The sequence below is a fragment of the Eulemur rufifrons genome, chromosome 1 (assembly GCF_041146395.1).
Source record: "Eulemur rufifrons isolate Redbay chromosome 1, OSU_ERuf_1, whole genome shotgun sequence".
Lineage (NCBI taxonomy): Eukaryota > Metazoa > Chordata > Mammalia > Primates > Lemuridae > Eulemur > Eulemur rufifrons.
Genome location: NC_090983.1, coordinates 42,875,528 through 43,019,706, shown reverse-complemented (window position 1 = coordinate 43,019,706; position 144,179 = coordinate 42,875,528). Strand labels below are relative to the sequence as shown.

Sequence of the window (144,179 nt, the reverse complement as noted above, 5' to 3'; positions counted from 1 at the left end):
GTAGCTGGGACTACAGGCATGCGCCACCATGCCCAGCTAATTTTTCCTATATATATTTTTAGCTGTCCATATAATTTCTTTCTATTTTTGGTAGAGGTGGGGTCTCGCTCTTGCTCAGGCTGGTCTCGAACTCCTGAGCTCAAACGATCCGCCCACCTCGGCCTCCCAGAGTGCTAGGATTACAGGCGTGAGCCACCGCGCCCGGCCTTATTTTTTTCTTTAGAGGCAAATTCTCACTATGTTGCCCATACTGACCTTGAACTCCTGGGCTCAAATGATCTCCTGCTTCAACCTCCCAAGTAGCTGGAACTGCTGGCACACACTACCTCACCCAACTTGCCATCGGGATTTTGATAAGTATTGGACTGAATCTGTAAATGGCTTTGGACAGTGTGGACATTTTAACAATACTAAATCTTTCAATCCATGAGAATGGATGTCTTTCCATTTATTTGAATCTTTAATTTATTTTGGCAATGTTATTTTATAACTCTCAGTGTACAAATCTTTCAGCTCCTTGTTTAAGTTTATTGATAAGTATTTTATCCTTTTTGCTACTACAGCAAATAGGACTGTTTTCTTAATTTCTTTTTTGGACTGGTCATTGCTAGCATATAGAAATACAACTGGCTTTTGCATGTTGATTTTGTATCCTGCAACTTTGCTGAATTTGTTTACTAAGTAAGTTTCTCAAATAATTTTTTGTAGAATCTTTACAGTTTTATGCATATAAGATCATGTCACCTGTGAAGAGATAATTTTACTTCTTCCTTTCCAAGTTGCATGCCTTTTCTTTCTTTCTTTCTTTTTTTTTTTTTTTTTTTTTTTTTTTTTTTTTTTTTTTTGTCTAATTGCTGTGGCTAGGACTTCAATACTGTGTTGAATAGTTGAGAATGGGCATCCTTCCCTTGTTCCTGATCTTAAAGGAAGAGCTTTCAGTCCTTCACCACTGAGTATGAAGTTAACTGGGGGATTTTTATATATGTCTTTTATTATCCTGAGGTATGTTTCTTCTATTCCTTGTTTGTTGAGTATTTTTATCATTAAAGAGTATTGAATTTTGTCAAAAGCTTTTTCTACATCAATCAAAATGATCATGTGGTTTTTGTTTCTTCATTCTGTTAATGTGGTGTATTACATTTATTGATTTTTATATGTTGAATTGACTTTTTGTTTTATACCTATTTTGTTTGTATCATTTTTAGGAGTGTATATTCTAAAATATGAAAAAATTGTATATGTACATATGTACACATATAAAAGACAAGATGAATATCTTTACTTCCTAAAAAAGTCTTAAAATGTATTTATTGTATACAATTTGAAAAATATAGAAAGTATAAAAAAGAAAATAAAAACCATCAAATCCCACAATTTATAAATAGCCAGTTAATATTTTTTATCCATTATGACTGGGGCTTTTCTTTACTCAACATTATAACATAAATATTTTTCTGTCTTAAAAACTATATTCACATCATTTTAATAGAGAGTGGCACTATGCCTAAATTCTTAAAATATAACTTCATGGGACTATGCCTAAATTCTTGAAATATTTATATAGCATATATATATAAGTAAATATATTTAGATTTATATTTTATTATAAATACATTATAATTATGAAAACTGAAGATACTAGAATTAGTTAGGAAGAAGAACAAAAACTAAAAAATATTCTGAGGACAGAATGAGAAGAAAAAGAACCAAAAACTAGAATTACTGGATACGTAAAATTTAAGCATTTGAAGGATTATTTTTTTACCCATTTGGATTTGTTTAATTATTAAGTGTAGATCTGATTTTTCTTGGGCTTCAAACCCTATAGAATTGAGGAGGAATAACAGTCACATGTAGAAGCAGTAGTAGTGATGATGATGATGATGATGATAATGATAGAAGCACTTTATATCTATTGAGCACTTACTATGTCCCAGGCATCAGGCTAAATTTTGTACATGATAATCTCATGTATTCCTCACAAGAACCATATGATCTGAGTACCGTTATCCCCATTTTACACAAAAGGTAAATGAGTCCCAGAAAGATTAAGAAAATGACCCAAGATCACATAGTAAGTGTCAGAAGCAGAATTCAAATCCCAGTTGGTCTTAAGAGCTTTGATAAGGGTATTATTTTCTGAGTAGCTCTTACCCTTAGCTAGTATACTGTGGAGCTATTGTGATTACCAATATAAAAATCAACATTACTATGATTTGATTAGAAGAATATCTGAGTCTATTCAACTACTCACTCCTGAACAGTGTGTCTTCAAGATGAATTAGCTGGACCAAGGCACAACAGATTCATTCAAAATGAATTCCAAACTCTCAGTGACCAAAAGAATTGTGTAATGATACCAGTGAACTAAAGCAAGCCAGATTAGCCATTTAATGAATCCATTCATTACATTTCTCTATCTACTTATTCCTTCCTTCTTGGTGTTAATATTCTTACAGCAGGTCTTATAACTAGAACTTTTTAATTACCATGATCAAAATCCTCCTATTAATATAATGTACTGTTTGGATCTTAAAGTCAGCTGATTTATTAAAAAATAATAGTAATGTGCTATCATCATATGTAGTGTTAACTGTGTGAAGCTAACATGTGCTTCACATGGAAAACTTGTTGCTACAGAGAGTAATTCACTTGAAATCATTATAAGAGAAGAGATTAGTATAGAAACTGGCTATTTGGGTGCTGTGTCTACTTAGTAATGATTCCAGTTCATTCTGTCAAACATGGAGGAAAAAAAAAAGTCAGATTCCTATAGTTTTGTTCCTTTGTTAAAAAGCTCAACTTATTTCTTGTTTTTTTGTTGTTGTTTTGGTATGTTTTTTTTGTTTTTGGAGACAGGGTCTTGCTCTATTGCCTGGGCTGAGTGCAGTGGCATCACCGTGGCTCACTGCAACCTCAGACTCCTGGGCTCAAGTGATCTTCCTGCCTCGGCCTCCTGAGTAGCTAGGACTACAGGCATGTGCACCACCACACCCGGCTAATTTTTCTGTTTTTTGTAGAGACAGGCTCTCACTCTTGCTCAGGCTGGCCTCGAACTCCTGGCCTCAAGCAATCCTCCCATCTTTGCCTCCCAAAGTGCTAGGATTATAGGCATGCACTAACAGCACCCAGCCTTATTTCTTTTCATTTATTTAACAAACACTGGTTATACAGCTACCATGTGCCAACCACTATACTAGATACCAGGGATAACAGGAGTTAAAAACAAAATCCTGTCTCCAGGAGGCCCCAGTCTAACAGGGAATACAGAAAAATTGATGGTTTTAATACAGTATAATAAAATGATATACACGTGTACTGTGAGAGCTTGTGAGAGGAGCACCTAACCAAAACAAGGAGGATCAAGGTGAAATAATACTTTAAAACTTGAAGTGCAAGTTAAAATTGGTCAAATGAATAAGTGAGGGTTGGTATTTGAGCAGCATTAGCACAGGTACAGAAGTGTGAGTGAGCACAGTTCATTTGAAGATCCTGAAACTAGTTTAGTATAGTTGGAAGATGAAGATAGGAGGAGTGGTGAGAGATTTCTGATTTAACGGTTAAAAACATTCTAGGCATAAGGAAACCATAATTAATATTCAAGACCTTAAAAATCTAAAAGCAAGCGTTCTCACTCAAATAATATTGCTAAAATTAAAGGAATATTCTTGGCGTGACATTCTTTCCAAAACGATCAATCAGAATGACCAAGCAGAATCTTGGATTCTACTAAGGGTTTTAATGACAAACGAATCTCATACTTCTGGCCTTTAAGTAAAGCTAGAAGTGAGATTTGAGGTCCAGAGGTGGCTTGAGCAGGGAAATGAAGACTGCAGTAGAGCTCATTTCTGAGATATTTCAAGAAATAGCTCACACAACAAAGAGCTAGTCAGCTCTTGCTTCTTAAAATGCTCCAGTGGCTGAAAAGCCCCCTGATGCCTACTGAGTCCCCAATGTTACTAGAAATGGTGATCTTTAGCAATCAATTTCATCAAGCCCAGCAATAACTTGAGTTAATTCTATTGACTATTATGTCATCAGAAAGGGCCTGAGTTTGATTTCCAAAAGATGGACATATCCCACCTGCCCCACCTTCCTCTGATTCTTAATGAATTATTCAGCAATAACTTTCAAACCTAATTGTTATTAACAACATCTCAGTCTAATATGCTTATAATTTGATAGACATTAACCCATACTTAGAACATAGGTTATTAAATAGATTTAGTTAACTGCATTGAACAAATCCTCTTATATTTATTGATTTAGATAACCCAGAAAAAATGTTAATCAAATATTTGAAACAACAGAGTAAGCTACACATGTCCAGTATTAATATAGAAAATTTATTCTTTAATTTTTTATGTATTCACTATGAAAATTAAAAAAACTTATTTCCAGAGTTCACCTTAATTTCAAGTTAATTTCTATCAACTGTCTAGTTCTTTCAACCATTACCTGAGGTTTTTCTTTCTGAAAAGTAGTAAAATGACATATTGGAGTTTACTATTTCTCACTAAAGTGGAAGGTATTACTATAAATATGTTTTGGAGTTCCACGTTTGAACGTAGGAAGAAGAAATGTTTCTCTCTCCTTACACTCTTACATCTGGGCCACCCAACTTCTACACAGACCACAAACTGAGCAAAGTTGCATGTCCCGTGATAAAGAAGAAAAAATAAAATTACCTAGTAGTCATGATTCCTTGTTTCTTAGAGTGCCTGAAAATTGCCTCATATCTTGGCACATTCACAACAAGCATAGACGCCCCACCCAAATTCCAGAAACCATACAGTCAAGGCTTGGCTGCCAGCACTGATAAGAGTTTCTTCAATCTGGACCCTCAAAAGCCCAAAGTGGATTGGAGTACAGAAGTGCAGGCAGAAGAGCCCTTTTGGCCTCAGAAGTAAAAATTCATAGCCTGTGTGTCATCCCTCCTCCTCCCGCAACTGTATTGTAGTCTTATTTTCCAAGTGTTTTTCCTGTCCATGTACAGACGTTGCTGTATATGTGTATTGAAAGGTGTGGTTGATTTGGACTTGAATAAACTTTTTCTTGGAATCTTCTAACTGTATGATATAATACCATGAACAACTTCCTTATTATATGAAAGTACAATAACACACTAGTGGCCCCAAATGGAGATTGACTACAATTGCAAATTCTTGAGGGAGCAAAAACAAAAACAAACAAAAGATTTATATAGATTAAAACATGTTCTTGGCATAGCACCAAAGTTGAATGGGGATGAGGACATTTTCAGCAACAAATGAACAAAACATTTTGCCTAAAAGGAAAACGTGGATATCAAATTAAAGTAGCTAGAATGTCAACAATAAACCTTATAGAACAGCTGTCCCAACAAAAAACAGAATGTTGACATCTTAAATATACATGTATTCAGAAGAATTATGGGAAAATTTTTGTTTCCATTTCTAAATATCTCTAAGTATTGGAAATATGTAAAGTATTTTGGCCTAGATTCAAAAAACAATTAATGTGTAAGACATTAATTTGGAAGATATTTAAAAGATTAAATGTAGGTTGGTTATGCAAAGGATTGAAAAAGAATACTGTGCTCTTATTGCAGTTCTCCTTGCTCCATGAACTAGTGTGAACTGGCCAACTTAAATGACTTCTTTGTGCCCAGGATATAGCTCATCCCAAATAGCTTTGGCATTGCCTGGGAGCTCACGAAAAAGTTGGGGGTGGTCCCTCAAGGATTTCTAGGGCTATGGAGTAGTTTGAGAGCACCATGCTTTCTTTGTATATGGTATCCAGCAGAGTTCAAAGTACAAATAGACACATAATAAATAATGTTGACTTGAATGAATTAACTAGATTTTTTTTTCCTGTAGCTTAAGGTTAATCTCTCCTGGGACAAATATCAAACCATCTTTCTTTAAATATTTATAATATGATATGCACTTTAAACCACAATGTAAAAGTGAATAATCATAATTTCTTAGACATATACTATCTCAAAATTCTTTTCTCACTGAAAAGCAAATTCAGAAAGACCTTTAAACTTCCCCTTATCCAAGATACTAAATTTCATTGCTTCTGGCTAGAACAGATGAGCTAATACATTCTATTTATAGTTGATTCATATTCCTCTCTCTCATAGAATGGGTTCCAGGAAAGAGGTGGGATATTGTGACTGTGTGCAGCAACATTTTATCATTCTTTAATTCATTAGAAGAGCGGATGGAAAATTTCTTCCCTTCCTCATATTTTTACAAAAGGCTGAGTTGCAAGATTTTAAGCTCACTGGTAAGACTACAACTACATATTATCACCCTTGACATTTGCAGACTGAAAAGAGCTCTTTTTTCCACTTGGTTTCTGGCTTCACTCACTGACTCAATAAACAAGACTTATTTATTGTAGAAAGATTTAAAGACCAAACCCAGCATGATGAAATGGCAAGAGGATAGATTTTGGAGTAACAGCCCTAGTCACAAATCCTGACTCTTCCCCTTCATAGCTGGATGACCTTAGCCTTCTGACCTTCTTCATTCGTAAAATGTGGAAGAAAAAAAAAATTCACCCCAGGGATGCTTAGTTTTGAAGAAGAAAATGTATGTGAAGCACTTAGCACATACTATTTATAACTGTCTGTTCCATTTTCTTTTGTCTCCTTGCCCTCTTCTTTCCTTGATGTTATAATACATAATAATGTTGCCAGAAGAAAAGATTAAGCCATACATTTCTCTATCCTTTATTTATATAAATTATACTTTTCTTTCTAATATGAATCATTATGCAGTTCTACCACATTAATATCAACATAAGAAATTATTATTAAAATATACTAATAATGACATTTGTCGTACACATCACCTTCCCAGTTGTTTGAAGAACTTGCATCATAAACCCTAAAGGGAATGATTACCTTATATAACGGAGTCCAAGAGTAGAACTACCGTTAGGCAAGGTAGGGAGGAGGGAGGGAGGAAAATTCTTTGAGGGAGAGATACTGGAGAAGGCAAGCAGGGATGAGCAGACATTTGACAGCTTATCTGAGGGAAAAACATTCCAGGCAGAGGTAAATCAGAAGCAGAAGTAATGGAGGAAGGAGTACACTTGGTATATTTGAGAAACAGCAAGAAGGCTAGCGTGGCTGAAGAAGAGTGAACCACACAGGGTGTGGTAAGAGATGTGATCAGAAAAAGAGCAAAAGACCAATTAACATAGACAGGGCCTTGTAGGGCATTGGCCATTGCCCTGAGTAAGATTGGCAGTCACTGGAGGATTTTGGACAAGAAGTCACATGATCTCCCACTTTATAAAGATTATCCTGGTTGCTGTGTTGAAGAGAACAAAGGAAAACAGGAGAAAGCTGGGAGACTGGTTGGTACGTTTGTAACAGAGCAGGTGGAAGATATTTGTACCTTGGACAAGGATGTAGTAATGAAAGTATTGGGAAGAATTTGGATTCTGAATATATTTTGAAAATAGAACCACCAGGATTTTCTCATAGACTAGATGGGGAACGTGATAGGAAGCAATAGTTAAGTATGTGAGGGAAGTGTTCAGGAGGGGGAGCTTAAGGGAGAAAAATTGGAAGTTTGGTTTTGAACTTGTGACATTTGAGATGCCTATTAGGCAGCTTGCAAGTTTATAGCTGATCATACAAAGTACTCTATTCCAGGCAGTTTTAAGTGCCTAATCTATATTAATTCATTTAATCCTCACTTCAACCCAATAAATGAGGTATTTTGAACTGGTGCAGCCTCAGTTCTCGATAGTATTTAAAACCACAAGACTGGATGAGATCACCAAGAAAGTTAAGTGTACATGGAGAAAAGAACATGTGGTGGTTGTTTTTACATTCCTAAGATATACTACCTAGGATAATGGTCTCCAGTTCCATCCAAGTTGTTGCAAAAGACATTATTTTATTCCTTTTTATGGCTGAGTAGTACTCCATGGTGTCTGTGTGTATTAATATATATATATATATATATATATATATACACACACAGAGAGAGCATGTGTGTGTGTGTGTGTGTGTGTGTGTATACACACACTACATTTTCTTTATCCACTCATGAATTGATGGGCACTTAGGTTGATTCCATATCTTTGCAATTGTGAATTGTGCTGCGATAAACATTCATCCCTCAACATTTTAAATATTTACTCCTGTCTTTTTTTGTTTGGGTGGTTTTTGAGCAGGCAGATGTGATTCTTATCTTTGCTCCTTTATAGATAAGGTATTTTTTCCTCTGGCTTCCTTCAAGACTTCTTCTTTACCTTTGATTTTCTGTAGTTTGAATATATTACCAGTTGTAGTTTTGGGTTTTGGATTTTTCTTTGCTTATTTGTTTTTTGGCATTTAATCTACTGTGCTCTCTGGGTTCTTAGGTCTGTGGTTTGGTGTCTGACATTAATTTAGAGAAATTCTCAGTCATTATTGCTTCAGCTATTTCTTCTGTTCCTTTCTTTCTTCTCCTTCTTGTATTCCCATTACAAATATGTTACACCTTTTATAGTTGTCCCACAGTTCTTGGATATTCTCTTTGGTTTTTTCCAGTCCTTTTTTTTTTCTTTGCTTTTCCATTTTAGAGGTTTCTATGGACAAATCTTCAAGCTCACAGAGTTTTTTTTTCAGCCATGTCAAGTCTACTAAAGAGCTCATCAAAGGCATTCTTCAGTTCTGTTATTTTTGATCTCTTACATTTTTTTATCCTTAGAATTTCCATCTCTCTGATTATATTGCCCATCTTTTTTGAAATACTGTCTACTTTATGCATTAGAAACCTTAGCATATTAATCATAGTTTCTTTAAATTCCTGATCTGATAATTTCAACATCTCTGCCATATCTGAGTCTAGTTCTGAGGCTTGCTTTGTCTCTTCAAATTGTTTGTTGTTTGTTTGTTTTGCCATTTAGTATATTCTGTAATTTTCTTTCTTGATAGCTGTATAGGATGTACTGGTTAAAGGAGCTGAAGTAAATAGGCCTTTAATAACGTGATGGTAAAGTGTAGGGGGAGGAGCAGCATTCAACAGCCCTATGATTAGGTCTTTTAGAAAGCCTGTGCCTCTGAACTGTAAATTTAAAAGGTGTGTCTCAGGTTTTCTCTCTCAGGTGGGAAAGGATGGCTAGAGTTAGCTGCAGTTGAGTATTTCTCTCTCCCTAGGTGAATTATGCTCTGATTAAAACCCCCTGAGGTTAAACTCTGGTAAAATAATTTCTCTTGCAGTCAGGCCTTGTTAAGAACAGAATGCTCTGGCATATTTAAAAATGGTTCCTTTTTTCTTCCCCCTGCTTGAAGCATGAGGTAATTTTTCTTCAGTATTCACTAAAAGAACCAGGTTGAGTTCCTGGAGGTAAAACTACCAAAAGTGTGGGGACCTTCCTATTACCGAGTCCCCTTGGAATTTTTAAATTGTCTACTATACTGAGCCTCCAGCAATTCATCAACGACAGTTCAGGTTCTCCTACACAAGCATTGCTTCCCTTCGAGGGGTCTGCTTTGGGAATTCTGCTCTGGTAAGTTGTGATTTTCTATGTTCACCTATCTCTCCAATCGTGCAGGTAGCAGTTGCCCTGGGACCACACTTCTCTGATGGATCTAAGAAGAGTTGTTTATTTTTCAGTTTGTGTGGCTTTCTGCTTGTTGTTAGGACAGAGTGACAACTTTTCAAGCCCCTTACACGCTGGATCAGAAACCAGACTCTGTTCTTATTTTTAAGATAAGAGATATTACAGTATATCTGTAGACTGATGGGGAATGATTTATTAGGGGTAGGAAAATTGATGATATAGGAGAAAGGATAAATGAGAGAGAGAGAGAGGAAGGGAGGGAAATATCCTGGAGAAGGTAAGGGAGTGGGATCCGGTGCATAAGAAGCTGTTGGATTTAGACGGGAGCACGGACATTCATCCACGGTAGAAGGTCAGGCAGAGTATATGGGATATGGGACCCAGTGCAAGCAGGTTAGTAGACGTGGCGGTGGGAGCACGTGGAAGTTCTCTCCTAATTGCTTCCATTTTCTTGACAAAATGGGAAACAAGTCATCAGCAGAGTAAGGATGGGAGAAGTGGCAGCAAAGGTTTGAGGAGGGGAAAGGTGTGAGATAATCAACAAATTAATTGACTTGGAAACTACAGTAGGCTCTCAGGGCCATGCCAATGCATGAATTTGAAGTGAGAACAATCAACATCATTGTTTTTCTTCCATTATGTTCAGCTGCCCAGGTACAGGCAGGAGGAGGGACAGAGTTGAATTGGACCAGGGAGGAGTTTTGCAGCAATGTGTGAAGGCTAAGAGCACAGACTCTGAAGGCAGACAGCCCAGTTTTAAATCCTGGTTCTGCCCATAGCAGCTGCGTGGTCTTACGTAAACTTTATCCTCTCTGTGCTTCAAATTCCTCTTCTGTGAAATGAGTACAGACTTGTTTCCAATTTACAGAGAGATTAGAACATTTAAGAAGAGAAAGTGCTTCCACCGCCCTCTTTCCCAACCTTCCTGCATCCGGGCACATGCACTCTGCCATACATTCATAGAGAGTTGTTGAGTTAATAGGTGTAAAGTGCCTAGACCAGTGGTTGGGATGTAGAAAGTTCAATAGAAGTGATTTGTTATCTGCTAATAGAGTAAGATAGAGGAAGAAAGTTTCAGGTAGTTGGGGGTAGATACAAAGGAGTGATTTGGGTGATGACTGATGAACTGAAATCCTGCTTCTTTAGATCACAATAAAAGTAAAGGAAACTCCTTTTAATTTCAAGGAAACCCCTTCATCCAAAAGAACACTGTGGAATTTGATTTGAATCCAAATGAGAGAGAGGCAGACTTGAAACGCGTCATCTCTCATACGATTTTTCAACAATCAAAAGAGAAACGTATGCCAAGAAAATGACAAATACTTACTGCAAATCAGAAAAATTCTGCAACTTGGTTGAAATTGGTCTCTTTTTTTCTGCTATAATTAGTTTAGTGTTGTAGGATTGACTCTAATCCCTGTTCAAAAGCAGCCTGAGAGCTGTTTTCATACTACTAGTTTCAGGAGTCTAGAGTTACATGGCAGTTTGCTGCATCTCTTAAGTGTTCTGTGTTCATTGGCCACAAAATTACCTCCATATTTTCACTCGCATTTTTTTTTCTTTTGTCAAAAGAAAGGCAGTCTCAGTGTTTATTGCCCTTACAGAGTTCCATCAGAGTTTCTCTATTTTCCTGTTAACTCAGTGACTATCTCATGTTTGTCATGAAAATCTTTCTTTCATACCGTATCATAAGGTATTAATACTTTATTAGAGAAGAAAGAGGAGAATAGGTATGAGGTAAAAAGGCATTTACCAGGCACACAAATGAGCAAGTGAAGTCTACTGCTTAAAACATGGCCCCTGGAGCCAGACTGCCAGGATCAGCTCCCACCTCCCTTCAGTACTACTAGCTGTGCGTTCTTGGATTTTTCTCTTGGTTTTCTCATTTGCAAAATAAGCATAATAGGGTTGGGTGTGAGGATTCAATAAAGTAATATATAAACTGTCTATGACAGTACTTGACATAATATGCACTCAATAAATATTATACAGCACAATTAAATAAACAACACATGAATGGATTGCATACCCCATCTTTTTTTTTTTTTTTTTTTGCTTACATGACCCTGAGATTTTCCCTACAAAAACTCTCTACTATCTTAAGGATAGGCAGTATGTGAGTGGTGGAAAAATGGCAAAGCAGAGATGTCTCGAGGAGGATCATGAGTTCACATTCTCTACTATATACTGGTTAGGTTGTTGTTGAGTTAATATGTGTAAAGTGCTTAAAACTATGCCTGGCTGAAGTGTTTCTTATCTACTAGGGGAGAGGGGGCTGGGGGAAAGGAAGGGCAAGGAATCTGAGGAAGAACTATCTCTAGTTATCCAAATCATTATGAAACCCTCCTAACTACCTTGGGTTGCATCACCCTGCCTGCAAGTTTCCTGGACACACCCTGCTCCCTACAGCTGCAGGAGCCCGGTGAATGCTTGTGGTTCTGCCAGGAAGGCTCTTATCATGGCCAACACACCCACTGGTGTTTTTTTTTTTAACCCCTCTTCCTCCTTCAGATCTCAATGAGATGTTGGTTCTTTCTGAGAAAAGGTTTTTTTGGCTCCTAAATCAGGTCTTTGGTCCTTTGTTATAGGGAAAGTACATAGCACTGAACTTTGTGTGATTGTGTTTATGATTGTTTGGTTAGTCTGCCTACTTGGGGTTAGTCTGACACACAGTAAACAATCTGTAAATATATATTAAATGATAAATGAATATTGCTGCCATTCTTACACTCTGAAACTTTTCTCTTCTCCCTAACTTCTTCACAGTGAATGGTTGAACCCCCAGAAGAGAAAGAAGCTAGGGGTTATATCATTTAGTGGCCATATAACCAGGGCAGAAGCAAAAAAAAAGAAAAAAAAGAAAAAAAAGAAAAAAAAAGGCATAAAGTTCATTTAAAACAGTACAGAATACAAAAATTGGAAGTGTTCTTAGATATTATATAATCCAACATCTTTGGTATTGACAACACAAGAAAATCCATCATTCGGTGTTTTAGTTGAGGACTTTAGCCAGCCACCTTCTAAGCAACTACTTCGTGTACAAATAAGAAATGTGTTTCATACTATAAGAGCTTAAATGTGACTCATCAACATCTGCTTTCTTTAAATATTTTTCTCTCAGAGACTAGAACCACTAACAAAGATGGAATAAATACTCGCAACTTAACACATGGGAAAGGACCAGCCTTTCATGCCACTTTCTTTGTAATTTCCTCATTTTTAATCTACTTGATGTTCTCTATCACAGGACTGTTTTATAAGGAATGTTCAAAAGGATCTATTGAATCACAGCTGTAGAACTGATCATTTAAACTTGCTTAATAAGGGAATAATCAAAGTAGCATCCTGTTTCAGTGGAAAACTACCACATTTTGATGTTGATATCATGTAACCCAAATATTAGAGGACTAAAAGAACTCTAGGTTGGGGGGTGGGAATCAAAGTTTGTTTTGATCATCTTCCCTTTTTGTCTTTCTTCTTCTTTCTTCCTGAAAAAGGGTAAATTTTCCCTGAAATGGCCTCCTCACTGCCCAGAGCCCTCCATAAAATGTCTTCAATAACATGGACTCAAACATTCCTTACTATACCTGTATATCTCATTCCTTCCATGTTTTTTCTATATTCAGTAAAAAAGAATGGAAAAACATTTAATCAAAGAACAGAATCACTGTTAATGTGTCAGTAGGCTCATATCCTCTCTCAACAAGATAATAACATCCTTTACCCAGTTAAAATCTGACTTCCCAGAAAGTCCTTCAGGAATGACTGATGTGGGGGATTTCAGGTGCGGCATCAGACTCATAGGTTGGAATGTATTTGAGCAGCTGAGGATTTTTCTTCTCATCCTTTAAATGATACTGTTTAAAGAGCTTCATATAATTGACTTTGGGAAGAGTCAACCCTGGAGATGAAACAAACCAGTTTGATCTACCAGTTAGGCCAGTAAAACAGCCTAAAAATCCAAAAGTACAGTTGTTTCCTACAATAGACATCTACCACAAAGCTAAAGACAAAGGATAGACATAGATAACAATCAAAGGATTAGTGCTCAGACTCTATGTGAAGGATTTCTACAAATTAAGAAAATGTGAACAATCCAATAGAAAACAAGCAAAAGTTATGAGCAGGAAACAATAAAAATGTAAATTTTAAAAAGTTAAATTAAAAATTAAATGCAAATGATTCACAAACATTTGAAAAGATATTCAACTTCATTTGTAACCAGAAAAATGCACGTTGAAAAAACAATGAGATTTTTCATCTGCCAGATTAAAAAATATTTAAAAGTTTGATATTATCAAAATTTGGGTAGGAAGTTAGGAAATCCTTATTTTTTATATATATATTGCTAATGAGGTTGTAAAGTGATAATGCCTTTTGAAAGTATCTACGACATGTAAAATGTACACTATTTGGAAGCAGTTCTGCAATCTCCCTATTCGTCCCAGAAAATACTTCACATATACATAATGAGGTACCTACAAGGGCACCTATTGTGGCATCCTTTGTATGACAACATATGGAATAATACTTCTCTGCTGTCTTATTCCCCAAACTGAAATCAATAGGTGCTAGTCTACTCACATTCTAGGGAGATCCACTAATGATCCTCCAAATTTGTTCCCTAAGGACACCTAAAACTTCAGGCACAACACTGGGGCCATGATGGGAAATAGCCTAGGAGGACAAGCCAACATGCAGAGAAGGAATCTGACATCTTTCAGGATATCATTCAGCCAATAGCAGTAAACTTTGGAGCAATTCTACCTGGGGATTTCTTTTTCCAAGATTATCGATGTCTGTTGTTACAGGCATTTTTATTAGGTTTTCTAACCTTCCTTACCCAGTCATCTGCTACCGTCTAAACCTGATATCTTCCTAGACATTTGTAACCCATGCACAGTCTTCCCCTTCACCTTAACCCATGTCAACCTCCCAAGGGTAAACACTAAGCTAATTCATGAAGATACTGAAAATAACACTAAATATTAATAAAAAACTATACTTTGAGTTCTTATTAGGTGTCGAATGCAAAGCACTTTACATATAATATCCCATTTAATCTTCACACCAGTTATAAAATGTAGGAACTAATATGACCTCCATTTTGTGGATGAGAAAACAGATGTGCAAAAATTTACTAACTTCCACAGGGTCACCCAACTAGAGAGAGTGGTAGAGCTGAGACTTGGAGCCAACCTTTTTTTTTCACCATATTATGGGGGTACAAAAGTTTAGGTTACGTATACTGCCCTTGCCCCCCTCCCCAAGTCAGAGCTTCAAGCGTGTCCATCCCCCAGATGGTGCATACCTCACTCATCATGTATGTATACACCCATCCCCTCTACCCCCCCCCACCCTGCCACATCTGCCCGACACCCGATTAATGTCATTCCTAAATGTACTCCTAGGTGATGATCAGTGAAACCAATTTGATGGTGAGTACATGTGGAGCTTGTTTTTCCATTCTTGGGTTACTTCACTTAGTAGAATGGGCTCCAGCTCCATCCAGGAAAATACAAGAGGTGCTATATCACCATTGTTTCTTATAGCTGAGTATACTCCATGGTATAAATATACCACATTTCATTAATCCACTCATGTATTGATGAGCACTTGGGTCGTTTCCACATCTTTGCGATTATGAATTGTGCTGCTACAAACATTAGAGTGCAGATGTCTTTTTTATAGAATGTCTTTTGTTCTTTTGGGTAGATTCCCAATAATGGGATTGCTGGATCAAATGGTAGGTCTACTTGTGTCTGTTTAAGGTATCTCCAGATTGCTTTCCACAGAGGTTGCACTAGTTTGCAGTCCCACCAGCGTGTATGAGTATTCCTATCTCTCCACATCCACGCCAACATTTATTGTTTTGGAACTTTTTGATAAAGGCCATTCTCACTGGAGATAAGTGATATCTCATTGTGGTTTTGATTTGCATTTCCCTGATTATTAGAGATGTTGAGCATTTTTTCATATGTTTGTTGGCCATTCTTCTGTCTTCTTTTGAAAAGTTTCTGTTCATGTCCTTTGCCCACTTTTTGATAGGGTTGTTTAATTTTTTTCTTGCTAATTTTCCTGAGTTTTAAATACAATCTAGTTATCAGCCCTTTGTCGGATGTGTAGCATGTGAAAATATTTTCCTATTCTGTAGGTTGTCTGTTTGCTCTCATGACAGTTTCTTTGGTAAAGATTTTTAATTTGATCAGGTCCCATTTATTTATTTTTGTTGTTGCTGTGATTGCCTTTGGGGTCTTCTTCATAAATTCTTTGCCTAGGCCAATGTCTATAAGAGTTTTTCCCACATCTTCTAGAATTCTAATAGTTTCACACCTTAGGTTTAAGTCTGTTATCCACCATGGTTTGATTTTTATGAGAGGTGAAAGGTATTTCAGTTTTCTACATGTGGCTATCCAGTTTTCCCATCACCATTTATTGAATAAGGATTCTTTTCCCCAGTGTATGTTTTTGTCTGCTTTGTCAAAGATTAGATGGCTATATGAGGATGGTTTTATATCTGGATTCTCAGTTCTGTTCCACTGATCTGTGTCTCTGTTCTTGTGCCAATACCAAGCTGATTTAATAACCACAGCTTTGTAGTATAGTTTGAAGTCTGGTAAATTAATACCTCCCATTTTGTTCTTATGGCCTAAAATTGTTTTTGCTAAATGGGGTCTTCTCTGGTTCCATACAAAGCATAAAATTGTTTTTTCTATATCTGTGAAAAATGATGTTGGTAATTTAATAGGGATTGCATTAAATCTGTAGATCACTTTGGGTAGTATAGACATTTGAACAATGTTGATTCTTCCGATCCAGGAGCATGGTATGGTTTTCCAGCTGTTTACGTGAAGCCAACCTTCTCACTGAAAAGTTGATGTGGTAATACTGACTGGGTCGTGTTCCTACACAGCCTTTCCTCACTGCTTTCTGGACCTTCTGAAGCAGAAACTCCACTCTTCTAGGTTACTCCCTGGGAAGACCTCCTTAGACTGAAATCTTACTTGATATGGGTTAACTTCCAAAATTTTGACCCCTGAAAAATCCACATTCTGACCTCAACTTCAAATCTTCCATTTCTTTGTGGTCACTGAACTTATTTTTAATCCTAATGGTTTTTAATCCTAATTTGTGTCTTGAACTCTCTCTTTTCTTCAATGTATCTCTTTTCTGAGTACATGTCATATCAGGAATATGCTCTTTACCACCACACAGCATCCCTTGCCATTTTTCTCTTCTCTTGTTGTCTTAGCATTTTTAGTATCAATATAAAGAAAAATATGCTTTCTCTGCTCTTACTCCTGGACACCTAACATTTCTAAAGAAAGTCAGTACATTGGGTTCTATAGCAATTTAATTTGTCTAACTTCAGCTAAGCTCTCATTACTGCCCAGAAGTGATTATATTCAGCTACAGTCAACACTCAACCTTCCTTATGGCTCTCCTGTCCTTCAGCTCTTACCCTATTTCTAGTACTCTCTCAGAATATACTAGTCACTTTCTCATTTGCCAGTAAGATCCAAGACATTTGATATAGGCCTTGTGCAATTTCATTTTCTCTACCTCAGTATCTCTTCATAATTTTAGTTTTGCTCACCCCTTTCCTTTACTCTTGCCACCATGGTAAATGAGAGACTCTGCCTTTATGGGACTCAACCTGGGCTCTATTCCAGTCTCTCCTGCTTCCTCTAGGATCTTATTCCACCAAGGACCTCCCTGGATGGTGTTTTTATTTGCTCTGCCTGTTTGAGTTTCTACAAATATTCTTCCTCCTTATAATGATTCTTCTTTTGACCTTGCTACCCTCTCAGCTTCTGCCCTGTTTTTTATTCTCTTCTTTAGGAATATAGCTTTAAAAAGCAGGCTACCATCATAGCTTCCATTTTTCCTACCACCCACTCATTCCTCAGATTCTTGGAATTTGATTCCAACCTTGGTTCTCTTTTTAAAACTGTTCTCTCAAAGGTCACCAGTTACCTCATAATTGGCAAAGCCTACAATTTTTCTCAGGCCTTTATGTACCATTTAGCACTTTTGAACATTCCCCCCCCCCATTCTTGTAATTTTCTCCTTCCTTGGTACTGTGGCTAGTGTCATTCTACATCTACTTCTGGACCACTAATCTCTCCTTAGAATCAAACCCTGGAACTGAATTTCTACCCCAATTACTCTCATCCCTCAACCTCTGAATTGAATTAGCTTTTTTTTTTTTTGATGAATATTCGGTTTGGGGCTGTTTCCATACTTCATCTTTATCCTGCCATTGTGCTGAACACTTGCAATGTTCAAAAAGAATCAGTTTTTCTTCACATATAACAATACGGTGTAGAAATGGTTGGTTCGCCTTTATGTTGTGACAGCAAAGAAAGGCAAGCTTTGAGATGATTTCTCTTCTGACACTCATTTAATTCATACAGAACCCATCTATCTAGCTTCTTTACCTTGCCAATTTGTTTGAAATGGTCTAGTATTGTTGGAAAAGGAAAGTCAAACATTGCTGCTAATTCATGTGTAGGTTAAGATGGATTTGCTTCCACTATAGCTTTCAGCTGATCATTATCTCAGATCACCCATGTGGCTCATTTTCAAGATGAAAATCATCAGAATGGAACTTCTACAACCATCGATGTACTATGCATTCATTAGCTACATCCTTCCCAAACACTTGGTTGATATTTCCAGCTGTCTGCATTGCATTGGTTCCACAACAGAACTTACATTCAAAAATAACACAAATTTTTGATTTACCCATGCTTTCACAAAAATTGCTCTAAAAAAATTGAAAGATAATCACAAGCCAAACCATGGATTAGAAAGACTGAGGATGTACCTTCACAATAAAAATGAAACAAGAAGCGTCAAAGTGAAATGTCAGAAATACCAACTGCCAAACTTAGTTCATACGGAAATTGGACATTTCATACTTAATAATCTAACAGTAACCTCTCAGAACTTTACACAAAATAAGTTTTGAGAATTTGGGAATCTGATAAATAAAATATTATTTTTCTTGTAAGTCAAAACCAGTTGAAAAAAAACTATCAAAGTAAAATTTGTAGAGAAATATCAGCTTTATTACTGATAAAAACTAGATTTGAAAATATGACCAAATGACTTGATAGTTTACCTCTAAAATAGTAGGCTTATCATCTACCCCGTCATGGAAGAACTAGACAAGCTAAAGTCTTCCTCAAGGGCCAGGTCTGACTGCCTGGTGGAGATCCAGACCAGAATGTACCTGCTCAGCACAATGACGGATCCACTGACCGAGTGTCTTTTCTCAAACCCATCAATCAAATAAGTCCCTTCCTCCAGGAGAGAAGTAAGTGAAAGGGCAGACAGATCTGAAGTGTCAGTCCAGCTGAAGTCCCTTCACGTGGGCACATGAGGATTGACCTTAAAGAAGATGATGAAAGCTGAAAGGATAGTCTGTCTTCAACTAACACTCAGCCAGATATATGAAACGAAGAATAGATGGAAAGTAGGCCGGGCATGGTGGCTCATGCCTGTAATCCTAGCACCCTGGGAGGCTGAGGTGGGAAATTGCTTGTGATCAGGAGTTTGAGACCAGCCTGAGCAAAAGAGAGACCCCCATCTCTACCAAAAATAGAAAACTTAGCTAAGAGTGGTGGTGCGTGCCCATATTCCCAGCTACGCAGGAAGCTGAAACAGGAGAATCCCTTGAACCCAGGAATTTGAGGTTGCAGTGAGCTGTGATGACACCACTACACTCTAGCCAGGCGACAGAGTGAGACTCTGTCTCAAAAAAATAAATAAATAAAATAAAATAAGAATAGATGGAAAGTGATTGAATATAGAGGAACTTAGAGATATTCACGAATGTAATAATGATGGTTGTAGTGGTGGCAACATATACTGAATTTTACAGTGAGTTAAAGCTTCATTCCAAGCCTTTTCACTGTATTAACTCAGTTATCATCCCAATAACTCTGTGAAGCATGTACTAATATTATCTCCACTTTACACAAAAAAGAAAGTTAGATAAAGAGAGTTTAAAAATTTGTCCAAATTCACATAGCTAGTAAAGGTGAATTCAAAAATAATCTTCCTCTAGAACTCAACTATTTGTAAGCTGAAAAACATTAATGACTCTTTTCATATTGCTGTGGTATATAAACCTTCCCAACCCATACTCCATTTCCCTGCTTGTAGCAATTTTGATAACTCGAGGTTTCTCTTTGTCATAAATAGGTTATTGTTATTGTTACTTTGATAGCTTGGAAATGCAGAATATGTTATCGAGTGATTAATCCATTAGACAGTTGCATCACTTATGAAATCCCAGATTGCTTTCCAGAATCCAGATAGCTTTCTGCAAGTAGCAAGCAGTATCCTCTAGTTCTGTTTTCCATTGACTGTTTTTCCACAATAAAATGTTTATTTATTTTATGTAATAAACTCTCTTGTCTTTTCTCCCACTCCTGTTCTTCAACCCACGTATGTGTTGATTGTATTCTCTAAAAAGTTCGGTTTACGACAATAAGACATTTTGCTTAGCTAAGAAAATATGGTAAAGGCTGTGTGGCATGAAGGTATTAACATGGGAATAAAAAAATTGCTTGCTGATTAAATGCAGGCCTGAAAGACAAAAATGATTGTCTCTTGGGACATGCTGAGTTAGCACTAATCAAGTGCAGTGAGTTATGAAAAAAAGTAAGTACATGCAACACTCAGTTATTGAGGCCAGTTGCCTCCTAAGCTGCTACTAGTATGAAACTCCAGAGAGTTAACCCCACAAAAGTCTAACACCAGGTAACAAAATCCACCCAGCATTGCTGCGAGTGGAGGAGATGTGATTGCATCCCCTTTAGGAGTCTCAGAATACCCTGGAATGCAAGGGAGGGGAGGAGAAGCAGGATGAGGTAAGTAGAGCAACGTAAACAGACTGATTGTAGTGTCACAGTCAGCTGTATTTTGATGGCTACTTTAATGAAAAGTTTACATTATCTTTAGAACTTGGACAAAATCGGGTGGAGTCTGGCATACTTTAACAGTCCCTCGTCAGCCCCAACCAAGGCCTGGGGCACCCCAGGTGAAGAGTCGGCAGTTTCACCTGGCTGCTCAGGGAATGTCTCTCTATCTGCCACCAACCCACCATCCCTTCCCCATGTGCTTTGTTTTGGCAAATCCAGTGTTGTCGTTATTCAACAATCCATATTGAGCAAGGGCTCTACATAAAATAAACACAATTTCTACCCTTATTAAACCTGTAGTCTAAGAAAGGAGAATACACTTTTCTGTATAAAGCATTTACATTATGTTTAGTGTATAGTAAGTGCTATATAGGTATTAATAATAATATTTCCTATTATTTTACTTGCTATTGCCTCTTATCTACAATCAGTTTTTCTGCCTATTCTTCTTACATTCATACCTGATTTTGCTCCTTGACACTTTCTTGTATCACCTGAACTCCATGTTCCCCAGACAATTGGTCATTTTTTGTCATTCTCTGTCTGTCTCTCTCTTTCTCAACCCCCAGGCTCCCCTCCACACACACACACACCCTCCTGCCTTCAGGATCAGAGCTAAGGTTCAGATTTGAATATGGAGGATACTTCTCAACATTTAAATTGGTGAATTTACACGTTAGTTACAACTGAAAGGGCAAAAAATTTCACTGTCCTGTTCTGAAAAAATTGTCTATGTTCAAAAGAATAATAGTATAGGCCTACCTGCTAAATGATCAAACTTAACTACTTGAAATTCTATTTCCATTTAAAACGTTAAGTGTTGAATGAGCAATTGCTCCATCAGGGAATTATATACATCTTTCCAGTCAGCAGGATATTGTTCAAAATGTGTTTCTAAAGAACATGAGTTATGATGATTTCACACTTGCCAAAAAGAATTATAATTCCTGTTTTGAAGCCAGTGGAAACTCAAATGCTTCTGACTGTGTCCGATTTGACTGGAAACAAAGCCCTTAAGTGAATGAATCATTGAATAAAATCATTTATTAATGCTGACGTTATGTAGAGAACCCAGCTAGACCCTTGCCTTGTAGCAGCTTGTAGCATAATGGGGAGATAAGACAGGTGTGTGTGCGTGTGTGTGTGTGTGTATAAAAATGAACACTAAAAAAAAACCTGCATTATATAAGTAGTATGGCCAGTACTGCTAAGAATATCTGAACTGCTACCCTTTTAACCAGGGAATTTCACACCTAATGCTAAAGCAGAGTATGTTTTCTCAAGATTCCCACTGTGTATACTATAGTAGCATTTCAGCAGTGCCTACAATTTTACATGGCAAGATAAAATAATGGGAAATGTAGTAAACTTGTCCAACATCTACTTACCCCACTTCTGGTAAAAGCTCACAATTTATGCTTGAGGCTTGAACCTCTCCCCACTCTCAGCCTGTATAGCTAATTCCATATCCTTCAGACTTCACATACCATCTCATACAGACTTGGCCAAACAGAGCATCGTTTTAGATGGTGTCCATTACTAATTCACAAGTAGATCATGCTAATGAGACTCTCAAAGGTGGCAGACTCCTTTCCTGCTGGACTTGAACCAGAAAGTTTGTAAAGATGAGGCTGTTGCAGTTCTCTTGTCACCACAAGGAGCCTTAGCATGAAGCCTGAGCATATCTCATAGATCCTAGCATGGAGTTGAGCAAGAGATAAACAGAAGCCAAGAGGTTCCCACACCTGGAGTTTATACTATCAATATGTAAGCCAAGAAATTCATTTCTTATGCTTAATTGTGTTTGAAGGATTTTTGTTTGAGGGTTTTGTTTTAGCCTCATATAACTTGCAAGTGTAGTAAATTTTTTTATTTATTTAACTTCTTTTAGTAAAGTGTAGTAATTTTATCTTAGGCAAACAAAGGCTAATTCAGGAGCTAGACATTAAGGAAATTCCCTCTCTCTCTAATCCGTTGAGTCAATGCTGTTTCTTCTCCAGAAGCTGTGACTCAGGTGGCTGCAGTTGGGGTTATTGCTTCCTCTCTGAGGAAATTCTCCAGTCAGATTTTCTCTACCACCCTCTTGACCCTGGAAGTACCCGAGGAGCCAGTGTGGCTGGGATTCATCGGTTACCCTCTCCCATCTTCTCACCCCATGGTACTGTCACTCACAGGCTGTGGGGACCTTGGAAAACCCACTTCCTGCCTTCACCCTCTCCTCTTCTTTCTCTGCCACCACTACTGCAGTCCTTTCTCTCAACAGCTATCTTGTGTGGTCGTCATTGAGGACAGGTCTGGCCTAAGGAAAATGAGAGCATTAATCTCCTAGTGCTCCGTTCTGTGGGCAAGTAATAATTGCTAGCATTTTTTGAATGTACATTAGGAGACAGTTACTGCTAAGGGTTTTACATCGATTATCTTATATAATCCTTTCAACAACCCTGACATATAGGTTTAATATTATTCCCACTTTACATATCAGGAAACTGAAGTATAGATCAGTTAAATAAATTTTCCAAGGTCACACAACCAGTAAATGGTAGTATTATGAAATATTACATCCTCCTGTGAATCTTGGCTATGCTTTTTTGGACTCTAGCCAGATATTGATATTTGTCATGGGGTGAAGGGGCAGGGGAGAGGGAAGCCAAGGTCAGGCAGAAACCAGATGATTCAGTTAAGCGGAAATAAGGTAAAAGAATTTGTGTAAGATCTTATCCAGGGAGGAAAAGAACAGAAAGATAATGTATAATTACAAGATAAGTGTGCCTTCCAATTTGCCCTTACCCATAGCAGAGACAGTTCTGGAAAGGTGTGATGACCCCCAAATCCATGTATCTTTTGACAGAGTCTTTCAGAAACCTTGTCTTGTTGTATGTTCTATCAGCAGTCTTTTCCTATCAGTGTGCTCTACGTACTCATTAATTCAGCAAATTTTTATTGCTTATTATGTACCAGGCACTGTGCCAGGCATGGGGATACAATCACTGGCAAAAAAGATCAGTGTGCCTGCCTCAATGGACCTTACACTATCAATCTATATAGTACAGAAAAAAGTGTTACCTTACAACTGAGGAAAGTGTTAACTTACAACCTAGGTAAGTGTTTCTAAAGAGACACTGATGATCCTATCTGTGAGGGCCTGTGGTAGGAGAGGTGGCCCAGTGAGGGAGGCCAGGGCAGCCTTCCTTTAAGGGTAGACCTAGAAAACGAGGGGCGTTTACCGGATGAGGAGCGGACCTTGTGGGAGAAGAGGGAACAGCATGGAAGACATTCTAAGAGAAGGACAGTGCGACTGTAACACAGGTATCAAGGGTGTGGGGCTACATCACGTAGGACCTCGAAAACTATGTCAAGGATTTTAACCACATTTTAAGAATGGGCTTGAGTTGATTTGATTTGTATTTTAAAGTGATGAGTCTCATTTCTATATTTTGGTCTTATTGTAACACCTCTGAGGCAAGGAATATGTTTGTTTGGACTAAGATTATCCAGTTCTTTATTCTATATCCTAGTACAAAATAATGGGACAGAGGTGTCCTAGGCAAAAAAAAAAAAAAAAAAAGAAGGAAAGGAAAGAAAGAAACAAAAGAAGGAAGGAAGGAAGAAAAGAAGGAAGGAAGAAAGAAAAGAAAGGAAGTAAAGAAAAGATACATTGGAACACAGTTATTTAGGCCTTTAGTCTCTACATTTGTTCCTGTCCAGACACTCCCCTTCATCATTTTTTTTCTTGTTCCTAAATTCTCAACCCCTTTATGCCCTGTACGTTGAATGCCCACACATACTGCCTAAGCCTGTCCTTCCTTACCCTTTGCTGAACTCTATTATGACTTTAAGTCGCAATCAAAATGTATATGTTATTGCCTCATTTCCCAGGCCTTGTTATGTTTTTCGATCATATAGTTGTGATCCCACCGTATAGGTGTGGCAAAGATTGCCAGCCGCCTAGCCAATGTGCACTTCTTCCTACATATTGGAATCTTCTTTTATTTGATTTATTAATGTGCCCAGCTAAAATACTCTATTTCTCAGGCTTCCTTGAAGCTAGGTGTGGGCCATATGACTAAGTTTTGGCAAGTGAGATGTAAGCAGATGTGTCATATGGAAGCTTCCAGAAACCTTCTTGAAAAGGCAGTGAGTGTGGACTATTTGTCTCTTTTTCTTCTATATCTCTTTCTCTTTTCTACTGGCTAGATTACAGATGTGTTGGCTGGAGCTAGAACAGCTATTTTGATCCACGAGGTGATCTTGGGATGCAGGTTGCTAAGAGATAGCCAACAAGAAAGGAGCCCGAGTTCCTGAGGGTGTTGCAGAGCAGAGCTGCCATATCCACTCCAGCTCTGCGGAGAAATAAACTTTGATCATATTTCATCCACTCTTACCTTGAGCATCTGTTACTTTCTGTCCAACTTAATTTTAACTAAAACAGCGGGACTTCTAGGAAAACTCCCTCAAAACATGACTTTAACATATATTTTTTTGTTCTTTTCTTCCTCCTGCTTCCTGCCTGGATCATGCACATGAGGGCCAGAGCTCCAGCAGCTATCTTAGCCCAGTTTGAAGATAATGGACAGAAAGAGACTGAGAGCCTATTGACTATGGCACTGCCCCTCCAGCTCTGGATCTATTTTTCTGTGAGAGAAATAGAAACTTTTCTCTTTTTCAAGCCATTATTATGTTAGTTCTTTAGTACTAGTAGCTGAACAAAATTTATAACTGATAAAATCTCTATCTCTATAAGGAATCTCCTTTATCCACTTAACATAGTGATATAGTTAGAATCTATCTCCTCCAAAACTCAGGTGTTGCCAATGTGATTGTATTAAGAGGTGGGGCCGGCCGAGCGCGGTGGGTCACGCCTGTAATCCTAGCACTCTGGGAGGCCGAGGCAGGTGGATCACTCAAGGTCAGGAGTTCAAGACCAGCCTGAGCAAGAGCGAGACACCCGTCTCTACTAAAAATACAAAGAAATTATCTGGCCAACTAAAAATATATATATAGAAAAAATTAGCTGGGCATGGTGGTGCATGCCTGTAGTCCCAGCTACTCGGGAGGCTGAGGCAGTAGGATCCCTTAAGCCCAGGAGTTTGAGGTTGCTGTGAGCTAGGCTGATGCCACGGCACTCACTCTATCCCGGGCAACAGAGGGAGACTCTTTCTCAAAAAAAAAAAAAAAAAAAAAAGAGGTAGGGCCTTTAAGAGGTGATTAAGCCATGAAGGCTCCTCTGGCATGAATGGGATTAAGGCTCTTATAAAAGAGGTTTCATGCAGCCTCTGGCTAGCTCACTTCCCTTCTGCCTGCTGCCATGTGAGGACATTGCATTCCTCCCCTCCAGAGGATGCAGCAGTTCAGGCACCATCTGGGAAGCAGAGACTGGCCTCTCTCCAGACCACAAATCTGCCAATTCCTAGATCTTAGACTTTCCAATCTCCAGAACTGTGAGAAAATAAATTTCTTTTCTTTATAAATTATGCAAACTCGGGAATTTTGTTATAGCAGCAGAAAACAGACTGAGACACATGGCAAGAGCATTTTTAAGCTATTGAAAACTCTTTGTGATTGTCATTGTTAATGCCAGAATTATATTTCATTGAATAGGTACACCATGACATAACCATACAGGGCACAATTTTCAGGGGTTTACAACTTGTTCTTTGATTTAATTGCCATTCTAATTCATACTTAGAAAATTATTCCATATTAAAGTTTGATTATTATACATGACATTTCCTATCAAGGCTCATGGTTTTCATCTTTCCAGTTTTCTCATACCAGGCTGTCTTGTGAATAAAGTTAAACTGGATCTGAATAAACTTAACATTTTTAGAGGCATTCTCTCTACCTGCAAAGAGAAAGAATCTGGGCAACTTATAAAACCTAACTCCATTCTATTCCAGCAGCAGCTCACGGGATCTTTTCATAATCCACCACTGTGGGCTCTTTCAGCCCTCTGCTTAGGCATTCCTAACTCTAGGCTTTTGCTTGATGTCTACATTTTGCATTTTGCCTATTTGCAAGCTTTCTTCAGAATTACACCTCAGTTGCACTGTCTGTCTGGATTTCCATTTTCCCTTAGACACCGTATCTCTGTCTACTGCATTTCCTATAGCCTGGGTGCTGGCCCCAACCTACTCCTGTGCCCAACTCCAGGCACAGGCATACTCCCTCGGAGATGTGTGGATTTGGTGCCAGACCACTGGAATAAAGCAAATATCGCAATAAAGTGAATCACATGGATGTTTTGGTTTACCAGTGCATATAAAAGTTATGTTTATATTGGACAGTAGCCTATTAGGTATGCAATAGCGTTATGTCTAAAAGATGTGCATGCCTTAATTAAAAAATACTTTACTATTAAAAAATGCTAATGATCATCTGAATGTTGAATGGGTTTTAATCTTTTTGCTAGTGGAGCATGTTGCTTTGATGTTGATGGCCACTGATCAGGGTGCTGGTTCCTGAAGGTTAGGGTGGCTGTGGCAATTTCTTAAAATAAGGCAGCAATGAAGTTTGTCACATCAATTGACTATTCCTTTCATGAAAGATTTTTCTGTAGCGTATGATGCTGTTTGATAGCATTTTACCCGAAGTAGAACATCTTTCAAAATTGAAGTCAATCCTTTCAAAATTGAGATCAACCCTCTCATACCCCGTCGCTGCTTTATCCACTAAGTTTATGGAATATTCTAAATCCTTTGTTGTCATTTCAACATGCGTGTTCACAGTGTCATCACCAGAAGTAGATTTCATCTCAAGAAATCATTTTCTTTGCTCATCCTTAAGAAGCAACTCCTTATCTGTTAAAGTTTGATCACGAGATTGCAGCAATTCAGTCACATCTTCAGGCTCCACTTCTAATTGTAGTACTCTTGCTATTTCCACCACATCTGCACTTTCTTCCTCCATTGAAATCTTGAACCCCTCAAAGTTATTCATGAGGATTGTTGGGATTCACTTCTTTCAAATTCCTGTTAATGTTGATATTTTGACCTCCTCCCATGAATCATGAATGGTCTTACTGGCATCTAGAATGATGAATCCTTTCCAGTAGGTTTTCAATTTACTTTGCCCAGATTTATAAGAATAATCACTATCTATGGCAGCTATAGCCTTATAAAATGTATTGATTAAATAATGAGGCTTAAAAGTCAAAATTACTCCTTGACCCACAGGATACAGAACGGATGTTATGTTAGCAGTCATGAAAACAACATTAATCTCCTTGTACATCTCCATTAGAGCTTTTTGGTGACTAGGTTCATTGTCAATGAGTAGCAATATTCTGAAAGAAATTCTTTTTTCTGAGCCATAGGTCTCAAAGGTGGGCTTAAAATATTTAGTAAACCATGCTGTAAACAAATGTGCTATCAACCAGGCTTTGTTATTCCATTTATAGAGCACAAGCAGAGTAGATTTAGTATCATTTTTAAGGGCCCTGAGATTTTCAAAATGGTAAATGAACATTGGTTTCAACTTAAAGTCACTAGCTGCCATTAGTCCCTACAAGAAAATCAGCCTGTCCTTTGCAGCCAGGCATTAACTTCTCCTCTCTAGCTATTAATATTAAAGCTCTAGATAGCATCTTCTTAAAATATAAGGCTGTTTTGTCTAGATGGAAAATCTGTTGTTTAGTGTAGCCACGTTTGTCAATTATTTTATTATAGCTAGCTCTCCTGGATAACTTGCTACAGCGTTTACATTGGCACTTGTGGCTTCACCTTACAGTTTTATGTTAAGGAGATGGCTTCTTTCCTTAAACCTCATGAACCAACTTCTGCTAGCTTCAGATTTTGTTCTACAGCTTCCTCACATCTCTCAGCCTTCATAGAATTGAAGAGCATTAGGATATTGTTCAAGGTTAAGCTTTGGCTTAAGGGAATATTGTGGCTGTTTGATCTTCTATCCAAACCACTAAAACTTTCTTCGTATCAGCAATAAGGGTATTTCACTTTCTTATCACTCTTGTGTTCACTGGAGTAACACTTTTTATTTCCTTTAAAAACTTTTCCTTTGCATTCATAACTTCACTGACTGGTGCGAGAGGCCTAGTTTTCAGCCTGTCTCAGCTTTTTTTTTAAGAGACAAGGTTTCACTATGTTGCCCAGGCTGCTCTCAAACTCCTGACCTCAACAGATCCTCCTGTCTTAGCCTCCCAAAGCTCTGGGATTACAGGCTTGAGCCACCATACCTGGCTGCTATCTTGGCTTTCAGCATGGCTTTCTTACTAGGCTTAATTATTTATAGCTTTTGTTTTAAACTGAGAGACATGAGACTCTTCCTTCTACTTGAACATTTAGAGGCCATTGTAGGGTTATTAACTGGCCTAACTTCAATATTGTTATGTCCTAGGGAATAGGGACGCCTGAGGAAAGGGAGAGAGTTAGTGGAATGATCAGTTGTGGAGCAGGCAGAACACATACATTTGTTGATTAAGTTTGCTATCTTATATGGGCATGGTCCCTAGTGCCCTAAAACAGTGACAAAGATCACTGATCACAGATCACCATAACAGATATAATAATAATAATGAAAAAAGGTTTACAATGTTGTGAGAATTACTAAAATGTGACACAGGGACATGAAATCAGCATATGCTGTTGGAAAAAATGGCACCTATAGACTTGCTTAGTATGAGGTTGCCACAAATTTTCAACTTGTAAAAACTCAGTATCTGTGAAGTGCAATGAAGTGAAGTACAATAACGTGAAGTATGCCTATATAACGTCAGGTAATCTCCCTAAGAATTCCTGTGGTGTGTTTTACTCACTTAATTTTGCTTGGGTATCTCAGGTACCTGAAGTTCCTGGACTCCAAGGCATCCAACGCTAGGCATGATCTTTTGCAGAGAGCTTTCACTGTTGTCCTATTGGCTGGAGATCCATATTTCACTTTACATGCTTCATCAAAACTGCTTTCCAGGGGCTGGCCTCTTTCCATGCTCTGCTTTACCTTGTTTCCAGATGAAATTCCTGGAATATATAGGCTATGTATCTTACTTGACCCTCATTTATGCTCTGCATTTTGAAGGCTTGTTTCCATGCCTCCCAAATATGACCCAGCTTTGATTCAGGGCTTTGGATAACTAGCCTTCACTAGACTGAATTTGCAATATCCAAATTTAGTTTATGATATTTCATCCTTTTTCCTGGAAACTGAAAACTAGCCCTAGTTTACCACCAATCTTGCTAGCTTCTTACTAACTCCCCTGCATCTCCTAGGATTAGTTTTCCTTACTCTCAATTTGTCACTCTTACAAGGGTGAGTTATATTGGTAGATCCTAACCCTCCCTGTCTCTCTAGTTTGCTACAAGCCAACCATGACAACAAAAACTGCTGTGGCATCTAGTAGAGAGATAACTGCCAAGTTAATTTTGTGAGTTATAACAGACCCACCAAATTGCTGATCTAATGAACTATTTACAGCCATGTCAGAGATCAATACCAAGAGAATTCTGACAATACCAGTGATAGCATCCACACAATAAAGGCTGGCATTTATTATACATTTAACTATGTTCTGTGTATGTCATATTCTTAAGCATTTTAATCTTTGTCTTATTTAACCTTTACCAAAACCATGTGAGGTACATGCTATCATTACCCATATTCACAGATACCCAAATTTCAAGAGATAAGAAAATGGTTCTGAGAGCATGATGGACTAAAAAGAACCCTCTCTGCCATTACCTAGAACTGTTAGATAAAATGAAATACATTGTAAATAGCAATGTAAGCTCATAAAAAAGAATTGAAAACTTCCAGAAGAAACTAAGACTTGGTGGGTAAGTTTTACCCCTAGGTGGTTATATGTTTGAAATAGGCCAGCAAGTTTAGGGATTTGGACTTTAAAAACTTAAAAGAAGTGAGACATAAGTTAGAGATCTGAAACTGAGACCTGGGTATGAACCATGACTCACAAAGGTCCCCACCCTCGGTGAAAGGAGAATTAGAGAAAGTCTGCCTATGAGCTCCCAGGAGAGTGCCAGGAAACATCTTTGCCTGGACAATTTTGTTGTGGACCAGTGATGGTCAGGAATGCATGGTAGAAACAAATGAAGGAGCACTCTGAAGGTCACTTCCATAAATATGGCCAAAGGAAGTCCTTTTAAGAAAAGCAATCCCTGATGATGAATTCTAAGACATATAAGGAAACAATTTGTCATAAGCAACAGCCAACAGATACTGTAATTTGGAAAAATTAGTACCTCCAAGAACTTGAGAAAACAGAATAATATGAAATAGGCTAGGCTACAAAATAATTATTTTGAAAATAAATAAACATGTTGTTAGGTAGTTAGCAAGGGATTCTGGGTCTCCTAGGGACAAAAGTGGGAGCTGTTGCCTTAGTGCAATTGCGCCACCTGGGAAGAAGGACAAGGGTGGGCCCCAGGCCCCCATCTCGGTCCTGCCCTACCCTGATCCTGCCCTGAGCTACTACTGCCATACATGGGGCAGGAGAGAATACCCTATGAATCTGCCAATCAGAACTTAGCACACCAACTGTGAAAGAATGCAGAGGACTCTCTAGCCCACAGCCAAGCAACATAGGTACCATAGAGTCTGGAAATTGACCTAGAATAATCTGCATGCATAGTAAGACAGGTCATGCAACTCCCAGCTGTCCACTCAAAGTGGTTCTATGGTGACCTCTGAACCACGAGGGCGGTCCCAATCCGGGCACTATAAAACAAGACGCAGACCATCACCAGTCCTGGTTTTTTTTGGTTTTTTTTTTTTGCCCTTCCTTTTGCACTCCCTTTGCTAGGACAATCTGTGACATAAGTATCACACTCTGTAAACCTATATCTTGCTCTTGCTCTATAATCCTATCTGTCTCTCCTCAATAAACCTCATTTTCATGCTTGCCTTACTTTGGTGCGTCTGGTCATTCTTCGACCATCTCAGACCGAAATCTGACAATATGAACAAAGGAGGAGAAACATATGGAAAAAAATCAAATTACAATGAAAAAGATCAGTGGATTTGAAAAAGGATTAGATAGGATAACTGGAAAAGAAAAACATAGACATTGAGAGGTTAAGTAACTTGCTTGAGGTCACTCAGCTAGAAAGTGACAGAAATGGAGCTCAAAACTCAGCTTTATCTGTCCCACACTGTATTTTCTAAACATTGAGACACATTAGCTTTCTAAAGATCAAAATCTAAGCTGATGAATTCCCCAGGAAAATCTCACTCTTTTGACATGGTACAATCTCTTTGGAGTAAGCATATTACTAAAAATCACACATGGAGGTAAAACAACACTAAACCTTCGCTTTTCTATAGGGATTAACAAGTTACAACAAAAAATTTTTGAAACTGGTAATGATAACAGAAACCACAAACTCTGTAAAATAATTTAAAGAGGTTTATTCTGAGCCAAACATGAGTGACTGGCAGTCCAAGGAATCCATAAACTTAAGAAGCCTTGAGTAAGTGGTCCCAAGGGTGTAGGGTTACAGTTTGGTTCTGTACATTTTAGGGAGACAGAAATTAAGGATAAAATCATAAATCAATACAGGGAAGGTATGCCATTGGTTTGGCCTAAACAGGGCTTATAAGTCATAGGTAGATTCAAAGATTCTTTGATTTTTAATCGGTTAAAGAAATAAAGTTTTGTCTAAATGCTTGGAATGTTTTAAGTTATGATAAGGAAGCCTGTTAATTAGAGACAAGCCATGATATATGACTCAAGTGACCTGCTAAGCAAATTGATGACCTGCAGGTGTGATTTAACTTTTGCTTTGCTTGGGCCTTGGGTCCTGTTAATAATTTAGTATCTTATTGTCACAAAGAATCTGTTTAGTCAGTCTTACAATCTCTGTTTTGACATTAATGCTGGTCAATTGTATCTAAACTCCCAAAAGGAGGGGGTATTAGGAGGCTTCATGTCTGAGAAACTCAGTTTTAAGGGTTTTTTTTTTGTCGGGGGGAGTCCCCTTGGGCAAGAGGGGTGTCTGTTCAGTCAGCAGGGGGGCTTGGAATTTTATTTTTAGTTTACAGTAAGGTCAACATTATTGGAAATTATAAATGTTTCCTGGCCCTCTCCTAGGAGCTCATAGGCAGACTTTTTCTTATTCTCATTTCACCAGGGATGGGGACCTTTGTGAGCCTTGGTTCATATACAGGTCTCAGTTCAGATCTCTAATTTGTGTCTCGTTTCTTTTAAGTTTTTATAATGTTACAAATTTATTTGTTATAAATTACAAATTGCTATAATTTGTAAAAATCTTTATAAAGTAAACAGACCCATGAGTGGCTGTGACAAGTCATCTGTTTTTCATTTAAACTTCTGTGCTATTTGCCATTTGTTGTGTACGATTATTTGCATGAGTAGGGTAGGAATCCGAGTGAGATTATGGGTTGGAGATGGATTATTGAGCCACGGAGGTGAATTTAAACAGAGTTGAAGGGTATTTACTGCTTTCAAAAATAAGTAACCGAAGCAAAGATTTCAATCGATGGAGGTTTATTAAGCCACAGTTTGAGGATGTGCCCAGGAAACACAAACCACAGATGCATCTGTGACTGCTCTTCTGAAGGGGAATGTGGGAACTTCAGTATTTGAAGGAAGAAGGTATACAGAAAAATAAAAAGGAAGGGGGATGAGGCGAATGGTTCCATTCTTGTGAGGTGCAGGAAATCTACATTTTACTGTAGATAAGGTGAATGTATGATGAGAAAAAAGGAGTGAAGGAAGAATCAATTATGTAAGTGTTCTTGGGTAGGTGGAGGAATGGTTGATCTTGCCTTGTCTCTGTTCTACACCTGGGAAACTTAAAATCAACATGATCAGTGTGGAATGGAACAGACTTTAGTTTCAGGAGGTAGACTTAGCCAGCAGACCCTAAGTACAATTTGCATGTCCTTGTCTATGGGAAGTGGGCAAAGAATTTCCTTATGAATGATCTGTGTGGGCAGTTGTTTGTGGATGCCTGACACCTTTTACTTTTCTGTAGGGATCTGGCTGATGCATAATGTTAGAAACAGCTATTCCTTTGGCAGCAGGTGTTTCATGACTCAGCCTCCAGGCTTGACCTTCCATTTTACATAAGAGTTAAAGGGGGAGGGGAGTCCTGAGATTTTTATTTTCCTATATGTGTCCTAGTTAGCTCTCTTTGTCTCCTCCCTAACTATTCTATCAATTCTAACAAAAAAGCAATTTATAGATCATTACTTCAAACCAAACAACTGTGGGGACTGAGAAAGAGTTTGCTTAGGTTTATTGCTCTACAGGACTGGCAATAACCATATATACAACACATCCAGGTCATGGAGCTAGATTATTTATTTATTTATTTATTTTTATTTCAGCTTATCATCATAGGGGGTACAAAAATTCAGGTTATATATATTGCCCATGTCCCGCCCATCCACCCGAGTCAGAACATTCAAGCGTGACCATTCCCCAGACGGTGCGCAACGCACTCATCATGTAGTTATGCACCCATCCCCTCTTCCCACCCCCCCACCTCAGTCCGATACCCAACTCTTCTTACAAGGTTTGCTATATTGGATATTTAACAAATACGTCATTTTCAAGTAATATAGTCTCCAATACAAGCACATACAAAGATTGTTGTTAATGACAAATTTGTTATTGTTTTGCCCTTCTCATAGATTAGCATTATTTTACAAGTACTTATCTCTCATTCATAGAATCTCAATGCAGTTAATGCCTCATACTGTTCTTTCCACACTTTTCATTATATCCCATGATATCTCGTGTATAAAGTGCTCAAAACGTTAGTGAACATTTAGAAGAATAAAATGTGGGAATTTTGTGGTTCATGCCAGGTAGTAAGATGGGATCAAATGAACGTGATGTATCTCCCTTTTCAAGTCTTTCCTTATTACAGAGCAGATTATGTCTCCTCTCCTCCGAATAGAATACAGACTTCAAAGAAGTGTTTATTAAAACTGAATTATGAAACTAGGGTATTAAATGATCTTATGCAGCAAATGAATATTAGTCTTGTGTTTTCAGCTTTCTGTGTTTCACTGTGTAATTTGGTTTTAGTTTTTGTCAGGCAACCAGAATCTGAACAATTTAAGGACACTAAAATTGGGCCATCTATCTACTCCAGGGTGTGCTCAGCAATGATGCTGAGCTGATCATGCACATGCAGCTCTGGAAAAGAGTCTCTGCAGATACAGTCACTCAGCAAGAGAAGGCAGTTTGGTCATCCTTTCAGGCTATAATTGCATTCTAGTCCGGTGAGCAGTGGTAATTAATTGTACTTTGTGCCCAGTGTAAAAACAAACAAACATGAGGAGGAAGGGCAGTGTCTGGTAAATGCCAAAGGCATTCTTGGAATTTAAGCTAGTTTCTTTGAATAGTGTAAAGGAAGTGAATATCTCACTTTCTCCCAGAATAAAACCAGGTTGTAACAGGCAGCCAACCTGTAACAGCACCTTTACCCCAGCTCCAAAGGAAACTGTGACAGCTTTTGATAACAAAAATAGCTTTATAAAATAAAGCATTAATATTACTTAGATTCTCTCAAAAAACGTAAGTTAATTGTACAGACCTATACAAAGCTTCTCCTAGATAAGCACTTTGGAAGAAAGGCAAGTAAATGGAAATATATACATGTATATATATAATTTTTTTTAATTTCAAAGGGAGAAGACTATCAGAGGAGATTTCACATACACATTTACTTGCTGTCCCAATGTAGCCCAGGAAAAAATATATAAACCATTGAAGATACGTTGAGTGTGGAATAATAGACTAAAAGATTGGAAGAAATAATTTAATTTGATCATTTATTTCTTAATAAAGAAACTGAATTCAAGGAAGCTATGAAAACCTGCCTAGGGTTATTTAGTGGCAGAGCTTGGATCTAACCTACAGGCTCTGAAAGAATAATATGTCAAGAGCTCTTTCTACAACACAATACTGAAGAAAGTAGGAGTAGCGGACTTGTTCAGGTTGTTATTGAATCCAAATTTTACAGGACAAATCCCTAAAAGGATTTGTCCTGTAAAATTTGGATTCAGTCAAAAGGCCACATTCAAGGATCCAGAAGTCCACATGTAGCTCCAAGGCTGTAGGTTCCCCACCTCTGCAAATAAAAACACATAATGCTAAATAAATATTATCTTAGTTACTGTTTTGTTACCGTATTATACACGGCACTGCTGTAGTGTGGGGTGAGTTTTAAGAAACTGTGGATAAGCCTCTCATGGAAGGAAGTAAACTACATTGCTCAAACCAAAAACATTTTTAGGTGGCTGACTTTGTATGAAGGACCAAGAAAGTTAACTTCCTCCTTGTTCTGGGAGACTTAAGAATTGCTTTCCACTTAGCCCTCTTCCAGCTCCAGGGCAAAAGTTTTCTGAAAGGGCACACTAAGTAGAGGACCCACCGTTAAAAGTTTGCAAAACAATTAGCCTCCCACTCCCTGATGGTCTTGTTGTACTTGTTCTGAGTCACCTTTTCAAGTTGGCAGCCTTTCAACCTGCTGTTGGGGCCACACAGCATCAGTTGCACCTGTGGACTTCTTAAGGTGGTTTCCCAGGGTGTGGTAGCTGCTGCTGAAGTTGTTGAGGGAGTCAGGTCAAGTTCTGGTCACAGGTTCTAGAATGTTTGGTCTCTAGGATAGAGGACTGAACAGAGAGGAGATGGAGGGTGTAGCCTAGGCATAAATAGGAGAAGAGAATGTATGATGAATGAAGTGTCAAAGAAAAACCAAAATAAATAAAAAGGAAAGAAAAAGTACTCCAAGGGGTACCACTTTAGCATGAAAGCATTTCTCAATCTAAACAAATCTACAAAAAGAAAAGATTGCAATTTAAGGAAGATGGCATAAAAAGGGATGACACCAAAGTGACAAAATTAGGAGAAAAAAGAGTAAGGTATTAGGTTAGGAAAGAAGACTTTTATAGAAGTTCTTCCAGCTAACTTTGTGTCAGCAGCCATCTGTTTTGTGTAAGTCTATGTTGTAGGTATGCTATATTTGTATCGGTAGCTTTGAAAGCATACTTTTATGTTGTTGACACGTCTATGTGAAAAGTAACAAGAACTTAAAGATTTGATTTTCTTCCTTAAGTCACATTCCTTGACTCTAGTCAAGCCTCACTAAGAGTAACAGACCATAAATTCCAGTCTTTCCCAAGCCACTCTAACTCTGAGGTGGTGGCTGTTTGGTTTCTATTAGAAACATTAAGAGAAATAAATGATCTTAGACTCATGGAAAAAAATATTTCCAACAATCAGGATGTCACAGCTATAAAATTTTCAAAATTGGAAAATATTTATTATAAGAGTTAAAATAATAAAAATCAACTGCTTTTCTCGATTGCTTAGAAAGCATAACTCAAAGTGGACACATTGAAAAGACCTTGATGGTGATTCTTCAAATTTCAGTCTCTAAAGATTATAGTTAATATGTAGCAAACAGCATGCCAATTTTATTTAAAAGGGCTTGCCTCCCACCCAGATGATGCCAAAAATGTTAACCAGTGTCCCAGTGACCTAGTCGCTAAAAGACAGCAGTTCTCAACACTGGCTGCATACAGGAAGCAACTGAGGAACTTTAAAAAGTGTATATATATAAAATAATAAATATAAAAATACATATACCCCCACACACACACTGGCACCGGGCTCCCACTCCCAGAGATTTGGAGTCTAGCTGGATGGGATGCAGCCTGGGCATCAAGAGTTTTAAAAGCTCCCCAGGTGACTTTAATATACAGCAAAATTTGAGAAACACTAAAAGCCTTGCTACTGACAAGCGTGATCCATGGACCAGCAGCATCGCTATTACCTGTGAGCTTATTAGAAATGCAGAATGTCAGGCCCCACCTCAGGCTGCTGAATTAGAATCTGGATTTTCCCAAGATTCCCACACAGCTCATATGCACATTAAAGTCTGAGAATCACTGCTGTAAGGAATTCTTGTCACTGATTTTATTTTTCTCATGTTAGATGGTAATTACGTGGTTAACAAAAAGTGAAAGAAAAATAATTCAACTTTCATTCTAAAACTCAGGAAAACAGACTTTCATCTCTATGACATTCTGTGGCGTAAAGTGATATGAGATGACATCCATATATGTAGGGTTACCAGATAAAATATAGGATGCCCAAATAAATGTGAATTTCAAGTAATTTTTTTTTTTTCGTGAAAGTTTGTCCTAAAAGTCCCAAATATTGCATGGAATATATGTAATCTAAAAAAGTATTCACTGTTTATCTGAAATCCAAATTTAACTGGACATCCTGTATTTTTATCTGCTAAATTTGGCAGCCTTACATATGTTCCCAGGAGCCTCTCTTTGCTCTCTAGGCTCTCCCAGTAGAAAGGGGAAATGATACCATAAATGGCCAAGTGGCTGCCCCCTAAGCTGTCTAGACTGATTGACTGTAATGTTGTTTCTCATCCAACCCAGACAGCGAGGACTGTGACTTCCCTAAGCCAGGCCGGTGACTCATCTAACTGGGAGAGTAGTGGGAAATTTACTTGCTGACTCAGGGAGACATAATTATTGGCAAACTTTTGCTTCAGTCTAAACCAAAAGGAATAAAATTCCAAAGTGAATGATAAATATAGGAAAATACATAAATGCTTTAACTTGAGGCAGCAGGCAAATTAATCACATTTTCTTTTAGTTGATTAAAAGATATTTTTATGATTTAACTGACTATTACTCTCAGAGGCTGGTATTTTTCTTAAGAATTAACAGTTATTTAAGCCCCCTCAGGGATCACTTTTCAAGAATATATTTTGAATTCGTTTTCTCGATACTGCATGTAGTTTGTAAACACAGCGGCAAGTACTTGGAGCCGAGATGTGAAGGTACATTGAGTGGCTGCCTTCCCTTTGCCACTGACTCCCAGCAGGCTTTGCAACCGTGGGCAAGTCTGCTATCTCAGTCCTTTCTCCTGAAATGAGCATTGATTTTATACTCCGCACCTAAGTTCTCAGGTTGACTCCAATCCTTCTTTATTCTTTCCACCATTTTCATGTTTAAATAAGACCTTTTGCCGTTATCAAAAACCACTATAGGATCAGCTATGGGAGAAGAGGAAACTAAGTTTAGCCAATTCTGACTCTTATATTTGGAAAGTTTTTAATGGAAGAAACCTGAATAAAGTAGTTGTGAAAAATATGCAATCCTGTAGTATGTAATGATTTTTTTTCTTAAGTAAATCCATAGTTGCCTTTGAGAGATTGAAAATGGAAATCTAAATACCTTTTTTTTTTGAGCTTCCAAATCTTTTCTACTGAGGTTGACTATTATTCATATTAACAATTCTGGTCTCAGGACTTGAAAGCAAATCAACCTCTTTCTAGCAAATATAGGAAGAAACTTCTATTTCAAAGCAAAGTCCATAAATACCATATTCCAGAAATTTCATAACCACTTCAATCCCTGCAGACATGATCCAGAAAGCTCAAAGTATTAATTATAATACTATGGTGTGTGGGGAAAATAAATACAGCTACAAATACTTTGCAGCTGACTCTATCAAGAAATGGAATCTATTAATATATTCCCATACTTTGAACCTGGTCTGGTCTTCTAACTTGCTTTGACACAATAGAATGTGGCAGCAATGATGCTGTGCAAGCAAACCTAGGCGTCAGGAGAGCTTGCAGCTTCCACCTTTCCTGTCTTAGAACATTGCACTGAGAACCTGTCTCAGCCAACTGGAGGGTGAGAAGTCACAAGAAGAACCGAGGCACCCTGCTGACAGCCAGCACCACTGCCAAATACATGAGTGAGGGAGGCCATTTCGAACCTTCCAACCTAGCCATGCCTCTACCAGAATGACGCTGCCTGAATAAGCCTAAGAGAAACCAAGAGAGAAACTGCTAGCCAACCCACATAGAATCATGAGAAATAATAAATCATCCTCTAAAGCCACTAGGGTTGGCAAGGGGAGGGGCTATTATGTAGTAATAGGTAACTAAAAAGGTGGAATGCTCAAACTACAGTGTGCATAAAACTCCCCAAAAAGAAATTGCTAAAAAAACACAAAAACTCAGATCCGTACCCCGGAAATTCTTATTTAGTAGACCTGGCATCAAACACTTTATACAAGGACCCTAGATGGTGGCAGCTCTCAGACCACCCATTGAGAAACCCATCCTAGCAAGATTGCCTTCAGCACAGAGGACGCCCGAGGCAGGAGCCACATAACCATGCATTGCCCCTGCAGTCTGTCTCCCCGGAGTTGTACAATGCACATTGGCATCACCATCACCATAGGCAATGGCCCAGGTACAGACAGAAGCATTTTTTTTTGCTTATATATAATTACTTATAAAATAAAAATAGAAAAGGTTATTTCTACTCTTTTCCATTTACTTAATATGAATTATTGGGGAGGGAGCTGGATGGGGGAGCAGAAATAGCACAGCCTCCTAGGGAAATGGATTTGCTGGGAAACTTTGAAATTGATATGGGCTAAAGTCTTGAAGGAAGAGGCTACGTGTTAAAAATGCAGCAGAGTTGAGGCAGAAGTGGGGGGAAAAGTGTCCAGATTTTCTTGAGCATCATGAAAGGAGGGGAGAGAAGAAGAGGAAAGGCAGATGTCTAGGGAGGTTTCTTTGAGTGGAGAACAGCGTAAACTGCAGGTGAATATTCTGAAACCACTATAGAAAGATGAAGGTGAGGCCAGGTGTGGTGGCTCACACCTCTAATCCTAGCCCTTTGGGCAGGAGGATTGTTTGAGGTCAGGAGTTTAAGACCAGCCTGAAAAACATAGCAAGACCCATCTCTACAAAAAATGGAAAAATTAGCTGGGCGTGGTGGTCTGCACCTATAGTCCCAGTTACTCAGGAGGCTGAGGCAGGAGGATTGCTTGAGGAGCCTGGTACCTTACTGTCACATTCGCAGATGAGAGATGTGTCCCAGAGGGGAAGAGCTATTGAAAACAGTGAGAAGGGGAAGGGAGAAGGTCAGAAATGGTGATGCCGGAGCAGCTTCTGTTTTTTTCCATTGCATTTGGCGCACTATTTCTGTGATGACTAAATTAATGAATGAATGAACTCCAAATATTAGAAACAGGGAAAAATTTGGTGCAGGATGGAACACAAATGGAGATAAAATAAAGTTTTACCTCTTATTTTTTGCAGCTATGGCAATACAAAGTTGGAAGAGACTTTAGAATCTATCAAATCTGATTCTTTAACCTCTGTGTGAATGCCATCTATAAATATGCTGTCCAATTTGGGAGCCCCTATCCACATGTGACTATGGAAATTTTTTTAAAAATTGAAATTTAATTTCTTAGTCACACTAGCCACATTTCAAGTGCTCAATAGCCACATGTGGGTGATGCAAGTATTCAGATAGTATAGATGTAGAATACCTCCATCACTGCAGAAAATTCTATTAGACAACAAAGATCTATTACATCCCTATCAAATGATTATCCAGCCTTAGCTTTCATTCTTCTTAATGAATGTCATTCACTATTGCATTTGGGCCAGCCATACTTGTTAGGTTGTCCTTCAAGTTTTCTTCCATATATTTATCCTAGATTCTTCAGATATATGAAAAGATTTATTCTCTATAGGGAATATTTCATTCCAGTAACTGTTTAAATATTGTATTAATGATAAATATATTCTAAACTGAAACAGTTAGAATAACTAAACTTACATGGTTAGAATAGAAAAGTGAACTCCACTTCTTAAGGAATCTCACTTATGCCTAAAGAGTAGAATTAATTTATGTAACCATCTCCATACTAGTAATTACTAATTCAAAACTAAAAAAAAACTAATTGTAGAAATACCTTTATGCTTCACAAAAATGCTGAACATGAACCAAATCTTTTATTTATTTTTTGTTTCTATGAGCTAAACCTAATGTAATTATGCAATTAAGAATTCTGTCTCTAACTTCTTAGTGAACATAATCATTGTCTATCAAAACCAAATATTTAACATTTCATTAAAATCCCCTGACACATTTCCATAATGACTGAAAGGTGGAAACCCTTAATTAGCCTTCAAGTTTTAGAGGAAATAAGAGTGGAGAGTTTAGAAAACTTACCAAATGAATCATTTAAAAGGAACAAAATTGGTGAAGGCATCAGCCCATCTAAAAATTAGGGCATTGCTCACAAAAACTGAATTCATACTTGTCTTACTAATACCAACAATTGGATGAGCTTCCATAGAGCATATAAAACTTTCACAGACCCTAAAAAGTGAACTGACTCTGCCTTCTGCAAGGGATATTAACCTCATATCATCAAGAAAACCGACAGACAATGCTTCTGATTTAGCCACTTAAAAAAGTAGGTAGAGTGGTCAGTGTTTCCAGAGTAATTTCTATCAAAATAGGTTAACAATAAAAATGTTTGTCACTCAAAATTTAAATCTCTTGTTTGAGGAATTAAGGTGAGCATATCAGTTAAGATTAGGTTAGCCACGTATAGCTGAAAACCCAAATCATAACATCTTAAACAAGGATAGGCCGGGCGTGGTGGCTCACGCCTGTAATCCTAGCACTCTGGGAGGCCGAGGCGGGTGGATCACTCGAGGTCAGGAGTTCGAGACCAGCCTGAGCAAGAATGAGACCCCCGTCTCTACTAAAAATAGAAAGAAATTATCTGGCCAACTAAAAACATATATAGAAAAAAAATTAGCTGGGCATGGTGGTGCATGCCTGCAGTCCCAGCTACTCGGGAGGCTGAGGCAGTAGGATCCCTTAAGCCCAGGAGTTTGAGGTTGCTGTGAGCTAGGCTGACGCCACGGCACTCACTCTAGCCCGGGCAACAGAGTGAGACTCTGTCTCAAAAAAAAAAAAAAAAAAAAAAGAACACAAGGATAGAGGTATATTTTTCTCTTGCATAGTACAGTCCAAGATTTACAGTCCAAGACTGGAATTATGGGTCCATGGTTAACAGAAACCTGAACTTTCTGTTTTATAGTGCTTAGATAGATCATGACCTCTATTACTAAGTATGTCTCCATGTTCATGATACACTGTTGCAGCTCCAACCATCACATCCATGTCCTATAAAGGAACTGCAGAGCAAAAAGGGTTCCTTATAAGATAGTCCTCCTTATAAGAGCTTTCCTATAAGCTACACCTGACAGCTTCTACTGACATCTCCTGGTTATCTATCAGGAGGCAGGAAATGCAGTTACTGCCACCATGATATAGTGGTTTTATTACCAAACCAAGGAGGGGACAATGAATATTGGGTAGGTAGCTAGAAGTCTTTATCAGAATAGTTGGATTATCCTTTCTCTGTACTAAACTTCCATTGTTGTACTGGCACATTTTATACACTTCTTTATATTGGAAACAGAATTGTGGAGTAGTAAAGAGCATCAGCTGTAATTAGTGTGAGCCTATGTTATGGTTTTCCTTGGAGAGTACCAGTGTATAGCTGTTGTACCGATATAGTTACTATTCGTGCTTCTGTTACTCTCTAAAGTGTCTCTGTTGGACAATAAATTGTATGGTCACCGTAGCTATAATAAACTGGTTAGGACATCTCTAACATTTCCTATCGCTGTGACCTCAGCAAATTATTGACTTCTCTAAGCTCATTGTATTAGTTATTTGTTGCTGTATAACAAATTACTTCCAAAATATACTTATTCAAAACAACAAACATTATCTCACAGTTTCTGTGGGTCAGTAATTAAAGAGCTGGGTCAGTAATTAAAGATGGATAGTTCTGGCTCAGGGTTTCTCTTGAGGTTAGATGTTGGCAAGAAACCCTATCACCTGAAGGCCCCACTGGGAAAGAGGATCCACTTTGAAAATGACTCACATGGCTCTTGGCAGGAGGCCTCAGGCCCTCACCACGTGGGCCTCTCTATAGAGCAGCTTGTGTGCTCTCATGACATGGCAGCCGGCTTCCCAGCCAAGAGTGAGCTAAAGGAAGCCTCCGTGCCTTTATGCCCTAGTCAACAAAGTCTCACGGTTACGTCCGCTTTAGTGTGTTCATTAAAAGCAATTCACTAAGTCCAGCTCACTCTCCAGCGGTGGGGAATTAGGCTCTCCCTGACGATAGCATAGTTTAGAATCACCACACTTATTTCTCTTATCTATAAAATGGGATAAAATTACCTATATACAATAATTGTATTGTTATTATGAGGCATAATTCATATAAAACATTTTAATAAAGTATTTGGCACATAACACATTTATTTATTTAAATAGTTGGCTAGGCCGGGCGCGGTGGCTCACGCCTGTAATCCTAGCACTCTGGGAGGCCGAGGTGGGCGGATCGTTTGAGCTCAGGAGTTCGAGACCAGCCTGAGCAAGAGCGAGACCCCATCTCTACTAAAAATAGAAAGAAATTATATGGACAGCTAAAAATATATATAGAAAAAATTAGCCGGGCATGGTGGTGCATGCCTGTAGTCCCAACTACTCGGGAGGCTGAGACAGGAGGATCCCTTGAGCTCAGGAGTTTGAGGTTGCTGTGAGCTGATGCCACGGCACTCACTCTAGCCTGGGCAACAAAGTGAGACTCTGTCTCAAAAAAAAAAAAAAAAAAAAAAAAAAAAAAAAAAAAATAGTTGGCTAATCAGACTGTATGTTCTTGACAGGGGTCACATCTGATTTATTTAAGCAGTTCAAGCTGCAATCGAAGGGTTGGGCATAAGGGGCACTAAATAAATATTTGATGATTAAATCAATGATTAACATATTCTTTAATAAGACCAGTTATCTGGAATGTTTCTGTAAAAGGAAAGAAAAACAGTATAATAGTCATGTGAACAAATTTCTTTTATTCATGTCAGATTTTCATAACTCTTTAAATAACAGGGTATGAAAAAGTACATACTAATGTAATGTGTCATAAATTATATAACTATTAACTCAAAATTTTCACTAGTATATAATGTTATTATAGGATCACCTTTTTATGTTCTTTTTATGTATTTTGTATTTAAAATTTCTCCTGCAAAATTGCATCTATGTAGACATATGCCTAGCTATGTCATTTTGAAACAGGAAGATTTTGTTTACTAACTAAACAAAGTATTTCAATAATCATTTAGATGACATTACTAAACAATGGTAGGATTAAAGCATGTATCTAAGGAGAAGAATTTCAGGAACGATGCATATCCAAGGTCTGTCTGGATACTTTCCAGAAAGTATCCAGCCATGTAGTATGAAAAATAGAGACATTTATTGAAGAAGATATAGGAAACATTGTACATAGGACAATGATGCCTGAATCCCCTTCAAAGTAGGCACCTTGGGGCCTCACACAGTTCTCCCAGCATCTTTTAACCTAACCTGTACACATTCAACATTCTCAGGTGTTCTGCTTGTTGCAGGCCATCCAGAATGTGAATCCCTTTCAACAGATTCTTGACCATCTTTGAAGTGTTTGTGCCACACTTTTCTTTGCACTGCACTCATTGCATCATCCCCAAAAGCCTTCTGAATCATCTGAATAGTTTCCATGGAGGACTGTTCAAGCTAATGCAAAGCGTGATACAGAATCATTGCTCTACTCACTCAGACATTTTGAATGTGACGGCCACACAGTACACATGCTCACTCAGTGGCCTCTAGCATCCCACTGACTAGTACAGTGAAGTTGTCATTATTTACACATGCACATCCCAGTCCATTCTCCTTGGCTGCCAGGTTACATCGATGTCACGCAAACCATTCTCATTAAATTAACAATGGCTGATACTTTCTGGACAGACTTCGCATATCATATAAATAGTATGTTTTGTCATTAACGATACATTTTCTTGCCACTTTTTCCAAGAAAAAAATAAACATATGTATAACTGTATAGAGGTCTTCTGGTTATGAGTGTTTATATTTATCATAAACCTGAAGAAACCAGGAGTTAGAAGTTTTCGTTTATAATCTCTAGTAACAGCAAGGTCAGAAACATTTTAAATTATCCCAGATGATTTTTTTTAATGATTCATGACATAAATAAAGTGTAGTGATTTTTAAAAATTCTGTGTTCTTTTGATGTATTATTTTTTAAAAATGTCAGCAATTTTGAACATACCACAAATACTTTGCTCTCAATATCTGAGCCCGTAATTTGACTTTTCAGTAATAGAAGAGTAACTCAGACAGCATTACCCTCTTTCCAATGTGAATCTTTCTTTTTTAAATTTTTTCATAGGTACCTATTCTATGATGGGTTTTTCTTGTAGTGCTGTACTGAGAAATGTGATCTATTTCTTGGTACACATCAGAGGCTTCAACACTTCAAGTGTTTAAAACAAATTAAATCCCCGTAAGTAGTTATAATGTAAGAGGATGTTGTAATCTTTCATTAGTTTAAATGGAATAATATGCTTGATCCTCCTTTTATAATACATTTTTACAACATGTTGGTCATTTGAAGGGAAATCCTGAAAACCATCTGGCATGCCCTTGAAGTTGAGAATGCCTACCTTGAGAGCACAGTATTTTTCTCAGTGAGATGCAGAGAACCCCAGGAGTATGCAGGATATTTCTTGCTATTTATTATTAATTTTTGGCTCCTTCATGAACCCCAAACCTTAATCCTAAATTGCAAAAAGGAATGAAAAACTGATACAAAATTTTAGAAACACCATTCTAGGTGAAGTTCATAGTTTAATCCCATTTCTTTGTTAGTTATGAAATAAATCTATTATATAGAGCTTTTCTATTTCTTGAAAAGTACTTATTCATTCATTCATTTATATAAGAATATTTGTTGAATTATTTGTTGAGTTATACCTGCATGTATTCAATTTATAATGGTGCCAATTGCTTTGTTATTCATATATCCATTTACTTGTCTTTTTAACAAATACTCATTGGTTTCTTGCTATTCAGTAAAAATTGTGCTAGGCACTGTATATTTAATTATGGATAAGATCAACATGTTTATTTCTCTCATGAAGTTTACAAATAATTCATCAAGTTCTTAGTGATTTTTAATATTATAAATCCAATCCCAGTCAGAATGGCCATTACTAAAAAGTCAAAAAACAATAGACATTGGTGCAGATGCAGTGAAAAGGGAGCACTTCTACACTGTTGGTGGGAATGTAAATTAATACAACCTCAATGGAAACCAGTGTGGAGATTTCTCGTAGAACTAAAAGTAGATCTACCATTTGATTCAGCAATCCCAGTACTAGGTATCTACCCAAAGGAAAAGGAATTATGATATCAAAAAGATATATGCACTCATATGTTTATCACAGCACAATTCACTATTGCAAAAATATGCTAATAGAATTATCCTAAGTTCCCATCAATGAGTATATATATGTGTGTATATATATATACACACACACATATACATACCATGGAATACTACTCAACCATAAAAATGAATAAAATAATGCCTTTTCTAGCCACTTAGATGGAACTGGAGGCCATTGTTCTAAGTGAAGTTACTCAGGAACTGAAAACCAAATACTGTGTGTTCTCACTTATAAATGAGAACTAAACTATGAGTATTCAGGGTCATATGGAGTAATATAATGGACATTGGAGACTCAGAAGAGGGAAGATGGGAGGGGGTTGAGAATGAAAAATTACCTAGTGGGTCCAATGTACACTACTGGGATGAGAGTTACACAGACTTTACTACCATACAATTCACCCATGCAACCAAAAACCACTTGTACACCTAAATCTATTGAAATAAAAAAAAAGACTAGCCCCTTGAAAGCAGAAACATAGATAATTAGAATAAAAACATGCCCATTTATGTGAAAAAAATTTAAAAAATAAATTCACCACTACATTCAATGTTATGAGAGAATATATCAATTAAGAAAACATTGTTCCTATTTTTAAAGAACTGATAATTTCACTAGGAAGAAAATACTAAGATGCCTGAAAGTCACAGTGGCTCACGTTTGTAATCCCAGTACTTGCGAGGCCAAGGTGGGAGGATCACTTGAGGCCAGGAGTTCAAGACCAGCCTAGGCAACATAGCAAGACCCTGTCTCTACAAAAATTTAAAAAATTATCTGGACATAGTGGTGCTGGCCTGTAGTGCTAGCTCCTAGGGAGGCTGAGGTGGAAGGGTCGCTTGAGCCCAGGAGGTAGAGGCTTCATTGAGCTATGATCAGGCCACTGTGCTCCAGCCTAGGCAACAGAGCAAGACCCTGTTTCAAAAAAAAAAAAAAAAAGAATAATAATAATATTTCAAATGCTGTCAAAAACACCAGGACATAAATACAAGAAAGTAATTGGATGCTAAATTGTGAGTGAATTAGACTTGGAAATACAAGCCAAAGAGAAGGGAGAAAATGAAACCATGTAAAGTTCCCTGGAGAAGGTGAGTCTTGAGCTGAAGTTAGGGTGGAATTAAGATAGAAGAGCAGGTAAAAGAATGGTATTCCGAGGTGAGAAGAAAATAACCTTAGGAACAGAGGCACCAAGAAAGTGATGAGCATGGCACATTTGTGAGATCCGAGGAGACCTGCACAGATTCACAGCCTACAGAAGCTTCCTCCCCAAAATGCTCGGCTCAGCCTCAGGCACAGAATTCCAAGTGTTTGTTCATACGTATGAAAGTTACCTCGTGTTGTGATTCCTATTTTGATACTTTGAATCTCAGTTTTCTAGGGTATCTTGTTGCAAACCTGGAAAGATAAGTTTGTAAAAGGACTCTTATGGCAATAGGAACACAAGGAAGTCACTCAATAAATGTACATCTCCAAGAGGAAATATGGCTGGATATTTAAAACGTAAGTTTGACCCCAATAGAAAGAAGTTTTAATGCATATTTTCTTAATCCACTCATTAAATTTCTCTTCACATTTGAAGTTATGTAGTTATGTCATTATTAATTTTCAATTTTGGCACTTGTATATGTTACCTTCTTAGGAGTTTTCTCCATAAGTAATCACATGGTCTTTTCAATTTGGTCCTTAAGCCCCATGATGTTAAAAAGAAAAGATGAAAATATTACAACCATGTTTTGTAAGTGAAATAAGTAAACTGATTGCATTCCGGAGAGAAAAGAGATATTCAGAGGGTGAAATGTTAGCTATTACTCAAACTACAGATAAAAGGCAGTACCTATTTTAACTTATCAACATATTTAGTCTTGAGAGGAAAAATCAAAAGAGGTGTCCTGGATAGATATTTCAAATTCAGCAATAGTCCATTTAAGTTAAACCCACTTAAAAAAAAAGTTCTGAGAGGAGTTGCATTTTTGTTTTTGAAACTTCAAAAGATTAGTTATCTGTGTCTTGTTCTTTCAACAAGGGAACTAATATATTTCTACATGTCCCCCAACATTTATCTGAAACTTCTTAAGTTTGTAAGTAACTTTTCCTAGTATATGGAAGAAGTGTTTGATCTAAAAGCAACAAATAATTGATTTCTTACTGCTATAAAAACATAAAAGTATTACCTATAGATGAGGATAAGGAACATTTTTCCTTTTCATTCCTGATGTTCCTGAGCACAGGCCATTTTAGCCTCAGTAAACATTGTTATTCTGCCTAGTGTGGGGAAAATATATTTGTTTTATTTTATTTTTTTAGAGACAGGGTCTCTCTTTGTCATACAGGCTGGAATGTAGTGGTGCGATCGTAGCTCATTGCAGCCTTGAACACATGTGCTCAAGTAGTCCTCCTGCCTCAGCCTCCTGAATAGTTAAGACTATAGGGGCATGCCTTTGTTTAATTTTTATTTTTTGTAGAGACAGGGTCTTGCTATATTGCCCAGACTGGTGTTGAACTCCTGGCTTCAAGTGATCCTCCTGCCTCGGCCGGGAAAGATATTTGAATGAGGCCAGGTAACTTTTCACTTCATGGGGGCTATGAACAACCACCCTCATTACTCTGGGTAAGTGTTCAGATCCCAGGCTCTTGGGGTGAGGAAGACCTGGGAGATCATCACCAGCTCCTTTTATTGCCCACAAGAATATAAAGGTCAGGAGATGTGAAGAGATTAGTGGAAGAAATATCCACACAAATTTCTCTTCTCTGTCATAATAGCCCCACAAAATATTCACTTAAAACTATTTTATTGATAGCGATACTTCAGTAAATGAAGAACATTTTTAGTCTTTAATAAAACCATTGCTCCGGTATAGTTTTATAATTTTTTTTTTTGGACAAACTTTGCCATGTTGGTAGAATTTATTTAATGAATACATCATTGTTTAATGATAAAATTTGATTAAAATCTTTTATAGGCAAACAATATGCTATAAAAAATTTAGATGGAATTAGGGTAAAGATACTTTGTTAAGCAAATTTTTAGATCACTTTGAATATATTGTATCCCTTTTATCTTTGTTGGTTCTGTATGGTTATAGAGTTATGTGTTTCAACGATGTTGATACGTTCTGAGAAATGTGCCCTTAGATAATTTTGATGTTGTGCAAATGCCATAAAGCGTACTTACACAAACCTAGATGGTATAGCCTACTACATACCCATTGCTCCTAGGCTACAAACCTGTACAGCATGTTATTGTACTGAATACTGTAGGCAACTGTAACACAATGGTAAGTATTTGTGTATCTAAACATATCTAATCATAGAAAAGGTACAGTAAAAAATACAGTATTATAATCTTATGGGACCACTGTCATATATGCAGTCCATTGTTGATCTAAATGTTTTTATGCAGCTTATGACTGTATTGTATATTTTTTCTCTTTTTTTGACATAGTATCTTGCTTTTTTGCCTGGGCTAGAGTGCAGTGGTATGATCATAGTTCACTGTAACCTCAAACTTCTAGGATCAAACAATCCTCCTGCTTCAGCCTCCCAAGTAGCTGAGACAACAGGTGCATGTCACCTTGCCTGGCTAATTTTTCTATTAATATTTTTTTGTAGAGACGAGGTCTCTCTATGTTGCCCGGGCTGGAACTCCTGGCCTCAAGCAATCCTCCGGCCTCGGCCTCCCAAAGTGTTGGTATTGCAGGTGTGAGCCACTGTGCCTGGCCTGTTTTGTGTATTTTTATATGGTAAAGGCAATCCAGGTATAATAAGCCTAAGCGTGGAGTCAGATCTTCTCATGTTCAAAATCTGCCTCTGTCACACTAGCTTTGTGACCTTGCAAAATTATTCAATCTTATGCAGAGTCAGTAATAGAACCGACTTGATACAGTTTTGTGACTAACAAGTAACTTTATATATATATATATATATATATATATATATAAAATGCTTAGTATATCACCCCGCATATAATGAGTAAGCTCAATAAAAATTTCAGTTATTAAGTCCCTGGATACTGGGATTAATTCCTAAGGCCCTATGTTGAGCTCAGAAGATACAAAGATAATAATGTATGGTTCCTGAGAGAAGTCTTCCGGGAAGACATGATGATGCCTGTTATAAGTTTTAAAAGAAGAGAAGGAAATAGCGAGGTCGGGAACATGGTGTGGGTTTGTAAAGAATGGGGCTTAGGGAAGTGGTTACAGAGGAGGGCTGATGTTGCCCAGGAAGATGGAGCCCTGTGCACAAAGATGGCACGCTGGGGAAAAGTAATTTCATGTGGCCAAAGCTCCTTTGTGAGTTGGGAAGGGGTGAGAGGGGTGAGTTGAGATCATGACCGTGAGTAAGATCACCCTGAGGATGTGTAGAATAAGAAATGAGAAATGCAGTGAATCAAGGACAGAGGCTTGGGGAACCCTAGCATTCAAGGTGTAGTTTAGGAAACGAAGCCCAGAAAGGAGACTAGTTTCCTGCTCGCCTTCTCTTCTTTCTGTCTCACCTAAGGAGCATTGATGCTGGCTGGGATCTTTTCTGATACAGATGAGATAGGAAAGGCTGGGGGTGGCTGTGGGCAGGAAGCCAGAGAGGCCAAGTCAATCTCCCTAATAAATAGCTGGGAGAGGAGTGGCAAAAGAGTTAGAAAAACAAACAGCAACAAAAACTCTAGGGCTGGGTTTCATGGATTGAAGTCTCTAGAGAAATGGAGAGTAGAAGAAAGGGATTTTAGGAGGGTGTCCTTTGGGTTATGAACTGAATCCCCCTTGATGTTCTTTGAGAGATAAAATTAGAAATTCTTCTTATTTTGGCATAACTGGACTAAGCTTCTTTGTGTGCAGAGACAGAGCCACGTTGGAGCCCTGGTTTGATTATGGTTTTTGAAGGAACTATTGGATAGGAAATAGGAGACATAAGGGAACATAATTAGTCATAAAAATTTACTATTATTGCTGTGTTAAACTAGTAGTAGTATAAGTACTAATGGCAACCAGGACTGTTCAATTCTACAAAATAGGTACTGGTATTATTTTTATTTTATAGGTAAGAAAATTGAGGCACAGAATAGTTGGATTGATTTGCCCAGGGTTGTACAACTAGTACCTGATGAAGCCAGGAACTGAACCCAGGTACCTGAATTTATAGAAACCACTGGAATCAAGATTTTAACTAAAAGATAGAGTGGTAGAGGGTGAAATTCCAAGTTAAAATTCTGTTTACTATCTAATATTTTTTTTCTCTGTAAGAAAGGATTATATTAAATACTTAATGGATATTTAATGTACATGGCAGTTCTCCTTTAAGTTGGAAAATTGTTATAATGTAATTTAAAGAGTAGTGCCACGAGTGGAACATCGCTTTTCTTTTATAGAATAAAACATGCTTTTCCCCTCTCCCATGCGCACAAGTACGAAGCACAATGTGCATTCTGAATAAGTGCTGGCTGAATCGGTATGTGCTATAATACAATTTGCAAGGCACTATCTGGATAGCTGCTCAAGCATGGTCACACTTACAAAGATGCCTGCATTTATAACCCCAAGTTTCTAAAGGCACTGGGCTTGTCGGCTTCATTGTCTCTTAATAGAAATGTATGTTTTTTTTTTTTTTTAAACAAATTCCTTGATTTACAAGACTGCTTTTTTGAAATAAACTCAAAAAATGGCACAAGAATAAGTGAGATTAGCAGCTGTTTGCAGGACTCTTTAGGGGTGTGTTCACTCGAGTTTTGTTGAGCACACATTGTGTTGTCATTCCTTTGGCTTCTTCCTTTCCCCATCCTCTTGCAAGGCTTCCCTCCCTTCCTCTGGTCTGTCACACCTCTGTCCTGGAATCGGAAGTTGAAGAGTAGGAGGCTTACTGAGTCTAGCCAGAGTTTAAATGCTTCTGTCCTCCTTAGGATTTCCACACGGATTTGTTCTCATTTTTTTAAGGTATAAAAGACCCTTTGGGCTTATGTGTACTAATCCAAGGCCTCTTTGGTGTATTAGGGAACATAGTGAGGAGAAAGGTGTATTTGCATTCATGTATAAGTATTTGTGTAGGATTTTCTCTCCCAATCAGTAATTTCTTTTAGGCAGATGGTGGACCATGGCTTGTAAAACATGCCAAAGGTTTTGCTGCATATCTTTTACTTAAATTTAAAATACAAATATTTAATGCAATGAAGTATTATAAATTAAAATTAGGAATTTCATTTTAATTTATATACATACCCCTACACAGGATTATTTAATAGTTATTAGGTTAATGTATAATGTGATTGAGTTTTAATAGTTACTTTGGGAAAATAGTCCGAAATTACTGTTGTAGTACTTGTAAGTTGTTAAGGTCCACACCATACACGTATACTTTATCTTGTTCACCAAATTATTTAGTACATAACACACAGTATGGGAGAGTCACTTCTCTGAGCAAAGTTTACTCATCATTTTATCTGCTATTCATTCATTGATTCAACATTTTATTGACTGGTCACTGTCTGCTTCGCAAGGTGCTAAGAAACGGGAATACAAAGAAAAAGGTCAAGGTTCCTTGTCCTCAAGGACCTCTCCCCCTTGGCTCAGCGCTGTCAGGGCTCGGTGGCACACACCAACAGCTAGCAGGCGCAAGCGGCCTTGTTGCAATGCTGCACATTTCTTCTTCCAACTCCAAAATTATATATCTCCCCACATGTCCTACATCAACGAATTAGTTTTCCGAAGTCATACAACTCCAGCTAACTAGGAATAAGGCTTCGACTATTCTGACTTGATTTAAAACGATTACTGCTGATTCTTTGCCTCGTCTATCCTTTCTTCAACTTTAACACAGCTCGCTTGGAAGAGGCTGTGCTGGCATTCTGGAAGTTTATAATTAAGTTCAGTGTTTGTGTGTGGGATGGTGTGGGGAGGAAAACAACCATTAATTATAGAGTTTCGTGGGTGAGAGTCTGCCAGGCTAAGTAGCAGAAACACGAGAAGCGGATAAAGCTTTTCTCATTGTTAAACAAAAGTCGCTCAAGATCCCGGCCGGGCCAGGGAACCTGGGCTGCCCTCGCCACTCGTGTGGCCGCCGGCGGAGTGGGACGCTTGACCCTCTTTTCCCCCACCCGCAACTCCCGGTGCTCAGTCTGGGGGCTCTCGTCCAGAAGCGCTGCCGCTGGCCCGGACTCTGAGCGTCTGGGGCCTCGGCACCGGTTCCCTGGTCTCGGGACAGGCGGCGACAGCGCGCACGGAAGTGCGCCCGGCTCTCCCCAGTGGAAGGACGGCTCTCCTCCCCCACTTCCTCCTTCGGCTCGGCGGCACAGCCTCCAGGGGCGGCTCCTCCTCCCCTGCCTCCTCCCCCGGCTGCGGGCTGCTCTCGGGCCGGAGGTGCGGCGCTCACCGCGGCAGTCCCTGGCCTCAGACGCTGCGTCGCGCAGCCGAGCGAGAGAGAAGCGAGGGGCCGCCCGCGCTGCTGTCCCCGCCCCGCGCGCCCTGCGCCCCACTTCTCTGGCGGCCGCTCGGAAGCTCAGCCCTCCTGCCTGCCCCGGCGCTGTCCCGGGCTCGCCGGGAAGCCAGCGGCCGGCAAGTTTGGGCGCCCGCAGGCGGCGGGCCGCGGGCACCGTGCGCCCCGGTGGGAGGGGGGTGGCCGCCGCTCCGGCTCGGCGTCCCGCGCGCTCCTCGGCGATGGCTTCTCCGCCGGGGCGGCGGCTGAGCTTTCGCCCTTGCCGCCTCCTGCTGCTTCTCCACGGACTCCTGCTACCTCTGTGCGGCGCCTTCAATCTAGACGTGGACAGTCCTGCCGAGTACTCCGGACCGGAGGGAAGTTACTTCGGCTTCGCGGTGGATTTCTTCGTACCCAGCGCGTCTTCGTAAGTGGCTGCACTTGGAACAGGACTCGACCCCCTCCCCCACCGCGCGCACCCACCCTGCGTTTCCCCACCGGGATTGATCTCTAGGGACATTCCAGCGTCTGTCTATCCCATCCATCCCACCCCGCCGGTGGTTTATGTCCTGGGTGGAGGGAATATTTGGGGAAATGAACTCCCCTAGGCACCCATCGCTCCTCACCTCTTAAAATTGGTTGGGGGCAGAGGGAGAGCTTTGAAGCTGACCTGTGCTTAAAATTCGGGAAAAGTGGGAAATCAACAAAGGCTGGTTCTGCTGGACTCCTTGCTGCCTCTGCCAGTGTCCAGGACTTGGTCACTTTCATCTCTGAACTTCTTTTTCTCCGCTACCGGTTAGCCTTCCCAGTAGTCTTTTTCTGCTTCACAGACTTAATGCCCGTCCTTCTCGTTTTCCTAAACAAGCCCTCCCCCACTCTTTCCGCCTCTCTGATTCTGTTTCTTCTCACTTACTCCTTTTCCAGACATTCTCATGACTTAAAATGACCATATTGTACTAATTTCATTGTGCCTTATCTCTGGGACTCTCAGACCTTTGCACATTTGAGGTTGAACAGATGAATTGAATGTGTCATCTGTTCTTTTTATAGTGATTCACTATTTAGGTCATTGTTCAGAAAGAATAAGGGTGTTTGCTGAGTTTTCACTCACTGCAGGCCATTAGAATACTGCAGTATTTAATAATTCAGTTATGTTTTCGAATTGCCAACGTTCTATGTTTCACGGGCTGTCAGGCAGGATTTGTAATAGTTATTGTCATTATTGGATTAAAAGTTGTCTCTGACTCTGCTGAACGCTGACATCATTCTCACCACCCCACCCCCAAATTAGCATTAGAAATACTGATTTAATGACAGTTCACTGGATGTTTTATGATGTTTTAATCTTGTTTTCAAAAAGAAGCCCTTCTTAGGGTTCCTTCTAAGCTCTTAAAATTGTTTAACAACATATTTTTGTTTCTATATTTTCTCTACAAGATATCCTTTTGGAGGAGCTGAGAATAATTTTGATAGTCTGTACTTGGATAAGACTACTTTTCGACTACAAAAATGTCTACTTTGAGAAAAATATCTAAATATTTTTCTATTGCTGTTAGAACATACAGCAGAATTTAGTCTTCACAGTATTTTTCTGAATGTTGCTGAATATGACATTTTGGTAACAATCTTTGTGGCAATACATAAATTGGATGCCGTTAGTGGAAACTAGACATTGTTTTATACAGCAAATTCTGTTTTGTTTGTTGTTTCCAGTTACATGCTTTCTGTGAGACCAGAGCACAGATTTTCCAAAATGATAAAAATAATCATTAATTTTAGACTACATTTACCACCTTCACATTTGATTTGATTTTTGTCAGCCTTATGTTTTAAAAATATTTTGTTCCAGATATTTTTAAGTGTTTGCCTTTAAGATATAGAGCATTTTAGTTGCTCCCAAGGGTGCACTTTTAGATTTAATTTGTACAGAAATTCTAATGATTTTGAAAATATGTACCTTTTGTCAACAGTTAGCATTTACTCTTGATGCTAACTCTATCAAAGTTGATGGAATGTTTTGCAAATGTTGATGTTAATTCTTTGCCACCCCTCTTAGTTTAGTGTAAAGATACATGGAAAACTGATAAACTTTATATGTTTTTACATGGCAAATTGAGTAATGTTGAACACATATTGATGATACTGTTGTTGGTTACAAGGCATGGTGGCTAATCTTGTTACTATGATTATTGAAAGTACTCTTAAGTTCACACACTTACATGTGCTCACATGTTTACATTGCCTCATCCATGAACTTTCAATGGTAAGGTAAAATTAAACTTGGGTTTGGTTTCCTATAATATTTTGAAATCTTTGTCAGCAACTTTGTTACTGGTAGACTAGGGAGCTCTCTAGGTATAGCCTAACTTAAAAAATGGAAACCAACTTCAAGATTTTTTTTTTTTAAAAACCAAAATAATATATATAAACAAAGGTTTCTATTAACTAAGCTTTTCAGATTTAACAAAGATTAATGTAAATTATGCTGAATTTTGAAAAAGGGCACTTTTAAATTTAACAAGCATTGGAATCCAAGGTGCATGGGATACCGTTTATAATATTACCAGCTGTATTTATTGTTTATTTGGTGTTATAAACTTCTAAAGGAAAAAAAATCCACACAATAAAAAAGTTTTTCCTAATTAAAGAGTTCCTTTCTTCTGAGGGAAGAAGGATTAGTGAGGAAGCAATGAATGCTTATGAAGTCTGCTCCTGCCATTTCTTCAGTTTAGGAGTCCACGTACCTCAGACAAGGTGTAGGATTGTTTTATGTCTCATTTTTTTGTTCTAAAAAATTATTTAATTATTTCTGTATTGTGAAAATTAATAAATCAATATTTATTAAAGAGAAGAAAAAATAAAGTATTAAGCAAAAATTTTAAGGTGTTCCCTCAAAAAAAAAAAGTCCCCCCTGAAATGAGTCTTAGGTTTGAAGTGAAAATTCACAAGAAGAGTGATTTTTAAAAATTATGAATAATGAAAATTAGCATTCCATATTTCTTTTGCAAGCATTAATTTATGGTGACTATATTGTTAAACTCACATAAAATTTAAGGATCATATGTAGGCCGAGAATTAAAATCATGTTTTTCTTGTGGAGACTAATTGGAGAAATTAAAAATTGCATCCTAGGTTTAATTATAATAATGATATCTTACATTCGTAAACCTATTTACTTTTACTTATATCTCCTTTCATTCTATAGCCCAAACCAGCAGGGAAAGTAGGGAGAAGCAGATAAACTCATTCTTATAGATGAGGAAACTGAGGCAGAAGAGTTTGCAGTCTTTAGTTGTTTGAGCAGGTTGGTGTGGGTAGAAGGCAAGAGAGGGATCAGAGGACAGGATGTGAAATTCAAATCCCACTTATGTTGTATATTCAAAAATTGAATTTTTTAAATAAGAAAGTAACTGAATAATTTCCTTATTTCTTCAAAAATACATTACATTGTACAGTTCCCATTTTACATATTTATTTATTTTAAAATAATGCTATAATGAATGACATTTGAATTGAATTTTTGCCTTTTCCCCCATTAAACACTAATGGAGCCTTATTTACAGTTATGTGTGTTCCCATGACTTCGAAGACAAGGTGCAGGTGAGCGTGCCTTGGAAGCAGATCTTTCCGAATCTTCCAAGGCTCTTAGTCCTAACTTCATTTACTTCATTTTTGCAATACCTGGAAAGCCTTTTTTTTTTTTTGAGAAAGGTTCTTTCTCTGTCACCCAGGCTGGCTAATGTAGTACTACTGGGGAGGGGAGGAGGGGGGCACAACATTCAGCTAATTTCTTTTATTTTTGTAGAGACGAGGTCTTGCTATGTAGCCCAGGCTGATCTCAAACTCCTGGCCCCAAGCAGTCCTTCCCCCTCAGCCTCCCAAACTGCTGAGGTTACAGCAATGAGCCACCATGCCTGGCCAAGAAAGCTTTTTAAATAAAACTCTGCCCAGGCTGTATCTTAGATCTAGAAGTGGAGCTCTCACTTGGTATTCCAGTGGCCTGGCCTGTGGATCGTTTCTACTTGACTAGCCCATCTTAACTCAGTTTGACTAAAAATGAATTCTTTTTTCACCAAGAAATGTCACTTATACCTCTGTGTCTATTAATGGTGCCATCATTTTCTCTGTTGCCCTGGAAATAATTTCACATTCCTCCTTCTCATTTTCTGTTTTTCTTTGTCTTTTCTACTTTGCTCCCCCAGTATTAGTCAGTGATTAGTCACCAGGTTGAAGGTCCTAGAAATTCTTCCTTGTTAAGGCTTTCTTGAATCCATTTCTGTTTTCTGCTACACCCTCGTATTTCAGCCCACTCATCACAAGTGTGGTCTGTGGCACTCAGGTCCTGCTCTATCCCTCTGCCCATCATTTGGCTCTTAGACCTGCAAAACGTCTTATTTGTTTCTACTAGTTTTATCTTTCTGAAACATCCTTTTTGATCTTGGTACTCTGCTGTGAAAATTCCCTCAATAATGCTTCTGTTGCCAGAGAGAAAGTCCAAACTGCTTAATCTGAATTAAGCTCCCTTGCTGTCTGTCCCAACCTGTGTGTACTTTTTAAATTTTGTGTATCATTTCTCTCCTCAACATTGTAACCATCTTCACAACTTTACAAAATGCTGCCAGCTCATTTTCATAAACTTCAGTGTGGCTCTAGCTATACTGGTTGATTTTTCTCATCATAAATAGTATACATGTATAGACTATAGTCTTATTATTTAGAAAGCAAATCCTATGTTGATTAATCCTGATAAAGGCCGTAGGTTTATAGGGCATTATAAAAGAGAAGAGAAAAAGTATAGAGTTTTTAGTTACTGCTTCTCTTTTACATCATGTAAGTGTTGACTCTGGCATTTTGTTTTTAATGAAAAAGAAATCTGAAACTAGAATTATAGCTTTGAAATAACATTCAGCACTATTTTATACACATTTCTTTCTATATACATGTATGGTAGTTTTTAGAAGTTCCTTTTGGTGAAGCCTCATTGGTCAACCCAGAGTCAACTAAATATATTAAACAAGCTCTGTTGTGGAAAGGTCAGTGCTGAAAGCAGCAAACAACTGAGTTCATTTGAAGGGTTTGAAAAATGGACTTGTCATTGGTTGGCAAGTTGCCTTTCCTTGGTAGTCAAGGTCACATTCCCTGAAGCAACCGCCCTCCCTGGACACTTTGGATAGGAAGTACATCCAAAGGACATCCTGGTTGGTTTCTCTGATCCTCTTGTCTGTCTTTCTGCCACTTCCTCTTCCTATACCTCTCCCTCCCTAGGTCTTTTTTCTTTTTCCAGCTCTTATCCTCCCTCTCTCTTTCCTTTCCTCCTCTATCTCCCTCCCTTGATGTCCAACATTCTGCCCCACCTTTTATATTTTAGCACTTCTTGGCATGGATGTAAATCTTAACTCTGGAGTCCTAAATAGTCATTTAATGGAAATGTCTTCAGTCATTTAAAAAGAATGGTGAGAATGGGGATCCTGAGAATGTCCTTGGACACACTTTTTGGAGAGAAATGGAGTCCATAAGGAGAAAGTTGCAGGCATATGAAACTAAGTTGCCTAGCTTCAGATTTTCACTGCTAATCAGTGAACTCTCTTGTCAGCCTCACCTAACCCTCTCCTCCATTGTCAGGAAATGTTGAGCCAACTTCCCTTCTTTTTCTTCTCCATTTGAGTTAATTACTTGACCATTAACAGCCCTTGAGAACATAGAAGAGAGAAAAGCCTTTTTAAAAACAGATTTTAAGTTTTGTTTCCTGCTTTGTTAGGGAATTAGCTTATTAATTGTATTAATTGTTGTTTTTAGTTCCAATACCATCATCTTGTGTTTTTACTGATGCTTTCAATTTTCTAAGTTTGCATTTATCTACTCCCACTTTCAGAAAATTTCTTTTTAAAGTAATTGCAGTGGGCATTGTTATTTCCATTCAATAGATAAGGGAACAGAGACTCAGAAGTATAAAGTGACTTCCTCAATTAATTTGCAGTGTTTGTGACTTTTAGTCCCAAACTGTTCCCAGTAGACAGTGCTTATACTGCAAACATTTTTTTCTGGTCTGTCAGTTCTCATACCCCAGTTAAGCTGTTTTAGACATTCATTAGACATTCTTAGATGAACTTCAAGTAACAATTTTTTTGTAAAGCATTTTATTAACAGTCTTTTTTTGGTAGTATGTGTTGCTTTTTATATTCCTTAATTTTCTCATATATGATAGAATCTTTTACCACCCTGAAGCCTTTATTCTATGCATGCAAATATTTATTTTTTCACTTAACTCTCTGTTAAGACTTTAACATGTCTAAGGTCATTTTACTTTCTCCATCTCTCCATTTTTCTCTCTTAACAACTTAAATGTCATAAAAGTGACTTAAATACCATGATGATATTTTGGACAAAGAACTTTATTCCTTAGCTTTTTTCCCCTACACATTTAGCATGTAGATACTGACACATTCCTTTTATATTATTCTACCATTTCTGTGGCATTTCACCAGTGTACAAGACTGCACATGAAGGTATGTTTAGGAAAACTTGAACATCCGTATTTGTACATCTAATTACCATCATTTTATGCCTATAATGTGTAACCTGTGCTGATGAAAAGCAGCAGCCTTGTTACTGGTTTTAACCAAGGAATTCAAGCTATGTGCTGCCAATGGAGTGCAGTTTTCATTCAGAGAACTCTCCTACTGTGTCCTTTTTTTCTGTCTTTGCTGAAGGCCGTCCCCTAATAACTTCCCAGCTCTCTCTGTCTTATAAAGAAAGCATCTGAAACCCGAAATTAAGTAGAGATGTTACATAAGAAAATTATTTTAAGAATATTTTAAATAATTGAGTGTTTAATAGAAGATGATTTCTGCATTCTTGAGGGGTTGAGGCATAGTGGAAATGATCTATTTCTATATGGCTGGTTTAAGATTGTGACCTGTGGCTATCGAATTTACTTGCTACTCCACTGTCAACTTAAACTTTTCTTGAGTTCTTATCATGTGGCAGGCACAAGGATGAATTAGAGTCCTCTACGTTCAAAGAAGCAATTTATCATAAAGTGGGAAGACTAGTTTTGACAAAACATTATGAAAGATTCTATAAAGTGCTATGCGATGACAGTCTAGAAATGAGTTTTGCTTGTAGGTTTCTAGGCAGATTCTGGGAACCAGCTCTCCTGTCCTAACCTCTTGGAACCTGGCATTATCCACAACAATAAAAACATATGCATACCTTTTCTTGTACTACCCTTCTTAGAACTACTGTGGGAATTTACCTAAGCCCTTTTCAAGGTGTAGACCTTTAAAAAGTACCCTTGCCGAAAATGTTCTTTTTCTCCAGCATGCACTGAAAAAAATCATTTAATTCAGATGAAGAGAGGCAGTTTTATGATTTTTGTGGCCATTTTTTTGACCTGTTGAAAGGAAAAAGAAATCATATGTATAATTTTTATGTATTTACCTATATAAATTTATATATTTGTAATTTACATATATATAAAATTTAGCTGTGTTAATTAATTCTGCTTTAGAAAAAGGGAGAAGTTGCTTTCCCACTCATAACCTTATTTTTTTCTATGAAAGATTCTTGCTGAATGAAAACTAAGTTAATTTCCTACTCAGAATCATTTTGCTGTGATGGGAATGAGCCAGAAGTGGTGTTTTACTGATGCCAAATATGACTGCATAAAGCTTTATTAAACAGGGCGTGGTTTGGTTGGGAGTTTCGTCTTTATTTTGAATTTGTGGGTTTTAAGATATGTGTCAGAAAGCAGGATTCCTGTAACCAAGCAATTTGCACTGCCAGCTCTTGTGTAGTCTAGATGAGATTATATTTAAGATGTAGGTTTGTTTGGAATTTCACAAAAAGGTAAAAAGCAATTGTGAATGTTTCCTTTGCCAGAAGAATTTAATGTTTAACCAAATGAAATGATAATAGTGATAGCATTTATCTAGAGCTATTTGTGTCAGTCTGTATTCTGTTTTTTTTTTTTCCTATATTTCAATTAGTTTCTTGAGAAGAAAGACTGAGTGTCTCTTTTATTATATCTTCTTTCTCCTCCTGACTCTTACATGCCATTGTCCCTCAGAGCTCATTCCTTGGCCCTCTTCTCTCTGAAGCTTCTCCTGGGTGAACTGTCCGTCTGTGTTCTGACACTCTCCACCCATTATCTCTCAGGCAGAGTTCTTCTCAGAGCTCCAGACTAGCAGGGTATCTCACAGATGTCTTAAACATTAAAAACTGAATTCAGGCTGGGCATGGTGGCTCATGCCTATAATTCTAGCACTTTGGAAGGTTGAAGTGGGAGGATCGCTTGAGGCCAGAAGTTCAAGCCCAGCCTGAGCAACAGAGTGAGACCCTGTAAAAAAAAATAGAAAAATTAGCATGTGCCTGTAGTTCCAAGTACTTGGGAGGCTGAGGCAGGAGAATCACTTGAGCCCAGGAGTTTGTGGTTGCGGTAGGCTATGATGATGCCACTGCACTCCAGCCTGGGTGATAGAGTGAGACCCTGTCTCAAAAAAAGAAAAAAGAAAAAAAAAAAAAAAAAAGAAAAGAAAAAAAGAAACTGAATTCATGATTTTCCTATAAATATTTAATCTGCCTTCCACTTCCCTACTGTCTAGCCTTTTCTCCCATCCATGCATTCAAGAAGGAAACCTGGTTGATATTCTTTAATCTTCCCTTTCTCTCGTTTTCAGGGCCCCGGCTATTCCTATTCATTTTACTCTAGATGTTTCTCAAATCTGCCACCTATCTTTCTCTACCTGCTCACAGACTGCAGGTCCCTATCAGCCCCTCCCTGAGCTCCTGCTGGTCTCTTGCTTTCCTTGTTCCATCTTTGTCTCCCTGTCCCATAATGCTTTCCCCATGAGGCATGAAATTTAGTTTTCTTTGTTAGATGATTCTTCTGCTTAAAAAACTTTCAAAGGCTTCAAATGGACCCAAGGATATAATCCAAAGTTTAACCATGGCTAAAAGGTCCTGCTTGACTTGGCTTTTACTGGGCTCTCTGACATTTCTGTCTTGCTCTCTGGGTTCAGCCACACTTCTTTTAACTCCTGGAGACTAAATTCTTTTCTGCCCAGGATTATTCTACTTTTGCCTAGGATGCTCCCACCTCTCCATCTGACTTCCCTCATCTCACCTCCACCTCCTTCCCCTCAACTCCCCAACACACAAAAGCTCCTGGGTGCCCTCCTGTACGTCTTAATTTTCTGATGAGTTCCTTAGAGATAACATCTCTGACTACTTACTCTAAAAAAGATCTCTCCTCCCCATTCTTTAAAATTAATTTCCTTAGACTTCCTTTGTCTCTCCCCTCTAGTTCCTTAGAGATAACTTTTGTTTATCTGAAAGTCTCTCTTCCCTTTTCCTAAATAATCTTTCAGCTAATTGCTGCAATTGTTAACAGTAATTTGTTTCTCTGTTGGCTAATTTCTTGCCTCTAAGAATGTAAACGGCACTAAGATCAGGAACCAAGATCGTTTTGTTCTTCCTGGTATCTCTAGTGCCAAGACTGTGCTTTATATAGAGGAAACACTCAATTCATACCTTTTTTTGAATGAATAGAAAACAACTAAAGAATAGAAAAATTAGCCAGGTTTGGTGGTGCATGCCTGTTGACCCAGCTACTCCAGAGGCTGAGGCAGGAGAATGGCTTGAGCCTAGGATTTGGAGGTTGCTGTGAGTTATGATGATGCCACTGCCCTCTAGCCTGGGCGACAGAAAAAAAAAAATGATGCTGACTCCTGATTATTTTGTCATCAGTTAATTTTACCCTGATAAAAAACTGAATAGTGGTCCCAATATTTGACAAGGAATTGATTAGATTAATACTATAAAGAGAAATTCGTTAGTCACTACTAAAAAAAAAAAAAAAAAAAGAAGTACAGTAGTAGTTCTAATATAAGATTTTTCCAAAAGGGAAAATAATATTTAGAATTACCATACTTTGAGATCATTTATTTAGAATCATTTATTTTATTTTATTTTTTATTTTTTGCTCATCATTCAGGATATAGAAAATGCATGACAAATCACAAACACAACCCAAAACAAAACTTCCCTGACACTAGCCAGCATACATTTTTTTAAACAGCTTTATTGAGATATGTGACATACGATAAACTGTACATATTTAAAGTGTAGTTTGACCCACATAAATTTTTAAATGAATATAACACTGACATGTCCTTATAAAGTTGTCAGGAAAAATAAACCAAATAGCGTATGTGTGTAAGAGAGTACCAAAAGAATAACGAAGATTATGCCCTCAGTGAATGGTTTTGAAAAATATTTGTGGATAATATCAAGAGAATGATTGCTTTTCATAAATCATGAGATACTGCTTGTGCTTCATGTCATTTAAAATCTTGTCTGCCTCTTTTGTATTTTAGCAGGATGTTTCTTTTGGTGGGAGCTCCCAAGGCAAACACTACCCAGCCTGGGATCGTGGAAGGAGGGCAAGTCCTCAAATGTGACTGGTCTTCTCCTCGCCGGTGCCAGCCAATTGAATTTGATGCAACAGGTAAATGCTACTTCTCAGTGGTCCTTTCCCTTAGTTTATATCATTTGAATTTTTTAAAGCAGTTACTTTAGTTTAAATGAAACAATGTAATAAAGTAATGTATATAAGCACCTCAGATCCACAGGAAAAGTTATATAAAGAGAAATTATTTGTTATATGATTTTCTCCTACAATTTTGTGGTGTATGAAAGCATTAAAAATACATTGTGTTTCTGTTGGTTTGATGTCTTCTGCTTTAAACTGATGGTATCAACCTACAGAAATTTGGGGAAGATCTGTTAAAATGTTTTTGCATCTCTTCTGAGAAGAGGGAGCTCATAGGCACAGAAAGACCTTTTGTTGTTTTTCTGTCAGCCAAGTTGGAGCATGACTCACTCACTGATTCTCATAGAAGACCAACGCTCTAATCACGGATGTATTTAAGCCTTGGGTTGTGTTATGAAAACCAGTTTAGTCATTTTTTGTAGTCAAGTAGATTTAGGTGATTAAAAAACTCTTACTCAAAATTTATGGGGAAAATTATGTGTTATAATTCTATAACAGAATTTTATTTTAGGAACAAATTTCAATGTCAGTCAGGATTGTGGTACTAAGGAGAAAAATAGCATAAGGAAAATGAGAAATAACTTAAGTTTTACATTTTTGTTAGTGAAAAAATATGCCTAATCCTGTACACATTTATATTGATATATTTATTTGTATCCATTCATGAAATCTTAGAGATTCCTCAAAGAAATAGTGTGACATTCTTCTAGTACAATAGTCTTACAAATTTTTTAATGATCCTTATTTTGCTGGCTTTGACAGAGTGCTTTAAGATAAACCTGAATAAAATTAATTCTTTTTTCCATATTGTTATTTCCTGTTCTAAAATATATTGGTTCTGGGAATTATATCAGTGAAACAGGAATCATGATGTGGACTGTTCCATTTGACATTGTCATCAGTGCCAAAATGATTGTTAGTCATTAAGCCAGATGTTAATGGGAACCAGATCACATGTTTTTGGGTTTTTTCCATTGAAACCATCTACATTAAACATTTGTTGTTGTTTTTTCCCCATACATGTCTAATATTTGGAAAACTCCAAAAGCTTGTAAATAGGCTCAATTTTACCACAAATGAGAAATACCTGTGATTCAGAATATTAAGGTTTGGGACATTTATCTTCTAACAAAATATGAATACTAATAAAATGAAACCGTATTTCAGTTTTGTTAGGTTGAACTGTTCAGATAGGTTTTTGTGTATTGCAAGCTAATTTATTGCTGGTCTTTTTTTTTTTAATTTGGCTTTAGATAATTTTTTTGTTTATTGGAAAGATAATACATGCACATGCTAAAACAAATTTTAAACCTTCCAAAAGTGTGTACAATGAAAAAATAGGACTAGCTCTTATCATAGAGGCAATCACTTTTACTAATTTCTTTTATCCTTCTAGAATTTTCTTATATATATATATATATATATATATATATATATATATAAAAATATATGCATCCTTTACAAAAAAAAAAGAGGCAACTCACAGTCTGCCATGGTGGTATGGTATATGCCTGTAGTCCCAGCTACTTGGGAGGCTGAGGCAGGAGGATCTCTTGAGCTCAGGAGTTCGAGGGTGCAGTGAGCTGTGATCATGCCATTGCACTCTAGCGTGGGTGACAGACTGACACCTCATCTCTTTAAAAAAAAAAATCAACTCACAAGTAGAAACTTACTAAATATACTATTAGGTACCTGGCATACCACCCCACCCCTATCTAACAATAGAAATCTCTTGTAGATCTTTCCATGTTGACATATGTAGATTTCCCTCATATTTTGTAACTCACTGATAGTATTCTATTCTATATGTGTGTATATGTATATCCTAATTTATTTAACTTGCATTTCCTATTGACAGATACTTAGATTGTTTCCAGTATTTTGTTATAAACACTGATATAGTGAAAATCCTATGCACAAGTATTTGTACAAATATGAGAGTATGTCTGTAGGATAAAGGGGATTTTTGGATCAAAGTATATGTATATGTAAAATTTTGTTAGATATTGCACATTATTCCTGACAGAGGTTTACACTCTCCCAGTTATGTTTTCTGCAACCCATGCCAAAACCATTTATCACCATGTTTTATCTTTGTCGATTTTATAGGAGAAAGTATCTGTTCTATTAATTTCCTTTAATTAACAGTAAGACTGAGTCTCATTGCATTTGTTTGTAAGCCATAAATATCCCTTTTCCTGTGAGCAAGTTTCAGTATATTTGCACATATTTTCTATTGATTTTAATTTGTAAAAATGAATCTCCATTGAGGTCACTCCATCCTTTCAGTGCTTAGGCCAGAATGTCAAGCTTGACATTGAATCTGTCAAGTCAAAATCTCACCCATTCTCGTCATTCCACTGCCTACATTCAGATCCCAACCACCATTGTCTCTCACCTGGACTATTGCCCTAGACTTCTGAATTAATCAGGGCACTGCCAGGAATGAGACGGCACACTTAAATTGGGGCAGTCTGAGGAGCTTGACTATTTACAGAGGATTGTGCAGGGTATCAGGGGATTGGTAGTACATTAGTACTAGCTCTAGTTAAAATTTGGCCTGTAGGCCTTAAGGGAGTAGTTACCAGAATCCAAAGATGGAGGGCTCCGTGGAGAGAGCCACGTGACAGGAGCCAGCCAAAATGACTAGAAGCGGGGAGCAGGGGGTTAAAACCCTAAGCTCACTCTTCTCCTTCCCTTTTATTCTCTGGGTGTCTTTGTTGTGCCTCGGAAACAGTAGGCACATTTCCACCTCACCCTTGCCTGGACTGTTTCCTCTCCCTGGAACATTCTTTCCCTGAATGTCCACTGAGTGTCCCCTTCACCACCATCTCTGAGAATTGTTCAAATATTATCTTCTCAGTAATGCCCTGACCATCTTATTTAAAATTGCAATTCCCCTCTTCCCACCCTGTACTTCCAGTGAACTCTTCTCTGCTTTATTTTTCCCTGTAGTACTCACACTGGTATATAGGTTATTTATTTATTGTTAATGAATATCTCTTTCTCTCAATTAGGATATAAGTTTCCTGCGGACAGTTTTTTTATCTGTTTTGTTCACTGCTAAAACGCCAGCATCTAGAACAATGCCCGGTACAAATCAGTGCCTAATAAATTTTATAGATGAATGAATGAGTGAATCATAAGAGCTTTTTGTATAGTGGGGAAATAAATAAAGTCCTTTAGTTATCATAGATGTATGTAAATATATATATTAATTTTGATCTGTTTTCTTCTGTCCCTGCTTATATTATTGCTGTAATCTTTCTGTATAGCTTCTGGGATTTCTCTCATGAAAAAAATACACAAATTAAGATTTCATTTTTTTACATTAGAATTTTTATCCAAATGGTGTTTATTTGAATTTAAGAGAACAATATAGAGTTCAATAATCTAGTCAAGAAAATGTATATCTAGAAACAGCACCATTAGACTGTAATATATTGACTTTCATGGAGGAAGTACTCACAACTTATAGCATCCTCCTAAACTTTCCATACACCTTTCTTCAAACCACCTCTCACTCCATTCTAGCCCAAACACATAAACATCTCTGCACTACAGTGTCTTCTAATTTTCTGGCATTTCAAAGGCGTTAGAGACTGAGTGGATTTGTGTTTCTGGAGGCAAACTATCCAGGGCTCTGGACAGTTTCTGTCATTTACCAGCTGTTGATTTTGCATAGGTCGTTGTCAGCTTACTCTCAACTCCCCTGGTACAGTGTTCTCATTAAACCTGCTCCAGAGGTGTGGATTAAACCAAAGGAGTTAATTTATATATAAGTAAAGACATATAAAGTGCGTAGTACAGGGATTGGCGTGTTAAAACGGCTCAGTAAACATGGGTGTGTTATGTTGTTGTTCCTCCCTTCTGCCTTCTCGGGGACCCTGCCTATTTCTTCATTTACCCCTATAATATTTGCCCTTTTCCTTTTTCCTTTCGCCTGAAACTTTCAAGTATTTTTAAATCTTTTCTACCTGAAAAAAATAATCAAAAACAGCTTATCCTTGAACATGTATCTTCTATTAGTCATTTCCCTTTCTGTCTCCATTCCTTTACATCCGTGATTTTTGAATACTGTTTCTCTCTTCATTACTTCCCATGCTTCAACCACTTCAATCTGGCACCTGCCCAACCCAGCCATGGTTCTAACTGAGATCGTTAGCAGCAGCCTGGTTGCCAACTTCGGAGGACGCTTTTCACTCTTCATCTTATTGCGCCGCTCTTTTACAATTCACCCCGTTGAGCCATTCCCTCTTTATTTAAAAGTTGCTGCTCTTTGTCTGCCTGAAACTGTCCTTGTCCTCTTTTCCCTCCTAACCTTCTTGATATTCTTGTAGACTTTCCTCTTTGGCTGTTCTTTCATCACTTACTCCATTATTTGTTAAACATCACGGTGTCATGAAAAGGAAATAGGCCTTATAGTCAGACAGACTTGGGTTCAGATCCAGGACCTGTCAGTTTTTCCAGTGTTACGTTGGGAAAATTATCTACTGTATTAGTCCATTTTGCATTGCTGTAAAGAAAATACCTGAGGCTGGATATATGACAAAGAAAAGAGGTTTATTTGGCTCACAGTTCTGCAGGCTGTACAAGAAGCATCGTGCCAGTATCTGCTTCTGGTGAGGATTTTAGGGAGCTTCCAATCAGCGTGGAAGGTGACAGGAGAGCAGATGTGTCACATGGCGAGAGCAGGACCGAGAGAGGGAGGAGGTGGTGCCAGGCCCTTTTAAACAACCAGCTTTCTCATGAACTAATCAAGAACCCACTCGTTGTGGCGGGGAGGGCACCAAGCCATTTGTGAGAGCTCCGCTCCCCTGACCCAAATGCCTCCCACCAGGCCCCACCTCCAATACTGGAGATCAAATGTCAACATGAGATTTGGAGGGGCCAAACATCCAAACCACATCGCCGACTTTTCTACACTATGTAATACATCCCTGGGGTAATCATAAGGAGTTTAAATTAGTTTATTTACTTTATTGTGTTTCTGTGTCCAGAACAGGTTTTAAGGCTTAAAAAGGCTTTATTCTCATGTTTTTAATATTTGGGAAATAATTTAATTTATAAAATAGTCATAGGAAAATTAGCACTGATTATATGATGTGGTAGAACTCTTCATCAGTATTCATATTTCTAAAACTTCTGGGAAGACCCTTGGTGAGCCCATGTGACTTTTTCTGGCCAAGAAAACATGAGCAGAAGTGCATGATTTGTGAGAGGGCTTAAAGCCAGGGCATCATCCCGTCTCCCACCAGATGCCATCGTGAGTAGTGAGAGTTTGAATGGTAGAGCTTATGTCAGCCTGAGTCCCAGAGTGAGGAAGACATGAAACTTAGACTGTTACCCACATGTGTGCATACAAAAAAAATCCTTTGTTATTTTTAATTACTTGAGACGTTGAGGAGGCTTGCTACTATAGCATAATGCAGCCTAAACTGAATAGTATGTATAGGGACATTAAAATTGAATATTATCAGTAGTCAGTTGTGAGAAAATGGTTATCAAAATCTTTTTCTATTCTGCATGCCAATTTGATCTTCCTTTAGGCTTCTTATTCTGTTTCATTGAGTATCTGAGTGACTGACTAGGGTATCACTGCTTATGTTAAAAATAGCCCCTGATTGGTAAATTGCATTTGGACTGGGAGAAACTATAATAGACTAAGTACCTGATGAAGATGTCATGGCTTTGAGATTCCTTGCGTACAGTAACTCTTATAACTGGCATGTCCTCTATGGGGACTCTGGAAGCTTTGGCTATGAACTTGTTGCAAGAGATACCATTTCTATGGGGCAAAAGGCTTTGCAGCCAGGGTAGCTCCTGTGCCTACCAGATCTTGTTTCTTCATATCTCTGCTGTCATCTGGTGGGGCAACGAGAAGAGCTCCAGACAGCTGTGTGGACTGCTGTACAGGAAAGTTCATATAAGGGACTTTTACCAAAGAGTATGTCTGGTCCTGTCCTGCTGGCAAGTGGTGGTCCTGTTCTACATCCTTCTAAATAGACTGGTGCTACATGCCTTTGGTAGTTTTGTGAGTCTGAAAGTTTACTTGAGCCTTAAGAAGTCCCAGATGGTTGTTGGATCAACATTTGAAGTTTGTAACTATGTGAAGTACTCTAGGCTCAGTTGTTTCACTGTCTGTTTCTCCTCTTTGAAAAAACAGAGTAGTAATTTTATTCCTTCCTGCAAAAAGAACAAACCTCAGCTAGCTCCAGAATCACAATAAAATTTTTAGAGTAAGGTGCTTTATGGAGATACTATAAATGCTTGGCATTAAATAATATATTGTAAAATGGTCCTTTCCTTTCCCGCTTCTTTTAGGTCAGGTTCTGACATATTGGTGGTAGTCTCAGTGTACCAAGTACAGTTCTTTTTCTTCGTTAAACTGAAATTTACATTGGTTATTTTTTCTGATGATCTTGTAATATGTTTGTTTTCCTAACTAGGTTATAAGCTCTCCAAAAACAGGAACAAATTTATTTCCACTCACCATTGTATGCCAGTATATAGAGAAATGCTGGGCATATGGTAGGTTGCAAATGTATGTATTGCATGCAAGTGTTGGGTTTTTCATGAAAAGCAATAGAAATAGACTCTGGCTAAATTTAGCAGAACAGAAATTTATTAAAAGGTTACTAGTAACTTAACGATTTTCTGAAAAATGGACAGGAACTAAGAAAAGCTAACAAAAGAGCCACTAATGCTAGATTTTATTGCTGCTGGAACTGCCATTCCTGAGTGTGGAACACAGTGAGAATAATTTCTCACCCATCCTGCCTCTTTGCACCATTTGCTAGAGATTCAAAGCTTTTATAGTAGTGTCTGATTGACTAAGTCTAAGTCTCATGTTTATGAAAGACAGGGAAAGCTTGTCCTGTCTCACACAACTAAGATTATGAGCTTGTAGAGAGGACTAAAAACTTAGGGTCCTTCAAAAGAGGAAAAGGGGATAGCTTTTTTTCTTTTTGGTTGGAAAGGTAATAGAAAACATTTTTTGCAAATATACTGTTTATCTGTTAGGCTAATTCATAATTCATGGACTAATTTTACTTTGTGTTTACCAAAGAGGCATCTGGATATTAGATAGTGTATAATTTATTAGAAGGCCATTTAACTGTGTGGCTTGTCACATGCATTAAGACATGCACCAGTGGCTATGGAAGACAGTCTGGATTTTGGTTTTATTATAAGATAGCATAACACTGAGTCTCTTAGCTTTTAAAGAAGAAAGATGGACACTTGATGTGCTTTTCTTCCTACGCCACAGCATGATTTTGGTGGTATGGGGGCAATGGGGGAGGCTTTCAAAAATATGTTTGAAAGATCAGTCTAAATCTATTTTACTTAAGCTATGAACAGTAGACACAAATAGATTTATACCAAAATAAAGGGAGGCATAACTGGAAAGTATCTAACATTGCCTGGACACTTTGAAGAAGGTTTCCTAGATTAGTTGGTGACATTTGAGCTAGCTAATGAAAAATGAAGTGAAATTCACTAGATTTGGAAGAGGGTTCCAGGTGGAGGAAAACAGTATGTGCATACTGAGTAAGAGATGTTAATGAAAGAAAATCAAATAATTGCATGTGAGCTACATATATTTGTATGTGGACATAAGGTTTATATGTGTGTGGTAGGGGTATTGAGGGCATGATGAGAAATGAAGCTGGAAGTAAGATGAGGAAGGATCTAAATGAGTTTTAAAAATATATTCTAAACTAGCAGCTAACCAAATGAATTCACCATTAAAGCCTAGGGCATATAGAGTGTTATATTAATATTAAAAGTAGGAGAATCTAGATAGAACTCAGTGTGGAGATCTTGGATCGTTGGTTTCTTGTCATGCTAAATAGATTCAATATGAAAATTACAGAGAAAACTAACACTTTCAGTATCTACTCCGTTAATTTTCCTAGTGGTTTTTTGGTAAAATTATACAAGTTATAGGAAATAATATTAACATATGGATATCTTCAAAATATTATAGATATACCTTTTAAAAAGATGGGGTTCTGTGATGAAAATTTAATTTTGTAGAAAGTTCAATCCAATATTGAGACTGTTCACGTAACAAGCTAGGGGCAGTCTGTTATGTCAGTTTTGTCTTCGTGTGGCATTAATTTCCTGTTGCTGCTGTCATAAGTCACTATAAACTTGGTGGCTTAAAACAACACAAATTTGTTATCTTTAGTTCTGGAGATCAGATGTCCAAAAAGAGTTATCAGTGGGCTAAAATCAAAATGTTGGCAATGCTGCATTTCTTCTGGAGCCCCTAGGGGGAGAAACTGTTTGCCTTTGCCAGCTTCTGGGGGACACTGGCATTCCTTGGCTTGTGGCCACTTCCTCCATCCTCAAAGCCAGCGATGGCTGCTGGAATCTTTCTCATGCTGCATCGCTCTGTCATTGACTCTTCTGCCACTCTTGTGATTACAGTGGGTCTGCCCATATAATCCAGAATAATAAATATCCCATTTCAAAGTCCTTAATTTGATCACATCTGCAAAGTCCTTTTTGTAAGGTTCTGGGAATTAGGACTTGGATATCTCAGGGGCCATTATTGTATCTACCACGGTGCCCTTTCATGTATTTTGTTAATTGACATTGGTCATACTGCAGGCTACTTCCAGGCAAGAATTATGCTTATATAAGTAGGTATTATTGGCCGGGCGTGGTGGCTCATGCCTGTAATCCTAGCACTCTGGGAGGCCGAGGCGGGTGGATCGCTCAAGGTCAGGAGTTCGAGACCAGCCTGAGCAAGAGCGAGACCCCATCTCTACTAAAAATAGAAAGAAAATTATCTGGCCAACTAAAAATATATATAGAAAAAAATTAGCCGGGCATGGCGGCACATGCCTGTAGTCCCAGCTACTCGGGAGGCTGAGGCAGGAGGATCGCTTAAGCCCAGGAGTCTGAGGTTGCTGTGAGCTAGGCTGACGCCACGGCACTCACTCTAGCCCGGGCAACAAAGCGAGACTCTGTCTCAAAAAAAAAAAAAAAAAAAGTAGGCATTATTCCCTCTCTTGTTCTTTTTCCACTGGCAGTTGTGGTTTTGAGGAATGCAAACTGGATTTAGAAACTGGCTCAGATTCTGGCTCTGATACTTAGTAGGTGTGACCTTGAGCAAGTGACTAAAGTTTGTGATCCTCAGTTTTCCCATTGTCAAATAGGCATAATACCTACCTGTCAGGGTTGTCATGTAGATCAAATGACATAATGTTTGTGAAAGTACTTTGTAAACAAGGAAGTGCTTTATACAAGTGAAGAAAGGATTGTTTATATCTCACCTGTACTAAAACTATGGGAAAGTGAATAATTATGGAACAGGAAAGAAATAAAGATATTTGTGGATATTCTTAAATGGATTATATCCTGGTTTGCATTTTAACCTCTGTTATTGTGTCAGTTGGGAAAAAACCCTCCTTGCAACATGTTTTCCTTTTCCAGGGACACAGATGTGACTAACAAACTGATCATTGCCCAGTTTTCTCAATAATATGTCTTTTTTAAAAAGATAGACTGCAAGTCTTCATAGAGAAAGGAGAACATGTATCACCTGGCTTAGAAAAGTCTCTGCGTAGAAATATAGGCTTACCTGCATGCTTGTTAAACATGCTCATAAGAAAAAAAAAAGGAACCTCTTACCTTTGTATTCCAAACACAGAAAGTAGATACCGCCTCCTGCCAAGCATGTGTCCTAGAGAAGGTCAGAAGTCACATTACTCTCCTTCCTACCCAAATGTCTTGCTGGAACACTTAACCACTTGTTCCCAGAAGGGCTTGGTGTGGTAGGCTGTAGGCAAACCCTGGTCATGCCAATTCTCTGGTCAAGAAAAATCCTGTGTAGTATTTTCTGGATATTACTAGGCTTTGTGTTTAATAGAGAATATAGATGCTTTCTGGCCTCTGTGCCATACAATTTTCATCTCATTGCGATTAGAACACTCAGACAGACTCTAGAATAGCCTTCTTTAAGTTTTACTTCCTTCTCTTGGTGAATATTCTGTCTTCCAGAGTTGTGTTTAGACATTTCTACAGTTGCAATGGTCCTATAAATTAAAAAGTTAAAACCAAAAATAGTCACTTCCCTTGTTAGTAGAAAATAAATTTATATTAAGGAATTTTTTTTAATGAAAGTGTTCTCCTGACATAGTCTGTCACCCTCTGGTACAGAATTACACAAATCGAGACCTAGTATGCACCTTAGAAATCATTTAGTTCAATTCCTTTATTACTAATTGACTAACAGTCATGCAATTAGTCAGTATTTTAATGTTTTCAGTGTTTTACTGAAACTAAATTCACATGATCTTTTAAAGTTTATCCTCTTTCCTGCTCACTTTGACCTGACTCATACCCATTCTAAGACTAAACATTGGATTGGCTTTTTTTTTTTTTTTTTTTTTTTATCTCCAGCAAAGAGTTTTTGTTTTAAAATGTTAGATGCTTTCAGGATCATTTCCTTCTCATCACCAGGAAGAAACAAACCAGCATTGATGAAACAGTGGATGTTTTCAAAAGGCCTGTATTCTTTGAGCTGGGCTCCAGCACAACCATCGGAATTGCTCATAGAAGGAGAGGGAGGTTTTGATTCTCTGTTCACTGTGGTAGTCATAATAAATAAATAAATACCAATCCCAGTGAAATGAGCTTCATCCTGTTTTTCTTCTGGATCTACTTTGCTGACTCTTCTTGTTTATTTTTAGAAAACAGTGGTATTTTATGTAAAAGATGTTTCTGGATAGTTCTATGTAAATTAATAGTACTTTCTCATATTTGTGGGTTATGAGTCAGAACTTATTCTATATATAAATGATTAATTTTTCAATAGTCTGTGACTCTAAACACTTTGGCTTTTGGGATCTTTGTCTCTTGCCATTTTAAGTCAATACAGATTAGCTTTTAGAGACACATAAAGACACTTTGGAAGTTTATAAAGAAAATTGTCCCTTCATTAATGTATTAGTACTAATATCTTACCACTGCTATATTGTCTATCAGTTTCTTAAATAAATTAAGAAATTGTATTGTCTTACTAAATCAAAGAAATCATTAACTTTCATTTTGGTCTTCAGTAATATCTAGGATTTTGATTCTTTAAATGAGGTTTTTTAAAATTTATTCTACAGTAATAGTTTGATTCTAGGACATGGAATAGAGGTTCCCAGGAAAGTTAATGCTTAACAAATGCTAGGAAGAGCTTACTTAGTTGAATTGTTCTTGAATTTTATGAGCTAAAATTCTGTTACGTGTATGAGATGAAAATGTAAACATTAAGTTAATTAAAAGGGATGTGGGAGCTCCTAACTAAGCTTTTGTATATGAAGATGAATGGATACTTATTCACACTACTTTTTTTTTTTTTTTTTTTTTTTTTTTTGAGACAGAGTCTCACTCTGTTGCCCCGGCTAGAGTGAGTGCCGTGGCGTCAGCCTAGCTCACAGCAACCTCAAACTCCTGGGCTCAAGCGATCCTACTGCCTCAGCCTCCCGAGTAGCTGGGACTACAGGCATGCACCACCATGCCCGGCTAATTTTTTCTCTATATATTTTTAGCTGTCCATATAATTTCTTTCTATTTTTAGTAGAGATGGGGTCTCGCTCTTGCTCAGGCTGGTCTCGAACTCCTGAGCTCAAACGATCCGCCCACCTCGGCCTCCCAGAGTGCTAGGATTACAGGCGTGAGCCACCGCGCCCGGCCCACACTACTTTTTTTTAAACCTTCTAGAACATTATGTAAATAATGCATGCATGTCCAATGATGAAAATGTGAGAAAACAGAAAGGCAAAAAGAAAATAAAAATCACCCAAATCCCACCATCCAGGAAACCATAGGATATATATTCGTACCTGTGTGTATTTGTATATGTACCTTGTGGCCTGTGTATATACCGTGTGTGTGCATGTGTATGTATGTGTGTAAATACATAAAATCATAATTTACCTCAATCCTATCTCCTATTGTATTGGGCATTTTGTTATTTTACTGTTGTAGTGGAATTTTGAACATGCTTATTAGTTCTAGTTCATATTTTAAAATGTTGAGGGGGTTAATTTCTAAAAATAAAATTTAGAAGTCAAAGGAATGTGTGTTTTCTGGACTTTTGATAAATATTTGCCATATAGGAAACTATTGATACAAGCAATCTTTGAACCAAATTTGATCCTATCTTTCTTAGTCTGACAGGAGAAACATACATCTTATTTTAATCTGTATTTCTGTCATTTTTGCTGAAGTTGAGTCATTTTTCATATGCTTAATAGGTCATTTTGGTTTTTTTTTGTTTTGTTTTGTATTAACTATGATATTTTAATTCCTGGTCTATTACTCTTCTAACACATCATTTATTTTTAATTAATTTTGAAAAATAGCTTTATAATATACATAAATTTCTGTTCATTGTTGCACTACCTTTCTACCAGACAAGTTTGTCATTTTTAAAACAGCTTTATAGAAGTATAATTTACCATAACATTTCACCTGTTTTATGTGCACAATTCAATAAGTTTTACTGTATTTATAGAGTTTAATAGTAGTTTATAGAATTACTGCACTCTAATTCCAGAACATTTCCATTGCTCTAAAAAGAAACCTCACAGCCATCATCAGCCATTTGTGCCTTCTAAGCCACCATTAATCTACATTCTGTGTCTTTATATTTCCTTTTTTTGGATATTTTATATAAATAGAATTATGCAGCATATGGCCATCCGTGTTGTAGCATTTATCAGTGCTACACTCCTTTTTATTGCTAAATAGTATTCCATTGAATGGATAAACATTTTGTCTATGTATTCACCAATAGGTGCACATTTGGGTTGTTTCTACTTATTGACTATTATGAATACTGCTATTATGAACATTTATGTACAAGTCTTTGTGTGGGCAAATGTTTTCATTTCTCTTGGATAGATACCTAGGAGTGGAACTGCTGAGTCATATGGTAATCTATGTTTCAATTTTTTAAAAACTGCTGAACTATTTTCTAAAGTGGCTATACCATTTTATATTTCCATTAGCAATATATGAGGGTTTCAGTTTCTCTATATCCTTATAGATGCTAGTTTTTTGTCTTTTTTATAGTAGCCATCCTAGTGAGTGTGAAGTCATGAATAAATATATATGTATTTATATATATAATTTTTTTTCCCTTTTTTTAGACATAGGGCCTCACTGTGTTACCCAGGCTGAAGTACTGCAGCCTCAAACTCACGGGCTCAAGCAACCCTCTTTCCTCAGCCTCCTGAGTAACTGGTGCTACAGGTGCATGCTACCATGCCCTGCTAATTTTTAAAACATTTTTGTAGAGATGGGGTCTCGCTATATTGCCCAGGCTGATCTTGAACTCCTGGCCTCAATCAATCCTCCCACTTCGGCCTCCCAAAGTGCAGGGATTACAGGAGTGAGCCACTGCACATGGCTTGAAGTCATATTTTATCGTATCTTTGATTTGAATTTACCTGATGACTAATGATGTTGAGCATCTTTTCTTGTGCTTATTGGCCATTATATCTCCTTTGGAGAAATGTTTTTCTCATAACTCTTTACACATTCCTCTACCAATCCTCTACAATAATTGCTTATTCCTATTACTGACTCTTATGTTAGATATTTTTTTAAAAGGCAGTCTACCATTTCATTATGAGTTAGGGTCATGAATGGACAATTATAACTGAATTTTCAGATAGGATTTGAATCCAAAATGGAAGGAATAAAGTTTTCCAGGAAAGAAGGCCTTGGGTACAAAGGCATATGATGGAAATGAGCACGACTTGTTTAAGAGACTGGAAACTAACGATCAGGAAACTTTACTGATAAAAGTAAGTATCTCTTAGAGCCTTAATGCAGATTTTATCCATCAGAATAAAATATTGTATTATATATCATATTCTAGAGGGTTTATCACCTTAATTTAACAAGGAACCTCTATGTCAGACCCCAATGATACGCTTTGCTGAGATTCTTGTGTATATTGGAGAAGAAAGTAGATGTGGCTTTGATGAACTCTGTAGGTCTCCTAAGTTAAAATAGAAATATTCCTAAATTTGAAATTGAAGGACATGTAGGGAATTGATGAAATAAACTGTTGTATGGCTCTATAATGGGGTACAATACAATAATGAAAATGATAATTGTAGGTCTACATTTATTGACATATCATTAGAGGGAAAAGGTACATATATTTATATATGATAATAATTTTAATGTCTTAAATGGTGACTTAAAACATCTATTTTGCATATAAAAAGGATATGAATATATTCATGAAGCAAGTCTTTTGGATAGATAACAAAATGTTAGCAGAGGTCATTTCTTTATGGTAGGGTTGTGGTGTTTAGATTCATATAGCTTTATTTTATGTTTTATAATGAGTAAGACTTTTATAATTAGAGTAAATACAATAAAGAGTTGAAATGAAAAAGAAACAGAAGGTATCCTGTTACTAGTCTTGTCATACATACAGTGTGTACTTGTTTGCTGTTTTTTAAAATTATTTTGAAAATTTTCAGACCTATAGAAAATATGAAACAGTAATAGAGTGAACAATACACCATTCACTTAGCTTCACTTATTGCTGCAGACATTGTGACAATTTAGTCTTAAATACTTCAGCACATATCACCTAAAAATTAGGACATTCCCTTACATAAACCATAGTACGATCATTATGCATTAGAAATGCATCATTATTATGATACTCTTATCTAATGTACAGTCATATTCAATTTTCTACAATTATCCTAGTAAAGTCCTTTGTAACTTAAAAATGATTAGACAAAAGATTCAATCAAAGATCCCATCTTATATTCGGTTGCTCTGCCTCGTTGGTCTCTTTAAATCAAGAACAATTTTCTATTTCTGTCTATCATGATTTTGACATTTTTGAGGAATCTATTCCAGGTGTCTTATAGTCAGGAATACCTGTGTTGGCAAGAATGTAGTGATTTGGGTCTGTTCCACAGCACCGGTTTGTTTTGACACTAGAGGTTTTAGACTATGGGCATAATTTTCTCAATAGTGGGGCTACTAAAAATAAGTGTTTGAATGTAGTGTGCCAAATCTAACTCTTTTTTCTACTTGCCAAATCATGTCTCCATTCCTCACTCTTAAAATGTCATTGGCATACATCTTATTTTTGTCTTTTACTACCAGTGTTATACAAAAGTGTTTCATAGCCTTTAATTTTCATAAAAATCTTTATGCCACAGAAAGAACTTCTGGGAATATGGTTAGGCAATCATAAATATTGGTTGTATAATTAATTATCAACAATTTAGCTACTGGAAAATTTCATTTACAATTGCTTTTTCACATGTGTATTATGATAATTAATGGGGTTAATAACAACCCTGATACACTTCTAAGTCATTGTATATTCTATTTTTCTGATTAGTTGAAAGTCTCTAGTGTATATGAGATAAATAGAATATAACAATATAGTATTTGATTAACCAATTTAGTATTTGGTTAATCAAAGATATACTATTTCCCAACCTGGCTGGATAGAAATAAACTTTGTTATATTAAGAACAATATGTTTTGTTTCTTACCCCTTACAATATTATTTTTTAGGCAATAGAGATTATGCCAAGGATGATCCATTGGAGTTTAAGTCCCACCAGTGGTTTGGAGCATCTGTGAGGTCAAAACAGGATAAAATTTTGGTAAGTCTTTTGAGTATTTACTTACAGGTGGGTTTAGTCAATGTATGTGGAAACACAAAAAGTTTTATGTTTTCAAGCTGATAGTAAAATTCAGTATGCTCAAGGGTACAGGGCGTAACAAAGTAAGAGCTCTGATCAAGGGCCACGCCATCTAAGGAGGCATCTCTCTCGTCCTTCTCAGACTGGGCTTTAGTACCTTTCCTCTTTAAAAATATAACTAACAACTGTCCCTGTACCTCATCTTCCCCTCTTCCACTGCTCTAGTCCTCTGCTCCTCCCCTCAAACACTTTTTGAAAATGTTTTCTGTAGTAACCATCTGCATTTCACTTCACATTCTCTTCCCAGCAACTCCAATCAGGCATAGGTGGGCAAGGCCAAGGTCACCATGGACTTTCAGGTTGTTGAAATCCACAAGTATTTATATCTATCTATCTATCTATCTCCATGAATCCATGATGTTTTGTTTTTTCCACTGGTACTTATTTTTATCTTTCGTGGCCTCTCAGTATCATTAGAAATGGTCATTCAGCCCCCCTTTTTAAAAAAGTACTTTTGTTCCCTTGGTTTCTGTGACACTATACTTCCCTGGTTTTTCTTTTATCTTGCTGGCTGCTCCTTTGCAGTCTCCTTTAATGGCTCCTCTTTTGCTCAATTTCTAAGTATTAATATTAGGATGTCCTTGAGCTCTATTCTGGGCCCCTTTGTTTTCTCTAACTACATCTTTTACCTAGGGGCTCCTATCTTGCCCTATGGCTGTAAGTACAATCTGTATGTCATAACCCCCAAATCTATATCACTAGCTCTTAATTCTCCCTGGATCTTTAAGTGTATATTTCCAAACTACCTATTTGATATTTCCATTTGGATGTCTAGTAGATTACTCAAAGTGAACATGGCCAAAAGAGGACTCTTGTTACCCTCTGTCAAAGGACAAAAACAAAAAAAAATAACTCAAATCTTCCTTAACTTATTAGGAGGCATCGCTCTCCATAATGTGTACCAGAGTGAGCCCTGTCAATTCTGCCTCCAAAATACATCCCAAATCTATCTATAGAACTCCATCTCCACTATTTCAACCCTACATCAAGCCACCGTCATTACTCACAGGGGCCAATGCAATGACTCTTGTCATCTCTCTGCTCCCTCTCTTGGCCCAACTATAATCTTTTTCTCCATAGAGGGACCAGAATGAACCCCAGAATGTTTTATCTTCTTGATTAAAACAGTAAAGTGGCCCTCCATCAGTCTTTGGATAAATATCAGAAGCTTATCCTAGCTTATAAGCATGTCCATAGTCAGGTCACTGGCTGTGTCTCTTTGGTAGCATCTCCCTCCATCTTACATGCTTCAGCCACACCAGTCTTTTTATTTCTTCCACATACCAAATCATTTTAATTAGTACCTTAATGTTTGTGGTCCCTCTGCTTGTATTAGTTGTCTTGTTGGTTTTCACTTGGCTAGCCCATCGTCATTTAGATTTCATCTTTACTCTGATTTCCTCAGAGAGCCCTTCCCTATTTTAATTACTTACATAGGATTTATTATTGCCTTTATTTTTTCATCTGGTTCTGAAAACTAAGGCAGGCTTTGTTTAGGAGGTGAAGTATCTGCGGGACTTTAAAGGATGTGTTACATTTTATTATAGCAATTGAAGGTGAAGGATGGGGTTGAGAGTGGCTGTTTTCTAGGCAGAAAAAGGTACAAGAAGCAGAAGTAAGCAGGAGGAGCAAATCATCCCCTCCTGAACATCGAGGACAGTGTAAAGTAGCAAGATTACCTACCTTCACCTTTTTCAGGGTTGATATAAAATAACTCAGTGTTGATGTCTGCAGTGCTTCAAAAAGTATCATCAAAAATCCTTTGAACTTTTTTTCTAGTAAATTAAATTGTTACACATTTGGTAGATTACTATACTATTTAAACACCCATTATTCTACTCCTTCTACCTGGTATTAAAATCTAGAACTCTGAAAACAAAAAGGTCACAGTTTATTTGGAAAGTAAATAAAATAAGCACTAGAAATTCTTTTACTCGCTTCTTATTTGCTGTATAATATAGGGGTATATTCTACCTACATGAATGTTATTTAGTTCAAAAGTTGATTGGTCTGTGACATTCAGCTGAGCATATGACATCAAGAAATATGCTACCTGAAGTAATAATTTTGCTAAATATTTTGAAAAAAAATGAACTACAAATATGGCCTTCAGAACAATGTGAGAAAAATACTTCTTTTAAAATCCTTATCCACTACTGTGATAAGGAATTTAAGGTATAGGATAGGTTTGATTAATTTTTATTAATGCTTAGAAAAGGATGTTATATTCTGAAGTAGTATAGATTGTTTGAAACACTAATTTTTCAGATAATTTTTATGTCATGGACTAACCCTTTGATTTTAGGCCTGTGCCCCCCTGTACCACTGGAGGACTGAGATGAAACAGGAGAGAGAGCCTGTTGGAACATGCTTTCTTCAAGATGGAGCAAAGACTGTTGAGTATGCTCCATGCAGATCAAGTATGTATAGGAAGTTGTACCAGCTTTTAAGAAGAGGGATGGGAAGCCTAGTTTATTAAAAATGTGTGTGTGTGTGTGTGTGTGTGTGTGACAGAGAGAGAGAGAGAGAGAGAGAGAGAGAGAGGATATGTAGACATATTGTCATGTTGATAAGAGCAAAATGAAAACAATCCTACTAATGTAAAGAATTTACAAATGTGAAGTAAACAGACTTACCTTTCCTCCCTAAGAGCTCATTTTTATCTTCCTTGATTAGTAATAATTAGTATCTGGTTTTGGAAACCAGTATTTTTAATCACTATTAGTCAAAAGACGCTCAGTTGAGCTTTTCTAACAGACAAGATATGGGCCCTCACAACTAAAGGTTCTGATTCAGTAGGTCCAGGTCAGGCCTGGGTACCTGCATTTTTAGCAAGCTCTACAAGATAATTCCAATGCATACCAAAATTGAGAACCACTGCTTTATGTTAATGATGATACTAAAAATAAAAAAAAGTTATGTCTGTTATGCCTTAAAGAGCTGGAGTTGTTATAGGAAGGTGAACATTGAATTCAGGAGTCTTGAGTCTAAATTTCCCTGCTATTAATGAGAATTTCTTTGTTAATCTGCTGCCAAGCCCACTTCTCTGTTGGTGATTCAGAAGATCTCACGCTCTAATATTATTTGAAATTTTAAAAGAAATTAATATTGTGCCTAATGAGGATGTCAAGCACTTTTTTCCAAACTCTGTACATTCTTTTCCCCTTAGAGAGTCCAATCCTTTGGTGCCCCTACCTTCTGTTAAATTGGCCACAACTCCAGATCTTCCTTATACCAGATACATTATTGAAATGCAGTGTAGTGTTTATACCCGGAGGGCTTTTTAAGCCATTACTTTTCTGTTCCACTAATCACCAAATAGTTTAGTGGAGAGAATTGGTAACAAAAGTATAAGACTCTTAGCTACTATATTCTCATTTTCCATGTTAGGCAACACGTGACACTGGGAACTACTCTGGTCTCAAAATTCTGAGTAGTTGAACCTCTGGAAAACCACACGTTATTTCATTAAACCTTTAATTTTTTAGCCCACGACCTTGATCCTATCTGTTGTTAGTGGGAAGTAAACATTGAAAAAATGATACCTACTCAGGTCCATATTGTGTATCAGGATAGAGTAAAAATTAGGTTGGAAAGCATACTCTGCACAGGATGGGGGAAGTTGGTGGCTTTATCTTAAGTGCTTTGATGCCGTCTGCATTGCTACCTTTATGTTGGCATTTGGGTCATGGTCCTGTCATCTTTGGTGGTGTGTAGAAAACCCAAGGACTGAATTTGTATTTTTAATTTCTATATTGAAAAATTGTTCCTCTTGTGAGAAGATAATTTTATATCTATGAAGAATGAGCTAATCTTTGTATGCCAGGTTTATAACTTACTAGTCATGATGTATACACACAAAAAATTACTCTTGTTCTCATTTGATAGGTGTGGGAACTGAGATTCAGACAATTGAAGCAATTTTTTTTTAACATCTTATGGTATCAAGTGGTCAGAGGAGGATTTGAACCCAGGCCTATCTATTCCAAAGGAACCTTTTCCCTGCATTACTAACAATAGAAAATGCTCCCATCTCAATTACTTCTGTATTAAGCACAGCTCCTCTACAAAGAATACATCCTGCTTTCATGATTATAGGTTTGGATAACTCCTGATGTGTAAGAGCACATGGAAACCTCCTAAAAACATGCATTCTAATGATGATCTTTTGTGTATCTGTCACATTATGCTCTTATTTATTTGGTTTAGGCACAGAAATTATGAAGTCATTTTAAACCATATCCAAATCAGGTCAGCAAACTGTGGCCTGTGGACTTGTTTTTGTAAATAAAGTTTTATTGGAGCACAGCCATACCCATTTGTTTACCTCTTTAATGGGAAAGTGGAGTCGTGAGAGTTGAGTACTTGCCACACTATTTGGCCCCTAAGCCTAAAATATTTACTGTGTGGCCCTCTACTGGAAAAGTTTGCTGAACCCTGATCTAAATAATAAATAAAACCTCAAATCTTAGGAAGGCCTCAGAGTACAACTTCAAAAAACAAAAAGACAAAGTGAATGCCTTTCTTCCTAATTAGGCTTGACTTTCAGTAACCCTTGATTATTATATATGTGTTTTTATTCAATGTTTGAAATCTTAAGCTTTCTATAGCCTTTAATTATGAGGGGCAACCTGTCCAGAGAAAACTCAGGAGTGGGAGTCTGAGAACCTGGGTTATATTCTCACGTTGTGCTAACAATCCACTTATAGCTGTAATTCACTTAACCACTCTGGGCCTTTGTTTCTTTATTGGCAAAACACTAATTCATGTAAAAAACTTCAGTGATACAAATTTATTATTTTGTATCTTTTTCATACTTCAGTAAATTATGCGACCCAATGATTGATTTTATATGATGATGCTAGTTTTGTAGGGGGCTACGTTAGTAACTTCTTGATAATTTTGCTTGTCTTGGTGATGGTAGTTTGTGGGTTATTTTGGGGGGCTTTTTTTTTTTTTTTTTTTTTTTTGGTGTGTTTGGTTGGTTGGTTTTGTTTTTAGCATGACCTATGTGGATACCCTAGACAAGGAACTTTACTGTCTCACCAACTTACCTTATTACTGATTGCATTTGTTTTTGGCTTTTTATAACTGCATCTATGACTATTTTTGGTATTATGCAATGGGCCAGATATTCTTCTGTTGTAAAAGTACCTGAACCACAAATCATATGATGTGTAATAAAAACTCTTTTAACTACATGCTCAGACTGAATCTTTTGTGTCTTCTGTCTACTTTCTAATAATATTATTTGGACATAGATTTTCTTAGTTATGATTTCTAGTTGGCTTTTCCTTCCCCTTTTTCATTACTTAGGGAATGATAAATATTAATACATTGTTGATTTGAGATAATGTAGTGAAATGGTATAGACAGGCATGGGTTCAGATCTCTCTTTCTATCTGGTTGACCATGGTCAAGTTAGTTACTTTCCCTAAGCATCAGTTTCCTTATCTGTACAAATTGTGAATAATAATAATAGTAACGTCTCTCATAGGATTTTTATAAATATTTAAAGAGATAATGCCACTATGCTTAGTGGCTCACTCCTATAATCCCAGTGCTTTAGGAGGCGGAGGCGGGAGGATTGCTTGAGGCCAGGAGTTCAAGACCAGCCTACGCAATATAGCAAGACTCTGTCTATAAAAATAAATAAAATAAAAAATAATGCCACATAAAATAAAAAAATACCTAGGTGTCTTGGTATGCACCTGTAGTGCTGGCTACTGGGGAGGCTGAGGCAGGACCATTGCTCGAGCCCAGGAGTTCAAAGATGCAGTGAACTACGATTATGTCACTACACACCAGCCTGGGTAACAGAGTGAGACCCTGTCTTTATTTACTTATTTATATATATTTATTCATTTAAATAAATATTTATCTAAATAAAGTTTTAAAAATGCCACATAAAGTGCTTTAGCATAGTACCCGGCTCACAGTAAGGGCTTAATAAACACTAGTTGATCTTACTGTCAGAGTCAATAATATTACTATTTATAATATTATTGCCACACTTAACAAATGGGAGAAGTATTGATCATCTGTAGAAATAAATGTCATAGCCTTCACTGGAATAGGTTATATTCAACATGAAAGTCTTTAAATTGGCAGAAATACTCAGTTTAATATGTACCTGTTAAGAACACTTTAAGGGACAGTCATGTGTTTTAGCTGGATGTTTTGGGAATCCAAATAAAGCAGAGAATTATACAGCATGCTAATCAAAAAAGGATGTCTTTATAAATAGCCTGAAATACTTCCCCAGATGCAACTTGAATAAGGGAAATAAATGGCTGCCTTGAGGTTAGAGCAGAATTCTTTCATATGATTCACTAGATGCTGGAAACCCCAGCCCCACATTTTCTCACTCCCTCTTGGTTAGAAAAATTTACATTGGTATAGCATTACACTCTTGAAGCTATTTTCTTAAAAAAAAAAAATTTAAATTTAGGTATTAAGTGTGTAATGTTGGGGCAGTTTCCAGGTTTTAAAAATGGGCTAAAAATTTTTGATGTGATTTGACAAAAATTCCTGGAAATTTTTCCTTGTGACTGAAAATAAATATTTTTGGTTCCTGTATTTGGGTAGCAAATATAGTAATAATATAAGATTTTATATGTTTGTAGCATTGCTTACAAGAATTCTTTCATAACTGAAGGATAGTGTTTTTCATTGTTCCTTGTTATCCTCAAAATAAAGGGAGAGTCTTGAGGTTCATCCTTGCTTCTGTTCTAGGTACAATATTGCTTATGATTAAAGTTAATTTGGATTAATTGGCTAATGGTTCAGAATAAGTCCCTTTTTGTGAGAACTACAGAAAGGGGGTCACTTCACAAGAGCAAAGCTATTGAGCCTATTAGGGTTGGAAAATACTCGAAAGTGTCATGTTTAAAGATGTTCACTTTAATTAGACCCCAGTACTAAATGTTTTGTGAAGATAGTATCGTATTTTGCTCTTCACAGAACATTAAGTTCTGGTCTTGCCATTTCCCAAAAATTATGAACTATATTATTTATAGTTTTTTATTTTTGTTGTTGGCTGTAAAATATAGGTATAGGAAATGTATGTATTAGGAATGTATGTATCTCTTTGCTATTATTCATGATAACTTAGAGAAATCCTACCAACAGTAGGGTAATAGAGAGAAAGCGGAATTTCAGATTGGAGTTTTTAACTTGCAGATCACAGCTCATTAATGTTTTATGAAGTCAGTATAGTGGGTCATAACTAGTAATTTTTTAAAAAACAGAATGAAATAAAATTGAAAAGATTAGAATATATTGTATATAATAATAGTAATATTGTTTGGTGAAGTTTTATTTCAGTGATGTCTATATTTTACACATACACACAATGTGTGTTGGGTTGTAATGTAAATTATAGTCTCGTGGGTTGTGGCTAAAAAAAAAAAAAGATTTGAAATCTACCATTTTAGTTGGTCTTTTTGTTTTCTGGTGTCTGGCCCAGGTACTTTAATATCTCTGTTTCCATATCTGAGGAAATGATGCTGATGAACATGCATACTAACTTTTTTAGAATGTGATAATAATTGACCACTCCGAGAAGCTACTACGTTATTTTAAGATTATAGTGATATCAGATTTTCTCATGTTGTGTTTTGTGTTATTTGTTTGTTTTTGGGTTTGTGTATATTTCCAATCTTTTTATTTTAGAAAATATTGATGCTGATGGACAGGGATTTTGTCAAGGAGGATTCAGCATTGATTTTACTAAAGTAAGTTCTCATTTAAGACTGAATGAGATTCAGATCTATCTTACTGACTAAACTATGATTGAAAATGAACTGGTCAATATTTCAGCTTCATTATAACTATTGTTTAATGAAAACAACTAATAAAATGACCCATTCAATTTGACATTCTTTGTCTTATATTATTCCCTCCCTAGTAAACATTGCTTATTTGAAATAGGGAAACATCACACTGGGAGTGGAGGAAAGTAGAGAATCTCCTCAGTAAATGATAGGTAACTATCATGTTATGTCTTAATATTAAATTTCCAGTTACATTAATTTATAGAATATTACAGTTTTCTATTTTCAACTAAAATTATTTATTTTGTAAAAGCTATCAATGGGAGCTTTCTTACAGAATTAGAGTTCAGTTATATAAAAGCTGAGAAGCATGCATGTTTGCCTCTTATTATGTGCCTGTGAGCACCAAGTGAAGCTGAAGCTACTTAATAATTGTAAGAAATCTCAAATGCAGGCCGGGCGCGGTGGCTCACGCCTGTAATCCTAGCACTCTGGGAGGCCGAGGTGGGCGGATCGTTTGAGCTCAGGAGTTTGAGACCAGCCTGAGCAAGAGCGAGACCCCACCTCTACTAAAAATAGAAAGAAATTATATGGACAGCTAAAAATATATATAGAAAAAATTAGCCGGGCATGGTGGTGCATGCTTGTAGTCCCAGCTACTCGGGAGGCTGAGACAGGAGGATTGCTTGAGCTCAGGAGTTTGAGGTTGCTGTGAGCTAGGCTGACGCCACGGCACTCACTCTAGCCTGGGCAACAGAGTGAGACTCTGTCTCAAAAAAAAAAAAAAAAAAAAAAAGAAATCTCAAATGCAGGCCTCTACGTATTTTTATCTAAACTAATGTGCTATTCAGAGTTTATAGTTTTTACCTATTTTTCTAAAATAAAAATTCCATTTATATTTTCAAAGGTAAATTTTTTTAAGTACTTTCCTTTATATACTTTTCTTTGTGTATTTATTCATTTGGGGGACATTTGAACATTTTGAATATCAAATTGAGAATTCCTTCTAGAGAAGTCTCAAAAATATATTGTTTGATTAAAAGGAGAGTTTCCTGAGAAAGCTTACTATGGCTTTCTTAGAAATGTGAGCAAAGAGGAATGCCTTAAATTTATAAAAACAACTGAAACTAAAACCATGTGATGTGGAATAAAGCATTTTCTTATTTTTTAAAAATTTGTGTTTTACCTTTATTTTTACTAGACTAGGTACTGATAATTATAGTTAATTCTGTTTTTACTAGGTAATTGATTTTTAATACACTCAACTTCATAGTATATTAGTAATAATTCAAAATTTAAGGAAGCCAGAGATAAAATATATTCATAAATATTAGGTTTAAACTTGCATGACAAATTTCCAAATTGGTGTTATTTTTTTTAAAGAAAAGTATCTGTACATGTTTTCTATACTTATGCCTATACAGCTGTCACCCCACAAGTAATCTCATATTGTGAAAGTCATTGTTAAACGCTTGACTTTCTTAAACCCATTTCTGGGAAAATGATGTTATTTTAAGGTAGACAACTTAGAAGTATTTTTTTTTGCATAGCCAAGGCGAGATTGTTGAAATCTTGAAATGGCTGTATGTACACTTAGAGGGGAAAAATTTTTTCTTACCTCCAGCAAGAAGGAATTTCCAAAATGTTGTGCTGAAACACAAAATACCTTGAATTAGACAGTTTCAGTTTGTTATGGATATAAGAAATGCTAGTCAAGCATAATTTGAATATATAATCCACCCTGACAGTTTTACTCTCTAGCTTCATTCCTGTTCAGATATGCAAGGCATTAAAAATAGAATTTTCCTTTAGTAGAAAATTCTTCCATTATTATTAGAAAGAAATTATGCATTGTATAGTTACAAATCTAATATACAAAATTAAGAAGTGACTTTTTTTTTTATTGTAATCCAGTAATACTTTGCACTAGTACTTCGTTCTGGATATATGAAACAGCCAAGATCCACAGGAAAAAAATATATGTTTTTGTATTCTCATATATTAAATGAATGTATTGTAACTTTTTAAAAATTTTATTTTAGAAAAGGTACAGTGGAGACCACTGAAACTGAATTAGATGAATTTGTGATTTTATTTGCTTTAATGTATGTATATATGTAGTATATAGATACATAAGTATATACTATATATAACATATACATATATATCTCCTTTATGTTTATCAACTTGATTTCTGTTCTTAAAGCTACTTGTTTTTAAGTATATATCTTTTTGTTGTTTGGTTCCTTCTAGGCTGACAGAGTACTTCTTGGGGGTCCTGGTAGCTTTTATTGGCAAGGTAGGTTAATAGTTTTTAAATTACTCAGTATTAGCTATGTGTCTCTGATTCACTTGGTTTATCTTGTGCCTGTGACATTTTTCAAATTATTTTAAAGAAAACAATGGAAAATATAATTTAAATGTATAAACACTCTGTTACACAATATTTTTAAGAAGTATAATATTTGTTTAATACATATTAAATATGTATATATTCCTAGTAGAAAATAAGCTAAATATTTTTTTTTTTTTTTTTTTTTTTTTTTTTTTTGAGACAGAGTCTCACTCTGTTGCCCAGGCTAGAGTGAGTGCCGTGGCGTCAGCCTAGCTCACAGCAACCTCAAACTCCTGAGCTCAAGCAATCCTCCTGTCTCAGCCTCCCGAGTAGCTGGGACTACAGGCATGCACCACCATGCCCGGCTAATTTTTTCTATATATATTTTTAATGCTAAATATTTTAAAAGTAAATATATAAAGTAATTTAAAATAATTTATTTTTATTGTGTGTGGTATATACTTCTTCATGTGTATACTCTAGAAGCTGTGACATAATCATTAGGAAGTGTGTGGAACCAATCAATTTAGGCAAATTGTGGCATTCTGAAAGCTCAGGGTTTTAAAAGTATTTTGAAGTTGCTCATTAGAATATTTAAATGGTTATTTTCTCGTTAATCACTGACATCAAGAATGATCTCTTTAAGTATTTGGGGATTTTTAAAAAATAAAGGCTCTTACTAAGTTTTTTAAAAATATAATTAAACTGGCATTGATATAAAGATACGATACTATATTCTTCAGTTATTCTGGGAGGCCTAATTAAGTTACCATTTGAACAAATGTATAACAGATCATTATTGCTGACAGTTTGAAAATAGGTAACTAAAACTGTTTCATTTATCATTAGAGATATATAATTATTTATTTCATTAATATATTGACATGTTTAGTTTCTGCTAAAAAGCACTGTTTACGAGATGAACTCTTATTTATTATCATTATGATATTCAAGCATTGTCAATACTTGGAAGAATTGGAAAACCTGTGATTATATTGATGTTTGAAAGTACTTTCTTTAATTTCAAATTTTACTTCTATACTCTATACTATGCTTTATTACCTGCTTCTTTGAAGCAAAACCCACTTCTTTAAAGAAAAACCCATGCTTGCCTTTGCTTTATAGAAAAGGGAAAGTAAAGAAAGATATTTGCTGAAGGGAAATAGGATGGAAGAAGAATAAGAAAGAATAAGAAATAGGAATAAGTGAAAAGTTGAAAAGGAAGGCAAAAGAAGGAATGAAGAGAGAAGAAAAATCAGGTGTCAAAGACAGATCAGTTTGTGAGACATACTAAAACTGAAAAATTTGAATTTCTACAAATTATACATCTGTTGGGAAATGAAATGACTTAGAAAAATTGCAACTGAGTTTTACTGTTTTAAAAATAGCAATTCTAAAGTGCATAGTAGAAAATGGGATATTAATACTTTCCAGTTAGATATAAAAATGTGGATTTATTTATTTTTCTTCTTGATTGCTGATTATTCAGTGGAGGGGAAGGAAGGAAGTAGCTTCCTGGAAACCAAAACTGCTGAGAAAGTTAGATTTTGTGATTCTTGGTTAGGACTGCTTGTTAACTCTGTCTTTTTAATTGACACAGCTCTGAACGTGTTAAAAATGACTTGTTCTTTTAATAGTAATACCTTGAGTATTATGTAATGCCTGTATGCATTCCTGTTTATAAGTTAGGACAGATAGGTACTACTAATGTATTTATTGGCATTTTGTCGTAAGTCATCTATAATATGTAAGTAAAAGACTCAAGTGAATTGGCAGAAAATATTTTGTTTCAGTAAGATTAAAATCAGCAGGTTTCACCCTGGATAAGTAAATACATTAGAATGAATTTTTCTACAAATCTCAGAATTGTCTCTGTAAGAATGGAGAAAATGATTACTTTGTTTTATGCAAAAGAGATAATAACTTTTCCAGTGTTCTTTGAGTCAGGAAATATTTTTTGAACTCCTTTTATGCTTTCAGTACTGTCTAGGCACAGAAGATAAAGTAGTGTCCCAGAAAGAAGGTATTTCTGCCCTGTAGATACATCCTATTGATTTGGATAGATTAGAACAGAACTGAAAACTTTAGCGTTTATGAATTTTTTTCTAAAACATCAGAAGTCAGAAGAAATATTTTCCCTATGTTATGGAGATGACATTTGATAACTCAGCCAATCTTTTTTGGGGTGGAGGACAGTCTGATTTTTGTGTAGTCATTTAGATTTCTTGCCTACTTAATAACATAAGGTTGTGAACAAAAGTGAACTCACCCTTTCAAGTTGCTTCATAAAGGTGTCCAAATAACTGGTTTAAAAAAATCAACTGAAACAATTATTCTGATTGTAATGGTAACAGTATTTAATTGTTTCAGTAAAATTTTCAATTTTAATGGATTTTTTTGGGGGAAATAGTCTTTGGTTTTCCTATTCCATTTAACATTGATGTTTAGTGAGTTTAGACAAATCCTGTTTTTTAAAATTTTTATTAGCAGAGACTAATTTTAAGTACTGGCTTAAATAGAAATAATCATAAGTTAAAAAAGAATATCAAATTTCAGATTTAGCATTATCAAGGAGAGTTAAGACTAATAATTAGAAATACTAATATCTAATATTGTTTTCATTCATGCAGGAGCCATCTATTGTCTGCATCATAAAGTTATCACTAGAAAGTTACTTATTATATATATATATATGTCTTTTAGGTCAGCTCATTTCAGATCAAGTGGCAGAAATTGTATCTAAATATGACCCCAATGTTTACAGCATCAAGTATAATAACCAATTAGCAACTCGGACTGCACAAGCTATATTTGATGACAGTTATTTGGGTAGGTAAAACCAAAATACAACCTTATTTTATGGAGTTGTATATTTGTCCTATATTTGCATATGTTACATAAAATCTTTTATGTGAAATAGATTAAGATTTTTTAAAATATAAGAAATGTACAATTTCAAATTATTATTGAGTATAAATTATTATGTTACATTTCAGTAATTGAAGTTTAAGAGTGATTATTTATACAATGATAATAATAGCTAACCTTTAAGATACACTTTCCATGTTCTAGGCGTTGTTCTAGGTACCGTATTTCTCATTTAGTCCTCACAAGAAGGATGTGAAAACATACTGTTACTACCCCCATTTTGTAGGTACAAACACCTAGGCACAGAGAGGCAAAATAATTTGCCCAAAGTCACTCTCTTATAACTTGCTGTTCTGAGATTCGGACCCAGGCAGTCTGACTCTTGAACTTATATGCACTATGTTAAAGTACAGTTTTGGTCTTTAGGATTTATTAACGTTTGTTCTCTCTCTTTAAATTTCTCTTATTTATCAAAACAAGTCATACACAACAGAAATATTAAATAGTACTTGCTGATTAAAAGAATCTATTCATTTCTTCTTTTTGATGAATTGTAAATTTTCCGTTTTTACAGACTTCTTTGTAAAGTTAATAAAACAATCTTATTTTCTCTAATAGCAATATCCTATTTGACTATTCAACTCAATTATTTCTTTTAAAATTCATTTATTATAGGCTTGAATCTGTTACCCCTAGAGGACAAAATGTTACATAATTAAATGAGTTACTTGAAAATGTTAAGGAAAGCATACTCAACAAGTATGCTGAACAAGTATGTTCCTTGCCCTAATGGTGTCTCATCTTTGGTTCCCCATTTAGGTTATTCAGTGGCTGTAGGAGATTTCAATGGTGATGGCATAGACGGTATGAAGTACTTGAACTATATTTAATCCTTTTGAAAAAATTTAGATTAAGCCTTTGAAACATGAGGCATTGAAATTTTCCATCAATTTAAAGCATTGTTATAGAATATAGCAGGAGAAATAAGGGTGATGTCAGCACGCTGAGGAGAATCCAAGCTTGATCTGTGCTAAACTTCCTCTAGTGTCCACTGAAATTGAGACGGCCACTGTCAGCCTCAGCCTCTTCCCTTCTGCTCCTTTCTAGTCCCCAGCACTCTCGGGGATTTCTTCAGCTTCCTCCTTGCTTTCAGCAAATTCAGTCCTCTGGGAGAGGCTTAGTTTCTTCTTTCCTTAGACAGGATTTGTTACCTTATGGACTGTGTCCATAAGGTTATTACCCCATCCTGTGTTTTTCCATCCATCTTCCTTTGGAGCTCAATTTAGGAATCATAGACTTTACCTGATTTTGATCACAGTTCTGTGCCACAGCCACCTCTACATTTCAGTTTGCTCTATATTATTTTTCATTACTGTAAATACAGCTTTTCTTCATTCTTTGGTGACTTTATTTTGTCTGTTCTTGTTTAACAAGATTATAAATGACTTAAGGGCTTATTTGCGTATGTTTGAAAATCTTCCAGACTCTTTCTATATTTTGTAAATTTTAATTTTGTAGTTAACAAATGCTGGGATTATTATGGAATATCAGTTTTTATAAATATGTTGTTTATTTTCTACTCAAGTAATAAAGGAAAACTGAAAGCTTTCTAACTTAGCCACTTTCTTCTGTAATTTCCAATGTTGGTCTTAAATATGAACAATTTGTTTTATTTTGTTTTCTTCCCAGACTTTGTTTCAGGAGTTCCAAGAGCAGCAAGGACTTTGGGAATGGTAGGAAAGTTAAAAGGTGTTTTGAAAAAAATCTTGGAGTTATCTTCTATTTTACTATATTTCATATACTTTTGTTTTTCCTGCACAGGTTTATATTTATGATGGGAAGAACATGTCCTCCTTATACAATTTTACTGGTGAGCAGGTATGCTTTTAAAATATTATCCCCTGTCCTCTATCATGTTACATAAAAGCAGTATATATTCATAAAAGAAAATTTGGGAAATGAAGAAAAGTATAAAAGTCACTTATAATCCAGTCAAGCAGATAATCTACCAAATTATTATTATTTTGGGTGTACTTCTTCTCTGTGTGTGTGTGTGTGTGTGTGTGTGTGTGTAAAAATTGATTTACTGTGTGGTTTTAATTTTATGTCTTGCCTTTTACATTGATTTACTCTGTGTTTTTAATTTTATGTCTTGCTTTTTACACTCAACATTTTATCAGTATTTTCTGATATCTTAAAACTTTTCTTGCCAGTACCAGATGGTTCAATGATTCCATAATATTCAATATTGTAGATATAAGGTAGGCTTTAAATATTTCACCTTTGCTTTAACCAAAGTAGTTTGTGTAAACAAAGCCTTTTGTATGGCTCATTTTTAGTTTTTTTTGTTTGTTTGTTTTTAGGAAATACAAAATCAAATTACTCACAAACAAAACCACAAAAACTTAATTTTTCTTTGATGATGGCATTAAATTTTCCTTTAGGCAATAATCTATTCCTTTTAATTTTATTACATCAAAAAAAGAAAGCATGGCACAGATGTGTAAAGTATATATATTACAAGCAAACTTCATTTGTACTCCATGAAATAAACTGTTCTTCAGTTAAAAAGTAGTACTTTTTGTACGCCCTAACCATCCCCACTTTATGGGTGCAAAATATGGTTAGATAGAATGAAAAATATTTGATAACACAACGAATTATCAAATTCGAACAATAAGCTAGAGTATACTTTAAAATAACTAAGAGTGGAATTAGAATGTTCCTAACACAAAGAAATGATAAATGCCTCAGGTGATGGATACTCCAATTACCCTGATTTGATTAATTCACATTGTATGCCTGTATCAAAACATCACACGTACCCTATAGAGATATACAACTATTATGCACCCAGAATAATTAAAAACAATAAAAGAAAAGAAAGATCTGAATTGTCAGACAAGAAAAAAAGTAGTACTTTTAAGTATTAGACATTCTCTGCAAGTATAGGCGTATTGTAATATTCTGTATTGTAAGTCTCAAAGAATTAAATACTAAGTTGGTAGTGATAAAGGAAAAATTAAGCCGTAATAGAGAAAAAAATCTTCATAGTGTGCGTATCTGGGATTCAAGCCCAATTTTTGTTTGGTTGAGATTGTTGGGCTTTGGAAGAGGATTGGTTGGATGAGTGACTAGACTCAGGGTCCCCAGAAACCTCGTCCCGTTTGTGTGGCAGCCGGGGCTGATGCTGAACACAGAGAGGCTTGTAATTGAAGGGCAGCTAGTGTTGCTGCAGGGCTGGTGATCTCTGTGCTGCTGTGACTGCTGCAGCTCAAGCAGCTTCTCCTGTCTGATGTCCATGTCTGTCTCTCGATCCTGTTGCCTGTGGTCATTGATGCTTGCTTTATTGCTCCTTAGCTGTGGGGAGCAGGGAGAGGAGAATGGGTGCTGGATGAAGGCAGACCTGAGCCGTCCATGCTCAGTCTGTTATTGCATTAGACAAAGTATTTACCACTGTAAATCTGGCTCCTCATTTATAAGAACACTGATGCTGGTAACTTCTTCATGGGGTAGTTGTAAGAATCCAATGAAAACATTTCAATCATAGTGTACAGGACAAAACGTGTCTCAGTAAATGCCATCTTGTATACCGTTAGGCCAAACACCCTGAGAGAGTAAGGCCATGAGTAATTATTCTGTTACATTCTAGTCAGCACATCAACATGGTACCCCAAACACAGACAGCATTCCATAAGCTGTCATCTTGTCATTGAATACAGAGCACACCTTTTATTTTCTCAATTATACTGTATCAACTCCATATTTGGTAATGTAGGAATCTCCCTTAACATTCCCTCCTGGTATCTGAGCTAATCAAATTTTGGAAGCACTGTTAATTTTTTTTTTTTTGGTTTGTTGACTCATTCTTCACCCTAGTTTGTATTTAATCTGTTATCTCTTTTAGTTTTGTTTTGCATGTTGGGCTCTCTTTAGAACTTTCTTGTTTCACATTTGTTTCCAGCTAGGCTGCTCGGTCTGTGATGGCCAGTGGGCTCCAATGGTTCTCAGACATTCCTTCTCCGTATGCAGAATAAGCTCATGATAAACCCAAACACATTTGTATTATATGTAATTCAAAAGCAAAACCATCTGGCAAGTAATTGAGATGTGCGATAAAAATGAGCTCTTTCCATGTTTTTCCAAGCAGCAATTTCTTTAGTAGTAATTTCACATAGGGAGAGCCAATTATTATCTATTATTAATAATTATTGTCTATTCTCACTGCATAGGCATTCACATATAACTTGTTGGGTTCAATCAAAACATCTTTCTGTCTTTCTGTTAGTGTGCCTGTGTCTGTTGTGCTTTGGGAAGTGGGGAGAAGGGGAGATAATAGGATAGGCCTGGGAAAGAATTGATTGTACTGGGACTGAAGTGGCATGTGTTGATGACATTGGAATGATATATGTAGAATATGTTTTGCCTATACTCTAGGAAAATAAATAAGCCTCATTACCTGATTGTCGTTTCATTGTCAGAATAAACAAAAGAGAAGACATTTAGATTGAAGCATTATGTGCAGAGAAGAAAGATAACCCATTCTATTTGATACATATCCTACAAATGTTAATTGCCTAAACTAGTTGGATGAAATACAAACATTTCATTTTCATCTCGTTATCCAGATGGCTGCATATTTTGGATTTTCTGTAGCTGCCACTGACATTAATGGGGATGAGTAAGTTTAAAACAATGTTTCCAGAAACAGTTTTCCTCTCGTGTTTATGAACGCTTTGCTAAAACTAAACATTTTTTCTTCTGTTTTTCTGTCCCCTTCCTGCTAATCTTTCTATTAAGGAAGCAATTTGAAGCAACTTTAATCATGCATGCTAGAAAACCTCTATGTTGGTCATAATTATTTTCAATAGCATTTATAACATGAAAAAATAAAATAATTTTATGAATTACTCATAGTTTCTTAAAAGAGTTAAAGGAAGGTTTGAATTTGAAGTGACTGCTATGATAATCGTTTTGTGCTTCAGTGTGGCTGTGAGAGATGTAGAAAGAGGTGGAATCTGAGCTTGGCTTTGGTGAGAAGATTCTGTTCTTTTAGTTATGCAGATGTGTTTATTGGAGCACCTCTCTTCATGGATCGTGGCTCTGACGGCAAACTCCAAGAGGTGGGGCAGGTCTCAGTGTCGCTGCAGAGAGCTTCAGGAGACTTCCAGACGACAAAGCTGAATGGGTTTGAGGTCTTTGCGCGGTTTGGCAGTGCCATAGCTCCTCTGGGAGATCTGGACCAGGACGGCTTCAATGGTGAGATCAAAGCTCAGCAGCTGGGGATCCCTGATTATCTGTGTCCACCTGGAAAAGTCCCATGGCCCCATCTGTAGAAGTTCACATGAGCAAACCTTCCTGGAAAGGTGGATTGGGTGTGACATACCAAGTTTAAAGATAGGCTGCTTTTTTTCCTTAAAAATCAGAAAAGTTTTCAAAAATTGACTGTATGAGTTTTTATTCGTGGGTCCTCAAATTAGAGTGTTAGAACAGTTAATTTCTAAAAGAAAATTCATCCCCAGTGGAGCCCAGTGCTAGGTGGTGGTTAGTGTGTGTCTCTGCATCCTGCTTGGCAGCAGTGCCCTCTACTGTCCATTCGGTTACAATTGTAAAAAATGCTCCCAGGCACACTGTCAAGGCAATGCTGACTCTAATGCAAACCTCATGCGTACCTCAAAGGTATGATTTACCATGAATACATGTTTTTTTTAGTGTTCTTTTTTTTTTTTTTTAATTTCACCAGTCAACCAGCAGACAACAAGCCATTAATATTTTTAAAGCCATAACTTTGTTCTGGCTGTCTGAAATGTTCTGAGGGTGGTTATATCTCCCTTCATTGGTCCTTTAAAAGGCTTAGGCCCATTCCTTTATAATAGTCCCATTTCAATAGCTGTCAATATCTTTGAAAAATAAAGTTGGCTTTTAGTATAGCACTCTTTTCAGAAACATGAACTATCAATGCCAAAATACCAAGATTTTTTTTTTTAAAGAACACTATTAAAAACCTTTGTGGAGATCACAGAATGGAGAAGTTGAACTATTAGTTTATTTATGTAAGCAACAATGTAGTAGGCATTAGCCCCCTTAAAATATAAAGAAAAGTTGTATATTAAGAAGAAAACTTCAAAGATACAGATGATTTAGTATGTCTCAAATAGTAGTGAAAAAGGAAACGTTGTTTGGCCTCAAGATTCCACACCTGCCTCTTGAGTAGGTGTATGTCACGTACTAAAAATGTCATCTCGAAAATTAACCCAAGAAGTTTCAATATTAGTGAAGAACTACTCACTAGTAGAGTAGAGTGTTAAAGATTTTTACCACCAAGAGAACTTAACATAAATCAAATGGCGCTATGGTATAAACTTCATAATAAAACATGAAAAGAAAACTATAGAATAGACTTAGTCATTACTTTTTGGTAACAAAAACTACCTAGTAAATACACGGCCAAGTCTGAAGTTCTACCTTGAATAAAATCAAGGAGTTCTTTGCTATTAATATATAGCGGGGCCGCTGACTCCGAGGTTTTCTGGGAAGGCCTGGACATGTTTGCTGTAACCTTGTCTTGAGCATATTCCAGCCTCTTTAAAGAAAGTTTTCTCAATATCATGATCCAGACAATATCTTATCCTGCTTTCTGTATGTTTATTAAAATATATTATCTATCAACCCAACAAATATAAACAAGAGCTAAAAACATTGAAGCTTTACAAAGATTTTACAGAGAGGTTTTACTTTTATAAATCGATGCCGTAGAGGATGATTATGGTCTCCCAGCATTTCTCCTTGGGTCTTACTGCCCCCAACAGTAGATTGTGAAGAATAATGCCTTTGGTAGGAAATTATCTGTGCTGTATTTATGTCCATTTTATTTATATCTATCTATGATATATAGTTACATATATATGTTATTAGTTATAACCTGCATCTTTTTTTGTTCATACCTGGTGATATGAAGTGCTATTGCTCCTATATTCCTCCTTTCTCACCTACCCTTACCAGGAAAACCCTGGACATTATCAAGAGGGATATTGAAAACAGAACAATAAAGCTGTGTTCCATAATTTTATATAGACACAGGGTAATTATATGTAGTTTTTGTCTATACTTCTCCAGAAAAGCAGAGGAAAAAAGAAAAAAGCAACTAAAATGATGAAAGGAAGAAATTGATTGCATGAAAATGTAGGACTTTTCAGACTAGACAGATGACAGCTAAGAGAGAAAATAATTAAAATGTATAAAATAATGAACAATTTAGAAAAGTTACATGTAATTTTGATTAGTTTCTGAACATTAGGGCCATCTTTTGCTAGGAAATTATATTTTAATAAATTCTTAATGCTTATGTCAATTTAGAAGTTATACTTTTAAAGCTTAAAAAGGATAAAAGGAGGACACTTATTTGCATAATTTAAATACTTAATTTTTAAGGATAACAAATTCTTAGTTGGTGTTTACTGCAGGCCAACCACTCTTTATAGGTGCTGAAAATGGGAGGATAAATCAGGGCTTACCCATGTCCTTAAGGAACTCAGTATCCAATGGGGGCGACATATATGAAAACAAATAAACCCTGCAAACACATCACAGTGTTTGAGATATTTCTGGGCATAATGGTCTCATATAAAGATGAGTGATCAAGGTATTTTTGGTGTGTCAGGGCATGTGTCATCGAGGAGGCATAAGACAATTTGGGTACATTAAGGAAACTGAACAATGTGGTATGGCTGGTCCATAGGGGCTGGTACAGGCAAGATGGACTTGTCCTTGCTCTCACGAAGCTTATGTTCTGTGGAGAGCCATACAGTAAGTAAACGATGGGAAATCCAGACAGTGATAAACACTGTGGGTTTAAAAAAGACAAAAGCAAGGTCATGCCATAGAGACTACCTGGATAGAGGGTGTGTGATAGAGAGAGTAGAGGCGAGGGCACTGCTGATAGTGGTCAGAGAGGACCTGTCTGTCAGAACAACATCTGATCTATTTAGACAAACGGAAGAAAAAGGCTTGGAAAACCCAAGGGCTCTTAGGGCAGAGAGAACAGCAAGTATAAGCCCAGAGTTGGGAACTAGCTCAATGTATTTAAGAAACAGAAAAATAAAAGGCCAGGATTGCTGGGAAGAGTGAACCAGGGTAAGAAGTTGGGGGCTGGGGATGGAAGAGGAATGAAATTTGCAAGGTAAGCAGTGGACAAGCCAGGTAGGGTTTAGATCTTTGTCTAAATGCTTTGGGAAATAATTGAAGGATTTTACGAAGGGGGTGGGTGTGACATGATATGGTGACTATTTGGCCATTTTGAAGAGAATAGGCTATAGGGGCAGGAGTGGAAGGCTGCTTAGAGGCTGCCTAGAGGTCCAAGCAAAGGGCAACAATGGCTTGTCTAGGGTGGTAGCAGCAGAGAGAGAGAAGTGTACATACGTATAGTATATTTTAGAGTCAGAAAAGGTCATTTGGTGTCTGTTTTTTTTTTTAAATTTAAAACATTTACTTGTTTATGTTATTTCAATATAAGTTGAGTAAGATCAAGATGAAATCCTAACTTTCAAATTTCTGAGCCAGATTGACTTCTTTTCAGAAAAAAACAAAAACTGTACAGAAACAAATTAAATGGGATTTTGAGAACCAAAATAAACTTTAGATGAATCTTTTGATGTCCCCCTCCCACCCCTGCACCCCTGTTATTTTAAAGATGAAGCATTTGAAGTCCAGGAAGTTTAAGTGATTTGTCTAAGGTCAGACCCATGATATCTGGCTCTAAATTAATGTCATTTCTACACAATTTTGCTTGAATTTCCTTGATTTAGATTGTTGCTTGTGAATAAAGAGTACCCTACCAAACTTTGAGTCAGTGTTTGTCATGATAAATGGGTTCTATAAATATTAAGATCTTCATATAAATAACTGTAATACTAAGACTTTCTTCCTTCCATCCTGTCCTCTTTCCTGTTTTCTTTCCATCCTTCCTCATCCTTCTTCTTCTTCTCCTCTTTATTACTTCTCTCATTCTCCTCCTCTTCCCCTTCCTCATTTTGCCTCACAGATATTGCAATTGCTGCTCCATATGGGGGTGAAGATAAAAAAGGAATCGTTTATATCTTCAATGGAAGATCAACGGGCTTGAATGCAGTACCATCTCAAATCCTGGAAGGGCAGTGGGCTGCTCGAAGCATGCCACCAAGCTTTGGCTACTCGATGAAAGGAGCCACAGATATAGACAAAAATGGATATCCAGGTGCTTTCCTATAAATACATAGAGCTCTTAGATTTTCCAGTCCTAATTGCAGATAGTATTAGTTACTGTTCTCTTGATTTATATTTTAAATCATTTCAATTCAATATTTCAAGTATTGATCAAACCTCTACTATATTCAAGGCATTGTTTTCCTCACTGAAAGGGATGTGAAAAAAAGATAGCTCTACTTCCTGGACTCTGAGTTTCTTTTATTGCCCTGAAGTCTATAATAAAGTGTCAGAGAAAAATGTTATAGAAGTTATAAAGAAAAGCTAAATGCTCATTCAATTTTTTTTTTTACTTTAACTGGAAATATATTTTATTTATTGATATATTCAGAGCTTTTTTATCTGTTTATTTTTATTGATATATAACAGTTATACATATTTTGGGGGTACCTGTGATATTTTGATACTTATATTTAGGTATAAAATGTTAGCCATCATGATTTCTTTTTAATTATCTAGCGTTTTTATGGATTTGACTAATCATTGTGATTTTTAACAAATGTGTTATTTTATTCTCCCAATAAGCCTTGTGAGGAATATAGGCTAGATTAGCTCACTATTATACCATTTTCTCGACATGAAGAGACTGAAAATGGTAATTTGCCCAAGGTTGTCCGCTAGGTTAATCCAGTAGAGCAAGTAAGGCTTTTTTCTAGTTCTTATACACTTTGGAGTATTATAATAGATCTAGGATCAAAATGGATCTTTTCTCTAGATGAAATATAATGTAGAAAATTTAAATGACTTTTGTTATTGGAGCAGTTAATATAAGCTCAGTATATAAGCATGTTGAACTGCTTCTAGAAATAATAACTGAAGTTGATTCTTATCTATGAATTAGCACTATTTCAAAGAGTTTTTTGTTATAAATTCAATACATTATAGAACTTTTAGAAAAATAGCAAAGCATATCCTATCAATTTTTTTCCTATGTATTCACATACTTTTTATTTAACAAAATGGAATCATAGTTTATGTGCCATTCATAGTATATTTTATCCATTTAAAGAATCAGAAACATTGCCTCATTTTATTATGCTTCTAAAACATGAATCTTCTATTTCTATTGTAACAAATAACTGTACCATACTGTATTCTACCTTATTTTTGGGCTTTTACATTTTTGTTTATAAATCTGTTGCATACCCCTGACTATGTCCTTTGGACAAAATTGTAGAATTGCTATGTCAAGGGTGTACAGTTTTTTTCGGGGTGTTAATACACATTGTCAGTTACAATTCCACTCCCTCCACAGGAAAGTTTTTATCACCTTTTTTGAGTACTCACCAGCAGCAAATGAGTGATCATTCTCTTACACTTGTGCCTCTTTTAAAATAATTTCTTACTATGTAACAAGTATTTTGCTTTAACAGTTTTTGATTATTAGTAAAGGTAAGCATTTTTGTTTAATTGTATACTTACATTTACTTTCTTGAATTTCCTTTTTATGTCTTTTTCCTCCTATTGAGATGTATTTCTTTTCTTTTTTTTTTATTCTGTTTTTTTTTTTTTTTTTTGAGACAGAATCTCACTCTGTTGCCCAGGCTAGAGTGCCATGGCGTCAGCCTAGCTCACAGCAACCTCAAACTCCTGGGCTCAAGCAATCCTCCTGCCTCACCCTCCCAAGTAGCTGGGACTACAGGCATGCGCCACCATGCCTGGCTGATTTTTTCTCTATATATTTTTAGTTGTCCATATAATTTCTTTCTATTTTTTTTTTTTAAGAAGAGACGGGGTCTCGCTTTTGCTCATGCTGGTCTTGAACTCCTGAGCTCAAACGATCCACCCGCCTCGGCCTCCCAGAGTGTTAGGATTACAGGCATGAGCCACCTTGCCTGGCTTTTTTTTTTTTTTTTTAATTTGCACAATGCCTTAAATATTGAGAACATTTACTCCTTAATGCTTATATATATTTTCTAGTTTGTCAATTAGCATTTTGGGCATAAGGAAGTTTTAAATTTTTATGTAATCCAACTACTATTTTTATGTTTTGTCATGCGCTTTTCTGCTTAGGAAGGACTTCCTCAAATTTAGCTTGTGTATACTGTGAGATAGAGCTCTGATTTCACTTTTTCTGAATCATGAACCAGTTGAACCAGTGCCATATGAAAACTAATGCATTCTGTTTTTGCTGATTTGAATGCTATCTGGTATCCTATTCAACATATATGTAATGCACTTTTGGGGTTTGTTTGCATTGTTTTGAAATGAGAAATAGAAAAAAAAAGAAATTTTACAATGAATTTGTAAAATCCAATCCATAGGCATCTTTAAAGGTTTTTTCTTTGAGGGTATGTATGTTTAGCGGGTATGCACTTTCTTATTGTTGCTATTTTTACTAATACTCATTAAAAATATTTATATCCATCTAGATCAAAGACTAGTCTGTGATGAGTATTTGCCACCAATGATAACTTATTCATAGTAATTTATTTTATTTTTTTTTTGGATTTTTGTCTTTTTTATTTACTGATGTAGCCCCAAGGGCCTAGACTGTATCTGAAATAGTTGGAGCTCAAAAAATATTCCTTGAATAAAAGAATCCTCACAAATTCACTAGTTTTCATATATTTTAGCCTTGTAGGTATTACCGTACAACCTCTTAATGAATAGTTTTGAGGATATATTTAAATCTTTTTATGTGCATTTAAAGTTTTATAGAATGGCATATAAATTTTAAAAACTGTTATTGTTATTAACATGTTTTTTCACTCTCTTAAGACTTAATTGTAGGAGCATTTGGTGTAGATAGAGCTGTCTTATACAGGTGAGCATGTTTAATATCTTGTAATATAGAAATATTCTGAATTATTTGAAAATTTTTTAGTGAAGTGTCAGTATTTGAATTTCAGTTTAATTTTCTTGAAGCAATGATACAATGTGTTCTTATTCAAGATTTGCTACAGGCAAATAGTACTTTTTAAATGATATATAATAGTACATACTCATGGAGTACAAATGATACTTCAATACATACATACAATGTTTAATGATCAAATCAGAGTAATTAGGATATCCATCACTTCAAGCATTTATCATTTCTTTGTGTTGGAACATTCACAATTCTCTCTTCTAGATATTTTGAAATATACAATAAATTATTATTATTTTTTTTTTTTTTGAGACAGAGTCTCACTCTGTTGCCCAGGCTAGAGTGAGTGCCGTGGCGTTAGCCTAGCTCACAGCAACCTCAAACTCCTGAGCTCAAGCGATCCTCCTGTCTCAGCCTCCCGAGTAGCTGGGACCACAGGCATGCACCACCATGCCCGGCTAATTTTTTCTATATATTTTTTTAGCTGTCCATATAATTTCTTTCTATTTTTAGTAGAGATGGGGTCTCGCTCTTGCTCAGGCTGGTCTCGAACTCCTGAGCTCAAACGATCCGCCCACCTCGGCCTCCCAGAGTGCTAGGATTACAGGCGTGAGCCACCGCGCCCGGCCCTTACAATAAATTATTTTTAACCATAGCCACCCTACTATGCTATTGAACACTAGAACTTATTCCTTCTATTTAACTATATAAATAGTATTTATACAAAGAGGTTCCAAAGAAGAGAAATCTGTAGACTTTTTTTATTTAGAAAAGCATTCATAATTTTCCCTTTGTCTTTTAAATTGTGTTCAAAGGTATTCTGTGTTTTTTTAAATCTCTCTTTAAAAATTATACGGGTTTACAATATCCTGTAAGAGGCATGAAATTAACTTGGAGCTTGTGCCTCTGTATTCTGTGACCACAAGGGCAGTCTGTAATGAATCCCAAAATGAAAATTTTTAATAGAGCAACATGTATGAATTCAAATATCTCTATTTCCCAGCTTCATACATGTTCTCAGTTATTCTCTGTATTTCATCAATTCCTCATGCCTTAGAATATCAGCTGGCATCCCAAGAAGAGTAAGATGTTTACACTTCTATGGGCTGAGTTTATACACGGCAGTAAAGCTAACATTGGTGCTGTGTAATAGAGTTTATGATAGATCAGTTTAATTACAGCTGTGGAGCAACATGTGCACTTAACAGATTTCAGGGATTTATCATTTTTGAGACAGGCACATTGACATAAACCTCCTGTATTTTTGTACAGGATTTAAACCTGTGTATCTGAACTTTCAAAAGCTATATTTATTTTAATTTATTGTTTTAGTTTCTTAAAACTGCTGTTAAGGAAATAATACATGCATGTGGTAAACATTCAAATAATACAAAAGGAGCATACAAAAAAAAGTATATTTTCTCTCATACCAATTACTAATTTATTACTATATTCTAACAGAAATATTCTGTGCATTAAGAACTTATGTGTATGCCTGTCTGTCTACAGGCATTCTTTATACATTTTGGGCATTTTTTTCTCTCCTACTAAAATTGTATTTTGTATATATTTTAGAGATTACCCCATATCAGCACAGATGGATTTATGGCACACATTTTCCCCACTGTACTACATTGCATTGGGTAGATATCCCATAACTTATGGGACCATTCTGCTTTGATGCACTGAATTCAGATAAGCTGGTCAATTGTTCCACTTCGCCTGGAACTGAGCAATTTCCCAGGATGCAGGACTTTCAATGCTAAAATTAGGACAGTTCTGGGCAAATTGAGACAGTTGGTCATCTCCATTTAGGTTGTTCCTGTTTTTTTTACTATTACAGACAATGCTTTAGTAGACACTGTACTGTGTGTGAAGTGAATGTGAACCTAAAATGCTTAGAATCAATCTAACTTTTTAAATAACTTTCTTCTTCTTCTTCTTCTTTTTTTTCCCTAGGGCCAGACCAGTTATCACCGTAAATGCTGGCCTTGAAGTGTACCCTAGCATTTTAAATCAAGACAATAAAACCTGCCCACTGCCTGGGACAGCTCTCAAAGTTTCCTGGTAAGGGTATTTGTTTAGTAATAGTTATTATTGTGATTATTTGTTCAATCATTATAAGAATAATTGGAAATGAAGGCAGTAGGGCTGAAATACTGCTAAAACAGTTTCTACGAGTACACTCTATTTTCATGTCATAGGATGGACTGTTGAAATAGTGCTCCAAAGAAGATATCGGCCGGGCGCGGTGGCTCACGCCTGTAATCCTAGCACTCTGGGAGGCCGAGGCGGGTGGATCATTTGAGCTCAGGAGTTCAAGACCAGCCTCAGCAAGAGCGAGACCCCGTCTCTACTAAAAATAGAAAGAAATTATATGGACAACTAAAAATATATACAGAAAAAATTAGCCGGGCATGGTGGTGCATGCCTGTAGTCCCAGCTACTTGGGAGGCTGAGGCAGGAGGATCGCTTGAGCCCAGGAGTTTGAGGTTGCTGTGAGCGAGGCTGATGCCATGGCACTCTAGCCTGGGCAACAGAGTGAGACGCTGTCTCAAAAAAAAAAAAAAAGAATATATCTAGTGGGATCTAGAAATACTCTATAAATTAGTATAAAATTAATTTTTAAAGAATTATGCATGGTTAATGAATATTTTCAAAAAGAAGGAAAAGCTAATAAGGTCTCAATTCATTTATATTTAATTCAAAACAGGCTCATAATCATTTAAATTTTTAAAAGAGGTGTTCTTTTCAGATTTATTATCTGTGAATAGCTGTATGAAAAAAATTATTTTGCTCTAATTTATTGGTCTTCTACTTGTTCCTTTAGTTTCCAAGGAAAAATATAATATTTTTTTCACAAATTCAATATTGGAATTCTTCTCTAGTCCATTCTTTGTCTAGTCTTCATCATTTGTATGCTCATTTCATGATTTTTGCTCTATTTTCATTCTAACTGTATTATAGTTTTCTTAAGATTTTCTTTAAATTGACTCATCTTTTCCTTCAAAATATTTAAAAATAAAATGTAAAAACCAATATTTTTCTCATACATGTCAAAATAAATATCAAAATAATGAAAAATCTTGACCCATAAAATACTACTAAAATCACCATGAGTGGCCCACTTTGGGAAACACACAGAAAAATTGTGAAGAACTTACAGTTGTAGGTGGGAATGATTGGTAGCTAGGACAATTTTATTTCAAAAGAGGTAATCAGATAGTTTTCCTAATTTATTTTTGCATTATTTTTGAATTGTTTTAAAATTATTATTATAGTTATTAAAATTGTGAAATTTTAATTTTTTATTAGATCACATTAAAATTCAGTAATATTTCTTTGTTTTTATTGATTGGCAATGAAGTTGTTTTCAAGATTTTGGTTTTAAGTTTTACTGCCTTTCTGCTCTTCATTCACCCTGCATGTCTCTGCGAGATTGCCAGTAATATAATTATGCTAATAATTCAAAGGCTTCCAATGCACTAACTACAGCATGTGAAAGCATAGAACTAGCTTTCAAATGATTTTCGACTACGGCATATAATAAGAAATACATTTTGCATTATAATTCCAGTAAACACATATATGTAATTAAAATAAAAGTTTTGTGAAATCATACTTACCCTTGATGCTTAAGTCAATTTTATTTATTTAGTTTTTTTTAAGATGCTAGACACAACCCATTAAACTGATTTCATAAGTTGTTAATAAATTATGAAAAACACTTCTCTAGAGGAGCTTGCTAATTAAAGGAAGCTTTGGTGGATCCTTTATTAAATGAAACAGTATTTTAAATCTGAACTGTCATTTTCCTCATTTAGATTTATCCACGGGTTCTATAAACTTGAGAGGAGTTATAGAAATTCTTTTTCTTTTTCTCAGTAAGGTACCATGAAAAGAAATGTGCTTAAATTACTGAAGGATGAATTAGATTAGTCTGTATAATTTCATGTTTTAAGAATAATATTAAGACCTAAGGAAAGATATAAGACTTTACAATATAAAGTATGTATTAGAAAAGTATTCAAAAATATGCCTAAACTGGATTATAGAATTTATGTATTTTTTTATTTTCCCACAGTTTTAATGTCAGGTTCTGCTTAAAGGCAGATGGCAAAGGAGCACTTCCCAGGAAACTTAGTAAGTGTTCTATGGAAAGTCATGTTATTTTAATGATGCTGCATATACAGCACCTAAAAAAATATTTTAGGATAGTTGAATAGTTACTCAAATTGTTGTTGTTTTTTTATTTGAATGTTTACACTTAAAGACATTTAAGATTGCAACATAATTACTTTGGTAATTCTTAAGCCAGTTTAGAAACAATACACTTATTTTATGGACATTGTAAGTGAAATAACCACAAAATGTTAAACATATGACCTTTATAAGGTTCAGTGGTTACCAGTGAGAGATAAATGACCTCTACAGGAAAAATGAGGATCATTATTTATAAGTAGATGATCTGAGAAGTTTGTATTTCATGTCTTGGGGAAGCTCCCAGCAATCTCAGTAGAGTTTAGAAATAGTGAAGAGAAGGAGAAAAAGTTTAGTCACTAAATTTAATCGACAGAGCAAACTCTACTCTTCCTTTCTTAAAATGGTTGATATGGTCCTGAGAGCCAGGTAGGAGTGTTAAATAATTATTGCCCAGATCTCTCAGAGTGTTAGATAGTTGCAAGTACTTAAGAGTAATAATAAAGTGGAGAAGATAACTTGAAACTCTTGGGTGTGTGTGTGTGGGAGTTTACACAGGGCAGCTGAGCAAGGTCTCGTGGAAAGATAACTTTTCAGTAGAGGCCGGAGGGAAATGAGGGAGCTATGGGACGTATGGAGGAGTATTTCACACAGAAGAGGGGGAGTTCAGGAGGCCTGAAGCAGGACGTGCACAGTGTTTGAGAAACTGCAAGGAGGGCATTGTGACCGGGTAGAACAGAACATGAAGCAAAATCACCCTGGCTTTTCACCTAAATTTGAAATGAAGGTCAATATTTAGAGAAACTGGTGGTTTTAAAGATTTGTACTCTTATCTCTTTTTAAGAAACGATTTAAAGAACTGAATCTTGGAAGGCAATAATCCTAATAACTATGCTTCATACTATTGGCTGCATGTTCATTTTAAGATGATTCTTGACCTATTTAAGAATTATTTGGTCACTTACGATAGCTTCATTAGAAGCAAGTGATGCACACCGTTCATTCAGCACAGTATTTAACAGTATGGGTACATATTAGTATATAATATACTTCTTAATCAAAATCAGCAAGAGTCTTACTACTTGGATTAATGGTGGAAATCTTAATTCACATGTTTCACCTCTGGACTTTCTCCTCTTGGCTTAAAAGATAAAATTTCTCCTCTGCCTAATTATTGTTTTACTTATATCATTATTTGGATTATGTATGATATTCCTTTGGGAATTGTGAGATTATTTAATTATGATTAAATATTTATTCATACTACAATGTATAGACATTTTTATTGAATTAGAAGCAAATTACTTCTTAAGGAATAAATATCTCTGTTTACGTGAAAACTCTAGGACAGATAGGTGTCCATAAAGAATATGTTGGTTATAAATCCTTTGGTTTGTATAGACTTCCAGGTGGAGCTTCTTTTGGATAAACTCAAGCAAAAGGGAGCAATTCGACGAGCACTGTTTCTCCATAACAGGTCCCCAGGTCACTCCAAGAACATGACTATTTCGAGGGGGGGACAGATGCAGTGTGAGGAACTGATAGCATATCTGCGGGTAAGAGATACGTTTCTGCTCCAGTATCGTTTGCTTTTCATCACTGTTTTTTCTTTTTCATCTAAATGATTTTCACTTTCTGTAAATTGGTATTAAATCAGAAAAATGCACTTGAAGAAATTCAGCTTTTTAAAGCTGAATAATGGACTTCTGCTGGCAGACTGGATATTCCAAATGGCCTTTCTACAATAATACTACTGAATGAATTATGACAAACATATTTCTTAAATAATACTGAACTCTCAAGACATTAAGAGAAATCTCCAGGGTCCAAATAAAATAAGCAGTCAACTAAAAAACACCAGTGGCTAAATCTGAATTATGATTTCTAAGTGATTGTGTGTGAGCCAGTGTTGCTGGCAAAGGAGAGTGAGCAGTAATTGCAGACACCTGCCCAGGGATGCAGACTCACCTTCTTCAAGCCAGTGGTCTCAACCTGAGACTCCTCTTGCATTAGGCCCAGACATTTGCATGAGGCTAATGTGTTCTCAGGACAGAAGTGCACCCTGATTCTAGCAAGAGGGAATGCAAAGCCTCTCTGGAGGAGAGCAATCCAGTATAGGCCACATGATTTCCACAAGTTAAGTTTAATCAAATGTAAATTCATTTTAAAAAAGAAAAATAGCACCAAACATACAAGGAAACAAGCTACTAGATGAAAAAACAGATTTGAGACCTGCGGAGGCTTAAGATAATGCAATTTTCAGTTACAGAGTATAAATTTATATAAAATGTTTAAAGAAATAAAGAATGAAATTTTTCGAAAGACAAAAACATCAATAAAGATTTCGAAAACACACCATAGTTAACAAACTTGATTTAATAGAACCCAGCACCCAACAATTAGAGAATGTGAAAATTGACCACGCATAGGCTATAAAGAAATTCTAAACAAATTTCAAAAAAGTGTTATAAATATGCTATCTAATCAGTGTAGTTGTTAGAAATCCATAACAAAAAGATCAATTGGGAATTGGAAAATGATTTTAAATAACTTACGGATCTAAAATGAGATCATAATGGATACTTACTTAAAACTGAATCATAAGGAAAATATATCAAAGTACACGGGATGTCACAGAAGCAGAATGTAAAGGTAAATGTATATCCTTAAGTGCTATTTAACTTAAATGAAAGATAAGAAAAAATGAAGTAAAGAACGAAAACCCCACAAAATTAAGAATTGAAAAAGGACATAACTGTTGATAAAGGGGGGATTAAAGGAACAGAATATTATGAATAATCTTGTGCCAGTACATAGGAAAACTTAGATAAAACAGGGAAATTCTTAGAAACACATAACACAATAAGAAGAAATAGAAAACCTGAATAATTCTCTAACCACTTAAAAAATTGAATTGGCTGTTTTAATCTTAACACACAGGAAACATAAGACCCAAATGGTTTTATAGGCAGTATCTATCAAACATTCAAGAACAAGACATTCCAGTTTTAAACGAACTCTTTGGAAACAATAGAAAACCAGAAAACATTTCAAAGTCATTTTGTGAAGCTAGTGTAATTGATACCTGGACTGGTGAAGGAAAGTACCAGAAGGGAGAATTTCATTCCAGTCTTACAATTAGTGCAAAATTACTGAACCATTATAAGCAAACTAAATCCTAGCAGTTTATTTAAAAAGATAAATAGGCCAGGTGTGATGGCTCACGCCTGTAATCCCAGCACTTTGGGGAGCAGAATTGGGAGGATCACTTGAACCTAGGAGTTTGAGACCAGACTGAGCAACATAATGAGACCCCCATCTCTACAAAAAAAAAATAGAAAAATTAGCCAGGCATGGTGATGTGCACCTGCAGTCCCAGCTACTCTGGAGGCTGAGGCAGGAGGATTGCTTGAGCCAAGGAGTTTGAGGTTGCAGTGAGCTATTATGACACCACTGTACTCCACCCCAGGTGACAGAGTGAGACCCTGTCTCAAAAAAAAAGGAAAAAAAAAAAAAAAGACCAAGTCAGATTTATCCTAGGGTAGGTTAACATTGAAAGTCTAGAAATATCATATCAGTAGACTAAATAAGAAACAAGCAACTCTATTTTATACTTAAGTACAAAAAGTGCTTTTGGTTAAGTTAAATAACTGTTTATGATTTGAGAAACAAATAAGACAAATACCTCAAGTTATGAGGAAGAAATAGAATCTATTTCTATCTATGAAGAAATAGAATCTTATGTTTAAATGAAGTCTTCCAATACCTATTAATTGGTCAAAATGCCAATTTTTAGGAACTCTTATATGTGCTGATGGCAATGTGAATTGTTATGAAGACTCTGGAAAATAATATGGGATATAGAGCTGACAAAAATATACTTGTCGTTATGTATAAGAAAAATTATAGTAACAATTTTTGTAATACCGAAAACAAATCCCCAAATAGCCAAGTAACCCCTGACAGGAGAATGGATAAATAAATTGTGGCATATTTATCTGATGAAATATTCCTTAACAGTAAAAATTAATGTAGGCTACATGCAATAGTATAGATGAATCTTACAAGAGTGTTAGAAAAATCACGGAAGACTACATATGATCCCATTTTTAAATAAAAAAGGAAATAGTGAAAAACATTGTTTAGGGATATATACAATATATAATAGTAGAACTATTGAAAGCAAGCAAGGGAATGACAGACCTAAAATTCAGAATAGTGGTTATCTCTGAGAAGGAAGGCAGAGGGAAGGAAACAGAAAGGAGCGTTTAGGCAACTTAAAAAATACTGGTAATATTCTTGTTATTATGCTGGGTGTGTGAGTGCTGATTTTATTAGCATGCCTTGTATATTTGGTGTGCATGAAATATTATATTATAAAACAAAAACACGATTAAGGGATTGAGAACTCTGAATAACAGTAATTTTCCAGAGAGTTTTGGTAGAATTGAAGGGTCAAGGGATGAACACATCTGGCTTTGTGATGTGCGTTTATGGACTTCTCCAGATAGTGTAGGTGATGTCATCATTAATTCAAAGCTTTTCCATTTCTAGGATGAATCTGAATTTAGAGACAAACTCACTCCAATTACCATTTTTATGGAGTATCGATTGGATTACAGAACAGCTGCCGATGCAACAGGCTTGCAACCCATTCTTAACCAGTTCACTCCTGCCAACGTTAGTCGACAGGTACTATTTTTTCTCAATTTATCACTGATTTCATACTTTGATCATTTTTTAAGATCTTATAATTCATGTTTTTAAATGTTATTAGAGATTTCTTTTATAATGTTGGTAAATGTTTAGTCAAAGTCAGGGGGAAAGGAATCTGAATTTTCAGGTCAGAGATATCTGTTATGCAGAGAAAGACAAGGCCACATTTCATGTACATAAAATAGTAAAATAATTCCAGGAAAACAACAAAGCACTAGTTTATTTATATAGTGTTTTAGTATTTTGCTAAATGTCTTTGATATTGAGATTATCTTTGATATGCATTATAATTGTAAAAAAAGTGTATGTATACACAATTATGTATGTATAGTACATAAATGATTCTTTTCGTAAAATCAAATAAAGCAACATAAAATTTCATAAAATCTATTATAATTTAGAAAATCCTATGTAAAGCCTATGTATTTAAATATTGTTATTTTATTTCCTATTTCTCCTTTTTTTAACATGTTCATATTTTTAGATTCATATTTCTTCTCTCATAAAACTCTACCCTAAATTTAATTGTCATTTCTTTTTCTTTCTAAGATTTCATAAGTTCTTTTTTTTTGTAATTTGTGACTGACTATATGTGACAGCAGTATAAAGCAAATCAAAATATTTTTATAGTCTTTTATAATTTTTATATTTTAACAGCTCATTTTTATATTTCATTTTGCACATTAATAATCATAGTATATGTGCCATTTTTATTATCCATTAATGTAGAACTTATAACCATAATTTTGTGTTAGTTTATATTCTTTATATTTTTTATTTTTAGTGGCAGTAACTTAATTACTTTAAAGGTAAATTATTAATCGTAATATGTTGATTAATAATTTAATAATGGCCACTTGAGCCTCTTAAGGTCTGTCATTCAATATTATACTTTCTTTAAAAGTTAATTGTTACTTGTCCCTTTATATTATATGCTTTGATATATGAGTTATGATTACTTTCTGTTTTTAGATTTAGGCTTTTTTAGAGAAATCTTTTGTTAGTATTGTGACCTTTACTTTTGATTAACTTTCTGAACTCATCAGTCTCTTTAATACCAATACCATTTTAAAATCAGCTAATCAGGTAAGTTAACTTTTGAAAACTCTTGGAGGACAAAAATTACTGCAGTAATATTTGGCTCACCTTTTCCCCCACCAATTCTCATTCTTCATTATTTGAATTTTTTTTCTTTTTTTGGTCTCCTTTGTGTCCTACATTTATTCCAACAGTGACATTATTTACTCTTAAGCATCTTTCTTTCTGCATTCTTAGCTTTATTATTTACTTTTGTTTCTATGTTAATTACCCACCCCACCCTTTTTATTATTTTCTCTAGAATGAGTTCTTCATTTCACTGGTTATATTACAAACTCGTCTACTGCACTCTCTCTCTCTGCTGCCTGATTGAAATATCATGTAATTTTAAATTTACTGGTTAGCAACATTTTAAAAAGGTAGAAAATATATAGGTGAAATTAATTTTAATAATATATCTGTATTAATTTGCTAGGGCTGCTCTAACAAAGTACCATAGATTAGGTGGCTTAAACAAAAGAAATTTATTCTCTCACAATTCTGGAAGCTAAAAGTTTGAGATTAAAGTGTCAGCAGCACTGGTTTCTTCTGAGGTCTCTCTCCTTGGCTTGTAGATGATCATCTTCTTGTGTCTTCACATGGTCTTGCCTTTGTGTGTGTGTCTGTGTCCTAATCTCCTCTTACCATGTTTAAGAAGAGCTTAGGACGCAGACACATACACAAAGGGAAGGTTAGGGCCCATCCTAAAGATCTTGTTGTAACTTAATTACCTCTTTAAACACCGTATTGCCAAATACAGTTGCATCCTGAGATACCAGGGATTAAGGCTTCCACATACGAATTTTGAGGGGCTACAATTCAGCCTATAATAATAGCTAAAATATTATCATTTCTGCATGTAATCAATTCAAAATTATCAGTGAAATATTTTACATTCCATTTCTTACTGTCTTCAAAATCCAGAGTATATTATACACTTGCAACACACTTAAATTCAAATATTAAAGTTTCATTAGAAATATTTTTTTGTATTTGGAATTCCTTTAATTTACAGTTGAAAAAGTAGATTCACATACTCAAGTTGTTTTAAACATACTAAAAATTTACAGTAACAGAATTCAGTATCAATTTTGAACTTTAATTAAAATTAAATAAAATTTAAAAATCAGTTCCTTAGTCACGATAGGCCCATTTCAAGTGCTCAAAAGCCACATGGGGCTTAAATTTGGACCGTGCAGCCCTAGAGTTTCTCTTTCTGTACCCTAATCCTTTGGAGTTAGAGATTTAGTGCTTTCTGCAGAAAGAGTTTGTTTTTTTTTCTCATCCATTTTTTCGTTCAAATACATATTAAGTTCTTATTCTGTGCGGGATATAAAGCACATAACCGTCGAGATTTGGTTCTCTGGGCATGGGATACATTGCTGTGTGTTTTTCCATTTCTGAAACCATCTTCCCTCATAGCATATTTTAATACTGTACCTGTTCCAATGCTAGCTAAGTCCTTTTTCTTCCTTGTAGAATGGTAGTTAGTCAAATATTCTTTCATCACAGTTTTATTAATATTTTACACATACTTCTCATTCCAAACTTCAGATACTCATCTAACATTCTGAGAATTATATACACCTTATCACTAGTTCATTTATTTGCAAAAGCCATGCTTTATTCCCTATTACATTGAACGGTGATTTGTACTTGGCATAATGTTAAGAATCACCATAAAGTTCTTCTAATAGTCTTGACTTTTTTTTTTTTTTTTTTGAGGATTATAGTAACTGCTTATGTCTAGGTAATTGAATAAATTCATATACATTTTGGGGTTTCCTCTCAATTAAATTGACAGTTAAGATTTCTATCACATAATTTTATTCTGGACATCCCTTGTGACTTAGAGGTATACAATCATCATATTCTTAAAGAATTCTGTTCATTTTTCTTCCACTTTAAATCTTTTCCTTTCTTTTTGTTTGCCTCTGGGCCTGAAGGCCTTTGTATGTTAACATTAGACAAAGCAAGAATGGCTTCATCTTTATTTTCCCTTTTTCTTTTCTTAATTTTTATATTTCTTCTTTTATATCCTATTCAAGCTCTTCTGTTTCCTTCCACTAATTCTCTTTTTTGGGTTTTTCTATACTACTTTAGCTGGAATATTCTCCTGGCCAGATCTAGAGTTTCTGGAAAAAAGTTCAGGTTTTTGCTTGTTTCACCTACTCTGGTAAGCTAACTGTAATACTTCTAGTTCTTTTTCCTCATCTCCTTCCAAATGGACATGCACACACTAAACACATTTTGTGCAGTTTCTATTCCCTTTGTTCTGCCTGCCTGTCTGAATTGTTGCTGCATACCTACAGCTCCACGATATTGGCAGAGGCACAGTCCATAATGGGAAACTCTAGAAAGGAGTTTATTTTGCTCAAGATCACACAATTTAGAAGCAGTCAAAATGAACCCTCATCTCCTGACTATTACTTTCTCTCTACCTAGACTTCATTTGAAAATGATAACAGCTTAATCTGAGATGGAACTAAAAGGTTCCAAGCAATTGTATTACATCCTATGAATCTTCTTTCTCATTCTTGACTAGCTACACTGACATGTTTAAAAATAAGTGGCCATGATCTCTTGCTTTCAGGTATACAAATAAGCTAATGAGTGTATGTAAATATATACATGTGTACATATATGTCTACCCACATATATATTGATATGAAAAAATAAAATGTTTGTTCTAGGCTCATATTCTGCTCGACTGTGGTGAAGACAATGTCTGTAAACCCAAACTGGAAGTTTCTGTAGATAGGTAAGTTTTGCCCCAAATAACAAACAAAAATATAATAAATATAAACAAAAGAGTACGCTTTTCTATTCAAAGTGCTAACATATTTTAATAAGAATTAGTTATATTAGAAAATAATGCATGATATTCTATAATAAAACTATCAGTATTGAGCTTTAAAAAAATATCCACTGTATTTTCACTACTTATCTAGGTTGACAGATTTATTACCATTCAGCTTTAGGTAGTATCACAAAGTATCTTCAAGCTCCATTTCATTGTAGGCATACTCTTTGCTCAAGGAATATCCTTACCATTTTATATGGTATATAAATCATAAAGAATAATTGTGAGAATCATGACAAATGGGTAATTCAGCTTTTAGAAAGAAAAATCAGGGAATTAAAACATACATACAGAGATATAAAACTACTTTAGTAATAGATATGAACGATAGTGATATATTAGTAGCATCAGTGTTTTCTTTTACTGAGAGAAGCATTGGATTTGCACCCAGTGTGCTACTTTTTGTTTTCTATTGAGCTGTGAAGTACTCTTAAAATATCTTGAGACACTGTTGAACATGTCGGTGGTGTCTATTTATCTCTCGTTTCTTTTGACAGTCATATGCTCCCCATGTAGTGTTTTTTCTTAGTTTAGATTTGTATTAACTTGTAGTGATCAAAAGAAGATCTACATTGGGGACGACAACCCCCTGACATTGATTGTCAAGGCTCAGAATCAAGGAGAAGGTGCCTACGAAGCTGAGCTCATCGTTTCCATACCACCGCAGGCTGATTTCATCGGGGTTGTCCGAAACAGTGAAGTAAGCAAGCTGCCTCTTTAAAAATCGAAATGCACTCACAGGTCTTATTAACATTAATGAGCTGCTCCCCTATTTAGTGAAGCACAAGCTTAGCCATTCCACCTAGGGCTAGATTACTAGACAATAGAGTGCCTATCGTACATAATTCCTTTCAAGCCTAATACTTTGCATAATGCATGGGTATGGCGTTTTCAGAATTGCTAGCTAAGTGCCTAAAAAGGAGGTCAAATAGATAAAGTGTCCAAGCCTGTCCATCAAATTATTTGTCAGAGGCAGTATGGTTATGTATCTAAGTCCTCTAGGGATCTTTCAGAAACACTTTTATGTTTCTGTATGGCAACTGTATACAATTCTGACTTCTCCCTTACTCCCAGTTTGCTCAAATAGATTTATTTGCTTAGAAAATAGAAAAAGAAACATAAATATCTAATGGCATGATATTTTATTTCTTTTCACATCCTTTTTCTTTGTCTATCAAAGGCCTTGGCAAGACTTTCCTGTGCATTTAAGACAGAAAACCAAACCCGCCAAGTGGTATGTGACCTTGGAAACCCAATGAAAGCTGGAACTCAAGTAAGACATTTTAATTAAATGGCTCCTTTTGGCCACAAATACAATAGCATCTTTTTCTCTGGGTTTGTTCATGGTAATCTTTCTTAATAAACACTTCAAAATAGTGTCTTTAAAAGTTTAATGATTAGCAGAGTTTAGTTTTAACTAAGATACTAAAATAATGGGTTGTGCTGTTACATTATATTCCATAAGCTGCTCTCGGCACTGCCTTCGGTTTGGTAAATGGGTGAGAACATGGTTTAAAGTAAAAACTAAAATTATAATTTTGGTATTTTAAACTCATGCTTTAATGGGCCCTCAAAAGCCATTCTGGAAAATAACAAGACTGTCATTCTTAGGTGCGACAGTTGCCTCATTAACCTGAAATGCTATAATATAGGCCCCATACAGAGGATCAAAAAGAAGCTTAGTTGGATCAGGCTCCCTTTCAGATCATAGAGCAGGGAGCCCAGAAGCTTGAAAAGAGGCATCCAGTTGTTTTGTTTACAAAGCCTTTAAAAAGTAAACAAAACATACCTTGTAGAATTCCTAGTATCAAGGGAAATACGGCAGTATATGTTGTGTGACTTTTTAAATAGAACTTATTTTATATAATGGCACATTGATATTGGTAATTTGAAGATCTGTGCTAATATGGGGCCAAATATTCCATGTTTCTTTAAGTATATTTTCTATTAAAAGTCATTATTATTTCTAGATGTTTGGTATCTTAGGAAAGAGAGCTTGAACAAAGTACCCTAAGTTTCACTTTTTCTCATGTATTCAGTGTTTCATTAACAAGTGAGCATGCCTTTTATTTTCTCATATCTCATTTTCTTCAGCTTTCTTGCTGATACCTCATTCAGTGTGGATAGTTTCTGGTTATTCCAAATGGCCAGCTCCAGGCTTTGTAAAGTAGGAGCCAGTTCTCAAGAAGTACCATTTTTATTTATGTGATCCTCAAAAAGCCTGCTTTCCTGTACCTTGTGGTTCATTCGTTTTCTTTAAAACTCATTAATTTCCCAGCTGCAGGAGTTAAGGTGTTTGGTATTGGGGAGGGTTGTGAGAGATGTAAGAGGAGAAATTCTGGTTCTGGCCTTACTTATGCCTTCTTTAGCCAGGTTCTCTTACTCTTATAAACCATCCGTCTCCTCCTTCCTGGCCCGTTAACACAGCACAGTTCATTTGTTATCTTCCTGTTACCAAATCATTGTGCCTAGTTGCTGTACTGTCATTGGATCAACAAACATTTACTTTTGCATTTTTTTGGAAGATAGGTAATATAAGAAAGTTATAATTATGATTAATAATTATTAAATAGGCTTCCTTATGGATTGGCCCAAGTATCTTAAATAAAAGAGATTTGATAGAAAATCAGATTTAATTATCTTTGTTCAGTTTTATAAGCTCAGAAAAACTCTATTTTATAACATTCTTTTTTCTTTGGACATTGGATTTGAAATTTCACTAATCAGACATTGACTAACATTACCATCTTTTCCTCTCCAGCTCTTAGCTGGTCTTCGTTTCAGTGTGCACCAGCAATCAGAGATGGATACTTCTGTGAAATTTGATTTACAAATTCAAAGGTATGAAAACAACTTGTATTACCTTATGATAACTATTGAGTAGTTATTTACTTTTTATAAATATATTATGTAATATACTTTAAATATTATAGAATAGCACAGATTAAAATTTCAGTACTTGAGCTGGGTGCAATGGCTCACGTCTGTTGTCCCTGCTACTCAGGAGAATGAGATGGGAGTATCCCTTGAGGCCAGGAGTTCTGGACCAGCCTGGGCAACATAGTGAGGCCACCTCTCTTAAAAATAAAAATTCAGTACTTGATTACAGCACTTGTAAAATCAATATTTACATAAGAATAATTTTATTGTCACTTTTGAGTTTGTAAAACAAAATTAAAAGAAAACTTGACCATTTTGTTGGAATTAAATGCTAATGAAAATAATTATTTAAAATTTTTCACGTGTTACTTTTGATTTGTTCATTTTTAGTTTCAATAGGCTTACCTCTGTATGATTTTGATGGTAATTATGCTTAATTTAGTCCTAAATACATTTTTTTCTTTTTCAGCTCTAATCTTTTTGACAGAGTAAGCCCAGTTGTATCTCACAAAGCTGATCTTGCTGTTTTAGCTGCTGTTGAGATAAGAGGGTCAGTATGATTACTAAGTTAAGTATCTCATTGTCATGATTGCTTTTTAAAAGTAGCTACTAGGCCCTAGCTTCTTTTGGATATTTGGTGGTGGTTTTACTAGGGCAGTAGCTTATGTAGAGATGAGATCCTAGGTGTGTTCTAAAGCTCCAAATACTTACTGGGTGATCCTCTGAAAAGGAACAAGACATACCAACAAGATGCACTAAGGTTATTGAATTTTTATGTAGATTAACTTAGCAATTCACCTGTTACATGTAGATTTAATAAAAGCATTTTTTGTGTGTATGTGCATTAATTGGTTTTTTTCTTTAAAATTTTTTTATTGAATCTAATTTTATTCATTTGAATACAGGGTACTTTTGAAAATGAACTGACTATATCATTTTGATATTCATGGTAGGTTTTCTTTGGTCATTGTTTAGAGTCTCAAGTCCTGATCATATCTTTCTCCCAATTCCAAATTGGGAGTACAAGGAGAACCCTGAGACTGAAGAAGACGTTGGGCCAGTTGTTCAGCACATCTATGAGGTTTGCAGCTGTTGGATTTAACTGAAACCTAGTGAGAGAGACAACAAAGAGAGGAGCAGCTAAGCTACTTTTTAAAAATAATTCTATGTAATTTTTATGTAAACTCTGCATAGATGAAGTATGTATCAGATTTCTTTGGGTATTTTCCTATTCATAAGTTCATTTTTAGCTGACAGCTTCATGTGCTTAAAGAAAGCAATTTATGTAATTTGTTGTTTAAAGCTAATTAGTTCTACTTGAATAAAAGAAATAGGTCATTGGGTGTTTTTCCATGGGCATTTTGTAGTTCTGACTAAAAATTGAAAATGCCTATATCAAATAATCAAAATTTTGTTCCTATAGAAAGTTTTCTTTGTCCTTGTTCATCAATAATTTTTTAATGTTTTCCTCTTGTTTATATTTTCATCCTGACACATATTACTCTACTTTAGAGACAAATGTTGAGCTTGATCTCTTTTGTGTAAATATGGTCACTTTGTAATAATAGAATCTAACTGTGGAAACTCTATTGTTATTCAAACCCTGTTGCTAATATGATTTCTAAAGTTGGTGTAGGGGAAGATTATAGGATAAATTTTTGCCCAAAGTATATACATTTTCTTTTTTTTTTCTCATTAGCTGAGAAACAATGGTCCAAGTTCATTCAGCAAGGCAATGCTACATCTTCAGTGGCCTTACAAATACAACAATAACACTTTGTTGTACATCCTTCATTATGATATTGATGGGCCAATGAACTGCACTTCAGATATGGAGATCAACCCTTTGAGAATTAAGGTAATGTGCTTAATAGCAGCTCTTCATTACGACGATTTTATTGTGTTCATTCTAAATCTATAAAAGAAATATATGAAAGAAAAGAACTATTTTAATGTAAAACCCACTCTGCAAAAATATGTTTGCTCATAACCAGTACACCAAAGATTAGATTATTTGTATAATAGGTAAGAATTATTTCTGTGAAGTCATAGTGAACCATGTATTTATGGAGTGTTTAGTGAGTCTCAGTAGATATTCTTAAGTGACTAAAATTGACCTTGCTCCATTGCATCATTATCTAATGTATAATATTGTGTCAAGAGTGTCTCGTTGTTGGAATTTCTATCTTTGGGATAAGATATACCATTTTATTCATGACTCTTGACTTACATGACTTAGAAAAATGTCATTTTATGGAATTATATATACTTTTGGATACAGTCATCTTCATCCTAGCACATAAAATTTGCATAAGAAGCTATTGCACAATATGGTCTGAAGAAAGTTAAAAAACAAAAAATATACTCATAATTGACATTCATCACAGATATACTGTGGAATTTCAGGCTGTTCCTGTGTGTTTTATCAATTTCCTCTCTAGCTATGCCAGAGGAGAAAGTAATGGCTAGGGAGAGCTAATTTTTTTGGTACATATTAAGGACTCTGATCTTTATTTTTCTATCCTTACTGTTCATCATACATTAAGTGGTGAATTTTGTGTCATACTAAATTCTCATTTACTGTTTTTCAGTCATATATAAGAGCTTATGTCAAATTGTCAATGTAAAATGTTTTCCATTATTGCTCACCAGCATTTTATTCATATAATCCTAGATCTCATCTTCGCAAACAACTGAAAAGAATGACACAATTGCTGGGCAAGGCGACCGCAACCATCTCATCACCAAGCGGGATCTCGCCCTCAGTGAAGGAGATGTTCACACTTTGGTAAGTGCCATTTCAATTACAGGCACTATAAACATTCTAAAATATGTGATTATAGGACTGATGCCAAAGAACATTTCAAAATAACAACAGCTGTGCTTGAAAGAACTATATATATTTTTATACCATTCAGTCTTTTTACTTTCGTTTTTCCGAGTCAAATTAATGCCAGATTTTCTTGAAATGATCTTTTGAAGATTGCTAATAAAAATATTTTATGTTGCAGCTTAGTTTTATGACTGTACTCCTTTAACTGATCTCTTTCTTGGCCTCCCCCTAGTCTTTGAGACTTTAGTGCAACACTGCAGGAAAACCCAGAAGGCCCCAACAAAAATATATTAGAAGAATAATTAGCATTATGATTAACTTATGTTGAGTTAGCCTATATAATGACTATCATGTTTTATTTAAAGGGGCTTATTGTTTAAGTTTTTGAAAATTAGCAGATCTGCAAATCATCACCTAGTAGAGAACCCGGTATAGTGTTCGTGTCCAATAGCGATCACCAGTTACTTTTACTTCGCCAAATTCTGTGGTCTTTCTTAGTCCTCATCCAATTCAACTGCTCAGTGACTTCTGGCTAACTTAATCACTTCCTCCATGAAACATTTTTCAATCATTTCCTAGGGCACCACTCTCTGTTGGTTCTCTGCCTACCACCAACTACTTCTTAATCTCTGCGTTCAGGCCTTTAAACTCTGGAGAATTCCATGCTCAGATCGTAGGTTTCTTCTCTGCTCCACCTATGTTCATTCACTAGATCTGTGCCGTCCAATATTGTAGACACCAGCCATATTTCAAGACTTCAATAGCCACATGAGTCTAGTAGCTACCCTATCAGGAAGTATAGATATCTTCCATACTGATGATTCCCATCATCACAGAAAGTTCTAGTGGACAGTGCTGCACTAGACGATCTTAGTAACTCTTATGGCTATAAAGATCATCTGGTATGGATGCCCTTAATTTGTATTTCCGGTCTGATCCTCTGCATTGAACTCCAGACTCTACTATACAGCTACCTATTAGATCTCCTACCTACCCTCTAACAGGAATTTCAAACTTAATTCTAAAAATACACCCTTGACCATCTTTGCTGTTACCACAATGTTTTACATTTTCATAAATATCAACTCCATTCTGTCTAAAACCTGGGCCTCATGCTTGATTCCTCTCTTTCTCTCACATTTCACATTCTGTATTGCAGCAAATTCTATCGGTATCTACCTTCAAAATTTCCAGAATCTGGCCCCTTCCACCAGTGCCACAACCTAACCCAGGTCGCCTTCCTCTCCTGCGTGGACTATTGCCAAACCCCTAGTTGGTCTCTGTATTTCTGCCCTTCTCCCCACTGTGGTTTATCTGCCGCACAGAAGCCAGAGTGATCCTTTTAAATGCAGGTTGGATCATGTCACTCCAGTGCCTTTCCATCTAATGCAGAGAAGGGCCCAGAGCCCACAATACCCTTTAAGCCCAACATGATCTAGACCCTTCCTGCCTCTCTGCCTGCGTCTCCTCTCCTTACTTACTCTGTTCCTCCCATTTTCCACCCTGCTTTTTATTGAACAGACAGCCCCAAGCTTGTTTCTTCGTCCAGGCTTTGAAAATTGCTCTTCCATCTGCCTGGAATACTCTTTGTCTAGATATCCCTGTGGCTTACTTTCCCATCTCCTTCTGTGTCCTTAAATGTCAAATTATGACAGAGGACTGCTTGCCCAAGCCATGTGAAATAGAAACTGCCTTCTAACCCACCACCCCACTTTGAATTCTATACTCTCTATGCCCCTAGAATTATGGGTATTTTTAATTGAAACAAAACTCATGTAACATAAAATGTACCATTTTTAACCATTTTAAAGTATATTATTTAGTGGTTTTTATTATATTCACAACATTGTTTAACCATTACCACTATAATCCCAAACATTTTGTCACCCCTGCAAAAGAAATGCTGTACCCATTAAGCAGTCTCTCCCCATTCTCTGCTATCACCAGCCTCTGGTAACCACTAATCTGCTTTCCTATTTTGGACATTTCATAGATAGAGCATTATACAATATGTGGCTTTTTGTGCCTGGCTTCCTTCACTTATCATGTTTTCAAGATCTATCCATGTTGTAGCATGTATTAGTACTTCATTTTTATGGCTGAATAATATTCCATTGTGTGTACAAAACATCTTTTGTTTATCCATTCAGTTGATGGACATTTGGATTGTTTCCACTTTTTGTCTATTTTGAATAGTGCCACTATGAATATTCACACACAAGTTTTTGTGCAAACATGTTTTTTTAATTCTCTTGGGAATAAACCTAGAAATGGAATTGCTGGATCATATGAAAACTCTATATTTAACTTTTTGGGGAACTGCCAAACTGCTATCCATAGTGGCTGTACCATTTTACAGTACCAGCCAGCAATGTGTGAGGGTTCCATTTTTCCCACATCCTTGTCAACACTATTATTGTCTTTTTATTTGTTTTAAACTTTTCATAGTCATCCTAGTCGGTATGAAGAGGTATCTCACTGTGGTTTTGATTTGCATTTCCCTATTGACTGATGATGTTCAGCATCTTTTTCATTTGTATATCTTGTTTGGAGAAAAGTCTATTCAAATCCTTTGCCCATTTTTAAATTGCATTGTTTGCCTTTCATTGTGAATTGTAAAGGATTCTTTATATATTCTGGGTACTACCCTCATCAGATACATGATTGTACATATTTTCTCTCATTTTGTATGAATTATCTTTTCACTTTCTTCATAGTATCTTGATGCACAAAAGTGTGAGTTTATTTTTGTTTTTTTTTTTTTTTGAGGTAGGATCTCACTCTGTTGCTCAGGCTGGAGTGCAGTGGCTTCATTGTAGCTCACTTAGCCTCAAACTCCTGAGCTCAAGTGATCCTGCTGCCTGAGCCTCCTGAGTAGCACAAGCATGTGCCGTCACACCCAGCTAATTTTTCTGTTTTTTGTATATATAGAGTCTCACTCTTGCTCAGGCTGGTCTCAAACTCCTGGCCTCAAGCAATCCTTCTGCCTTGGCCTTCCAAAGTGCTAGAATTACAGGAGTGAGCCACCACACCCGGCCTTGATGCACAAAAGTTTTTAAATTTGAAGAAATCTAACGTCATCTTTTGTTGCTTATAATTTTGTTGTCATATTTTAAAAACCATTGGCTAAACTAAGGCCATGAAGATTTATACGTATGTTTTCTGATTTTATAAATTTTATACTTAAAGCTCTTATATTTATATCTCTGATTCATTTTGAGTTAATTTTAAGTATATTGTAAGGTAGAAGTTGAAATCAATTCTTTTGTATGTTGCTATCCAATTGTCCCAGCAACATTTGTTGAAAAGACTATTCTTTACCCCTTAAATTGTCTTGGCAGTCTTGTTGAAAATGAATTGACCACAGATACATGGGTTTATTTCCGGACTCTCAGTTCCATGCCATTGACCTATATGTGCGAATCCTTAATGCTAGTATCAAATTGTTATGATTACTGTAGCTGTGTGTAGTAAGTTTTGAACTTGGGAAGTCTGAATACATTTTCTTCTTCTTAAAGACTGTTCTGGCTATTTGGAGTCTCTTTCAATTCCATGTGAATTTTAGGATTAGCTTGCCCTTTTCTGCAGAAAAGGTAGCTGGAGTTTTGACAGTAATTTATTGAGTCTATCAATTTAAGGAGTATTGCCATCTTAACAACGTACATCTTTCAGGGCATGAACACACATGCCTTTCTATTTATTTAGTGTTTAATTTCTTTCAATAATATTTTATAGTTTTCAGTACTAGTCATGCACTGCCTTGGTTAAATTATTTGTATGTATTTTATTCTTTTCAATGCTGTTTTAAATGGAATTGTTTTCTTAATTTCCTTTTTGGATTCCTCATTGGTATTGTACTGAAATACAACTCTCATTTGTATATTGATTTTGTATCTTGCACCTTTTCTGTACTTATTAGCTCTAATAGTTTTAGTGTGGATTATTTACTTTTTTCCTATATTTAAGATCCTGTCATCTGTGAAGAGATAGCTTTACTTCATTTTAATCTGGATGCCTTTTATTATCTTTTTTCTTGCTTAATTGCACTGGCTAAAACCTTCTGTACACTGTTGAATAGAAGCAGCATGAGTGGGCATCCTTGTCTTGTTCCTAATCGTAGGGGGAAAGTAAAAGTATCCAGTCTTTCACTATTATGTATGACATTAGCTGTGGGATGCCTTTTATCAGATCAAAGAAGCTCTCTTTTATTCCTAATCACCAACAGGTGGTACCACTTACTGGATAGTATTGTTGTGAGGTATTTGCATGTGACATGTGTAACACAGTATGACCAGCACATAGAAGGTGGTTAATATTTGTTTCCTTTGACTGCCAACCTTCAATGTGCTGATCAAAGCACTCAATATGGCAAAGGCAATCAGCATGCCATTTGATTTCTATAGATCCAACGTGGAATAACCATTAGAAATTCACTCTGTTTCCTTTTCTCTTCCACAGGTATATTGTGATCTGATTTTCATATCTTACCATTTTTACCATGGTTTGCCTAAAGAATGTTCAGTTCTAGCTGTAAAAATGAATCTTTTAATATTATAGATCTTATCCTTCTATAAAAGAAGTTACATTAAAACCAACCCCTTCATAACTAAAAGCATTCATAGACTCAACTATTAGCCTGCTTATTTTATTTTATCAATATTTCAAGATTTTAATGTGTCAAAAGATTGCTTCTTTTTCTTTTTTTAAATTTTAAATCGCCTTTATTAAAAACAAAAAACCACAGAAAATGGGTTAACAGTATATGCATTTCATATGAAACATGTAGGGAAAAAACACCTTCATTTTAGAGTTAAATAACTCATATTCATACAGTAGAGTTAGCTCTCTGATATCTAATAATCTAATGATCATCTCTGAAAACTTAGCCTGCTTATTTTGAGCATTATTCCTACAAGACAGGAATCCGTATAATCTCTTTTTGGCCTTCACGTAAAAAAGAAAAAAAAAAGCTACATCTAATTTTCAAATGTCGAAGAGATGATAGAATGACTTTTTCTGTAAGTAAAGAATTCGTTTTGGCAGGGTTGTGGAATCGCTCAGTGCTTGAAGATTGTCTGCCAGGTGGGGCGACTAGACAGAGGAAAGAGTGCAATCCTGTATGTAAAGTCTCTGCTGTGGACTGAGACCTTTATGAATGTAAGTAGACAGATACAGCATTTAGCAAACATATCCATTTTTTTTCAAAGAAATAAAAAAGATCTGATATCTGGGAAATCATCTCACTGTTACTTCCATACAGAAGGAAAACCAGAATCATTCATATTCTCTGAAGTCATCTGCTTCATTTAATGTCATAGAGTTTCCATATAAGAACCTTCCAATTGAGGATATCGTCAACTCCACATTAGTAAGTCATAAATTTACAGAAATGAAATAAATGCACTCAGTTCAAATGCCCTAGATGTTTTTATTGTGTTTTTTTAAAATGGTAGTTTAAGTATTTCGATAATTTAAAGTAATGAATTTATTTGGTAAGATTATACCCTAGTTTAATATTATTATTTTACTCCTCCACCCCAGAATTATTAAAGCTAGGACTTTTACTTTAGCATCTTGTCCTCTATAAGAGATTTCTTGGCATATACTAAATTAGAAAGTTAAAAAGTTGGAAATTAACTGCAACAAGTGAGGCATTGTGAAGATCTTTAAAGATTAAAAATGGGATCAGCACATCATAAACTGGGTTGGATTATTTAAAAATCATTTCAGATGCAATCAGAAGTTAACCTGTCATTTAGAGTTTTATGTGCATATGTGCATGCTATAGATATCAAACATGAGATCACTAAATTATCATATGCAAGAAAAGAACATAATGTGAATACCATTAAAAATGAAAATATAACAGTCACTCAAATATTTGTTAAGTCAGTGAACTCTTTTTAAAGCTAAAAAACTTTTTTCCTCAATAGGTTACCACTAATGTCACCTGGGGCATTCAACCAGCACCCATGCCTGTACCTGTGTGGGTGATCATTTTAGCAGTTCTAGCAGGATTGCTGTTACTGGCTCTTTTGGTATTTGTAATGTACAGGGTAAGTAATGGACTTTGAAAGAGAGGGAGAGAGGGAAAGCTGAAGAAAAGGAGAAGGGAGGGAGGGAAAGAAAGAAGAATAGAAAAGTAAGCGAAGGAAGAAAGGGACCTATAATGATGATATATGATGAGCATTACTTATTATTTGAGGGAAGAGAAAATGCATGAAGTGGCATTTAAATTTGCTTGGTCATAATATAGTCACTCAAAAAATATTTTTATAATTCTACACTGATGTGTCAATAACGTTGGTTTTTCTTCAACTGACAGATGGGCTTTTTTAAACGTGTCCGGCCACCTCAAGAAGAACAAGAAAGGGAACAGCTTCAACCTCATGAAAATGGTGAAGGAAACTCAGAAACTTAACTGATTTTATGCAAGATACCATCAGAATTACCAACTTCATAATAGATTTAAATCTCCTTCATGAGGAATAAAATTCCCTGATCATGCCCATTGGCTTTAACCACAAAATTAGAACAATATTTGTCAATCTTATCATTATAAATAAGTTCAGACATATATTTAACACACATACAGCAACTTGTGTTTTTAGGTGTTTAAATAATAAAATTTTAAGTGATAGTTCTTATTCAATGTACATAAGACAGGTAGTGCCTGAGTTACTACTTTATATAGAATAGTACCTCCTGTAATTATTGTTTCTGCTTTAGTGTGTTGGATTTTGCTGTTTGTTGTTGTTTTAAAGCAACCCAAATTTGGACATTAGCATCCACATCTTTTGTTCAGGTACTTAATATGTATTACACTACAGTTGACTTTTCAAGCTACTAAAGACTTTATAACTGCATGAACTTGGATTTTGATATCACCTATATGGTAGAACTTAAAAAAAAAACATGCATGATACCATCAGAATTCTTGCCTGTTATAACAAAGGTACAATATTTTGTTTTAATATGAAAATTGGGTAGATGCTATTAAATTTTTATTTATATTTAATTCTCAGTTTATGTTATTACATTTTACCTTGTACAGTTTGTTTTATGTCAAATTCTTTAAGCCAATCTATACTAAAAATTAGTTCTAGAATCACAGATGCCTCATTTGTGTAATAGTTTAATTTTCCCTAAGTATTACTGAAAGCCATACAGAGTTTGAAATCATTTCCAAAGTATATTTATTCCATTGTTTCAGTTTGGCTACTTGCAATACAAAAAAGAACATTTTAATTAAAGTACTGTGTTTGTAGTTCTTTGAGATAGTTGCTTATTATAGTAGTACATTCTTAAGAGCAGAGCAGAATTTTAGTTGGTATTAATTTATTTTCCTCCTATCCATGTATTTTTCGTTATATTTCTAAACTTTACTGAGAATGGGTCAAGATCAATGAGGAATCTTTACAACTTATGCGAACCTGGATCCCTCACCCCTGCCCCATGAGAAATGCTTAGAATCAAAACTCTTAAGGTAGCTCACTGGTTTACTTCTAGCAATAGCATGATGCTACTTACATGAATATTACCTCACTTTAAGCAAGGTAATGTGTAAAACCAGTCTCAGCTATCAGAATAACTTTTACAAGGTATTTTTATAAGTAGTTCAGGTTATTGAAAACCTTTCTTAGGTTTGTTAACATAAATTACTTTTCTAGGATTTTTAATAAAAGCTGCATAGGTGGCAAGTTGTAGTTTTATATGCCTGTAAGGTGATGAATCTTCTGGTAGAATAAGTGATTTATTCACAATTCCTCAAGGCCTGGGGATGACTATCAATTATACCTATTTTTGTGCAATTACATCATGTTGTGCATTAGAAATTGAGAGTTTAATAGCTTTTTAACTATTGTCCTTGTTAGGCAATGATAAATATTTCCCTTAAATCATTGACCTTTTTTCTGTGTTTTAAAAATAACTGAAATTTATCTTGCCATGTTTTGTATTATCATTCCATGTATAGTGACTGTGCTAATCTTGAGAATATATTCATAAAATAGAAGCACATTTAGTTGAGTTATACAAGATAGAACATAGAGAAGACCCTATATTTAGCTTTAGTGAATTTCAAAATCAATGGCTTTTGGAGTATAAATTTTATTAGTAGCTTAAAAGAGTTTAATCATATGCAATAAGTATTTTTATTACCGTAAACTTAAAATTCCTTAAGAAAAAAAAATATTTTTATCTTAGAGCCAAGTGTTGCCTGCCACCAGTCACTAAGCTAGTCTGTAACAAATTTTACCTTGTCTGTTTTCCCATCTGACAGTAGTCATTCCTGAAAATATGTTGGATAGAAATTCACTCTTCGATAAAAGTGTTAGTGTTTGCTTTTGCATCATCTGTTCCTTTAATGGCCTCTATCTCAAGGCATAATCTTGTATTGGAAATTGAAAGATGCTGTAAATAGAAATTAATATGATGTGCTTAATTTCCTTTGTGAAGTGTAGTTTTAAGCAATAGTGTAGCTTTTCTTTCAAAAGATGAAAATTTATATCTCTACAAAAATATGGAGAAGTATAATTTGAAAGCCTTTTCTCTGAGAAAAATGTTGGGATCCTTTTTGCTCTAAAGTATCGTGTGAATGTATTTGATTAAATATCAAAAATGTATTATGAAAACAATTTTAATCTCCCAACATTTTAAATGCTACTATATTTGGTATTTATTGAGAATTAAAATCCATTTTGAAGGATAAAATTCTTACAATCTGATTTGGTTTTTAAAAAATGTGAATGAGCTAGAGGATGTTTAAAGCATTTGACATTGGTAAGAAATATTGATGCTGATATTAATTTGTTATATGGGTATTTATTTCAGAATTGATATTTTCAGAAACATTTGTGTGAGGGTCATTCCTCCCTTTACCTTTATTTTATGATTAATTATCAATATAATTCTGATTAAGTTCTCAATGATTCTGAAAAGCAAAACAATTAGTCAAAATATTATTGCCACAATTCTACCTGTTATGAAACTACTACATAGTTAATTCTCATTAACAAATAATATTTATATTTCTATAAAGAGAAAATTCAAGGATTAGTAAAAGATACTTTACTGGCTTAAGAGGGCTGTGAAAGATTTTTAATAGTAAATCATGACCCTAGAGAGAGATTTGTGTGGCAAAAGTATAATATGTAATAGATCAGTTGGTTTTTGTAAGGCAAACAGAGTTTGTAAATTAGTAGATGTTCCTATGTTGCAGAATGTAGAGAAGAGTAAGTTGTTCATGGGGTACCCGTGTATAGCCATTGCCCATCTCAGTGTCACTTTGTATTCTTGGATAGCTTGTATATGTAGTAGTTTGATAAATAATAATTTGAAAAAAAACTCAGAAAATTGATTAGAGGATCAAAAGTGGTGAATGAAATTTCTTAATGCTCAGTGTTTTAGAGAGTATCCCTTTTAACTTGTTGGTTGGCTAGTTTGAACAGTGAATTTGTGGACATGCAACATTCAGTATATGCTTGTATTTCATTTTAATTTCTGATGCATAATGGATCATCTTGGGCAAGGTACTGAATCTTTGATTTTTATTGTCATTATTCTCAAGTGCAATATAACAATGTAATCAAACCTAGATAATTTCAAAGTCATCATTAATTTAGTAAGCCTAATCTAAACAGAGATTTATTATTTTTTTTGTTAGCAGGAGAGAGTGATTCTGCTAGGGATAAACAAGTGAAGTTGTTTACTCCTAAACGGTCCATTCTACATTTTATTTCAGGACGGACATGAACTATTCCCTCCCAGTTTTGAAACACTTTGAAATACCTTAAGGTAACTTGGAAGCTGTATAGTATATCAAATTAATTTGCTACCTAATAACATAGAAAGTAAATATTTTTGTGATCACCCACATTGGGCGAGACATAAAATGAGTCTGTTCTAAAATTTGTCATTTGCTAACTTGATTTGAGTTAGTAAAAACTGGTACAGTGTTCTGTTTAGTTTCCAACTTTTAACTTGTGACTGTACAATAAACTTGAGCATATGGTGCCACTTTTGTGTGTGGACTTTATCCTTTTTTTCTATGATGTTTTGTTTTTTAATCACGTGAGTCAGCAATAATCCACTAAAAGGATGACCTCAAAGAGGTGACACACTTCTCTAAAAGTTCAAATTCTTAGCCCTGGAGCGGTGGCTCGCGCCTGTAATCCTAGCACTCTGGGAGGCCAAGGCGGGAGAATTGCTGCAGGTTAGGAGTTCAAGAGCATCGTGAGCAAGAGTGAGACCCCATCTCTGTGAAAGAAAGAAAAATTAGCCAGGTGAGGTTGGCATGTGCCTGTAGTCCCAGCTACTTGGGACACTGAGGTAGGAGGATCTCTTGATCCCAGTGAGCTATGTGAGGTCCAGTGAGGTTGCAGTGAGCTATGATGAGGCCACTGCACTCTATCCTGGGCAACAGTAAGACCCTGTCTCAAAAAAAAAAAAGTTCAAATTCTTAAGCGTGTCAGTTATTTGAAGAAAGGAAACAGAAAAAGAGCAAAGAGAACCAAACACTAAAATATATCCTTAGAAACGCAAATATGTATTTGCCTGAAATATAAAAATTCTTTGATTTTTAAGCAAAGTTATTTTAAAATTTCATTACACTGACCTTGATTATTTTTAGCTTACCAGATTGCTTTTAAAATGTTCATTTATTTGCTTCTTTATTTCATAATACTTCACACATCTGCAGTTCTGGTATGAAATGTTCTAATAGCCATACCTTTAGTAATGTAAGATAGCAGAAAAATAATATATATTCCTCTTATGTTTATTAAAATGAATTCATAGATAAAATATTTGTTCAAAGAAACCATTTCATAACTTTCTACCAGTACATTGGTGAATTATATTAATAGTATCATTTTGAATAAGATATTATAAATAGATTTTCTTTCTCCTAAGTCTGTTTTATCCAAAGATAGCTCTTGTTCTCAAAAGTGAGACCGTTTGTTGAAAAGCACTCTGATTTTAGTTACAAATACAATTTTAATTATGTGATATAATATTATTACAGAAACCTATTTTTACTCATTAAATTTTGCAGTAAAATAGCCTTTCATACAACATCTCCTGTTTAGCTTTCCACTGAGTGGAGAGTGACTGATTTGGTAGTGTTAAAAGAAGAGGTAATTCACTACCAGCAGTCTCCGATAAAAGCTACCCGGGAAGGTATGGATTAACATTATTATGACATTGTACTAATATTTGTTTTCTCCAAAATGCAGTTATCCTTGTCCATAGATCTTTTGAGAGTTTTGTACTTCTACCCTGCTTTTCCACTCTCAAGTTGTGAAGGCATACTATTCTTTGCTGTTGCTGAAAAAAAAATTGTGTGCCTGCATAATCTACACTTAGGTACAAATTAAGGGTGATGGGCTTCATTTGATGACTAGACATGTTTTGCCATCCTAGAGTGGTCACCTCAGAGGCAAAAAACAGGTGGGTTAGTTTTAGCAGCAACAGCATAAATGGCAATAGTTGTGCCATTTATTTTTCAAAATTGACTTTTGTCACTAAAAAATGAAAATGGAAAAATGACAGTGTTGAGTGGGATAATAAGATTGAAATTATTAGGTAAGACAAAAGTGGCAAAAATTTGGCTTTAATCAGTTATTGGATCTAAAAATTGGCTATTTCTGTGGTTGGGGAATAGATAAGAACAAGTTAAAGAACCAGTAAAAAAAAATGCTGATAAGGTAATGTTTAAAATTTTTCTAAAAGGGATGGAATTTTAAAGGATATTACCATTTTTAGTTCAATAGTAAAGGAAAGCTCTATAGCATTGAAACTTTCAGAAACTGAACCTTTGTATATTTTTAGAATCCTTAAAAACAAATGAAGACAACTGCCTGAAACCATATGGCAAGAGGTGTTTGATTAAAGAGAAAGGTGTTGATTAAATGGTCTGAACTCTAACCATATCCAGTTGTCAGCACTGGAACAGTGGCATTTTGTCACTGTTGCCTAGCCAGTCACAGTGGAAAGTTTTTGGACTTTCCAAAATGCAGCTGAGGAAGATTGGAAGTCAGATGTTTACCAATTAGCAAACAGCAGGTGGACCATAGACCTTGAATTTGGTAATACCAAAAATTTATTTTTACATACTCTGCTTAATAAATGCAGCTGAATGTGGGCTGTCTTCAGATGGTCACTTACTGGCAGACACTCTTCCAATAGCCAGAAAGAAGATAGTGGTGGTTAGCTCTGTGGTTGTCGTGGGTGTATTCACTGTCTAAGTGCAGCAAGTTATGGTCTGGCTGCTGTTGTAAAACTGATAGTGCAAGTATCAGAAAGATGTCATGGCCAAAAGAACCAATGTGGGCCTGGAGACCAATCTGGCAGAAATGAGAAGGAAAAAGGCAAAGCTGTGTGTGTGTGTGTGTGTGTGTGTGTGTGTGTGAGCTTTTCAAAACAAGCATTTTGATTTCTAAAGTTCATAAATATTGAGAAGGAATTGGTGGACAGGATATTCTAATAAGTATAATAAGTAATACTTTATGGGTAACTGGGCTTATATAAATTCTGAAGTTCCAAGAAACATGTTTTACAAAATAATAGGTTATACATTTTAAGTGGATTTACAAGTGTGTCTTGGGGAACAATTGGAGTAATTAGAAATAATATGTTAAATTTAAAGAAGCTATATGAAAATGTTAATATAAGTTTCTTAGATAATAAGATAAACCTAAATTGGGAGACAAACTTAGATTGGGAGCTCAATGAATTGTTTCCCCTACAACAAAATGTCTATTTTTATAAATGAAAAGCACAGAAGAAAATGAAGATGTGTTAAGATGCTGAGGAAACTACAGTGAAATAGCATAACACACTGCCATAGGTTCCTACAGAAACAAAACGGCTTCAGAAATAAAGCTTTGCCAACATCCGGGAGCCCCCTCCTGCCTCTTTCCAGTCAGACTCACTCCGTTGTACAAAAGTTACCACTGTCCTCACTTCTGACACTACGTGCTCAGTTAGATGCAATATTTCCTGTACTTGATATTAATACATTGGCTCTAATTAAGAAGTAACATTTACAGTACCTACACGTGGCAATAATGCAAGTATTCCTTCTGAATGTGAGAATTATAAAATGGGCAGAGCCTTTTCTTTCCTGGCTAACATACTGGTTTTCTTTAGGATCAAATAAGATAACACGGGAAATCATTTTGAAAACTTCAAACCACTTGGGTTCAAAGCTCTTCCCAATCACCTCCAAGCTAACCCTCTCTAGACCATGAACCATCTATGTCAAGCTTGTGAGAATTTTTTGAGAAAATGCAAGAAAGAGGATTATCAAAGGCATACGTTAAGTGCCTATCGAAATGATAGTCTTTGGTTGGGTGTGGTGGTTCACACCTGTACTCCCAGTGCTTTGGAGGGGCTGAGGCAGAAGAATCCCTTGAGGCCAGGAGTTCAAGACTAGCCTGGGCAACATGGTGAGACCCCATATCTCTACAAAAAATTTAAAAATTAGATGGGTGTGTTGGCGCATGTCTATAGTCCCTGCCACTCTGGAGGCTGAGGCAGGAGGATCACTGGAGTCCAGGAGTTTGAGGCTTCAGTGAGCTACAATGACATCACTGTACTCCAGCCTGGATGACAGAGTGAGACCCTGTCTGAAAATAAACAAACAGTCATCATCATCCACTTTTATTGGTCTAAAAAGAGAACTTTGAATTGAACTGTGGACTTCTTTTTGCAGGTTAATTTTAAACATAACCTTACAATGGTGATAAGTCATTAATTAGGCAAGCCTTTAATTAGAGAGTCTTTCTTGAGCAGGCCTGAAATACCACAAAATTCAACTATCTGCAGCCGTGTAGGTAAGAAATGACAGAACTGTATGTATTTTAGAAGGAAAAATTATAATACTTATTTCTAAGAAGTAGCTTGGGGTGTAATAAAGGCCTACTTTGATTTTTGGTTTGGTTTTTTAGCTTTGGTTAGATTTCATTGTTCTTTTTTCTTTCCTTTTTCTTCTTCTTTCCTTTCTTCTTTTTTTTTTTTTTTAAGGGATAAGGTCTCTGTGGGCCAGGCTGGAGTGCAGTGGTAGAATCATAGCTCACTGCAACCTCAAACTCCCAAGCTTAAGCAATCCTTGTGCCTCACCCTCCAGAGTGGCTGGGACTATATGCGTGTGGCACCATACCCATCTAATTTTTTAATTTTTTGTACTGATGGGGTCTCACTGTGTTGCCCAGGCTGGTCTTGAACTCCTGCCTCAATTGATCCTCTTGCCTTGGCCTGCCAAAGTGCTGGGAGTACAGGCGTGAGCCACTACATCTGGCCATACTTTGTGAGATTTCTGTTTACTTTCTCTTTTATGAATAATTTCTATAATAATAACAGCTAATATTGTAGATACTATTTTGATACCCATTTTGTTGATTTGAAAATCATCTCAGAGTAGGTGATTAGCTAAGATCTCACAGCTAGCAAGTGGTAGAGCTTGGGTATGTACCCAGGCTGTTCTCTCTTAATCAATGTGTTCTACAGTTGTGTCTTTCCTTGCACAAGCCACCTAAGCGCTCTATATCTCTTTTTGTTATACCTTGTGTAATGGGTATCCCAATAGTAACCTCATTATGCAGTGTTATCTTCGGGAATATTAAATGTATGCAAACTGCTTACATATAATACGTTAACATATGTAGAAGACTTAGATAGTGGTTAGGAGGGGAAAAGGTACAGTAAGTTTAAGGTATTTATAACCCATCCAGATGGAAATTTCCAGGTTGTTGGAGAAACAAATTTCAGAATGGTAATATGGTTAACAGTGGAAGCTATTAGTCATGAATGAGACTGTTCTGGAGAAATGTGTAAAATAAGGAGACAAAAAGAAGACAGTGCATGGAATTTTTACATTTAAAAGGACGATAGTTAATGGGGACAATGTACATTATTCAAGTGATTGTTACTCTAAAAGCCCAGACCTTGACAATACACGATATATCTATGTAACAAAGCTACATGCTTGTACCTCTTAAATTTATATTAATTTAATGGAGGATAGGATGGCAAGGAGCCTCTGGGAGTACTGGTTATACAAGTAAAAAGAAACTCAAAGGAGAACATGACACAAGCATCATGAAGAGACCAAGTAATATGATTGGAGAAGAGGAGGTTTTTGGTGACCTTACAGAGAGCAGTGGCAGTGGTGTGATCAAGCACTGAACGCAGATTACTGCAGGTCAACTCGTGGAAAGGAAGTAAACAAGTGAGTTCGGTTTGAAGAGAAAGGGCTGTAGTTTGATAAGAAAACAAAGATGGGAAAGTTTATTTACAGAAGGAAAATAATTGAGCAATTTTATATATGGAGGGGAAAAATGTTTTAAAAGAATATGATGTTGGTAAGGAAAGAAGGAAAAGTTGAGGAAGGCAGATCTGGGACATGCTTTGGGGAGGAGGGAGAGGCAGGTAGAACAATCCCAGGGAACGTCTTGGATCAGGAAAAGAGTCACAAGTTGCAAGCAATAGCCTGATGTTTTGTTTGGCCTGCAAGGTATATTAAAAATAAATAAGCTAGTTGGTAACATTAATATATTGTGAAAGTTTACCCGAAAGGGTGAGATTCCAACTTCTCCTAAAATCTGCAACATTCTGGAGGGTGGGAGCCTACATTCTTGCTTGGATATAGCATTAAAGTTGAGTAAGTTCTGCTTTAACATGGTCAAGGGATTTTTAAGGTATCCAAAACGCCCTCTGAATTTGTTCAGTCTTTACATAAGCTAGATCTAAAAACAAGGCAACTTGATCACAGACATTTTGACATACTTTATTGGAAAAAAGATTATAAATAATTTATGTGCCCTAGGATAGAACTATAGACATTTAAAATTTAAAAGGAGTTTCCAATTCCAATAATGGTAGAATAGCTTTTATCAGATATCAATGATAAATTTGGAACAAAACAGGGAGGAAAAAAGACCCTTGGAAGACACTGCAGTTACTGAAAGCAGAGGGAGACTGGCTCTTAAGAAGGGAACTACACTTTTCCCTTGCAGTTACTCCCTGTGGTGTTGACAGAATACAAACAGAAAGCTGTCCTTGTTTCCTGGAATGATGGGACTGACATTATGGCTACAAATTGAGCAGGGAAATCCAGAAAAGGAAGCAGCCACAAGGTGAGAGAAGGAAAACATTTCCCTCAATTCCCCAGTGGACCCTTCAACTGTGTATGCTCGAGTGAGGCCCCAATGGGCCAAAAAGGAAAACAACATATGCAAGGCTGAAAGAGCAGAGCAGTTATTCCAGCCACTGTCCACAGCAGGAGAAAGAAGACATTGGAGTTCAACTCTTACCCAGTTACAGGGGCTTGGAAAAAACCCAGTCTTCCCATTGAAACCCCATAGGATCTATGCCTTAAAATAAGTACCACATCCCAAAATTAATCAATTGACCCTAGGGGTAAAGGCAAAACCAAAGTAAGCCCGCACTAACAAAGCATGAATCCAAGCTTCAAGTTTATGATCCACCTGTAATTTAGCTCACTGCTAGTACAAGATGTTACTTTCAGAGGAAGATAACACGATCTAAAGACTCTGCAATGTGTCATCCACAATGTTGTACACATGCACGTGTGTGCATGTGTGTGCATGTACGTGTGGTGTGTGAGATTGGGAATAAATGGGAAAATGTGAGAAAATGTAAACTAGAGCTTTGAGAAAGATTTATCAGTAGAAATAGACCCACAAACAATTTTGCAAATATGACTTTAAATAACTATGATGAATATGTTAAAGAGTCTATAGGAAAACACGAATATTATGGGTGAAGAGATGGACATTTCAGGAGAGATTTGGAAACTAATAAAAGATACCCAAATGGAAATTTTAGGATTAAAAATGATAATATCTGAAATCAGAAATCCATTGGAAGGGGATTAAAAGTAGAGTGGATAGCATAGCAGAGAGGATCAATGAACTTAAATCAATAGAATTTATCCAAACAGAAAGCACAGAGGGGAAAAAAATTATTTAAAATATAAATAGCCTCAATGGCTTGTGGGACAATGTATTTATTTCTTTTCTCAAAAGCTGGTGCCATTGGCTTCTATGTGCATTGGGCTGCAAGCTCATTGCTTGCTTGGAAGCATATGTGTCTGGTTTTATGCCAGTATCATGCTGATTTGGTTACTGTAGCTTTTTAGTAAATTGAAGTCAGGTAGTGTGATGCCTTCAGGGAAGTATTTTCATTTTATCAATATTAATTCTTCCAATCCATGAGCATGGAATATCTTTCCATTTTTAGTGTCCTCCTTAATTTCTTTCATGAGTATTTCATAGTTTTCCTTGTGTAGATCTTTCACTTCATTGGTTAAATTGATTCCTAGGTAATTTATATTCTTGTAGCTATTGTAAATGAGATTGCTTTCTTTTTCAGATTATTTACTGTTGGTATATATAAGTGCTACTGATTTTTATATGTTGATTTTGTATCCTGCTGAATACTTTGCTGAATTTGTTTTTCAGTTTTAATAGGTTTTTTTTGGATATATATTTTTTCTTGTTCATTTATTTTTTTATTTCAGAATTTTATGGGGGTACAAATGTTTTGGTTACATGAATTACTTTTATACAGTTTGAGTCAAAGTTATAAGTGTGTCCATCACCCAGATAGTGTGCATTGTACCTGTTAGGTGTAGCTTTAACAGTTTTTTGGTGGAGTCTTTAGGTTTTTTATGTATAAAATCATATTATCTGAGAATAAGGATAATTTGACTTTTTCCCAATTTGGATACTCTTTATTTCTTTCTCTTGCCTAAATGCTCTGGCCAGGACTTCCAGTACTATGTTGAATACAAGTGGTGAAAGTGGGCATCCTTGTCTTATTCTAGATCTTAGAGGGAAAATCTTCAATTTTTCCCCATTTAGTATGATGTTAGCTGTGGATGTGTCATATATGGCTTTATTATTTTGAAGTATGTTCCTTCTATACCCATTTTGATGAGGATTTTTCTTTTTCATAAAGGGATGTTGAATTTTATTGAATGCTTTTTCTGCATCTGTTGAGATTATCATATGGTTTTTGTTCTTGGTTATGTAAATGTTATGTGTTTCATTTGTTGATTTGCATATGTTGAACCATCCTTGCATCCCTGGGATGAATCCCACTTGATCATGGTGAATGGTCTTTTTAATATGTTGTTGAATTTGGTTTGCTAATATTTTGTTGAGATTTTTCCATCTAGTTCATCAGTGGTATTGGTCTATACTTTTCTTTTTTTATTGTGTCCTTGTCTGGTTTTGGTATTAAGGTAATGCCAGCCACAGAGAATACATTTGGAGTTATTTCTTCCTCTTCAATTTTTGAACAGTTTGAGTAGAACTGGTATTAGTTCTTCTTTAAATGTTTAGTAGAATTCAGCAGTGAAGCCATCAGGTCCTGGGCTTTTTCTTTGACAGGAGACTTTTTATTATGGCTTTGATCTCATTACTGATTGATTTGTTGGGTGTTTCCATTTCTTCATGGTTCAATCTTGGTAGGTTGTATGTGTACAGGAATTTATTCATTTCTTCTAAGTTTTCTAATTTGTTTGCATATAGTTGTTCATAATAGTGCCTCATAATTCCCTATATTTCTATGGTCTCAGTTATTATGTCTTTTTTGTTTCTGATTTTATTTATTTGATTCTTGTCTCTTTTTTCCTTAATCTAGCTAAAAGTTTGTCTATATTATCTTTTTTTAAAAAACAACTTCTTGTTTTGTTGATCTTCTATATTTTTAGTCTCAATTTCATTTATTTCTGCTATGGTCTTTATTATTTCTTTCCTTCTACTAATTTTGGGTTTGGTTTGTTCTTGCCTTTCTAGTTCCTTGAGGTGCATGCATCATTAGGTTGTTTATTTAATGTCTTTCTACTTTTTTGATATCAGTGATTATTGCTATAAACGTCCCTCTTACTACTACTTTTGCTGTATCCTATTGATTTTGGTAAGTTTTATTTCCAATTTAATTTGTTTCAAGAAATGTTTTCTTTTCCCTCTTTAGTTCTTCGTTGACCCATTGGTCATTCAGGAGCATATTGTTTAATTGTAATGCATTTGTGAAGTTTCTGAGATTCCTCTTCTTATTGATTTCTAGTTTTGTTCCATTGTGGTCAAAAAAGATACTTGATATGCTTTTTGCTGTTTTGAATTTGTTGAGACTTGTTTTGTGGCTTAAGATATGGTCTATTATGGAAAATGTTCCATGTGCTGATGAAAACAATGTGTATTCTGCAGCAGTTGGGTAAGATATTTTTGTAAATGTCTGTTGGCCTAATAGGTCTAGTGTATAGTTTAACTCAGATGACTCATTGTTGATTTTCTGTCTGGATGATCTGTCCATTTACTGAGAGTGGGATCTCTCAATAAAGTCTCCTACTATTGTTGTATTACAGTCTTTTTCTCCCTTTAGAGCTATTAATGTTTGCTTTATATACTTGGAAGCTCTGGTGTTGGGTGCATAGATATTTACAATTGTTATATCCTCTTGCTGAATTGACGCCTTTATCATTATATAGTGACCTTTTTTCCCTCTGTTTATAGTCTTTGATTTGTATCCTATTTTATCTAAGTGTAGCTACTCCTGCTCTTTTTTGGTTTCCAATTACATGGAATATCTTTTTTCACTCCTTTATTTTCAGTCTGTGTGTCTTTATAGGTGAAGTGGGTTTCTTATAGCATATAATTGGGCCTTGTTTATTCATCCATTAAGCTACTCTATGCCTTTTAATTGAAGAATTGAGTCCCTTTACATTCAGTGTTGTTATTCATAAGAACTTATTACTGTCTTTTTTGTTCCCTGTTTTCTGGTTGTTTTGTAACTCCTTTCTTCCTTTCTTTCTTACTGTCGTCCTTTGTGGTTAAGTGATTTTCTTGGGTAGTATGTTTTAATTTATTGCATTTAATTTTTAGTCTATTATAGGTTTTGCATTATGGTTACCATGAGACTTACAAAAAACATAACAAGTTATTTTAAAGAGATGACAATTTAGATCACACAGAAAAGAATAGAAACAAAGAGAAAAAACAAAAAAAAATTCTACACTTTAACTCCATCCTTCCCATATTTTAACTTTTAATTGTCACAATTTACATATTTTTATATTCCCTATCTCTTAGGTTGCTGTAGCTATTATTGTTTTTGACAGATTTGTCTTTTGGGCTTCATACTAGAGTTATGAGTGGACTATCCACCACAATTACAGTATTAGAGTATTCTG

At 36.0% G+C, this 144,179-nt stretch overlaps 1 protein-coding gene across 3 annotated transcripts; it reads left to right on the top strand.

Annotated features, from left to right (window-relative positions):
* Positions 1-54,010: 54,010 nt before the first annotated feature.
* On the top strand, positions 54,011-131,727 carry ITGAV (integrin subunit alpha V). Of its 3 annotated transcripts, none has more exons than XM_069491473.1 (30): positions 54,011-54,473; positions 64,423-64,553; positions 80,172-80,263; positions 82,668-82,782; positions 88,037-88,098; positions 90,391-90,436; positions 93,176-93,301; positions 94,160-94,204; positions 95,030-95,073; positions 95,162-95,218; positions 97,969-98,021; positions 98,397-98,599; positions 102,381-102,572; positions 105,302-105,347; positions 107,352-107,459; positions 109,477-109,535; positions 110,994-111,148; positions 114,147-114,284; positions 118,079-118,146; positions 118,801-118,948; positions 119,429-119,521; positions 121,010-121,089; positions 121,598-121,678; positions 122,104-122,209; positions 122,828-122,986; positions 123,803-123,916; positions 129,005-129,118; positions 129,222-129,329; positions 129,895-130,017; positions 130,287-131,727. In XM_069491473.1, exons 1-30 carry the CDS (start codon positions 54,289-54,291, stop codon positions 130,380-130,382), a joined length of 3,147 nt encoding a protein of 1,048 aa, XP_069347574.1. In that variant the 5' UTR covers positions 54,011-54,288; the 3' UTR covers positions 130,383-131,727. The 3 variants fall into 3 exon arrangements, with proteins under 3 accessions (XP_069347574.1, XP_069347745.1, XP_069347661.1); XM_069491560.1 differs by having other exon boundaries at positions 54,187-54,473; positions 64,426-64,553; positions 130,287-130,836; XM_069491644.1 differs by lacking the exons at positions 88,037-88,098; positions 90,391-90,436.
* The last annotated feature ends 12,452 nt before the right edge of the window (positions 131,728-144,179 follow it).

What these genes read in the sequence shown, in the direction of transcription:
- ITGAV (XM_069491473.1), top strand. Translation starts at nt 54,289, where the DNA reads ATGGCTTCTCCGCCGGGGCGGCGGCTGAGCTTTCGCCCTTGCCGCCTC. An exon ending in AGCACTTCCCAGGAAACTTA is followed by an intron (nt 109,536 to 110,993) that starts GTAAGTGTTCTA and finishes TGGTTTGTATAG; the next exon opens with ACTTCCAGGTGGAGCTTCTT. An exon ending in GGGTTGTCCGAAACAGTGAA is followed by an intron (nt 118,949 to 119,428) that starts GTAAGCAAGCTG and finishes TGTCTATCAAAG; the next exon opens with GCCTTGGCAAGACTTTCCTG.